Source organism: Chamaea fasciata, unplaced genomic scaffold (assembly GCF_029207755.1).
Source record: "Chamaea fasciata isolate MVZ Bird 193981 ecotype frontalis unplaced genomic scaffold, bChaFas1.0.hap1 SCAF_30, whole genome shotgun sequence".
NCBI lineage: Eukaryota > Metazoa > Chordata > Aves > Passeriformes > Sylviidae > Chamaea > Chamaea fasciata.
The window spans coordinates 1,907,940-2,029,835 of NW_027094115.1; the positions used below are offsets into that span (position 1 = coordinate 1,907,940).

The 121,896-nt window shown below is 56.7% G+C and overlaps 7 protein-coding genes across 16 annotated transcripts; 1 reads left to right on the forward strand and 6 right to left on the reverse strand.

Moving 5' to 3' along the window:
- Positions 1 to 16,206: 16,206 nt before the first annotated feature.
- Positions 16,207 to 17,695, reverse strand: TCIM (transcriptional and immune response regulator). The gene has a single exon (XM_066206183.1). It carries the CDS (start codon positions 17,668 to 17,670, stop codon positions 17,350 to 17,352), a length of 321 nt encoding a protein of 106 aa, XP_066062280.1. The 5' UTR covers positions 17,671 to 17,695; the 3' UTR covers positions 16,207 to 17,349.
- A 14,665-nt stretch (positions 17,696 to 32,360) lies between these two features.
- Positions 32,361 to 39,645, reverse strand: LOC136302818 (indoleamine 2,3-dioxygenase 2-like). 2 transcript variants are annotated; one of them, XM_066206394.1, is made up of 10 exons: positions 39,526 to 39,645; positions 38,913 to 39,008; positions 38,232 to 38,351; positions 37,934 to 38,052; positions 37,614 to 37,628; positions 37,104 to 37,203; positions 36,797 to 36,914; positions 36,655 to 36,706; positions 34,777 to 34,925; positions 32,361 to 34,129 (listed from the first exon to the last, which is right to left on the reverse strand). In XM_066206394.1, the coding sequence occupies exons 1-10, from the start codon at positions 39,622 to 39,624 to the stop codon at positions 33,759 to 33,761; spliced, it is 1,239 nt and encodes a 412-aa protein (XP_066062491.1). In that variant the 5' UTR covers positions 39,625 to 39,645; the 3' UTR covers positions 32,361 to 33,758. The 2 variants fall into 2 exon arrangements, with proteins under 2 accessions (XP_066062491.1, XP_066062492.1); XM_066206395.1 differs by lacking the exon at positions 34,777 to 34,925.
- A 930-nt stretch (positions 39,646 to 40,575) lies between these two features.
- On the reverse strand, positions 40,576 to 47,760 carry ADAM32 (ADAM metallopeptidase domain 32). Its single transcript, XM_066206083.1, has 19 exons — positions 47,566 to 47,760; positions 47,236 to 47,297; positions 47,022 to 47,100; positions 46,825 to 46,901; positions 46,464 to 46,683; positions 46,206 to 46,271; positions 45,868 to 45,939; positions 45,083 to 45,249; positions 44,640 to 44,721; positions 44,348 to 44,484; positions 43,604 to 43,781; positions 43,236 to 43,325; positions 42,739 to 42,937; positions 42,227 to 42,335; positions 41,760 to 41,943; positions 41,367 to 41,447; positions 41,184 to 41,286; positions 40,958 to 41,111; positions 40,576 to 40,785 (listed from the first exon to the last, which is right to left on the reverse strand). Exons 1-19 carry the CDS (start codon positions 47,758 to 47,760, stop codon positions 40,611 to 40,613), a joined length of 2,430 nt encoding a protein of 809 aa, XP_066062180.1. The 3' UTR covers positions 40,576 to 40,610.
- A 121-nt stretch (positions 47,761 to 47,881) lies between these two features.
- ADAM9 (ADAM metallopeptidase domain 9) lies at positions 47,882 to 70,702 on the reverse strand. Its single transcript, XM_066206249.1, has 22 exons — positions 70,547 to 70,702; positions 63,626 to 63,723; positions 63,057 to 63,121; positions 61,935 to 62,013; positions 60,448 to 60,524; positions 59,556 to 59,745; positions 58,738 to 58,803; positions 58,241 to 58,312; positions 57,527 to 57,696; positions 57,102 to 57,183; positions 56,209 to 56,342; positions 55,834 to 56,005; positions 55,624 to 55,716; positions 55,222 to 55,417; positions 54,606 to 54,711; positions 53,994 to 54,183; positions 53,288 to 53,368; positions 52,701 to 52,806; positions 51,636 to 51,774; positions 51,071 to 51,170; positions 50,658 to 50,785; positions 47,882 to 49,973 (listed from the first exon to the last, which is right to left on the reverse strand). The coding sequence occupies exons 1-22, from the start codon at positions 70,650 to 70,652 to the stop codon at positions 49,859 to 49,861; spliced, it is 2,565 nt and encodes an 854-aa protein (XP_066062346.1). The 5' UTR covers positions 70,653 to 70,702; the 3' UTR covers positions 47,882 to 49,858.
- A 1,644-nt stretch (positions 70,703 to 72,346) lies between these two features.
- Positions 72,347 to 73,517, forward strand: TM2D2 (TM2 domain containing 2). Its single transcript, XM_066206201.1, has 4 exons — positions 72,347 to 72,568; positions 72,640 to 72,727; positions 72,810 to 72,925; positions 73,035 to 73,517. Exons 1-4 carry the CDS (start codon positions 72,381 to 72,383, stop codon positions 73,246 to 73,248), a joined length of 606 nt encoding a protein of 201 aa, XP_066062298.1. The 5' UTR covers positions 72,347 to 72,380; the 3' UTR covers positions 73,249 to 73,517.
- An 859-nt stretch (positions 73,518 to 74,376) lies between these two features.
- On the reverse strand, positions 74,377 to 88,774 carry PLEKHA2 (pleckstrin homology domain containing A2). 4 transcript variants are annotated; one of them, XM_066206199.1, is made up of 12 exons: positions 88,360 to 88,774; positions 84,017 to 84,180; positions 83,586 to 83,642; positions 82,075 to 82,123; positions 81,852 to 81,949; positions 79,881 to 80,027; positions 78,418 to 78,555; positions 78,254 to 78,322; positions 78,054 to 78,124; positions 77,468 to 77,531; positions 77,151 to 77,228; positions 74,377 to 77,039 (listed from the first exon to the last, which is right to left on the reverse strand). In XM_066206199.1, exons 2-12 carry the CDS (start codon positions 84,155 to 84,157, stop codon positions 76,719 to 76,721), a joined length of 1,233 nt encoding a protein of 410 aa, XP_066062296.1. In that variant the 5' UTR covers positions 84,158 to 84,180; positions 88,360 to 88,774; the 3' UTR covers positions 74,377 to 76,718. The 4 variants fall into 4 exon arrangements, with proteins under 4 accessions (XP_066062296.1, XP_066062294.1, XP_066062295.1 ...); XM_066206197.1 differs by lacking the exon at positions 88,360 to 88,774 and adding an exon at positions 88,076 to 88,192; XM_066206198.1 differs by lacking the exon at positions 88,360 to 88,774 and adding an exon at positions 87,003 to 87,111.
- Positions 88,775 to 92,024: 3,250 nt separating this feature from the next.
- Positions 92,025 to 121,500, reverse strand: TACC1 (transforming acidic coiled-coil containing protein 1). Of its 6 annotated transcripts, none has more exons than XM_066206417.1 (14): positions 116,684 to 116,769; positions 110,466 to 110,572; positions 104,357 to 105,392; positions 103,270 to 103,305; positions 101,557 to 101,617; positions 101,110 to 101,308; positions 99,241 to 99,296; positions 97,225 to 97,347; positions 97,017 to 97,093; positions 96,561 to 96,604; positions 96,309 to 96,469; positions 95,968 to 96,074; positions 95,278 to 95,398; positions 92,025 to 94,806 (listed from the first exon to the last, which is right to left on the reverse strand). In XM_066206417.1, the coding sequence occupies exons 1-14, from the start codon at positions 116,734 to 116,736 to the stop codon at positions 94,738 to 94,740; spliced, it is 2,250 nt and encodes a 749-aa protein (XP_066062514.1). In that variant the 5' UTR covers positions 116,737 to 116,769; the 3' UTR covers positions 92,025 to 94,737. The 6 variants fall into 6 exon arrangements, with proteins under 6 accessions (XP_066062514.1, XP_066062512.1, XP_066062515.1 ...); XM_066206415.1 differs by lacking the exon at positions 116,684 to 116,769 and adding an exon at positions 111,114 to 111,357; XM_066206418.1 differs by lacking the exons at positions 110,466 to 110,572; positions 116,684 to 116,769 and adding an exon at positions 121,184 to 121,500.
- Positions 121,501 to 121,896: the final 396 nt, after the last annotated feature.

Consider the following 121,896-nt stretch of genomic DNA (forward strand, 5'->3'; position numbering starts at 1 on the left):
CTGTAAGGTTCCCACATTCTTCACAAGCTGCCCCTGTGTTCCAAACAGGACTGAAGCAGAAGGTAAAGAACCCCTCTGATTTCCAGCAGCAAGATCTGAATGTTATGGCAAACTGGTCCCTGCATTAGAGAACAAATTGCTCATTGTTCATCTCACACCAACTTTGATTCCTTCATGAGGTTATGGGAGACTCCAAGGAGCACTTTGTAAAGTGGCCAGTTGCTCCTCCATAGGAAATAAAGCACTGAAACATATTGCTATAAAGGATATGACATCTCTCCCAATGGTTGTATTAAGAAGACCGCAAGAGTAAAGAGTTATAAAACCTGATCCAGTCGGCAGTTCCAGCTGTGTAATTGATATCCATTATTTCCCATTGACTGCTCTGCATGACTTTGCTTTCTGTAGCATCAACAGATTCTGCTTCTGAGCTGCTGGGGCTTGGCAGAGAGCAAAGCCAATAGCAAACCTGGAGTGCGAATCCCAGGAGAGAGCCAAGGTGGTTTTCCTCCAGAAATACACACCTTTATCATAATTTGCACAATTTCTCAGGTCACTACATTTGCATGGGGCAATACAGATCCGCTGTGGCTCTGCTGAGGCAGAGACTGGGCATCAGTTTGTTTTCCACAATGATACAATTTCTCCTCATCTGCTCCATTTCATGGCAATTTTATGTTCTTTACAGAAATAGGGTTATTATAGTAAAGAATTTGCTGAAACAAAAGAGGCAGAAAAGGGCCATCCCCACAGATGCAGATTTATCCTGTGCCAGAGTAACCCCAGCTCATCCCAGGCCCAGGGCTGTCTGTCTGTCTGTCTGTCCTGAGCGTTTGTCTGTCAGCCGCCAGGAGCATCACATGGCTCCTCAATGCTCCCTCCAGTGATTCCACTATTTGATTTCTTTCTGGTGGGTGTTAGAGCAATCAAGAATAACTGAGGGACTGAGAGTGGCTGGGTGCTGGCTGTGTGCTCCCAGGGGCTGCAGGAGCCCTGGGCGGCCTGAACACAGGGAAGGGCCCCAGCCTGTGCCCCACGCAGTCAGCATTAGGCAAATCCATCTTTTCTCCCTTATTACTCAAAGCTGTTCTATGCCATTGACCTCCTGCCCCTACCTCCTGCAAATCATTTGCTTTTTCAGATGCTTCACTATTAACTTTTGCTATTTCTTTTTTATTTTTCTTTTCTTTCTCCTTATCTCACCTCAGAAAGGAGAGGGATTACCTCATTTCTACTGCCTCAGAAATAAATCCTCATTATGGATTTGTACCTGGGGAGGAAGAAGCTGATTTCCACTCCCAGCCAGTTCTGGACAGATATTTGAAAGTAATTGTTCAGGCCAGGGACATCTCACTTGTCTAATAACCATAAAGGGCACTTTTATTAGAGCTGGGATTGGGGTTGGGACTATTGAGAAGATATTTATGGGGAAGATATCGTTTCAGAAAACTAGAATATGGACATGAAATGTATGTTTTTAGATTAAGGTGGAGCACAAGGAAGGACCTAACATGCAATAAATGCCTGCATGCTGGTGGGGGGCTCATCCCCAGGGCAGGGTGGCTGCCCTGCACTGCCAAGAGTGCAGCTGCCCCCTCACAGGGCTCGCTGGATGGCTTCAGATTTGTTCAAAATCATCCTCTAAGACGGCCAAAGCCAGCAGTAGCTTCTCCCTCATGCTGTACTTGTGAAAACTGATGTGAACTAGCAGACAGCGATGGTGTTTTTACTCAGGATCCAGAAGGTATGTCTAGGTTCTGCCTCCCTAAACGTGCTGGAACACGAGGCTAAAATGACAGTGTGATGAGGCCCTTTTTTCCTGGCTAATTGCTGCAGGATGAAATAAGGGTCAGAATAAAATGTGGTTATCTGCTAAATGGTTGCTGCACCCAGCTGTCAGGCTGTTTGCTGCAGCCCTGAATATATTGCCTGTGGCAGCTTTTGGAGGCTCCAGCTCAGGGCAGAATCGCAGGGATTTCTCTGGACTTTGGCAGAGCTGGGTCTGAGCTTCCGCCACAGAGCCATCAGTGGTGGACCAGACACAAATAAACAAAGAGCCCAGGAGAACCTCCACGAGGAGAAATCGTTTGGTTCAGTGTTTACCCCAAGACACACCCCGATGAGCAGAGGTGTGTGACCTGTCCCCAGTCCTGAGGCTCTGCAGCCCTGGCACCCGCAGTGTCTTTGTGAATGCGCCCTGCACTGCTCTCCTGCAGCTCTGCAGGTGCAGCGTCCAGCTGGTGGTGAGAATCGGATGAAAGTTCCTCAATGATCCATGAAAAATGGCATCTAACCAACACAACCCATCATGCTGTGGGAGCACAGTTGTTTAGTACTTGAAGATTGAGGACAGCGAGTGCTCACACCATGAGCTTCTCCCCACCCTCTGATCCCAGCCCTGGAGGAAGACACAAGGGTTTGTTTGTACAGGTCCTGATCCCAGTGAAATGGAGAAAACGTAAATCAGACTCAAGGGCCAAAGCAGATGCTGTGGAGGAGTCTTGGCCACGGGGAGGCACGCAGCAGCCTGTCGAGCCACGGGGCTCAAGCCTCTGAAAAACCCTTCCCGTGTCTGCAGCGCCCTGGGACGGGGGAGCAGGGACTGGGAAGGCATGATGTCTGGTAATTAGCTGCTGTCTCGCATGATTGATTTCAGGAGCTCTTTTCTCGTGCTGCCAGTCTTGTCGAACATTTCCTGCTTCTGCCTGATAGCGCTGGGCCCGTGCAGGGCGGGTGATTAATTACCTGCTGCAGCAGCGGTGAGTGAGGTGCCTTTCTGCTGTGCCCACGGGGTCTGCAGGGGCTGCACGTCCTGGGGATGATCGTTCCAGGTGAACATTGTCCACTACAGAACCAGCAGAGGAGATGGAGCCACCGAAAGCACAGGGAGGTGCATTCCCTGCTCAGTGTCCTCACTCAGAGCTCCTCGGCTCTGCCCAGCCTAAATGTGCCTGGGACTGTGCTTCAGCCCCGAGACACAGCCCCTGGGAAATCTGCAGGCTGTCCTGCAGCCAGGAGATTAACCAGCCAGGAGAGGTAACAAAGAGAAACACTAATCCTCAGTATCTTTCAATCCCTTGACTGTTTTTAGAGGTCCAGAAATAGAAAGACAATAGAAAAGCATCACAGCTGCACAGCAGTGCCCGTGCCATGGTGATGGCACCGGGGCTGTGGCCTTGGGCCCTTCAAAGTCTCTGAAATCTCCTCTGGACTTAAACTGTTGTGACTTTGTGTTGTCCAAGACCTGTAGAACTTTCCCATTTTTTAACAGCCTGTGCATAAGAAGAGCGAGCATTAGAAAGGTGTAAAGCTGGATATTTTAGCATTAAACCGAATCCCAGTCATGGTTTCCTTCCCATGCAGCAGTTTTAGATATAAAGCAGATGATAGATTAAGTCGTGTTTGACTGACAGATTTAAATTGGGACTTCTTTCTGCAGCCTCCACATCCGTGCTCTAAATAGGAGATTTAGGATTAAGGCCATTAAATTACTTAGTTTATTGGAAAAATAAAATATCAGGAACAGATGAAAATGAAAAGAGAGAGAAATGCAAACTGAAGGAGTGCTAAAGAAATTATTAAGGTAAGGTAGCAAATGAAATAGAATAGTACTAAAACTAGATGACATGTAAGAAATTCTCCAAGTGGCAGTGTTGTGGAGTCTGGCTTTCAAACTGTGGAGTTAAAGACAGATGAGATTGATACTGCCGGGAGCTGCTCCGTGCACTGACACTGCCCAGTGCCCAGCTGTCTGCCCGTGGGGAGGGGAGAGGGATGGGGAAAATGGAAAGCAGGTCATGGATGGAGCTGCTCCTCCTGCTGTGCTCCCTGGAGGCAGAGACTGCTCCTCCTCTCTGGTCCGTGCCCGAGTCCAAGGGAAGGTGCCCAGCAGTTGGTGGGTGGCCCCAGTCCTGCCCAGGCGTGGCAGTTCCCATGTCTCCCCCAAACCCGGGCAGAGATGGGTTTGTCTGCTGGCTTTGGATAACGTCCTGTAACCTCCGAGTCTTTGTACCTGTGTTGCCTCCTTCCCTCCTGCCAGTAACTGCACACAATGCCGTGGAGAGAGTTCAAATCCTGCCCTCTCCTTTGGATCCTTGAGAAGGCCTCTCACTGCACTCTCGAGTCTCTTTAAGGGAAACAAACTGCGGCAGATGATTGCAGGCAAAGCCATACTCCTGCCTTTTCTAGATAGCCCTGTACATCAGGAGTGAAACATTTCCTGGAGATTTGATTTCATCTCAGGTCTGGGGAAATTCTGCAGTTCCACAAAAAATCCATCAACACCTGCCCAGAGAGGAGCAATAAATTAATCTTCTTGTGGAACAGCAGTGCAAACTGCCTTCCCTGCACATGGAAAAACGCCAGATTTGGGTCAAAGGAGCAGCTTTCAGCCTCTCCTTCCCCGCCTACCGTGATCCATTTGAGCCCTGCTGCTCTCCCAGCAGCTCTGCTCCCTCGTGCCCGTACAGCTGTGCTGCTTGGCAGGAATTGTTGCTGCCTTTTTCACAGCCTTGGCTTTGGGCTCATTATGATGATGGTTGCTAAATCTCTAGAGCAGCAGTGAGTGCCCACTGGGGTGGCATCAGCGTGCCCACGCTGCCACGTGCCGCCCAGTGAATGTCACTGTCCTCGAATGCAAAATGCCTTCAGGTGAGCGCAGGACTTGTGCGATGCTTCCCGGGGAGACGACCCCCCATCCTTGTCCTCCTCCTCGGCAGGACCAGCTCCCCGCAGCCCAGGACCGGCTGCATCTCTGGGAGGCGCCAGAAGAGGCAGATGCTGCTGGGGGACAGCCCTGGTCAGTGACAGGACAACTCCACGGCCGCCGCCAGAGGGAGAGGATGGAGATCCAGCCTCTGCAGCTGCTTTTAAGGGGTTTAATGACATCACAGCAAAAAGGGAAGAGTGTGAGAAAATGGGCTAAGAGAACATATTCTCTCATGTTAAATCGCCACTCCAGGTCCTGTTGCCATTGGCAGCCTGAGGGATGTTTTTCAGAGATGCTAAAACACATTGTAAATTAGGAAAACAAGAGAGAAACCAAACCAAAACACCATATTGTGTACGATCATATCTCTTGATACCAGAAAAGCTTCTCAGAATGAATGACCTTGTTCATGTTTACTCTTGCTTGTTTGGGGTTTTTCGTTTGAAGAAATGAAAAGGATGTCATTTCTGTTTGTCTACAAAAATAGCTGTTGTCATTGATGTCACCTTTGTAGCCTTGCTTCACTGCCTGCAGAGGTCAGCACAGTCGGAGCTCTGGTGGAATGTGAGCCGCTCTTCTCCTTGCAAGGCCAGGAAAAGAAGAAAAACATTTCATCATCCTTTACCTTGCTAAATGTAAAACTTGAAAAGTCTCACACTGAGATCTCAGCAGCCACAGACAAGTTTTCTTCATCCAGCTTTGTTATTTCTCTGTAGAGAAACCTATTTAATGAGGGATGAACCCGGGCCATAATTACTGAATTCCAGTCTATAATTCCTTCAGGAAACAGCAGCAGTTCATTGGAGAGCACTCAGGCTCACACTGAAAGGAGGGAACTGCAGGTCTTTGCCCTTTTGGAACCGTTATAGGGGAATATGCAAAGGAGGCCTGAGAACGGGAGGTGGGTGTTGGCAGCACCAAGCCAGCACAGGGTGGTGACACGGGGGTGGCACACGGGTCTCCGGTGACAGGTTCTGTCCCTGGCTGCAGGAGCCGGGAGCTGGATGGACCTCGGGCTCCCAAACAGCTCTGACTCCAAAGGCTGAGGCCTCAAGGAGGAGCCCTGGGCGAGGGCTCAGCACCATCACACTTTCAGTCACCCTCACTACTTCTAATGCAGCTGGTCTGAGCTTCCCCAGAAAAGCTGTCGGAAAATGAGGGAAGATCAGATGTGACATTCTGGACTTTGCCTGTGAAAAGCAATCAGGGAAAAAAACCAGAACAAAGCAAAGTACAGAGAGACTTGTGGTTCTTTTTGATATGCTGGAAGGAGAATAGGAAGACACAAAACCATGTGCGGGTCAGTTTAATACAAAACATCAAAGACGGGTGGGAGTGGCTGCCCCTGGGCATGGCCAGCACGGGGGAGAGGCAGCCAGGAGAGAGTTCAGAGCACAGGGAACCAGGCAAAAGCAGCCAGAGCAGTCACACGGCCCCAGCAGGAGTGGAAACCCGAGCGGTGCCCAGGGCAGAGCTGCTCCTGCGGGGGGACCCCCGGCTGGAGCTGGGTGGGAGCTGCATCCACCGTGGGCTCAGCCCTGGTGGGAGCTGCGGGCTCCGGGGAAGGGAAAAGCTGCACAAAACACAGACTTTGAGACCCCCTGCAGGTCCCCGACCTCCACTCTCTGTGGTAGCATGAGCTGCTCTCCATTAAAGGCCACCTCCTGCTGAGACCTCATTAATGGAGAATGGCATAGGCAAATTATAGAATTTTAAAATAGCGTGAGGATACAATTAAAAGAAGCATCTCTGAACTGGAACTGCTTTGCCACGAGCTGAACATGCCCAAACCTAGTCTTGGTTGAGCAGAGCTATTCCACTCAGCATTGGACAAATCCAAGAGCGGAGTGCCCAGAATCTGATTTAATTTGAAAGACCACAAAATTATATTTCTCTGCTGATTTTCCAGGTGGCAGGATTAGATACAGAGTTTTTAGTTTTTCACTACTTCCTTTTAACTCAATTTGACAGAAATGGCTTTTGGTACAAGGCAGAATTTGCTGGGTGCTGCAGAGGGAATAATGGTAACATCAGAGAAATGGCAAAGCACAGTTGGGGTAGATCTGTCTGGATCTCTCTCTGGAGTGCTTGAAGGCCAAGTTTTCTGGAAGAGCAGAAGTCAGGGAAATTTGCATCTCTTGTGGGACATTGGGTGGTCCACCAAAGCAGCCCCTCTTCCAGGGGAGACCAAGAGCTGCAGCAGCATCTGGCAGATTTGGTGCACGCTGGCCTTTGTGAGGACCAGGGAGGGATTTTTGCTCGGCTGGCACAAGCGTGGCCACAAGCCTGAGGGCTGCAGGGGAAGGAAGGGCGGTGGCCAGAGATAGTGCAGCCACAGGGACACCCTGCCACGGCAGGCAGGACCGGGAGCTGCCCTTCCTCACGGCTTGGCTGATCAAGGAGCTCCTTTTCTTGGCAGTTTGAGCTGGAATTAAAACATTGCTGGGAGAGATACACTCAGGGGCAGGCGAACAGCTTGTTCCCAGCTGGCTCAGCACTTTCCTGTTTGCAATCCCACCCATCAGAGCTCAAAAAACGCTCCCTGAAGGCAGCCCCTGACACCTGGCAGCCCCTTAGAGCCTGGCAGCCCCCCAGCTGGAGCTGGAGCAGCTCCCCGATCCCTCTGGGAGGGCTGCAGGGCCCCCTGAGTGAGTCCCGCTGCAGCAGCTTTGGACAGAGGCACCAAAGGCCGCGCTGCCTTGGAAGGTCATTTTGGCTGCTGGGTGCTTGGGGGGTCCTGGGGGCTTTGTCCCCTCTCTAGGGAAGAAAGGGGATTTTCAACCCGACCTCCAGGCTGGGGGAGCCGGGGGGCACCAGCTGCGCTTTAAAGGTCGAGTTACTTTAGCTCCTTTTGGCGCACCTGAGCGCCACACCCCTCTACCTGCCCAAGCGATGAGCTCCCCTCGGCCCGGGGAGCGGGGACAGACCCAGGTTAGTGGCCCCGTGCGCGGCTCCCGGTGCTCCCCTCGCGGTCATCCTGCCGGCTCTGTGGGAATGGCTTGGTGGGAAATGGTCTGTGACTTAGCAGGCAGCGTACTTGTGCGAGGCAGGTTTCTAATGACGCCTCAAACTGTGATTTTATCCCTGTAAATGGAACTAGGTCTCAGTGTCCCTGATTAGTTGCTTGTGACAAATTCCATCTGTCTGCCTGGGAACAACAAAGACCTAAAAAACCTGAGCACCAGCCATGCAGCCAACTGCTCCCATGCTGGGCTTTGTCATCACAGGAAATCACTTCCAAAACAGGAAACTCTTCCTTAATCCACTCAATTTCTTGGGACTATTTGCCATGAAATGTCACCTTCTCAGATGAAGGAATGGGATTTATCACAATTAAGGAAGGTTTTGACACATCCCTTTAAGCGAATTAAGGATGCTTTAATTCTGATTTCGCCCAGGGCTTTGTTGGTGCAGTGGGAGTCCCCTGCAGTTTATAACACTCAGGATTATGCACATTTTTGGTCAGTTGTTGGTGTGATTTTGCTGCTCTGGGCAGTGTGGGCCGCCGAGGTTGGTGCAGCACGTTGACAAGGAGTGGCTCATTGTCAGAATGTTGGCTCTGGACATTTCTCAGGAACGCAGAGAGGAGACTCCTGTGCTGGGTTGTTGATTGATTGAGCAGTTTCCTGTAAACTTGGCTTTTTTAGAGTCACAATACACCTGCGTCACTGCCCTTGTCAGTCACCGCTGCTCTGCTGTGCAATTTTTGGCTGCTACAGGAGACAGAGGAGCCAAATCTGTGGCCCTTGGGTGCTGTGGCACTCGGGGTCCGTGGCACACAGGTTCTGTGGCACACAGCTTTTGTTCCACAGATGCCGGTGCAGTGATTGCAGGGCCCTGGCAAGGTGCAGGGGGCAGGTGCTGGTGGGTGCCAGCTGTGGGCTCACAGCCTCCTCCTGCCCTGGCACTGCTGCCCCTTGTTCCTCCCTGCGGCCTCCACCTGCATTTCCCGTTCTGCAGCCGGGAGCTGCGTCACCAGCGCCGCGGCCTTGGCCCCACGCCCGGGTGTGGCAGCGGCACTTTCACCCTGCTGGTGTCCCGGCACAGGGTCTGGGGGGCTGTGCGTCACCCCCAGGCCGTGCTGGAGCTGGGGGGGCTCTGCCCATGGTCGGGATCAGGTGCTGATGCTTTTCCGTGGTGTGCCTGGTCTCTCCTGAGTGTTGCTTTAGAAAGAGAGATCAGCATCTGGAACACCCCACAAAATGAGTTGCATTTGCTGTTGCCACAGCACACGGGGGAAACCTGGAACGTGGGATGGAAGCTGGTGAGTCACTGGGGTGAAGCATTTATCCCAAACCTCCTGTCTTGGAAAACTTTTGGCTTGGATGAACTGTACAGGGCCAGTAGCCCTCGGTGGGAGCTGCTGGGAGCAGCCGGTGTGTGCAGGCTGTTCGTGCCCACCTCACTCTGGTGTCACCGGTGTGGTCTGTTTGGTGACTCAGTGACATTTCATCAGATTCTTAAGCTGGTTTTGTTCCAGCTTGAGTGGTTCTCCAGCCACAGGAGGGCGGCACCAGCACAAGCTGCCAAAGTGCTGGTTTACAGCTTGGTTTTGTTAGGAACGTGAAACAAAATTTAAAAATAAATTAGCATATATAAATGTGTGTGTGTGTGTGTATTATGAAACAAAAGATGAAGCTGTTTAACAGGAAGGAAGGGGGGAACCCTCAAGCATCACCCAACCCTGCTGAGCCCTTGTGCAAATCCAGGGAGAAATAGCATTTACTTTTCAAAGCAAGATTTTATCCCTAAATAATTTTTTAAGTATCAAAAGAAAGCTGAACTCCCATGAAGTGATCTAGCAGAAGCACCCTGTTTCCTCTAAGAGCTGGGGGGGCTAGAAAGCCAGCAGGACGTTTGTGGCACCTTTCCATGGTCTAAATGTGCTGCAACAGACTTGGACAGCGACATAATGCACTATTCATTCACAAACCATTTACCATTCCAAATATCGCTTTTAAAAGGTAAAGGTTTGATTTAGTGGCTGTTTTGATTGTATTTACAGTGGCTTGGAAAATAATTCAAAGAGGAAATGGGTGCTGAGGTCCCAGGGTCTGAGAGACCCTGTCTCAGCAGTGGATCTCTCTGGGTGCAGCTTTTATGGGGTCAGAAGGCTCAAGAGCTCCTGGGGCCACAGAGAAGCCCCCAGGGGTGGGCTTACAGCTCCTGCTCAATCTCCTGCTTCACTAAGGAAGGGAAAAGTTGAAATGATGTTGAAATGTGGAATTGCTGGCAACGCTTTGCCACGCTCTGCAGCTCCCAGCACTCGGGTGATGTTTAACCTGCAACCCCGCTCAGGTGAGTGGGATTTGCCTGTCTGAGGGGTGTGTGAGGCTAAGGCCAGGCCAGCTGCAGTGATGTTTTGTTGGTTAGAGCTCAGTCTGCAGCAGGGTGAGGGCATTACCTTCTAAAAGGCTTGTTTGGTTGGTTGAAGTGAGAGGTTTCTGATAAACGTCCCTGCAACAGCTCAAGGTTAAATTAAGAATTGGCACAAAGGGACAGGGGCCAGCATTTGGGACTCAATACCCAAACTAGCCAAACCCTGAAAAAAGAGTCCAAAATGGAATTCTTTTAATAGCTTTTCCCTGGCACTGACACCTGCATACTTTTATCTGCAGCTGTGTGGGAAGAACTCACACTGCAAATGTAATTCCTACTGGATGGGACTTTGAGGAATCAGACTGTGTTTGAACCCATCCTGGAGAAGGACCCAAACATGCTGACTAAACAACAGATTGCAGAGAATAGTGTTGCAACAGACAACGTGATTAGAGAACTTTGAGGAGCACTTGATCTAAAACTCTACACAAAAGGATGATATTTTTAATGTTATAGTAGGGAAAACCTTCTCTACACAGCTGAAAGCAAGAAGGGAGGTGAGCCCCAGCCTCCAGCTTTCACAAGGGTGTGATGCAATCCAGCACTGGGAAGCTGCTCAAATATATTGGAGCACTGCTTCAAGTTCAGGTTGTGACTGAGCTTTAATGTCTTATAAAAATTAGGTTATATTATTCAAAATGAGAGGGTTTCAAAGTCACAGCAAAGCTGGATTTCACTCAGGTCGTTGCTGAGTTTTGTGCCAAACCACGCTGGGCTCTGTGCGGAGACTCTGGACTCTGCTCTGCCCCGTGGTGAGTGTGTGGCTCCGGGCATGAGCTACAGGCAAAGAGCAATAACTGCCCCCCTAGAGCCAGGAGGAGCTTCCTCATCTTCCCCAGCAGGGACTGGGCCCAGGCTGGAGGTGGTGGAAGGTTTCCCCAGCCCTGCCCGTGCTGCTGAGGATTAATGGGGCTCTTCTTTCGCTCAATTACTGGGTATCCACCTGTGAAGCTGTAACGGGTAGAACAGTAAATCTTACAATCAAATATTAAATTATACCTAATTTATTTGCTTATGGCAAACTGTAAGCTCTGCAATCAAGTGTGTAAGGGTTTATGTCACAAGCTCTCCTGGGAGTCAGGGGACGTGCCTGGCAGTGCACTGGGGAAGTTTGCTGAGCCTTGGCCCTAGGGGACACAGGCAGGGGTGGAGCACAGTAAACCCGGGATGTCCCAGTCACAGAGACCCCTCAGGCAGCCCCTCGGCCTGAGCTCAGGTGTTTGCCTTTGGTAAATGTCTCTCCAACCTCATGACATGGTTTTGCACGCTTTTATTGTAGCTGAAACATTCAGTGTTTAGGAAGAAGTTCATTGTTTGAATCAGTATAAAATCAGCGTATGTTTGGCAGCACTTTCTGCATAATCTGTTGGAGGTTTTTTACTTCTGTATAAAATCCTCCAAGTCACCTGGAATTTTTCCATGGACTGCACGCTGCTCGAGGTTTCAATTTGCCTTAGAGTTGTACATTTGTCCTTGTCCTCTCTGGCAGCCTGTGCTGCCATCCTGCAGACTGGCTCAGAAAATGGTACCAGGGTGAGGGTGCAGATCAGAGCCTCCCAGAAAGTGTGGTGGAAGGAAAGGGTCTGATGGCTCCCTAGCAGATTTCTAAATGAAAAATTGTGTCTTGTACTTTACCGTTCAGGAAGAGAGGGAGAAAAACTGTGTCTGGATTGGAATATTTTCAGCATTTGGGATGGCAGGTGAATTTTAAACAGATCCCAGCTGGAATACGGCCAGTCTGGGAAGCACAGTGTGGCAGTTTTCCCTTTCCATTATGGTCCAAGCAGAAACAACAGCAGGTGGAGAAAGTACTTTTAGTCAGATTTTCCCTAATTCCTTGAGGCATTAAAGCATCTCTGCTTTGCAAAGACAATGCAAAGCCACCTTTTCATGTGCACGAGTGTTTTAAAAACAGAATTTTCTGATGATGTGCGAGAGCAGCAGCTTTCACACAGCTGCCTGCTACCCCTGGGAGTTCCTTCCCCCGGAGTGATGGGTCCCGGCCCCAGGGCCGATTCCAGCCTGACGGGGCAGGAGGATTGGGGGCACGGAGGGAGCAGGCAGGGCTCCGCAGGGGCCGCACGGCACAGCCGGCGGGCAGCGCCGGGAGCCGCTCCGCGCCGTTCCCAGGCGCGGGTTTTGGGAAATGATGGCTGTGGAATGAATCAGTGACCCGCCCCGGGCCTGGAGCAGTGCTCAGTCACTGGAAAGAAGCGGGTTTTCCGCGGAGGAGGGTGCAGGACGCGGTGCGGAGCCCCAGATGATTGTCCCGATGATTGTCCCGCTGATTTTCCCGGTGATGCTCCCTTCGCGTGGGCGCGCAGAGGAGCCGCAGTCCGGGAGGTGCCGGCTGCCTGAGCTCTGATTCACTGCCGGGGCCCCCAGCCGGGAGCCGTGAAGCAGAAAATGTCACAGCTTCCCACGGCAGAGCAGGCTCGTGCCGTGCCACCGGCACCAATTCAGGGCGCAGCTCAGTGGGAATAAGGGGGTTTTTCAGGGTTGTGTGTTAAGATTCTGGTCACGGCCCAACTTTTGGTTTTTAGCAAAGATAAATGGTAACTGTGCCATCTCCTGTTGCCTGCAGTATTTTAGAGGCTTTTCTTCCCATAAATAGCCTTGTCTGTCCCTTCAAAGTGCACTGGAGCATCATCTTGCTGCATGTGAGGCATTTGTGCTTTGAAACCCCAGACCAGCTCTTTTCTGTGGAAACCACACTGACACATCCACAAATCTCACGCTTTACAGCTTGTCACTCACATTTAACCTGCTTTCGAGCAGAGGTTTCCCTCGGCAGCTGCAGATGAAATATGCTTCATGTGCGGCTGTTTTCACAAGCACGAGGCACCCCCTGTGCCAGCGCCGAGCCGGGCTGCCGGGGGCACCCAGGCTGCTGATCTGGTTTGCTCTGGTTTGCAGAGCAGAGTCTGTCCCTCTGGGTGAAGCAGAGCAGAAGCTCAGCTCAGAGGTTAATTTTTAACTCGCCTGTTGCTCCATGGTGTGGAAGGGAAGCTGCCAGAGAGGTGTTGCTGTTGACTGGAGCTCCCTGTCCCCCCACACACAAACACGGCCGGGCGAGGGCTGGCACAGCTCTGCTCTGGACTCTGCTCGTGCCTTGTGTGCTGGATTTCACCAGAAGCTGAAGGTCACAGTACTGGGTGTTCAGACACTGGGCAACATCCTCATCTCCTGAACACTGCGCTCAGGCTGAGCCGGGCTGTTGACTTGTTCCAACCCCATCTTTTCATGGACACGAGGGTTGCAACAGCAACCCTCCATGTTTTGGAGAGATAGGGATGGGTGTTTGATGAGGGGACGGAGGGTGGGGCCTCTGTTGGTCTGCTGTCCCTGAAAGCACCCTTTGCTTTGGGCTTTCTCTTTCCAGCACCTTGTGAGTTGCTCCCCACCTTCCCCAGTCTGTTAAGCCAGAGCTTCTGCCAAAAGTCTTTTGCTTAGTTTCTGTCCTGCCTTTCCGTGGCTTCTCCCCGGCCAGCAGTGGCGGTGGGGAGCCACCGGCACGCTCCCAGCACGGCTTCTGAGCAGGACATTAGACACGCTGGATAAAATTAGCTGCTCAGATTTGCGTTCCTCAGGATGCCGGGGCAGGGGACACCCAGTACAGCCAGCCTGACTCATGCAGAAGAATTAATGGAAACGCCCGGCTCCTGGAGGGAGGAAATTCCTTGAACAGCCTTTTCCTTTGTTTGTTGTGTGGGGAGGCGGACAATGGGCCCCGCGTCGGGCCGAGCGCGGCGTGCGCCGGCCACAGGCGCCGAGTCTGCGGCCCCGGGCGGCAGGAAGGGCTGGCACCGCCGGGGGTGGCACTGAGGGGTGACAGACAGCGCTGAGGGGTGGCAGCACAGCGGGGTGATGGCACTGAGGGGTGACAGACAGCGCTGACAGGTGATGGCACAGCTGGGTGATGGCACTGAGGGGTGACAGCACAGCTGGGTGAGGGCACTGATGGGTGACAGCACAGAGGGGTGACAGCACAGCTGGGTGATGGCACCGAGGGGTGACAGCACAGCTGGGTGATGGCACTGATGGGTGACCTGCCCTCCCACACCTCTCTGCCCAGCATGGGCACCCTGACTGGCAGTGCTCAGTGCCCTCCCTGACACATGAGCTGCCACTAACCCCGAATCCCCGAGGATGGGCCCAGGTGCTCTGAGCCGTCCAGGTGCAGCCCTGGAGATAAGCAGAGCAGCAGCACAACGTGTGCAAGGGCCCTGGGGCGGTTGGACATTTGTGTGTCAAACTCTGCCAGGCCCATGTTCCATGAGAATTCATCGTAGTTTTTGTTGAGCCAGCTGTTAAGACATGTTCCTGGAGCACAAACCTGCCAAAGCAGCAGACAGGCTACAAGTAAGGAAAACTGCCCTTTTTCACTGTAAATATCCAATAATCACATAACTTCTTACTAAGTGGCCTTTATTTATCAGGGATACCACTTGGGCTCGTAATTTCAATGCAATGAGACCAGAGGGACTATAAAATCCCCAAGTCAGCGGATGTTATCAATCATGTTATGCAAATGTTGTGAACTGTCTGGGCAACCCTGGGACACGCCAGCAGCAATCACTTCAGTGGTGTTGATTTCAGTCTGCCACAAGCATGGCCTCTGCCAGGTTTGCTTCTTTCTTTCAAGGGAAGGCTGTTGGCAGATGACACCCCAGGCTGCCCAGGTCACTGCCAGCACTGGGGAGCTGGGTTTGGTTTCGGGGGCCCAGAGGGTGACAAGGCTCTGCCAAATCCAGCACTGGCCCTGGCACAGGGGGTGCACTGTGGACACCTCAGTGGTCCAGGGCAGCAGGGAGCAAAGCCCCAGCAGCAGGGCCAGGGAAGCAGCAGGATGGGAAGAGCTGATCTGGTCCCTGGGGGTGTTCTCAGAGCATCTTTAGCAGCAGGCAGGCCCTGGCAGTTAACACGCCCCAGGGGCAGGTGGGCTTGGGGGCTCCTTGGGGGCTTCTGTTGTGAGTGTTGTCACTGGTGCTGCTCTGATGGGAGCACCCCCCAAAGCAGGAGGAGCTGTGTGGCATCCCCAGGGCCCAGGGCTGGGCTGGGGGCAGGCACTGAATGATCCTGTTTGGCCTTTTCTGGAAACAGCCCATTTGAGGCAGTTTGTGTTGCTGTGGATGGTCTGTGGTGTGTCACAGTTCGTGTTGTGATGGTTTGGGATGTGTCACAAATGGGCAGCAGCTGCAGCCAGTGTGAGACACTTCTCTGGAAAGGGTGGCATCCTGGAAAACAGGCAACTTCCTCTGGAGCAAACCTACTCTGAGACAGACTTTTTCTGAGGAATCTGCTCTGAGATTTTTTCTGAGCAAGGACAATTCTGAAAAGCCTTTGGAAGCACTTTCAAAGAGGTTAATCCCAAAACGGTTTACTCTGTGGTTTTCCTGGGAGGGGAAATCACCATGCGTCCCACTCCAGCTATAAATAATTATAATTGCCCCTTCTATTAGGTGACTTAAAAGACTATTTCCAGTCTCCCTGACTTATTGGCAATTTGGAGTTCTTACTGTGGGCAGAAAAACTGTAGCTGGGCTATCACTCCTCCAAGCTGCTTTATCTTTGTTACTCTAAGCAGAGTCATGGGAATGTTTTTATCTAAACCATCAGGTTATTAGAGGACAGACTTATAAATAACCAGTCTTTGCTATTTTTAAGTACTTCTAGCATCATCTATCATGATAGTACAGCACAACCTGCAGAGAAAACAGTCCAATTCTGCTGCCAGAGCTTCATAACTTAGTTCTGTTTCTTTGGGTGGTGAGGAGCCAAGCCCAGGTGCCTTCTCTGCTCTGCAGAAATGTCAGAGGCTGACGAGCCATGCTGCCCACCCTGGCCCCAAACCATCACTTTCTACACCTTTCTTTCCTCATTGCAGAAGTTATTCTTCTTTATTACAGAGGGGAAACTGACGCTGGAGTTGATTAACACCAAATTTGGTGAAGCCTTTCTGGGGATGACACGGTTGCCATAGGAACTGGGGCTGCCAGGTGGGATGGTGGGGCTGCTCCACATCCTGAGCATGGCCTGCCAAAGCCCGGCCTGGGGAATGAGGGAGAGGTGCAGGTAGTCTGCTCCTAAACCAGGTCTCTGTGAAATGACAAAAAAAGTCTAACCCCACCACCCCAGGAGAACTGAGCATTTCAGACAAGATAATTTATATTTACTTCATAATTTATTAGTTTTCACATCAGTGTATGCAATAAATTATAGTCAATATAATAATAACATTGTCATTAAATGTTGCCATGAAGTGAATACTCATCTAATAGTGACTGTAACCTACACAGAGAAGAACTGTAGTTACTGTATTTAGATTTTTAGTGTTAGTGGTAAGTGAACACGATATTAGGGAACTTCACAGTAGATTCAGGGAAATCTGTCATTATTATTGCTTCTGTGCAAACGACTTTTACTGCACACATAGAGCTTGGGAAGGAAAGGTACAGTTGTGCAGAGTGTCTCTGGAGCTAATGCGTTCCCGGACGGCCGAACTACCTGCACCACGCGGTGCTTTGGGTGCATTTAACAAATGCAAAGTGACCGTGACCAGCAGCTGCTCGGTCTGCAGCCACAGCTCTGCACGGGCTCAGGCTTTAAGGAAACGAGGCTGAAAAGGCAAAGCACCCTCGACCAAAGGGTCAAGTCCGTGAGCACCAAGTCCATCAGAGGGTCCCGAGTCTCAGGCCACACCGAATCGTGTGGGTGTCCCCCGGCTGGGTCCCGCGGCTGCCCGGAGGAGCTGCGCTGCCTCCCGCTGGGGGCTGCGCTCTCTCTGCGAGCCTCCGGCCACCGGAGCGCCGTCCAAACCCCTGTGCCGCGGGCAGCGATGTGCCGCGGGCAGCGATGTGCTCTGGGGACCCATGTGCGTGGGCAGCGATGTGCCGCGGGCAGCGATGTGCCCTGGTCACCGATGTGCCCTGGTCACCGATGTGCCGCGGGCAGCGATGTGCCCTGGTCACCGATGTGCCCTGGTCAGCGATGTGCCCTGGTCACCGATGTGCTGTGGTCAGCGATGTGCCCTGGTCACCGATGTGCCCTGGTCACCGATGTGCCGCGGGCACGGATCCTGTGTCCGCACCGGCGCTGCCCTGGGCACCGGCGCTGCTGCCCGCAGCGATGTTCAGCTCGCAGCCCGCGGCCGGTGCCGGGACTGCCGGGTCCCCACGGGGCAGCGGGGCATGCTGAGTGTGCTGGGAGCGCACAAACAGTCCCGTCACAAAATGTTCTCCATCTCTGCTCCCTCCGCCAGTTCAGTGAACTTTAATGGAGTATTTCCGAAATGTCAGAAACTGGAGCAGCTTGTCTTTTCGCCTCTGCTTTAGTGCCATTAGTGCTCTCGTTTTTTCCTCCATGTCCTGGTCGGTGGCGAGGATTATCTTGGCTCTCTCCTCCGCCTTCTTGTCTCCGGAGTTTTTGAAGAGTTTCTGCAGGGACGCCTCATTGATGCTCTCGAAGATGTTGGCCGCGGCTTTCTTGCGCAGGGCCGTGTCGAAGCGGTAGCCGTGCACCGAGGGGCTCACTCGCAGGGACGTGGACATGGCTGGAGTGCTGGAGCTTGTCTTTGTTTTCATCTATGTGGCCCTGGGCTCCAGCCGGAGGAACGGTGCTGTGCTGGCTCCAGGACTGGTATTTAAAGGCCGGCTGGAGGAAAAGCAGGAGGGCTCCGGTTACAATGGTGAGATCACGATGATGTCAACACCCAACAGCCACAGGCAAGTTTAACATTTAAGTTGCCAACTTTCCTGTCGTGCGGACGAGATGAAAAGTTCCCTCTGCTCCTGCAACGGAAATGGCTTTTTTTGACCCCCCACAGAACAGCTTCGACCATTGCTGTGGGACTGAGCCAGCACAGCCCCAACCCCACTCCTGCCCTTGCTGCTCGTGGAAAGCACTGTGTGCACCATGTATGACATCAAACACAGGTAAAACTCCAGGTGAGAACTGTTGCAGTGCTAGCAGAAGGCTGGGGCCTGTGCAAGCAGCCAAGAACTTGGCTCTGTCTCCACTGCAAACACTGCAGACCTGCTCCTGTCTGGGCATGGGTTCCTTTCTGCCGCTTCCCAGCAGATGCAACTCATCTTTAGTGCACACAGAGGTGCAGTTTCTAACTCACAGGTGCTACCCCGAAGGCAGGTGATCCATAACATCCTCTGAGGTGACTTCCCTGGGTGTTACACCCTCAGCTGCCCATCTGCACATGGCAATGGTCTCAGGCGGGAGCAAGAAAACTCAGTTTGCTGCCCTGCTCCTGCCTCCAGTGTCCTTTTGCTTAAATTTCATGCCCATTAGCACTGGAAAGAAAACTCACCTCTGCTCCAAAAGTGTCTGTGCTCTCCACACCACCCTTTGTCAATGACAAGCCCTTGGGCTGGGAGGACTCTCTCTTAGTCATATGGGTTAGTTTTGGCTGCTGTGAGGAGCAGGGAGCTGGGCTCGATGACCCTTTTGGGTCCCTTCTCACTGGAGATACACTGGACAGGGCTCTGACCACGGGTGCTCCTGCTGCGCTTAGACCCCTGGTGTTCCTGAGCACAATCAATGTGGCCCAGAATAGCTGTGGGTTCAAAAGTCAGTTAAGGCCAGGAGGCAGAGATAAGTGTATTTTGGTTAATGTTTTAAAGCAGCCGGATGCTGCAGAGGCTCTGTTTGGAAAACTAGAAGCTTGTTTACTGTTGTTGCTGACCCTGTTACTCACCCTTGCTCAAAGACTCTAGGAACAGCCTCTGTCCCCATCCCACTTGGACCAGGGGTTTCCCTTGTTTACCAGAGAGCTGCAGAAATTACCACACTGAAGAAGACATCCTAAGAAACATCACCCACATGCTTTTTATTGATATTCCCTTTAAAACTTCAGTTTGTTTGGATAGAGGGAAGGGATATGTCTGAGCCATACAGCCCCCTGCAGCAGCCAGCAGGAGCAGTGATGAGGTGAGCACACCTCAAGCCCATGTGTTGGTGTTTGTGCTGGCTCAGAACCCAGAAGGGAATTACCTGCGAGTTGTTGCTCACCAGGTGAAGTGTGAGCACAGCCTGGGCCCCAAATCACTGGCGAGCCCAGCTCCATCCGAGCTCAGATCAACTTGGAGCTGGCCAGGATTGCCAGGCTTCTGTCCTTGGGAGAGGGAGTGCTCTATTTCGGTGTCTGGCCACTTTCCTACCTGGGATTTGGCTCTCACCCACAGGTGCTGCTGGGCACATGCTGAACCAGCCCTGAACCCTGCAGTCACCGTATCCTGCCAGGACATGGGTTTCCCCACTGGTGCCAGGACTTTGCTCCAGCATGTGCTTTGCACATGCCATCGCTTCCTGCGGTTCTGCCGTTGTATGAATTACTTTTTACAAGTTTTTCACTATTTCTTTTGTATGTGCTGGGTGTCCCGTGTTTCAATGTATAAACAACAGCTTTGCAAATTCCCGGGATTCTTCTTCCACCAGCCAGATGTGCAGCCTCTCACCTTCCCATGGTCTTCCCAGGTTGGTGAGACCAATTCATCAGCTGCTTGTTCAACTTTTGCAGGGCTGATAAATCCACCCTGAAAATAGGACAGGTTTTGGTGTGGCTGGATCTCTGCCTGGGCAAGATCTCATGGTTTATGGGCTCTGCTAACATGAAATGTGATAGGGGAGCAGAAGGAAGCAGGGCCACATGTGCTGCCCAACCCTTCCTGCTCAGAGCTGCCTGGAGCACTAGGGGGAAAATCTGCCTGGAACACGTGTCTGGATGAAAAGCTGAAAGTGCTTTGCTTCACAGCACAGATAACACAGTGTCCGGGTACTTGGGGCAAAATTCAGTGCCAGAAGACCAGCCAAGATCTTGTGGCTGAAGAAAACAAACCCTTTTGTGTCCCCTGGTCAAAAACAAGGGCTGAGGCAGGTTCACGTGCGCCTTGTTTTCACCACTCCCACTGCACATGGAATCACTCTGCAGGTATTTGCAGAGATGTGGCTGACAGCATAAATTAGCAATATCTGTGAAAGATACAAGCTCAGAAAAGTATCTGCCATGGAAACCGAGACTAAAGCTGATGCTTTAGGAGTAAGACATCAGAAAGCTGCCAAGATCAAGCACGCGTTCCTTGTGAGCTCATCTCGCACAGAGCAGTAACAAATGTCTTTGCCCCTTCAAGCTTCTCTGCCCACTTTGTATAAATTTAGTTGTGCTTGGCTCTGACGGAGCGATGAAGCATGCCTCGTCTGTTTTTTTCCAGTAATTTTTGTTTATATGGGTCTTTTAATACTGCTTTCCCAGTACTGCCTAGGAGGAATTATTCATGTGTTGGATTGGAGAGCAACTTCAGAGGAGATGTGATTTCTATCATCGTTCTCCTGCTATTATTGTGTAATTGCTTTGTGAGACGCAAACGCTCCATTTCACCCGTTAATGGGAGGATTAATTCCCTTCCCCACCGTCTGCAGAGAGCCACAGCCACATCTCTAATTGTGCTCTGCTTCTCCCGGCACGGTGGGCTCGGGGTGCCAGGGCTTCTGCTGCCAGGAAAGCCCCCGGGCTGGCCAGGGAGTGGCAGCCCCAGGGCAGGAGGTGGAGGGAGGCTGGGGCAGCCAGTGCCTGCACCGCGAACTCTTGCAGAGAACTTGCTCCGCCTTAATGTAATCTCCAAAACCACTCCAAAGAAGGTAATCCGGGATGCCTGGCAGTTCCCTGGGGCATGTTTTGCATAGCTTTCCCTCCACTAGCTGCTGCCAAAGCCTGCACGGGCTGTAACACCCGTTTGGGATCAGAGGATGCGGCAGCCCCCATGGAGCACGGGTGCTGCCCAGAACTTCCCAGCCAGGCATGGGACATTCAGAAACCGAGACTCAGAACATCCTGTGACACCTGTGAGATATAATAGATAGATAGATATAGATACTTGCTTTGTCTTCAGGTCATTCAGTGAGAACCTAAGAATGGGAAATGTCCAGGAGCCTCCAGCCATCTCTGCTCTTCCCATTCTTTCCCTGGCTTACGTGGTCTGGAAATCTGGCTCTTCACAGCTGGGAAGCTCAGCCATTCTCAGCAGCCAGAAATGCCACTGTCTGCGGGAAAGGTTTCAGAGATGGAGTGCTCTGGAGACAGCTGTGGCACGGCTCTAAGGTCAGGGAGGAACTGGTTCATTGTGTTGCTCTTGGAATCCAAATTCCTGGGAGGTTGTCAGACATCCAGGTCGTGCGAATGGCAGTGCCTGCCCTGCCTCCAACCTGCCTACAGCCTCTTTCCACTCGGACTTGTGTGCCTCTGGGGCTCCACCTGAGATTTCTGTTTGTTTGGCTGTTGCTTGGGTTTTTCTGTGGTTGTAGTTTCTTTAATAGAACATCTGGGAACACTTGTCCAAATCTCACGGCAGGACGCCGTACCCTTTGCTCACAAACCCCAAGAGCTTAACTTGGCCATCTGTGCTCCTTGTGACTCCTCCTGTGGTCCCAGGTCAGAGATGCAGGACAGGGCAGGTACTTGTCCCCAGTTCAGAGGTACAGGAAGGAGGGGATATTTGTCCCCAGGTCAGGAGTTCAGGATAAGGAGGGTATTTTAAGGGCATTTCTGTTGCAGTTCAGTTGCTGGGAAGCACAGATATGTCTCAGACAAACCTCACACAGCTCCCTGCCTGAAAACAGGAAAAACATACTGGTTTTCAGACAACAGAAGGGATGATTGCACAGTCAAGCCAGTTAAATTCCACCAGAAAATATTTTAATAGGGGAAAAAAAAAGGACCAGTCTAAGTGAGGGGGATGCAGCCCCAGAGCTGTGCAGAGCAGCCCTGTCCTGCTCTGGCCCAGGGAATGGCTGGGGCTGGGTGAGCGCTGGCTGAGCCAAGCATCGCTCCCTGCAGGGAGACCATATAAGAGTAAAGTCTGTGGTGTTGCTGATAATGAATGTTTCTTCATTTCTCATAAATTCTCTGCTAAATGTACGATCACCAAGTTAATAATGCAGCGCAGGACATAACGGATAGCCAGTTACAGTAAGTAAATCATGTCTGGTAAGAAACAGAAGAGAAACAGAAACTTCTGGCACTTTTACCAGGCAGAGCCCCTTGGAAGAGGCCCTGCAGGCAGCAAAGCAGAGCTGAGGACACATCTGGTGTGGATGCTTGCTGCCACAGGGACTGGGGGGCCTGGGGAGGCAAGGGCTCACTGTGTGAGGAAGCCACAGGTGCATTCCCTTGGTGCTTGAGACTTCCAAAATCTGTCTTGCAAAGAGGAGATGGCTGTGGTGCTCCCCACATGTCATGGGAGATCATTCCTGGAATACAGTGGCAGGCTGCCAGCCAGAGCACCCTCACAAAGAGAAGAGCCACGGCTATGAGCATGCAGGCACACAGGGCCCACGGGTGTGGGCAGGGCAGGAGTTCAGGTGGGACAACTCCATCAGGTGGGAGCACGCGCCAGCAGGACCAGCCCCGTGAGGTGGCACCAGTCCCCCGCGGTGGCACCAGCCCCCAGAGGTGGCACCAGTCCCCCGCGGTGGCACCAGTCCCCCGAGGTGGCACCAGCCCCCAGAGATGGCACCAGCCCCCAGAGGTGGCACCAGCCCCCCGAGGTGGCACCAGTCCCCCGAGGTGGCACCAGCCCCCCGAGGTGGCACCAGCCCCCAGAGGTGGCACCAGCCCCCCGAGGTGGCACCAGTCCCCCGAGGTGGCACTGGGAGATGGCACCAGCCCGTCGCTCGTACCACCCCGCTCGCCATGTCCTGCTATTCCCATGGGCCCCAGGGAAAGTATTTGAATATCCTGACTTCAGCATCTTCCTCCCAGGTCAGGAATGAAAGTTTGGACTTTCGAGCACGAACAACCTTTTTCTTTCCCTGCCCAGTTTCCTGTTTGATCTTCCTGAAGGTCCCGAGGACCCGCGGCTGCAGAGGGGCGAAGGCAGAGGCGTCTCCGGCTGTCAGACGCTCATTGTCTGCTGCCGAGGGGACGGGCTCACGGGAAATCCTGCCGCGGGGCCGGGCCGAGGGCCGGCCCGGGTCACTGTCACCGCCCGGCTCGCGTGTACCCCGCGCCCGTCCAGGCGCCGCAGCGCCCCGCAGCTCAGGGCTCCACTCTCCCGGAGCCGCTTCCTCTGCGGCAGGAGAGGTGGCGGACAGGACGTGCCTGCGTGCCTTTGTGCTGCTCCGGCTCCTGGGGCTCCGCGCTGCCCCGCCGGGTCAGGGGCCGGAGCGGAGGGTGGCACAGGGCGGTGGCAGTGCCGGCACCGGGGCGGCCTGGGGCTCTGGGGCGTCCCCGCGGTGACCGGGGTACCTGGGGAGGGCTGTGGCGGTGCAGAGGAGATCCTGGGCTAGGCAGGAGGACACCAAAGGCTAAACTCGGGGGGCTGTCTGGGGCCAGCTACAAGGGAAAGCCTGGGTGGCCTCTGTGCAAGCGGTCCAGGCTGGGAAACCCCGGCCTCATGTTGAAAGAGCTACGCCAGCGTCAGAGGGACAGGTTTCTTGAGCAGAATTTAGTTTTTAGTTCCTTAATTTTGTGCCAAAGCAAACTGGGACGTGGCAGAGGGAGCTCCTGACCTGGCTGTGTTTTGGAGAGGAAGAGCTGAGGTTTGGGTAGGCGTAGCCGAGTAACGCTGGGAGAAGAAAACCGGGAAGGGAAGGAGGGAAACAGCAAAGCTGCATCCGTGGAGATTTATCAGGGAGTCAGTGCCGTGCTCATCGTCTGGGAGATGAGCTTGGCACTGCGGAGTTGTCAGCCTTGTAGCTCATCTCTCCGCTAACAAAAGAGTTCCTGGGAGAGAACAGATGGTGTTTGGCTCCTACCACTGTCTCTGGTGGCCCAGCAACTTCGCTTTGTAGCTGCTAGAAAAGCAATTCCTGTGATCCCCTTCCCATCCCTGTGACTGCCTGAGCCAGGGGCTGCTGGCTGCATCTGGGTATTCGGGGGAGCCTTGTGCATGCCGAGGCCCCGCTGCAGACCCTCCCCAGTCCAGCCGGGGCTGGCTGTGCCCCTGCTGCTGCTGTAGGGGCTGCGGGCTGCTCCGTGGTGTCACACTGGTTTTGTCTGGGCTCTGGCTGTCCCCGGGGCCACCCCGGCTGCCTGTGGGTTGTGGCAGGTAACTGAACTTTGACGGTTGTTTTCCCCAGAAAAGTGCCATCAGCTGCACACGTCAGCCCTGCTCAAAGAGCAGCAGCAGGGCTGTAAAGCCTATCTCTGGGCCAGGCAAGGCTGGCAGTTTCAGGCGCCAGAGCAGTGTCGCCTGCCACAGGCCTGAGCCGGGCAGAACTGGAGCAGAGAGGCTCCCACGAGCCCCGAATCATCTGTGGGGCACAGACCTGCTGTGGGCAGCACAGAGCGCTTCCCCTTGTGTCCTGGCCCCCGTCAGAGCCACCAGCCCAGGTGCTGCCACCTCGACAGTGAGCAGCAGCCTACTGACAGCCCCTGCTCTCAGACATCGTTAGCTCTGGCAGCAATGCCTTCTAGATGTTTCCCCGCAATCACAGCCTCAGTGACCGGTGCCTTGTTTGCACGGGAGCCTTGTCTTTGTGCTCGAGATCTGCCCTTGACTCGCTGTCAGGTGTCAGTGTGCGGGGGCTTCAGGCTGTCTGTTGGGTTATTTATGCACCAGTTCAGACAAAAAAGAACCAGCTTACAGCTGCCAGTAGATTTTAGTTCTGTGTGGGAGGGGAGGGAAGGGGAGAGGGTGATGCTGTGTGTATAGCAAGCAGGGCTCTGCAGTCCCTCTGCAGGGTCCGGCTGAGCAGCAAAGCGCTGATGGTGAGCCTGGGCTCTGGTGGCTCCCACTGTGCCTCTGAGCCCTCAGTGGTTCGGGCTCGAAGCAGAAGCCCCGGCAGCAGTTTGTGCTCTGGAGTTGTTGGCGTCTGCCTGGGAGAAGTAATTCCGACTTGACTTTGTGTCTGCCTTGTGGAGAGAATCTGCCATCACAAGGGTCTGTGTGAGACTGACGGAGCCAGGGGGTTGCAGGGTCAGGGGACAGGTGGAGAGAGCCCTGCTGTCACCACTCTGATGGGCACAAATAGAAATAAAATATGTGATCTGTCAGTAAACAGCGCTGAGTGTGACGTCAGGCTGCTGAGCTCATGTCCAGGACCCTCTGTGCAGAAAGCTGAGTCAGTTCCGGCCACGCTGAGCTTTGTGGAAGGAGCATTTTCTAATGCTGTTTAGGGAAATCTTACAGAGCAAGTAAACAGATATCTGACCCCCAAACCCTGCCCCTCTGCAGGCCTCTCTCATCACGGCAGCAGCTGCGGAAGAGGATGCTGGTGCGGCGAAGGGGATGCGCACACGTGGGGCAGCGTCAAGGTGCTCCCAGCGCTGTCTGGCAGGCACGTGGTAAACAGTAAGTTTCTTGTTTGGCAAATTAATTGGGGGAGAGAAAGGAATAACAGCCTGGCCAGCTGCCCCTGGGCTGGTGTCCTGACTTGTGGGGCCGTGTCCTGACTCTCAGGGATGGTGTCCTGACGTGCTCATGGGGAGTCCCACTGCACGTGAGCTGTGTCCCGCGTCCCTTCAGGCAAATAGTTTCCTCAGAGACTTCTCCCCCCCCTCCCCGGGGCTGTGGGGCACCTCTCTCTTGAGGAACTATCTTTGATCAGTAGAAATTAAACCAGGAAAATATTTTCCGTTTGTGTCAGGATAAAAATGGCTCAAGCCAGGCGTGATTGATAGCTGAAAAGAACGGGAGCAGCCCCCGTGCCGTTTCGGAAGGCTTCCCACTGTCCTTGCTTACAGTAAACACCAAATATATTTAGCTGCAGAGCCCAGCATGACACAGCCTCTTACTGCAATAATAGCAGTGCCTTGTCTCTTTTCCATTTTTTTCTCTTTTCTAAGAAATGGGATTGACTGGAGCTCCTGGGAGGCCGGGTAGTGATTGCCTCATGGGTTCACTGTGCCTCCTGGGACATCAGTATCTCTGTTTGCCCTTGTTTACCAGGTCTAGCAGCTGTGGGCTGTGGTGACTAACCTGGCAAACAGGCGTTCAGGAGGCCATGGCACACGGTCTGTGTGGCACCAGTGACGTGCCAGCCTGCAGGCACCGGTTAAACCCTGCTCCAGCCTGCCTGGGCACCCTGGCCAGCAGAGACATGGTGAGACCTTTGTCAGGGGCTATCTGTGTCTTGTTCCCACCCTTTGTTTGCCCCATAATAAGCTGTTTTTATTCTAGTGCCAATGTTTGGGTCTCTGGTTGGTTTATTTACCAACAGCTGTAATAGTGCAAGGTTTTACAAACACTGGCCAGACAGCAAGGATTTTAGGGAAATAAAACCCCTTCCCAAAGGTCCCTCTGGGCACCCTTTATCTGATAATGAAGGCTCTACCATCTCCCAGCCCTATGTCATCCTCTTAGCAGTGGTGGCTCCTCAATCTGTTCCCCAATCCCTCTCTATATTAGGTGTAATTTAGCAGCTCCTCTCTCCTCCCCCATGCTGTAATTAGCACTTTTTGGCTTGAGTCATGGCCTGTAATCATATCTGGCCTGCAGTCACTCCGCAGAGGTGAGCCCTTCCCCAGGTACAGATAAGCCTCTCCCTGTGCCAAGCTGAGAGGGACACGGTGCTCCGGGCACAGCTCAGGCCTGGGGCAAGTGGCAGCACCAGAAAGGAGGCGAAGGAAATTATCTTCTGTGCTCTCACATCCCTCCCAGTGGGGGATTACAAGGCAAACCTGGTGGTTACTAATGAATTGCTTAGAGACCTGTGGCCGAGGTGTGCAGGAACAGAGCCCAGCCAGGTGACAAGGAAGTGTCCCCCCAGAAAAGCCCTGGGGTGGTCCCTGATCACAGTGCAGGGACATTTGGGCCACAGGTGTGACAGCACTGGGGACTTGCTGCCTTTCCAAGGTACAGCAATTGGTTCTGCAGCAGGGCAAATTTGGGATGTGGCATTGGGAGCCCAGGAGCCCCGGGGTGCTCCCAGGAACGCAGCAGGTCCAAAGCTCTGCTGCAGCAGCACCAGCGAAGCAGGAGTTGAGTTCTCCACTCAGCAGTGAGTGGAGAAAGATGGGAATAGAAACGAGCAACCCTGGCACGGACCAGGAACACAGGGAGAGGAACAGCAGCCACGGCTCAGACCGGAATTGGCTGCGGCTCCAGTGGAACCTTCACTGTGTAACAACAGCCTGGGGACCCTGAGCTGGGGCTGCAAACTCCCAGACACTTTGGGGAGGTTGATCATGCACGAGTTTATGGTTTATGAGGAGTTTGTAAGGGAGCCAGGACCCAGATAATGGGGGATTTTAATTACTTAGATATTGATGGATATAATAAGTGTGCAGCAAACCACAAAGGGAAACCTGTGGCTGGAGGGGAGAGTGAGATTGATCTATGCACAGCATGTTAAATCACTTAAATCATTCAGAGCCTCTTCTGGCCCCAGCTCCAGGAGCAGAGCCAAGTATGATAAATAAGGCTGGAATTGGGAAGTGTCTGGAATCCAAATGTTTGTATTCCTGTTCGATTTCAAATATTCACAGGGACAAAAGCGGCAAAGCACTTGGCTGAGTCTGCCTGGGGGCTGTGGGAATTCCTGTGGAGCACCAGGAAAGGGCTGCCAGGGCCCATGGGCAGCTCAGGAACTTTTGCACAGATTTGTCCCAGGGGATGGTGACCTGGGTGAGACCTGGGCACGGCAAGGAGGGACCCAGAGGCAAAAGTGATTGAGAAGGATGGAAAGTCTGAGCCAGGAGTGTGGGTGGGATGACGGGCTGGGCACGGCCCGGGGAGCCTGGCAGGCAGGGCTGGCCACCTCCTGTGGGTTGGTCCCAGGGCTGGTGAGGTTTGGTGCATCAAAGGTGTGCCCAGGTGTGCCTCCTCCTGCCACCCTGGGCATGCACCAGGCTTCTCCATCACACAGGTCTGACCACTGGATATCATGGGGAAAATCTCTGATTAACAAAAGCACGGAGTCAGGAGTCAGGTGGACACTGCAAAATGTGGCTGAAGAGCAGTTGGGCTGCTGGACAGCTCTGAGTGGCAGGTCTACAGTGGAAACATGTGCCTCAGGGCTGCAGGGACAGGGCCTGGCTCCAGAGATAAGGGAGGTTTCTGTCTGGGTGGCACCGATTTGGGGCTGGAGCTGCTGCTCTGGATGTGGACAAGGGCTGTGACATCTCTCCTGTTTTTCCATCCACTCCCTGGCAGGCGTCAGCCCCAGCTGACCCAGCAGATACTGCTGGGCTCAGGGAGTTGGTGCAAAATCCCATTCTCAGTCACGTGGATCCCGGGCAGACTGCACATCCCAGCCTCACTGCAGATGTACCTTTGGGAGCTGAGGTCTGGGGGCAGCACCTCTGAAAGAGGGAGGGGACTCTGCTCTTCACTGCTTTTCTCCTGCTGAAATAACATTAATTCTGTTACAGAGCTGCAGAAATGGCCTTAACCCTGCCTGTTCCGGTGCTCAGGATGTCCCGGCTGGGGTCTGACGGAGAGCAGCAGAGCCTGGACGCTGCTGCTCAGGAGAGGTGATGGGTGGCTGTGGCTGGACTCACCCCACACGTTCTGGGCTCCCCTGGTGCCTGCCAGAACAAACCCTTCAGGACAGAGTGGGGCGCAGGTTGGCAGCCTGTGGCAGCACAGTTCCCACTGGCGGGATGCAGCACACGGTTATCCTCAAACACATTGTGCCATTTTTAGGCACAGGCATAAATTATTTAAATGCCACGTGCTTCCAGTCAGAATGCACCTGAGACCTTGGATGTCTGTGCCTTGTGATCAGTGTTAGACAGCAGTGGTTTGAAAACAGAGAGAAATCAAAGCTCTCTCGGAGCAGCTGTCTCAGCCTGCCAGGAGCGCACAGAGGGAAGGCCTGTGCCTTGCTGTGGCTCACTGGCTGCTTCCAGTGGCAGGATCCTCACTGAATTCACTTCTAAAGGAGCTGCAGCTGATTATGTGTGAGCTGGCTGTGACAGAGCATCTGCTAACGTGAACTCGGGCATGGGGAGCGCGTGCCGTGCAGTCTGCTGCCCTGGGAACACAGTGGGCTGACTCCTTCTCTGCAGTGTCACTGGCACCTTCCTTGATCACCAAAAGGGGGGAGTGTGCCCTCAGTGCCGGGAAAGGCCTGGGCTCCCCAGAGCCCTCCGACACCTCTCTGATTTCCCGTCTCCCCTTTTCTCTCCTCAGGTGACACAAATCCGTCCTCCTTGCTCCTCAGGACCTGCTCCTGACCCCGGTGGCACGGGGAGGGGAGGGAGTTTGCAGAAGGAAGAAAACCCCACCTGCTGGGAGTCCTGTGGCCCTTCCTGGCCCCGGCACCGCTGCTGCCCAGCGGGGTTTGGGCATTTACAGCACATAAATACGTGATCCAGGAGCCCCTGTCCCCTGCAGGGCCAGCCTGCCCCAGCTCCTCCAGTCCTGGCTGCGTTTCGCATTTAGATGGAGTGATTTTTTCCCCTGGTCCAAGTTTGCTGTTTTCCTGAAATGGTCTGAAATGTAATAGACCAGGACAATCACTGGGATGAAATATTTCCTACATGAAATATGCAGCAGCTATTCAGAAATGAAGATCAAGTGGAAGGAGCGCTGCCAGGCAGAGATTTAAAGGTGCTGACACGTTCCCGTGGGTTGTTTACTGAAGTCATCTCTGAAGCCCCAGTTTTAGAGCTATATTCAAAAAAAGAGCACAAAATACAATTTAGCAGGAGTTTAATAATTCAAGCTACAGCGTGCTGAGCTTGTTTTTGCCCTTATGGGAACAACATCTCATTTCAAAGGACCTTGACTCCGTTCTGGCAGTGCAGAAGAGGCACTGCCAGGGCTATTTTTGCACCGAGACACTGACTGGGTGTGAATCCTGCCTGTGCTGGCTGTGCCAGCAAAACCTGGGGAGGCAAAACAGACCCATATGGCCCGACCTCCCTCAAGATGCCAATCCCAAGGGATCTGGGTGTGCTGACTGGCGAGAAAGGGCAACACGGACACCTGGCATCACAAAAAAAGCTTTAGCGCCGCTCTTGGCCCAAGGCTGTGCCCGCTGAGCCCGGCTGGGTGGTGCCAGGGGAGCCCAGTCCTGCCCCTGGGGCCAGGCAGGGCCAGGAGCAGCTCAGGGGCAGCTCAGCTCACCTGCAGCGGGGCTGGAGCCCCTGGGTGGGGCCGGAGCCCCTGGGTGGGGTTGGAGCCCCTGGGTGGGGTTGGAGCCCCTGGGTGGGGTTGGAGCCCCTGGGTGGGGCCGGAGCCCCTGGGTGGGGTTGGAGCCCCTGGGTGGGGCCGGAGCCCCTGCGTGGGGCCGGAGCCCCTGGATGGGGTTGGAGCCCCTGGATGGGGCCGGAGCCCCTGGGTGGGGTTGGAGCCCCTGGGTGGGGTTGGAGCCCCTGGGTGGGGTCGGAGCCCCTGGGTGGAGCCGGAGCCCCTGGGTGGGGTTGGAGCCCCTGGATGGGGCCGGAGCCCCTGGGTGGGGCCGGAGCCCCTGGGTGGGGCCGGAGCCCCTGGGTGGGGCCGGAGCCCCTGGGTGGGGTCGGAGCCCCTGGGTGGGGTCGGAGCCCCTGGGTGGGGCCGGAGCCCCTGGGTGGGGTTGGAGCCCCTGGGTGGGGCCGGAGCCCCTGGGTGCAGCCGGAGCCCCTGGGTGGGGTTGGAGCCCCTGCGTGGGGCCGGAGCCCCTGGGTGGGGTTGGAGCCCCTGGGTGGGGCCGGAGCCCCTGGGTGGGGTTGGAGCCCCTGGATGGGGTTGGAGCCCCTGGGTGGGGTTGGAGCCCCTGGGTGGGGCCGGAGCCCCTGGGTGGGGTTGGAGCCCCTGGGTGGGGCCGGAGCCCCTGGGTGGGGTCGGAGCCCCTGGGTGGGGTCGGAGCCCCTGGGTGGGGCCGGAGCCCCTGGGTGGGGTTGGAGCCCCTGGGTGGGGCCGGAGCCCCTGGGTGGGGCCGGAGCCCCTGGGTGGGGTCGGAGCCCCTGGGTGGGGTCGGAGCCCCTGGGTGGGGCCGGAGCCCCTGGGTGGGGTTGGAGCCCCTGGGTGCGGCTGGCCCGGCACCGGCCCGGCTGTTGCTCTGCTCCCACACCCAGGCAGGATCTGGCCTTTCTCCGAAGCGTTTTCCCCTGCTGCCCCCTGTTGTGACAGGCAGAAGAACTGCAAAAGAAAGGCCTCATAAAATCGGGCCTGCTCTGTTAAATTAATGCCAGCCTGTCATCTCTTCTCAGTGTAGTTAAACCATTTGCAAAACAAACACGGAAACAAACACAGACACACACAGAGACACAAACTCGGAAACAAACACGGAAACAAACTCAGACACACACAGAGACACAAACTCGGAAACAAACACGGAAACAAACACAGACACACACAGAAAAACAAACTCGGAAACAAACACGGAAACAAACTCAGACACACACAGAAAAACAAACTCGGAAACAAACACGGAAACAAACTCAGAAACAAACTCGGAAACAAACTCCGACACAAACGGAGCTCCCGGGAGGCGCCGCCCGGCGCTGAGCAGGGACCGAAAAATGCATTTGGGCCACTGAGACCTGGGGAAAACGAGAACCGCGGGGAGCGCACGGGCAGAACCGGAGCTGTGCGAGAGCACGGCCGAGAGCCGGGAAATGGTGAGCCACGAGAAGCGGAGCACGGGCTGAAGAACCGTGTAAATACGGCGTGGAAATAACACGACGTTTACGGAATACGACGACGCCACCGCCTAGAATCGGGATCGAGAATGTCGGGAGAAGGAAGAAAAAAAAAAAAATCGTGCAAAATACGATGTGAAAAATTCGCGAAATTACGCACATACCCCGCGGGGTATCGGGCAGAGGGAGAGCTCAGAAATGGGGTAAACAGGCGCAAACGGGATAAAACAGGATAAAAGGAAAAAGTGAATTGCTACAGCGTGGAAAACAGAGCAAATGTACAAAATGCCTTTTCTATCGAAAGGGGACGAGTTGGGGCGGTTTTTGTGGTCAGAGGACGATATTATGTGGGCAGGAACAAAATCCTCACCTACATGGTATTTTATTAGAAATTAGTTTAAAAAATGACAATCTGCTGAAGGGACCGCAGCTGCTGCGGGCTCCAGAGACCTCTCGGTCACTATCTCCTGTGTCCGCAGCGCCGTTTCCGTTCCCTCTCCCCACGCACGATGGCAGAATTACCTTTCAATTCAGTTTTTCATGTTGAAAAGACAATTAAAAACTGTTCTGGACACTTGGAAACTTTTCCGTCCGAACCACGTGCGGATCTGCGGGCATGCGCCTCGGCAAAATGCCTCCGGCGGGAAACAGTGTCCCCCGGCGGCGCGGAGGGGCCGGCCCCCGCTGCACGCGTGGCCGCGGCGGCGGGCGGCGGGCGGTGGCCCCGGTGGCCGCGGGAGCTCCGCACGGGTGAGTTTTATCCTCCAGAAAACCCCCGGGCACCGCCCGGTTCGCAGCTCCGCACGGAACGCGGGAGCTCTGCGCAGGGGCAGGAACAGGACAACATTTCCTGCAACACAACTGCTCCCCAGAGCTGAAAGTTCCGGTGCCGTTTCCTCCCGGGCTTCCCCCGGAGCTCACGATTCCAATCCATTCCCTCCCGGAGCTCACAATTCCAATGCCGTTCCATCCCGGGCTTCCCCACAGCCCCGGCGGCTCCTGCCGGAGCTCACAGTTCCAATGCCGATCCCTCCCGGAGCTCACAGTTCCAATCCATTCCCTCCCGGTCTCTTTGCAGCAGCCCCGGAGCTCTGCCGGGCCGGGCTCCTGTGGGAGCCACAAGCGCTGTGTGCCCTTTTAACCTTCTCTGTGTTTGTTTTCGCTGTTTTCTCCCCTTTCGCTACACGCGGTCTTTCGAGGGTTTTGTGCTGCCGTTTCCCCCCGCGGGTGTCGTCGGGCGGGGACGCTGAGCCAGCCCAGCAGTCCGATAATCCCCCTGGGTGTGCGGCTCGGCGTCCTTGCTTCATTGTAAGGCCAGAAGTACGTAACTGTTTAGAAAAGTGTTGTCTCAGCCCCCTGCGATAGTGCTGATAATATTGATTACACGATGTAAATTTACTGGGTCTGTAATAGGCATTATTCATAAAATGTTATTACTATATTTATAGCCGGCTTCTTATAGACTTCACCATCTCTTTGTGCAATTATCTTAAAGGGCACGTGTCGTTCCGGGATTCTTCTTTTTGTTTAAAATAAGTTAGGGGACGCCCTCCTCCCCCGGTCAGAGTCGGGCCGCAGCCAGGCCTTAGCTCCACCTGGATGAGAAGTTTGCCAGCAGACCCAGGCGTTCTCTGCATCAAAACAAGACTCACACCGCTCTGGCTTTATTTTGCCCGTCGCCGCCCCCCGCACGCACCCGCGCCCCCTCCCCGTGCCCGCTCCGTTGCTGCGCTCGGGGAGCGGCTGCGCCGCACGCAGCGCGGTTTTCTTCGCCCCCGGAGCCGGACACGGGCCCGGCGCCACCGGGGAATCGCCGCTTTACCGGCCCGTGGCCCCACGGCCCCACGGCCGGGGCGGAGCGGGGGCGGCGGGGCTGGGAGGGACAGCTGCGCCCTGCGGCCGGGGCTGCTGTGCTCAGTCAGTGCCGCAGGCGGACACCGAGCCCGTCCCGGAGCCGGGGCAGGATGCTGAGCCCGCTGCGGGCCCGTGGGGAGGCGGCGGCGGCAGTTCTCCCTCAAAGCCCCGGCGGCCCCTCCCGTCCCCGCCGTGCACAGGGGGAAGGCTGCTGCCGACGGGAGGTTTGGGATCTTGGCTTGTGCGCTGCAGACGGACGCCTTGGCCTCCTGCGCCCACCTTGGGCAGCCCTCGGGGCAGTCAGGCACTGATCATGCCCTCCCTGGTGGTGTCCCTGATGCTCTTGAGGAAGCTGAAGATGTGGGACCCGCCGGTTCCTTTATCCTCCAGGGCAGCCGGGGCTTTTCCCGCGGGGGCGCCGGCGCCGGCCCCCGGCTCTGCCCGCCTGGCCCTGGCCCTGGCGGCCGCGGTGGCGATGTACTTGGTGACGATGGTGATGTGGTAGCACCTGAAGCCCGTCAGCGCCGACACGCAGCGGTTGAAGGCGAGGCGGAGCCGCGCGTCCCCCGAGGACAGGACGTGCCGCCGCAGGGACGCGGCGCCGCGGATGCGCTCCACAAAGGCTCTGTGCGCCGGGGGCATGTAGTCCCTCATCCTGTGCAGGAAGGCAGCTGCAGGACACCAGCACAGGAGGGAATAAGTTGTGGGTAAGGGGATTAAAGGCCCCGACTCTCTGGCAGAGAAGCTGGCCTGGAGCTGCGGGGCCGGCACAGTTGGCAGGACCGCTGACAGCCTGCACAGCCTCCTCTGCTCTGCCTCCAGTTAAGTGAGAAAGAAAACCCCTGTCAGATCAGTGCTCCTTTAGGGCTGGCGCTATCCCGAAAAGGCAGGCTTTAGCCCTGCTCCCAGCCGTTTCGTTTGGGCTGTTGGGGTTTTTTTGCTGGTAAAGTGGTTTTGCTAATTTCTGGTCAATATTTCTGTTGTGGGCTGGACTAAGGTGAAGCTTTATGAATGGCCTCTCACTGGCAGGATGCCTGCACCCTCTGCTCCCTCATCTCTGGGCCCCGAGAGAACCTCAGCAAAAAGCTGACGTGCGAGAGGCCAGATGTGTGCTTCTGTGAATTTATCACAGTGAGGAAGCCCCTGCCAGAGCCACGTTTATAACCTTCCTCCCTGGAACTGGGCAGAGCCTGGTCCCAGCCAAGGATGAGACGGGCACACGTCCTGCTGCCTGACAGAGCCGGCACAGTCATGGCAATCGCTGTGGCCCTTCCCCTGCCCCTCCTTTGCTCAGGAAAAGGAAAGGCTGGTGGCTCACCAGTGTCCTGGCGGTGGCGGATGCCCAGGAGCTCATCGAAGGCGTGCAGCACCGTGCTCTGCGCCGCGCTGCCCCCCGAGAAGGCCAGCGCCTCCGGGGACACCCCCTCGTAGACCAGCCCGTGGGGCATGGCAGGGTTGTCCTTCCAGCTGGGCAGGAGACACGGCAGTCAGGCAGCGGCCAGGGGGCTGGGGACGGGCCGGTGAGAAGGGGCCTTGGGCTGGCAAGATTGAGCAAAACTTTCCTGGCCCAGCCCATGGGTCTCCTCCTCCAACTCAGCCATGTCAGCCTTCCTCGAACAGGAGATAAGCTTGGAAATCAAATACTGTGCCAAAGCACACAGTGAGGCAGCGGGTGTAAGGAGAAATCCTTAATTTTCCTTTGCCAGAAGAGCATTCTCTGGGATCTCCACGCCCTGGTGCGCACCCTGTGGCGTGGTGCTGGGACACACTGCCCTGCCTGCCTACACCTCCTGCTCCAGTCCAGGGAGGGTTCTGCAAGCAGAGCTGCCTTAGGTGTGCAGGAGGGGAGGGGGCACTTGTCCGGGCAATAGTGGCACTTTACATCAATTCCTTGAATGCCAGTGGCTGTTTGGAGAAGCAGGTGGTCACCCAAACACTCCTCTGAGCCCCTGAAATTTGGATTTTCCTTTGCTGTTGTTGCTCAAGGTGGAGGCTTATTTAAAAGGCATTTAAAAGACAAATAGAGGCCAGGCCAGCCTGCCTCTCTTTATCTCTGCAGATAACAAGGCAAGGGTGGGATTTCCTCCCTCTGAAGCTGCTGGTCCTGGGCAGGTCGGGATCCAGCAGTGCTGGTGCCTCCCACACACCCCCTGAACTCAGACCTGTCAGCCCCCCTTGTGCCGAAACGGAGAAGCGCTCACACCCAATGGAGACAGAAGATATGATTTCAGGGAGATAAAGTGCCTGGCACAAAAATATCTGTTGACTTTTAGCAGAATGCACCATTCCACGAGGCTTTCAGTGCTGCCTGCAGTGTCTGTTGGGCTACAGGAACAGATTTTACACAAACTGCGGAGAAAATAGATTCATCATCCAGAATACCAGAATATTTTTAGTTCTCCCAGGATTGTATTTATAGTAACCTCTACTAGCGGGAAGTTCTTAGAAGGGAATTTGCAAGGCTTGTTTTCCCAAGCTGATGACCATCGAGACGAGGTCAGCTTGGATAAAAAATGAGAGAAACTTAATCACAAAGCATGGAGCCTTCTTCTTGGGAATGTTGAGAGATGATGGAGAGAAATAAAAATAGAACCCCCCTGAGAAGCCTGGAACCAAGCATCTGCAAAGGCTGCAGCCCCACAGGGATGCTGAGGCTCTTGGGGCCCTGGCTCTGCCTTGCCCAAACCGTGTTTCCAGTACTGGGGGGGATTTTCTGTTTTTCAGCTGACAGAATTGTAACAGAGCAGCAGCAGGAGGATTGTTACGGGTGTTTCCCTAACTCGCAGTGGGAAGAGCCTCCACTCAGCTTTGCAGCTGTGTACACAGTGTGGAAGTAACGAGAAATTCCTCTTCTGTCAAATCCGTTCTGCCAAGAGCAGAAAAGATTCATTTGTGCACAATTCTGGCTGTTGGGGCTGTCAGGGCTGAGCTGAAGAGTGGGATGGAGAGAAGCTGGAGGAGGCAGACCCCAGCCCCTGGCCACAGTCCATGCCCAGCTGATCCAGTGCCTAGGAATTCCTGAGGGACAGGATCATGATGCTCCGGTAGCATCACTGCCAGACACAATGCTGGTCCCTCCCCTGCCCTGGGGAACTCCATATCCCACCTGGGTTGCCCCTTCCCTGCACATTCCCAGCTCCCCCAGCCCTGGGAGCTGCCAGCACAGTGGCTCTGAAGGGAAACAGGCTGCACTTACCCAGAGAGAAAGATCCGGATCACAGAGTAGAAGACTTCTGGATCCACATAGTCTAGGAGGAAGCGAACAGATCAGAGGTGCTGGGCAGTCACACCAGTGTGTGTGATGAGCTGCAGCGGGCACAGGCACCAGCTGCTCTCACCGTGCATCCTCCTCAGTGCTGCACTCATGGCCTCGATGGCCCCTGCCAGCTCCTCCAGGGCTCTGTGCAGGGCGTCCCCATCGCGCTGCAGGACGGCCCCGAGGGCCCGGGTGATTGCCTGCGAGAGGAGGAGGGAGTCACAAAGGGCCAGGATGTCTGTGCACAGCGGCTCTGGACACTTGCTGCCACCCGTGCCAGCCCTGCCCCTTCCCCAGCCCAGGCTCAGGGGACAGGAACACCTGGTGGGGGCACCTCGGGCACTCTGCAGTGCAGGTAAGAAAGAGCCCCGACACACAGCAGTACCCACCTTAATGCCAGGCACAGCTGCCTTCTCAACAAGCAGGGTGACCAGGATGAAGCCCCGCAGGCTCTCTCCCCCAGGCAGTGTGATAATCGTGTCCAGGTTCCTGCACAAAGGGGCCAAGGATTGGGGGGCTGGTGGCTCGGGATTTCCCTACACACTGTGGGACCCACTGAGCCCTTGGAACAAAACCATCCCAGGCTCCAGAGCCTCTTATCTGCACCCTGTGCAGAGAGGAGCTGGCACAGAGTGAAAGAGGAGCAGGACTGCTCTGGGTTAGGGGCCCTGCCATGCCCCCCGTGCCCTCCCCATGGCCCACGGCCACTGTGTCTGTGCAGCCAGAGCAGCCAGTGGCTCTGCCACAGTCCCCTTTTGTCATCACAGTGGCACTTGTGTGACAAACACCGTTCCTGTGTGCACACATCAAGAGAGGTTCAGCCCAAGCACTGCTGGAGAGCTGAGCCAATCCAAACAAAATCAACACCGTTAGAAAACAAATGAGCATTAACTACTTACTCAATTTCCAGAGGCCTGAAGGCATTTCAGTTATGGCGAACAAATGCACAAGAGAAGGAGAGAGAGAGAGAGATTATAAATTGTTCTAGTGATGGTCTGTGTTCTGCAGGGAATAGAGGAGCTGTCCCCAGGGGCTGCTCCCAGAGACCCCCATGTCCCCACAGAGTTCCTGTGTCCACACCCGTGAGGCTGACCCCAGCAAAGGTGGGATTCAAGAGGTTTTGGAGCAGTTTGGGAACAGTCTGTCCCCAACACGTGCTCACCACTGCTGCCCAACCCCAGGAAGAACCGCGCTCCATCCCTGGCATTTGCCTGTTTACCCGTGGGGGTCCTTCCTCCTCCAGTTGGCCAACACAAAGTCTGCGTGGCTGAGGATGGGTGGGAGGCCCAGGGCCTGTGACACCTCCCAGTAGGGGACAGCGAGATTTCGGGGCAGGACCTGAGCGGCACAAAGCACAGGGGAAGATGGGGATGGTGTCAGGCTACAGAAAGGTGCCTGTCTGCAGGCAGCAGCCAGCCAGGAGGGGACTCGCTCCTGCTGCAGCCACAGGAAAGGGGCTTTGCTCCCTTGGGATACGGTCTAAGGGAGCAGGTGAACCTGCTTTACCTTGCCTTTACCTGCACGGTGCCCTCCTCGCCCTCCTGCCACACGTAGCCCATGGTGATGAAGCTGAGCACCAGGTGTGCCAAGTGCAGCTGCTCGCGTCCTCGCAGGTGCTGGGTGCTCAGCTGTGGCATCTGCCAGGGAAACCCTTGGGAGCCAGGAGCAGAGGCAGCAATGCCAAGGGCCCCTGCCCCGCCAGCCAGGGGAGCCCTCCTAGTGCTTGTCCCCTGCCTTTAAGCCTCCCTTCCCACCCGCTCTGCAGGATTCGCTCCTGCTGCACTGCTCCTGGTTTGTGAGCAGGGCCAGTAATCCATGGGATTTTCCTCAAAAAGGAATCCCTCCTGCTGGTGCTGGGGTGCCCATGGGAGCAGCTGATCCCTGTGTGCCCAAAGGTCGAGCCTGACTGGAAGCTGATGGAGCACCTGTGCTCCTTTGGCAGGGAGCACGGCTGGGATGAGACACGGTTCTTGTGACACCTGGACGGGCCCTGCTCCAGCCCCTGCTCCAGCCCCTGCTGGCTGCTGAGCACTTGGATCTGGTGCCGGAGTTATTCCTGTGCCAATGTTAGGACTTTGCTGTCGCCTGGTGTCAGCCCTGGCTCAGCACACATCCCTGCTGCTTTTGCACGTTTCAGACACTGCTGTGTCAGACCAAGGCTCGAGAGAGCTCTGGGGGCAGGAAGGAGAACTCCATACCTGGAGGACACGCGAGCGGAGCTGATGGCTCGTGATCAGCTGGGGCAGTCCGTGGGCGATGTCCATCCAGGGGCCGTAGGGGGCTGGCAGCTCTGTCTTGGTGGAGAGAGGCACAGGGAGGGCTGTGAGCGTGCCCAGGCTCCCAGCACCCACCCAGCCTCGCACGCCGCCGCCGCCGGCTTGTGTCTGGCTCCCCCTCCTGCAAGATGAGCCTGTGTGGTCACAAATTAATGGATGGTGAAGACAATCTGTCTGTCCCCCCCACTCGCACTGTGGAGCCAGGCCAGTAAGAAATAGCCCCACTGTGGGCACAGGAGACCTGCCCTTCTGTGCTCCCCAAAATTCTGCAGAGCCAAGGCCAGCGTGTAAAGGGCAGAGCTCCTTCAGCTCTCCTCTGTGCTGCCTGCTGCAGCTGCTTTCTTCATTTGAAAGGGTAGGGGCTTGTCCTGTGAAACTGCCTGTGCCAAAGTAGCACCTGCCTTCCTCGTTGTTCTTTGCAAAGCGTTACAGCAAGATGCTCAGTCAGAGCTCCCCCGGAAAACCGCTCACCAGCCCCTCTATTTTCCTGCCTGCCTCCGTGGCATGTGGAAGGGGAGGCCGAGCCAGCTCCTACCAGAGGATCGGGAAGCAGGAAGCCAAACTCCTCGGAGACCTGAAACGCGGCCAGTGCCAGAGGCAGCGGGGGCTCCTCCGTGTCGTCGCTGGCCTCCATTGCTGGGCGCTGCGCGAGGCTCTGCCTGGCCACCCCCGTGTGCTGAGCCAGCAGCAGCACCTTGTCCTGGGGGTCGGGCCTGGCCGCCCAATGGCCGCAGGGGCTGAGCAAACACGGCTAAAGGTCGCTGATAAGGCCTTGTCCAGGAGCAAACGTTAAACTCTGTCTCTGGGGCATCCACCCTTGGGAAGGCCCTGTGGGACCTGTCTCTGGGGCTGTGACTGACCCCTCCCAGGACCGCCCTGAGGGGCTGCCAGGCTCCCGTGGGGTGGGAGCCGGCCTGGGGCAGCAGCTCAGGGACACTGCTGCTGTGGCTGGGGTCCCCACCATCCTGGCAGTGCCAAACCTGTGAGCAGTGGGCCGCTGACCCGACTGCGGCAGGCAGGAGCCAGAGATGCACCAGACACAGTGGATGCTGCTGCTTTCCCCACCGTGCTGGGGGTCACTGGGGCTGCCAGTGGGGTCCCACCACCGAGGGGGGGTCAGCAGGATGCTCCGAGCAGGGCCTTCCCAAACAGCAGCTTTCTGGGGGAAAATCAGCCCCGTGAGTGCCAGGGGCATTGTGAGTGCATGGGAAGGGAAGGGCCAGGGTACAAACAGGATTGACATCTCCGTGGGCTGCAGGTCCAAGGGCACTGCAGGAAACACATTTCACACACAGAACGGGGGTGACGCCCTCGCAGTCAGCAGCGCAGCCACCACACACCAGCTCCGGGAGGGGGGACCATGAGCCACACACATCCACAGTCACACAGCAGAGGCCCCCTTCCGAGGCACCACAGCACCCGAGCACCCTGCTGAACGGTCCCCAGCATGGGGCAGCTTCACAGCCCAACCACCACCATGTGCCACAGAGGAGAGGGGACAGTCTCAGCAGCTGTGGCCCCCAGGGCCCAAGAGCAGGGTTAACTCTGACAAAAAACACACCTACGAAAGCATAATACTGCGGGGCACTGGCCATGACCAGCTTTGCCCAACATCTTTAATTAGTGCCCACGGTGCTGCTCCGGTGCTGGCTCTGGTGTTGGGTCTGTGTCCGTCTTCATCTCCAGCTTCACCTCTGTCTGCAGCTCTGGGGCCAGCTCTGGGTCTGCCTCCAGATTTTTCTCCAGGTCTGGCTCCAGCCCCCTGTCCATGTTCTGGCTGGTGCTGTGGGGGGACCTACAGCGGTGCCTTGGTGCTGACTTGACTCAGGGAGTGCCTCAGCCTGAGGTCGCCCCAGCCCTGGGTAGCGTCCCCATGTGCCCATGGGAATCCCTCCCTCCGCAGGGATCCCCTCAGCCCTCCTGGGAGCGGCGCAGCCCTGTCCCCCAGCCTGCACCCCCGGACTCACCCCTCGGTGCCCGGCGGCTGCTCCCGGCGGCACCGCCCCAGCACCTGCTGCCGCCACAGGACGAGCCCGAGCGCCGCGGTGAGGACGAGCAGGATGGAGCTGGAGCCCAGCACCAGCCAGGCCTTCTCCCCGTGGTCCAGGGCTCGCTGCGGGCCTGGCAGGACACAGCCCGGCTGGGCACGGGCACTGCCAGCGCTGCCCACGCCCCCGCAGCCCCCGCACTCACCTGCCTTTGCCAGCTTGCGGCGCCCCCGGCGCGACCCCCTCCTCCGGCAGTCCGGGGGCTGCCAGCCCGAGGAGCAGTGGCAGCTGCCCTTGTTGTTGCACACCTGGAAGGGCCAGGGGAGGGCGGACAGGTGTGCAGCGAACCCCACAGGCCGCCCGCAGCCCGGCACCCCGCGGGACTCACGCCATGGCCGTGGCAGTTGGCTTTGCTGTCACACTTGGATCCCAGCACCGAGAGTGGTTGACATGTGTTGTTTATACACACCTGGGAAAAACCACGGCAGCTCCAGCCCAGCACTGCCTCACCCATACAGCGCTCACCACATCAGGCTGTGGCCCAAAGGGAAAGGAAAACACACCATTTAAAAAAATAAAAGACAAAGAAGCCACAGTTCTGCGCTGGAGCCAGGTCACGCTTAGTGCTCACACCCCACCAAACCTTTAATGCAACATTTGCAAGTTTTTACAGCGTTTCTAAATGTCAAGCACACTGCTGCAAGAACAAGCGTTTCTATGATCTTGTTAATATTTGCAGTTTCTATCTGTCATTTCAGATGATTGCAAAGTATTTCCTTACCCTTCCAGAGCCACACTTTGTCCCTGGAGGAACCAGAAGTGGATCCAGCCATGCTGCCACGTCCGGGTAGTTCAGAGACACACACAGGTGCTGCCGCACTCGGGCGTAAATCACGGCAGCGGTGCCTGACGAGAAGGGCTTGAGGGAGGGGTACGTGCAGACCAGCTTCCCGCACCTGAGATCCCTGGAAAGCCAATTTGCACAGGGTGCGTGTCAAACACACGCAGACACTGCCTGATGAACGCTGGGACATTAAACAGCACAGTCTGGTGAGAAAACATCAGCAGGACTGGGAAGTCCGAGGGAGGAGCTGTGACATAAGGAGAGACACCATGGCGAGGAGAACACGCACAGAGGTATTTATTGCTTCACAAATCTCACCATAAACTGGAGCCTTGACCCTTCTCTCGACTGACCAATCCCAATTAAACATGGATTTTGGCAGAGCCCGTGCCCCCCCAGCGTACCTCCACATACACATGCGGTACTTGTGTTTGTTCTTGAGCCCGCAGTGCCCAAACCTGTCCCGCTGGCCGTTGATCTCCTCATAGCACACCACGGGAGCATTCCTTGAATCTACATTCAGCAACAACGTTTGGTACAGTTAAAAGGAACACAAAGGAACACATTACGGTATCTAATAACTCCATTTTTCATGATTTAATTAGAGAAAACACCTATCCCTGCCTAAACCCCCAGCAGTACTGAACCTCAGAAATCAGCAGGGGAGCAGCAAATGGGGAAGTTCTCTAATTGAGTTTGCCCACAGAAAATAATCTGCTTTTTGTTCTTTCCGCTGTTACCCGCGAAGCACTGGGGGACTCTGTTAATCAGAGCCGAAAGAGAGCTCGAAATGCTCTCCCGAAGCTGCGCCTTCTCTCCAGGTGCCCCGAGGTGGGTGCATCGAGGCGTTCGGGCACAAACTGAGCATCCTGGTGCTGTGGCCACCCGCGCCCCCAGCAGCGCCAGAGCCCGTTACCTCTCCCGTAGATCCGCTTGCAGCGCAGCTCCGAGGACTGGCAGCGGCCGTGGTAGCAGTAGCCGCTGCCCTGCCCGCAGTCCTGCCCGTCCTGCACGTACTCGTCCGGGGGGCAGCTGGCGGAGGAGCCGCTGCAGAGCTCGGGCAGGTCGCACTGGGCATCGGCGGCCGGGCGGCACACCGTGTTCCTCTTCTTGAACTGCAGAGGAGGAGAAGGAGCTCTGCGGCCCCGCGCCGGCCAGCCTGAGCCCGCACAGCCGCTCCTGACGGTGGCCTCAGGGTCCCCGTGAGGCCGCAGGTGACCACACACGGGTGACGCTGCCTGCGACAGTCTCCCAGTAATATTCCCCCAGGGGATCCCACGGGCTGAGCCGGGAAGCCCAACCCCAGGAACCTTTCCCGTTGCACAGCACAGAGTTTGGGAGCTCAGCGCGGGAACATACCATTTGTCCAAGAGTAAATAACGATTTTGTGATAATTATAAAAATGTGCCTTACCTGACAGTTTTTACAACATAATCCGGAGGCACATTTTGCTCTTAGCTTCAGTCTGCACACGTTAGTGCAGCACCTGTCCTTCAGGCATTCCTGGGGACACAAGGCAAACCCGTGTTATTTTATCCTGTTGTACCCCCGAGCTTCTCCTCCTCCTCCTCCTCCTCCTCTCCCCACATCGCTTGAGCAATATCCAGCAGAACAAACGGGCAGAGCTGCCACCAGACCGGTGCCACAGGGAAACAGTGAAAGCCGGCAGAACCCTCCCTGGGCCGCTGCCCGCCGCGCTGGGGCCCCGGTGCCCGGGGCTGTGGCTCCACGCGCACCCGCAGCACACGTGCGGGGATGCAGCGCCCCGGCCCCGGCCCCACCTGCGCCGAGCCGCAGTCGCACTGCTCGCCCGCCTCCACCGCGCCGTTGCCGCAGACGGCCCCGCTCCGCCGGGACAGGCGCGGGCTGCCGGACAGACACGCGCCTCCGCCCCGCCTCAGGAAGGCCTCGAAGTCCCTGATGCTGCAGTTACTGAAGGCTTTTGCCCCACTGAAATGTCTGAAAGAGAGCAATTGCCGGCTTATATGTTACACATTCACCGCCCTTCTCTCCCTCCGAAGCTCTGCAAGTCAAGGGCTCGTCCAGACAATGGCCCAGGGGTCTGTTAATTCACCTGAACTACTGCTCATTATTAACAGAGACTGAAAAACATTCTGAAGTACCTTCATTTTAGAGAGCAAAGGTCTCTTTTGTCAAATTAAGCAGTAAATCGCTATTTAATTAATTCCTTTTTTTCTTCTGAGAGGAATGAAAGCAGGTATTTCTTCACTGAAATAGGGGTCAGGGGGGTGGTGGAATCCCCATCCCTGGAGGTGCTCAAGAAATGACTGACACAGTATCAGAGCTCTGGTGCGGTTGACAAGGTGGTGACTGGTCAAGGCTGGACTCAATGGTCCTGGAGCCTTTTCCAGCCTGAGCGACTCCATGGGTCTGTGAGTCTGATCTGTTGCACTTTTCGCAATGGAGCGACAGTTGTAGAGGACGCCTCTGGCAAGGGGACACCACACAAGCATCCCTGTCCCCCGGGTGATGTGCCCCAGCCCCGCAGCCCCAGGGGCACTCACAGCGCCTCGGGGCTCATGATGCAGACACGCCCGGCGCAGCTGCAGCCTCGGGGGCTGTCGGAGCTCATGCCCAGGCTGTGGCCCAGCACCTGCGCCAGGAGGACGGAGAAGGACTCCAGGGTCACGTTCCCGTGGTACTGGAGGGAGGAGAGAGATGAGTTGGCACAGCTGAGATCCCTGCTCTGGACACAGATGCTCCCACACGCTCCCACCCACCCCTGTTCCTGCTGCCACGGCTGGGTAACAGCCATGGGGCTGGTGAGGGACAGGGAGGGGACAGCTGGGGCCATACCAGGGCCACTGTGGCAGCAGCGTCTCTGTGACAAGCCTCTCCTGGAGCTGCTGCTCCCATGAACGCTCCGTGGTCCCTGTACCTGGAGCAGAGGTGGGGTCACTGGTGGTCCCAGGGACACCCTCTCGCTGTGGTAAGGGGGGTCTGTACCCCCTTGGTGCCCCCAACTGTTCTGCTGTCCCCAGGGTCTGCCTGGGGCTGGGCAGGGACTGGGGGCTGCCACCATTCCCATCTCCTCTGCCTGGGCGGGTGGCAAGGGATGGATGGCACCATTGCAGCTGCTGCACTGCCAGGAGGAACGTCTTGGAAGAAATACTTTAAGGATTTAGGAAACACGGATTTTTTAAAAAGCATTTGTCAAAAGAATCCTTTATATTTCAGCTTCCATTGGTTTGACTGACTGCTACCACAGAACCTTTAACCGTAATGAACCTTTATCTTACCCTAAGAGAGAGGCTATGTTGTGTGTCTGTGGCTCCAGAGACAACAGTTTCCACTGTAGAAATCGCTGTAGAAGGTCATCGGTGTCCCCTGCTGTCGATATTTTATCCCCCTCTGCCCACAGCTCCAGGGAGGACAGCACAATGGTGACATTAAGGGGATTAAACATCTGAAAGTATAAGAGAGGAAACATCTTCTCTGGCACCTTCCCTCCACGCAGTCACTACTCTGCACACAGTAAACAAAAGTGAATTGCTGCTGTCAGTGCCTCGATGACATCTGTAGCCAAAAGGAATGAACACACCTAAAGAGTAAAGAGATACAGCAAGAGGCCTGAGCCAAAGTCCAATAACTTCATAAGAAGTGTTAGGGGTTTGGGGAATAACTTTTCATTACACAGGTGAACCTTGAGACCACCAGGGAGTAAAGAACAGGACTGGAAGTTGATTACAAGCACCTGAGAGTAAGCAGGTTAATTGGATAGTGAGATCAGGGATCTGCTGCACAGAGAGGGAAGCAACTCAGGAGTCCTCAAAATGCAGGGGTTTGGCTGCCCTGAGGCAAACTGCCTGGTTATCTGTACACCTGCACGAGACGTGGCCATCACACCAGAAAGATGTTCTTTTGTGGCAGACTCACGTGTCCAGAGGAAAAACCTTCTCAGGAAACATGGAATTTTTTACATAAGATCCTCTTAAACCTAAAAGCAGCTAGAAGAGAGGTGGCCCCTGCTAACACCAACATCCCCCCTCATCCCCCATCTCACAAACCAGACTTAAGAACTCACATTGTTGATTAAATTGAAGGCCTGGATTATCTTCTGTGTCACAGTATTCGGGTCTGATCCCATGTAGTTGTACTGAAAAATAACCCAAGAGGGCACAAGGGCAGAGAAGATGTTTACCAGGGTGAAGCATGACAGTGAAGGAACACTGAAATTATTCCCAACACTGAGCCATGGAGACATGAGCTACAAATTCATGTTCCTTCTTTCCTGCAAAATCCACAGGAAGTGTAACTTTTCAAAATGGAAAACAAATCCATGGAAAAGGTGGGGACTGTCACCCCCTCCATGCTCACAGAAGTCAGGCAAAGACAAGGAAAAAGCAGCTGGCATGGACTTACCAAAGCCTTGTCCAAAACCACGTACACTGTGAGGTATTTGGGAGACTGTGCAGCGGCCGAGAGGGGCTAAAAGAGAAATGGGCTTCACAGTACAGATTCTGCATTCTCTGGCTGCCTCGCTGCTGCTGTTGGCTGTGCTGCTCGAGTGTCCCTTCAAAGCTTGTGTCCAAGTGTCTGCCCAAAGCTCCCAGCAGAACCAAACCCCTCCTCTCCCAGGACAGGGACGCCCGCAGCGCTGTGACAACAGGCAGCACTCACCTCGTCATCCCCGTGGGCTTTGTCCAACGCCTCCCAGGCTGCCAGCCCGGCCAGCCCTCCCTCGGGGGGGCCGTGGGCCGGGAGGGCCTCTGCCTTCTGCTCCTTCTGCCCCCTCTGCTCCTTCTGCCCCTCGCTCACTCGGTACAACACGTGCTGGGAGGCCGGGGAGTAGCCCAGGGGCTGGATCCCGTAGCTCACGTTCTCAAACTGCAGCAAGCCCCTGCCAGGGCACCGGCCACTTGCTCCTGGGCTCTGGGACAGCTGCCCCAGGCCAGGCTGCCAGGGTAGCCCCGGCCCCCGTGGCAAAGGCCTGGGCAGTGCCCACGGGGAGGGCAGTGCAGGGGCAGGGCCGGTGCTTTACCTGAGCCCCGAGCAGGTGTTGAGGGTCACTGCCGAGCTGGGGAAGCCATCGATGTACCCCCGGTAGTGGCAGCCTCCCTGTGACACGAGAGAGGGCAGGGAGCCCCTTCCATGGCTGGGAAGGAGGTCCCCTCACCCACCAGCTGCCACGGGCAGAGCCACTCGGAGCACAGACAGCCCAAAGGCAGGCCAGGTTACCTCACGGTGGGCAGAATCGGAGCGCAGAGATCCCTGCTCGCTGGACACGTAAGTCTGGAAATCATCAGATAAAAAGGCACTACAAGAGAGGTGCAAAGTGAGGTACTTGCAACAGCATCCCTCTCCCAGAGCTTCTAAAGCTTCTGGCAGGTCCTGCAGCCACCAGGGAGCAGGGCAGCCACTGCCAGGGAGGGCAACGTCAGGGCCAACTCACTGCTGCTGCAGGTGGATGGTGTAGGGCCTCCCCTCAATCCTCAGGATGTAGGACACTGCATCCTTGTGCATACAGAAAAGCAGAGAAGGGGAGAGTTGGGAACAGGGAGTTGGAAACAGCACGATCCGAGCGAGTCCTGCTGTGAACACCAAAGGGGGAGCACACAGAGGGTGCAGCCATCGTGGTGCTGGCAGCTCTGCTGTGGTGACGTTACAGCTGCCACCACATCTGTACTCCCCCAGCCCTCTTCTGCAGCTGCAGACCTCATCTCCCCTCCTCCTCCCGGCCTCCCCGGAGCCCCCAGCACCGTGCCTGCTTCAGCCCCGCCACTCCTTCTGTGTCTGCCCCCAGCTGCTGCGGGACTGTGATCTGGGACCAAGCCCGCCCACCCACAGGGGACAGAGACCCCCATGGCTGAGCCCAGTCCCGGCGGGTGGGGGGCTCGGGGGGGCCCTGCCCAGCCCCCTGCAGCAGCTCCAGGAGCAGCAGGAGCAGCACTGGTGGCATTGCACAAAGTGGTCCCATGGCCGGCCAGTAACCCCCACCAGTAACGGCCCCAGAGCCCACCAGTAACTGCCCCACAGGTAACAGCCCCACAGGCCACAGCCCCTCCCTCCCTCCCTCGAAGCAGAGGCTGAGGCGGAGATTTGTACAAAACTGGCATCTTTATTGCTTGTTGGGTCTGTACAAAGGGGTCGGGAACAGCCCTTGGGCCAGAGACAGCGCGGGGCCGGCCCCGGAGGTGACCGTGGCTGCAGACACAGCCCCGCCAGCTCCAGGCCTGCCCGGGGACAGGTATCCCAACACTTTACAAAAGAAAGTCAGTAGTCATCTTCAGTATTCAACACCACAAACTGGAGCTGTTTCCTGTCCATGGGATCGCTTCTAAAGCCACACGTCCCTGCCCTCCAACGTGCACGCTGGGAGTACAAAAACTCTTTGTCTAGTAAAGGCACCATTTTCAGCATAGTTTAGTTCACACACACAGCGTGTCACACACAGTTAAGTACATCTCTCTGGCTGACTTCATTCCCTGGATCCCCTCCTCTTTCCCCAGCCTCTGACCAGGGCTGGAGATGGGCTGCATCCAGCTGCAGAGCTCACTGTGACGGACGGACAGACAGACAGCCCGCTCAGGCAGAGCGGGACACAGGAACACAATTAAGAAGTAACTGATTATCTTGGAACGAAAAGTAGACCCCCCCCACCAGTACAGTTGGTGAAATTCTAGGTGACATTTTACAGATTTTAATAGTATTATAAATCTTAGTCTAAGTTTATGGGAAACCACAGGAGTTCAAGTATTTTATTACTGCACACACTATATATATATTTGGGTATGTATATACAGAGGAAAAGATTATTTTTTGGCAATATTAGGGGGATTTTACAGATTGAGCTGTGCCTGTGGCGAGCACAGAGTGAAACAGCCCAGCACGCTCTTCAGCACTTCTCTCACTTTTAGCAAGTTTGTGCAATAGAACCTCACTTTCAGCAAGCTGTGCAATAGATTTCTGTTTGTGACCATGACATCCAGCCTCTATCCACGGCACCACGGGATCAGGATCTACAGCTCCCTCTCCTAGCACAGTGGATGCTGAGCTCCTCTGCTCAGGAGGAGTTCCAAAATCCAGTCTAGCCCATGGTGCAGGAGCAGAGGGCAGCCTGGTATGACATAGAAGCCCAGAAACATCCTGACTGACACTACAATGGTTTGGGTATTAAAAGAAGGGGTGCATCAGTCACCAGGTTCCCATTTAAATTGCTCAGAGAAGCTCTGGTGATCCAGGCAGAGACACTTTCCACTTCCCAGAGTCCTGCAGGGACTGCTGCTGTCTTTAGACCTGAATTAACACCTAACAGCACCCCGTTTTTTAAAACCAGAATATGGCCATGTCTTCTCGTACCTTTATCTTCAGGGCCCATCCATGTATTAGTGGGAATTAGTACAGGAGTCTCATTTAGCCACTCTCTAATTAAAAAGCATTAAACTCAGTGCTCCTATAGCACAGCTTAGGGTCAGTCAGCATGGAGTTAAGAATTTAAGTGCATTATTATGCATCTATAAACATGTATACATGCATAAACATGTTTAAAATATATCTCTCTTCCTGAAAAAGTCCTCTGAGACCTCATTCCATTTATCCCAAGGTGTACATGGGAAACACTTTCCAGTCCATCCAGAGTAACTGTGAATTAACTGACCAGATCTCCTTGCTTTGCAGACAGGTCACTCCAACTCCTCACTGCACAGTCAGAGAGACAACAACAAACCAGACAATTTCCTTACCAGGGCTCGTGGCAGAAATGGGGACGCCCAAAGCCACGTGCTGGATTTCAGGACTGTGTCCCTGCAGGCTGCTGCACTCCTGCTCCAGCCTGGCTGCAGCGGCAAAGCTTGGGCAGAGCAAGGGACGGGCCGGGTGTCTCAGTCCCTGGAGCTTTGGTCGAGGTATTTATTGAGTGTACAGTTCTACATTCCTGGTTTGGATCTCTGCTTTGCCCTGGCCCAGGCTGCAGCAGGGAGGCTGCCGGCGCCGCCACGGGACGCCAGAAGGAGAACTGCAATTTCAGCTGTGGCAGCCAACAGGTCACTGGCACGACGGCCCGAGGAAGCCCAAAGCTACTTGGGAGGCAGAGGAGCCGGTCGGGAGGGGAAGAACTGTCCCTGAGGTAAACATTTCTGCTGCGGAGGCGGCGGCCCCTGAGGTACAACCTTCTGCTGCGGGGGCGGGGGCCTGCAGGGGACAGAGGAGGGGCAGTCAGTCCCACCGTGCCCTCCCCAGCCACCACACCGCTGCTCCCACCCTCAGCCCCCACACCAGGACTCGTTCTGAACGTGCCACGACCGTGCCTTCAGCGGCCTGAAATCCTCTGGGATTTGTTAAAGCTCACCTTTTCTCCCAAAACTCCCCCCTGGCCCAAGTGCCCCACCAACATGAGCTGCATTAGGATGCTCCCACTCAGTAACTGGCACGTCCTGGGTCTGTGTGTGTCATAGCACAGCATTGCATCTTACACGCACAAGCAGAAAGTAAGATGAAAAATAAAGGAAAACTTTCTGTTCAAAGTTAAGAGAAATGGTTTTGCACTTGGCCATAACATTCACAAATCAGCAGAGTGACAGATTTTTGAGTAATTTGCCTTTAAACTGACTGTTTTAACAGGCCTTTCATCCACCTGCTGGGCTAATCTGCCCCCCCAGCAGCGCTCTGAGCCTCGTCCATCACCCACAGCCGTGACAGCGCAGGATGAATGCTCTGCCTTTCAGGGTGAGCTGAAGGACAAACCTCTCCCAGTGAAAAGTCAGCCCTGCCTGCACACAGCACGTGGTGAACACCCCAGGGCTCTCAGGAGTGAAGGCCAGCACAAGAAACCCCGTCAGTGCCCTGGCAATGGGCATCTGCAGTGACTCCACTGACCTGCTGGGCACCCTCTGTGGCTGCTGCACCGGGTACTGTGGTGGGGAGTAGTAGGGCTGGTGGAAAGCCTGCTGAGGGTGCTGGCTAACTGGGTAAGCTGGGACAGGAAAGGTATTTGGATGCATATCCTACAAAGAAAATAGAAAGAAAATGTTCATGAATTGCACACAGGGACTCAAAATGTTTGTGTCAGTAAATAAGGGACGTTCAAGACCACTTGCAAACCAGCCTGGCAGTGTCAGAGTTGTTCCTTCAGATGAGAAACTCGGTAGGAAGAAGCAACAGCAGTCTGGGAACATAATTTTCAGAAAGGAAGGAGTGACTTTAAAGCTTTTATTAGGGCAAAAATTATAGGAACTGCCTTCATGTCTTGAGAGCAACACACAGAGTAAGGGGAAGTAGATGATTCCTACCATGGGTACAGCTCTTGGAGCATAAGGCATGCCATGGGAGAAGCCTCTCTGCTGGTCCCTGGGTACAAGGTCTGGCCGAGGAGGAGGTGACTGACGTGACCTGAAATCCAATGGATATGGACTGTGAGCACACAACCCAGACACGGCGACTGTGCAGGCACTGGGAACCCGACAGCTGATTTATACTATCTTAGCACCTATCAAGTGTGAGAAAGATCATATTTACCACAAATCTAATAAACAACAACCCTTTTTCTGTTCAAGACTCAGGCAGCTTCCCTTTGCCCCGTCATAAAAAGATGGACCCAAAAATATAAATCCCTATCACCAATGCACAAGAACAGACAAAACGGTAAAGGGAAAACTCTCTGCTCTCTTGATTTGGGATGAATTTATCTTTTCTGTCATTGCCAGGGGCAAGCTATGTGTGCCTTTGGATGCAGGGGCCTTCACCTGACCTCCTGGGACTGGGATATGCCTCCACACTTTGGCACTGGCTCGTGTGAACAAACATGCACGGCCTGTTCAAGGGCAGAGGAGAAGGCAGGGAGGAGCAGGCACTCACGAATGGCAGCGGGACATCCACCTCCTGAAGCCTCTCTTCAGCCTGTCCCTCTTGGCAAAGGCCAGAGCGGCAGCCACGAGCAGTGGGAGCACCAGGAAGAAGAAGACCAGCAGCCCATCGCGCAGCGACGTGTCTTTGTCTGAGGACAAAACCATGGAGGAGAAATAAGCCTCACGTGGTGGTACCACGCCCTGACTCAGAATAGCAGTGAGTATTTGGTAGGAATGGTTCTGTGACTGTTTTCCATTTTGCGTAGAAAAGACCCGAAAGAATCCAGTCAGATATATGCCCAAATAGATCCTTTGTGTTTATCTTTTAGAGCTGATACTCTGGGCTGCAGTAGCACATTAAATTAGGAGGTCAGTCCTTGTTTTTCATGACTGTAATGGTTCATTACTAAAGACTGTACAAGAGAGGAAAACAGAGCTTCTGCCTTTTCGTCTTATATTAAATCTACCTCTTCTCCCGCCACTATTTGCTGTAGACAAAGAACTTGGGTTCTTAATCTTGACATTTTTATAGGCAGCAATTTCTCCCCTGCAGGCTGTACTAAAACTGCCTTTCCCTTTTTCTGTCTGATGATTTGAGGGATCTGCCTGAGCTCCAGTATGTTTCTCCAGCCCGTTATTAAATCACAGTGCCTAGCTTTCCCAAACCCACACCAGCTTATAAAAAACAGTCTTTAAGGTCATTCTTGCAGCCCACAGAAGCAACACCAATCTGATCTCTATATACTCCACATGGACACAGCTCAGTTTGCTTTTTCCTGTGCAGGAATCATGCTTCCCTTTACTGGGGCTTCCCTTCCCAGCCTGGATACAGAGAAATCCAAGAGGATCTTTGTTCCAAGGCGGCAGAAATCACCTGAATTAAACCAGCCCAGATCCTTACAGATCCCTCCCTACCCCAGCATCCTGAGAGAGAAGGGCAACACCTCGAGCAGAAAACCTCTGCCAGAACTCTTTGCCAGCGAAACCCAGCGCAGAGCCTTCCACCAAGGTTCACCAGCACGTGGGCTGCTCTGAGCACCCAGCCCCAGCCCCAGGCAGCCCCAGCCCCACTTGCCATTGTACGGGGGGCCACTGTCCACGCTGCCCCCGTAGCCTTTGGAGTCACAGAACGGGGGGGCCCAGCCTGCTTCACAGTGGCAGTTCCTGTTGTTGTTGCACACCTGTATTCCAAAAGACAAATACTCGGTAACTTCCATTTCTGTGCATTTAAATCTGCGTGCAGCAGCCATGACCTGTTCTGTCCCCTCCTATCGCTCAGCCTGGAGCATTTTACCCAGGAACTCCCTAGCCAACTCCAAACAGCCCTTTGCCAGGCATCCCAAGATTTCACATGACTGAGCACACACAGCACTGTTCAGGAAGAGCTTCCAAGGATTAGCTATCCCAAAAGCTTACACACCATGGCTTTTGCTTGGGGTTTGTTTTTTTTTTTTTTTTTTGTGAGATGCAGAGTCAAATTTCATTAGCAGTACTGGAATTGGGAATTCTTGTCTGGCAGAGAGTTTTGTCAAAGATTTTTTATGACACTGCTACAGGTTCTCTTGCCTACAGACATTTCATAGAGTTTTACAGTTTGACGAAACAGAAAAATAAAGTTGCTAAGCACCATTTTAGAACTTGCTGCCTCTCTTCCCTGCTTACCCCATGCCCGTGGCACTGCTTCTCCACGTCACAGTCGTAGTTCAGGACGGAGGCACTCACACACTGGAAGTGCCTGCAGATCTGGGGGACAGATATGCACACAGATGAGGGATGATGGCATTTCAGTGCCCCCTTGCCTGCCCAGATCCCTGCTCCTGGCTCGGGGCTCCACAGCCACAAAGCCTCACACACTCTCACTGATAATTCCAAACTCTGCAGAAACTCTGTTCCACAAAAGGCCTCTCAGCATGGGGCTGAGCTGGCACTGGAGCCTTTTGTCTCCAGTCTGAATGTAAAGGAACAGCAATTAAATTGTGCCCAGTAAGGACATGTGGAATGCACATTCCTCTGCTAGGGCTAAGCTTCTGCACTCTTTAGTTCAGTTGGATTTTAATTGAAAGTTGTCTTCAAGGCATTTGTGTGGGCCTGGCTCTTCCTGCTCATTGACAGAGCAAAGATTCTGGCTCTCAACAAACTCAATTTCTTTCGCTTCACCTACAAATGAAAGGCTCATTAAATGTTTGATGCACATGCAGTGCAGTACTGGGCAGTGGGGGGAATCAATGGACTAGTTTAGTTTTACATTAACTACAGCCATCAAAAAATAATGGTCACAGCTATTCATTAAACAATGCAGCTGAAAATTTTACTCCCATGAATACCCCAAATTATTACATTAGGATATAAATTTTAAATGTTTAATTACCTTTCCATTACCACACTTGGTGCCTTCATTGACCATTCCTGGGTCGGGGACATCAGAGCCCAGCTGGAAATCCACCCCCCAGCACGAGGACTGCATGCCTCTGATGGGGGTTTGGATAATAGCAGGCTTGATTCCAAACACAGGCATGGCTTTCACATTTTCACACTGCAGCTTCCCACACATGGCATTCCTACAACAGCAACACAGGAACGCTGTAGTGACACTTGGATTTATTCTGAGAACCATGTGTTTGATACGATCTTTCCTTTCCACTGGAAGATGCTACTTGAAAACAAAATTGAGGCAACTTGACAAATAAAACCGAACTGGGCTTCATTCCAGTGCTGCAAGAGTAGCGCATCCCTTCTTTCTGTAAGCTGTTGGAATCTCTACATTAAGGAAAACATGATGATTTGCTTCTCATCTTGCCATATGTGAACACTCAGGAAAAGCACAATGTTTGACAAGAGATGTGGAACAGCTCTCCTCACCACAGCCCTGCATCCCTGCCCTGTGCACCCACTACAACATCCCAAACTGACACTACAGCACCCAAATACAGATTCCCAGCCATGTATTTCAGAACTTCCCAATGCACTGGGCTCAACTCACCAGCTGGAACATTTCTTGTAGTCATGGCCATGGAAACCACAGTTGCCAAATCTGTCTCCCTTGGAATTCACTTCAGTAAAGCAAATGTTGGGGGCTGCTTTGGCTTCTGCAAACAACAGCCCAGCCCCAGAGAGAGGAGCCACGTTACCCAGGCACAGAAACATCCCACACAGGACCTCCTGCACCCAGAACAACTACCCTGCTGCACCCGGTATCGGCCATGCAGCAAAGAGGTTAGGAACGTGATCAAAACACTAAAGAGGTTACAATGTCAGAATTACAAGGTTCCAAGTTTAAAAACGGAGAAAAACAGTTACTTAACCCGAGTCAATTCTAGCATTTGACATTTCTTTACAGCCCTATAGAGCAGAAATCCCACCATACCAGAAATGATAAGTGCAACAAAATTACTGCTTGAATCCCCAGCACAGAACTAAGCGTAACACAGGAAGAAGGCACGACCATTATGCCACGCCATTCCCACCACTGCTTCACACCCTCCGCCAAAGCCAGCTGGTCTTTGTTACAGGAAAGCAAATAAATGTATTTTAAACAACCTTAGTGTATTCTTTCATTACATCTCTTAGACAGATTGTAAGACTGTGCTCTCCCTTACTGGGGCCAAAGATGTCCTGGCACTGTGCATCGTAGTACTGGCACACGCCGTTGTAGCAGTAGGCCTCCTGGTTGTGGCAGGGGTGCCCGTTCTGCACCGTGAAGTCTGCCTGGCAGAACTGGGAGCTGCCGTTGCAGTACTCCGGGAGGTCACACTCGTTGGTGCTTGCCCGACACTCGGTGCCCCCAGGAAGGAGCTGAGGAGACAGAGGGGAGGGAAAACTGCATCAGGAGACAGGAACCTCACAGCAGGGCCTGGCACTGCACCTGACCCACGAAATGCCCCCAACAAGGCACTGATCTGAAGCCCTCGCGGGGCCGTGGACAACTCCCTCTCACAGATGCACTGACTAAGCCAATGCTCTCCTTTTGTCAACTTCCTAACAACACCAGAGTCTCCTACCTGGCAGTTTTTGCAGCAGTCACCATAAGCACACTCAGCACCGGATCGGAGCCTGCAAGTTCCCGGCTCGCAGCACGGATCGCTTTCACATTCCTGAGGACACAAAGGCTGTCAGTGTCACAAAATCTTCCCCTCTGTCACAAACAGTCCCCTCTGAGCAAGGGGCACAAGACTGCCCTGGCACCACGGGGAAAACACACAGCTGCAAACCTTTGGTGAGCCACAGTCACACTCCTCCCCAGCATCCACCAGCTTGTTCCCGCAGTACGGGACGCTGTAGGTCTCATCAGGCCTCGGAACGTTGAGCAGGCAGCTCCCACCTTTGTTGAGTGTCAGCTTCTCAAAGTCTTCTGCACTGCAACTGCTGAAGTTCCTTGATCCCCTGCAGTGGAGAAAGTGAGCTGAGCTTTACACTAAGCCAAGCCAGCATCCCCTTGCAGACCAAGGGGGACGTTTGCTTTCCCCATTACAAGCACAACAGGACTCTTTGCAAGGGGAATTTGAAGGTGAAAGCGATCCATAAAAACAAAGGACGTGGATGGGGCATTTTGACCCTGCTTTGCCTTCCCTTGGCCAGCTACTTACGATGCTCCAGAGCTCATGATGCAGCTGCTTGCCCCACAGTGACAGACTCGTTCGTCATCATGGTTCATCCCCAGGTTATGGCCGAGCTCGTGAGCCATGATGGATGCAAACATCTGGATACTGATCCTTCCAAACTGCACAGGAGTGACACAGAAGGCAGTCAGCAGAGAGCTTATTCTGACAAAGTCAATGTTTACTTCTGTGCTAAAGAGGCCCTTTTGCCATTTTGTCTCTCCATTATTTGGATTCTCAGATCAGCAGTGCTGGATTTCCAACCAAGTGCATGGAATTTGCTTAGCAATAAGAGCCCTCAGAGAAACCTCTCTGGGACACTACCCAACAACCTCCACTTTCCAGAGCAGCTGCAACATTAACACAAAATCTGGAACTGTCCACACCAGCCCAATTCTCCTGAAATGTGCAAATTCCAGCACTTCTGTCACTGGTCCAAAGAAAGCAGATTTCTGGGATTGCCAGTTATGTGAGACCAGCAGCTTGGTTCATTAAGGCTCTGCAGTTCCATGCAAAACATGCAGTGAACCAGCACTGCCCAGGGAGGTCACAGCTGCAGGTCAGACAGTACAGGACAGATCTGAGAACACCCATAGCTCCCACATACTTTTGAGGCAGAGATGCTTAAAATGACACAGACAAACCCTCTCTGAGAAATCCTTCTGCATGAGTACTGCACTGAGCAGAGGAGAAGCTGAGCAGAAGACTACAGAGAAGTTGTGATCCAGATATCCCAGAAGTATCAGAAATTGTTGGGGACAATATAACAGCCCTACTAAGCCACTCCAGCTTTGTTATGGAAGACTCTGTGCTTCCAGGAAGACTTTCAGAGTGCAAACTCTGATCTCAATCACATTCAGAGACCACTGAAGAAATCTCACCACGTTAATGCCTCCTGCATGGCTCTTGGAGCACACTGTTCCCACGTAGGCCATTCCAGCTGTGCCACCAAAACCCTTCTTCCTACAGTCATGAAGAGAAAGGAAAGGCCGTCATCTGTCTGTACAGACACACACAGAGTCCGTATCAGCACACCACTCCTGCCTGTGGGGCAGGAATCCTGCTGCTCCAGCTTTCCAAGGCTGACACAGGAGCACTGCTACTGACTGCAAGCACAAACGGCCCCAGCTGAGCTTCTGCTGTGTGCTCAGGATTCCTTCTCTCTGTTCATTAAGGACAAGTGTTTACAGAGAAAGTCAGCCTCTTCCCCATCATCCCTCTGCACAGAGAGCACGGGCACTAAGCTGGGCTGAGCAGGCAGGAGCAGGATGAACCTCCTGGGGCCAGAGAAGGAGGTGGTACTCACAGCACAAACTGGGCGCTGTCGTGTCTGCGCCGCAGGACGAGGTTCTTCTCTCGCCACTGCACGAAGTTGGCCAGCACGTCCCCAGCCCCCCCATCTGTGCTGATGATGTTTTCGTGCTTCCAGATCTCCAGACCAACCAGCACGATGCGGATGTTCAACATAACGTACATCTGGGGAGAAAAGGGAGGAGAAATATTTACTAATGTCTTCAGACAAAAACAAGGCCTGCTGTTATAGACCTTATTGCAAGTATCCATCTTTTCTGTGTGGGTTTGATTTTTTTTTTCACATCTAGTACACAACTGGAACCACTAGAATGCATCTTCCCTTGATTTAGACCTTCATTAGCTACAGGATCAATGCTTAAATGCCACGCTGGCTACATTGTAGGACAATACCCAAACAGAAATAAGAAGTCTCAATTCTGACAAATATCATGTGAAGTAGTGGAGTTATAGACATGTTTTTTTCTCTAACTTTTACACAGACACAAGAATTGCAATAATTGCAACAATCTGTCCTGTCATTCACTGGATGTAAGACAGATTGGAAAAGTTTCCTAAACAAATTCTCAAGGTAGGTAAGTACAGATGAATTTAGAGATGGAAAAGCTTCCATGGGGATGCATTCCCCAAAGTGGTACCAGAACAGAGTCCAAGGTGGACATTTACAAAAGGCAGCAGGACTGCAGCACACAGCATCCCTCCTACTCACACTGTCAAGGAAGTTTGCCAGCTGCACCATGTGTTCTCTTACTTCTGTTTCACTCTTCCCAAAATCTTCAAACTGCAAGACAAAGAAACTTAGCCTCATGAAGAGAAGAGACAGAGACAACAGTTAGGAAAAGGAACAGAACACTTTTGCCTGGCTCCAAATCTCCAAGAAGATGCCAACCAAGACACCAAGATCTTCACTGTTACTGCTCAGCAGCTCAATATTCCAAAGACAACAGCAAAGGCAGTTTTTACCATGTGCTTTCCTCACTCTATGAGATTCCTTGCTAACAGAACCTCTCCCTGACTGATGGCTGACTCCTTTTCTGAGGAGGATTGCACTGCACACAGTTATCCACTTCTAGGGTAGCATATTTGCACAGCTTAGCTAAATTGTCAAGTGGTTTTTAACAATCCATTTGGGAGTAACGAAGCCTGAGGGCTTTCCAGGCCGCCTCCTGAGGAGAAAGAAAAAGGAAAGCCACACAGAATTCCCACCTTTTCTTTATCCACAACTATGAACAGCTCCACGTATCTTGTCTGGTGCAGGACCGCCCTCTTTCTCTGGGGGAAAAAAATGTTTCAGACAACTTCAGATTTATTAATTCAAGTGTAAACAAAAAAAACCCCTCATGACATTGTCATATTTCACTTGATACCACCAGTGGTTTGAGACACACCCAAAGCACACGGTGCCAAACCCAAGCAGTGTAATCCAATGCGATGACAGTCTCTGCGTTTTACAGTAAAACTCAGCTGCACAAAGACTTCCCTTGTTTCAAAAGCAAGGGACATCTGCACAGGTTGCTTTGGAAAGTCAGCACGCACTTTCGTAAAGGGGCAGAAAGATTCTACAAGAAAATGCCAATGATCTTGAAGTGCAACACAACATTCTTCGTTCTTCTGCTTTCATTTCAATCTTGTTCCTGTACAGACAGTCCTTGAAGGACAAGGGGGACTTCACACCAAACTGCTGCTGTGATGGTGAGGAGGATGGAATAAACGTGACAATATTCTCCTGGCTCCTGATACAGCACTTTGTCAACAAGCCTCTCCACGAGGGCCACGTTCCTGCCCTTAAAAGTCCCCCCAAAAAGCCCAGGAATATTCTAATCAGCTGCCCCACCCTCACTGCCATGTGCAGAAGCAGGAGGAGACTGTGGCTGCTTTGGGGAAGGAACAGTTGTACAGTAGTGCAGAAACCCCCAAATCATAAACCTTTAGGTATGTGCTAAGTCCCAGGAAATCTGATAAGCTGCTTCCGTACTCTTAAATGAACTCACAAAAGCCCTTATGTGGGACTGGGGAGGACTTACCCGCAGCAGCTGGGTCATACTGGGGTGGACATTTCCCTCTGCAGGTTCCTTTTCCTGGCCTTCAGTGGCAACTCCACACGTTGTGGGCTCTTTCTTCACATTATCCAGTCGATATAAAATGTGTTTAGAGCCAGAAGAGGGATCCATGGGCTCAATCCCATAGGTGACATTCCCCATTGTCACCAAACCCCTAAAATACGGCAGTGTGTGAGAAATCTGGCACTGAGCACAGAGGACAGTTACCCAGAATTTTTACAGCTGAACAAAGGAACAGTTATTCTTGGATAACCAAATCCTGCCTATACCCCAGCACACTTCACTTCAGGCCTGGCAGCAGCCCCTCATGGAGCAGGGCCTTACAAATGCAGTAAATTAAACACCCCTGTAAGGCTCTGCAGCGCTCCAGGAATTACATCACAGCTCTTAAGCAGAAATGCTTCAGTTCAAATACACTAGTGCCACTCTGGTGCCTGGCACGGCCCTGCAAAAAAATCAGTGGCACAGAATATATGGCAATTAGTCCAAGTAGAAAACAATTCCATCAAATCTGGGGTGCATAAGGTTTAGGGCCAATTTTGTGGAATTTGGAGACCAGTGTTCACCATTCCATTTCTGCAATAGGTACAGCTGTCATGACTATCTGTGCAAGTAAAAAAATAAGCCAAATATGCATCAAAACCAACTGACAGCACCCTGGTAACAAACTGCATTAATAACTTCAAATATCTGTGAACTCCTTGAACACAAGATGCCACAGGACAACAGCAGTAAGGCAGCTCAGTGCAGCCAGTGACTCCCTGGCTGGCTGGGGCCAGTTAAAAGCAGCAGAACTGGGTTTTGGGTTCAGCAGCCACAGTGGGACAGCCAGGACACAAAGGATGAGCTGTGCTACCTGAGCCCTGAGCAAGTGCTGACAGCCACAAGGGAATCCAGGGTCCCCTCCACGAATCCCTGGTAATGGCAGTGATCCTGGAGAGAAAAAGAAGAGTGCATTACACACGTCTCATGTGCCCTGCACACGTGGGGCAATCCCTGATCTGCCACTGACCAGCAGTGATTACAACTCAAGAACACAAAACGTATTAAGTTAAATTGTTCTGTCCTCCACCCTGCTGCAAATATTTGGAGGCCAGCCCCTCCCTCCAGATTTGGGCCAAGTTACTCTCCAGTCCGCTGGCAGAAAGTTCTGGCCTGTCTGTCACTTCTGTGTGGCCGGAGGAGGGACAACACCTGCTGTCCAAACAGAGCTTTCTGGCTGCCCAGTGCAGCCCTGACAGATGGGACACTTCCCCTGTCTACTCTGGACACACAAGTCTTGGAAACTAGACCAGGGGCAGCAGGGGGCAAATACAGTCCATTTTCTCTGACAAGGGCATTTCAGACATTGATACAGGGGTCTACAATACAGATTCTGTCACCTGTTGCTCAGCAAGGAGTGCAGAAAGCACCGAGGGCTTGTGCTGATTGTTCAGGGCCAGTGTGACTTCTGTGACCTAATGCTGAAAAAGCACTTTTCCTCTAACCAAGCCCTTTTAACTAGGAAGCAAACAGTCATTTGACTCAGGTGCTCTATTTTCAAGAACAAGATCCTATGAATCATGTATGACTAACACTTCCCTTTCAAAGGAACACCACTGATCCTTAAGAGTGAAGCCATTAGGAAAGCTCTCATCATTTTGTATCACACAACCTGCTTTTAATCCTGCATTTCCAAAGGCAACCCATCAGGCAGCCTGCTTGTACAGAACGAGGGCCGCAAACATGCTCTCCATGGAATAACTCCACACTGCACAGACCACATCCCTGCCAAAGGTCCTTCAGACTTGACCCCATCATCCCTCCCAGCAGCTCCCACATGTCAGGGCTATCAGAGCACCTGCCCACCCACAGAGGTTGCTGGTTCCTGCAGCCAGCCCTGCTGAATGGATGGGCCAGTGGCTGACAGCGCCCTGGGGCTCGGGCACCCATCTGGAAGCTCACTGTGTGCAAAGGCAAAAGCAAAGCTGCCTGTTCAGCCCCCAGCGCTGCCCTGCAGGCTCCAGGCCCTGGGGGAAGGCAGGCAGAGGCCAGAAGTGACCCCAGCCCTGCACTGGGCTGTGAGACAGGACAGTCAGTCTGTCAGCAGCTGAGAGCAGCACGGCCTTGGAGAGAGGAGCAGCTTTTAACGAGACCGCACCCAGCTCCACGGCAGAAAACACAAGTTATTTACTGCTTAGATCCTTGTCCAAAATTAAGGATTCTCTCCAGGAACAGGGCAGGGGGTACTGAAGGTGGCCCAGCAGAAAATACAAATATCTTGTTGTAATCCTGACTCCCTCATCCCACAGATGGTCTGTTCCAGTCACCTGCAGTGAGGGTATTAATAGAAGGAAATCCTACCTGGACATCTGGATATTCCAATTGCAACTTTCCCTCTTTGTCATAGGTATAAACTGTGAAATCTTTGGGCAGCAGGTCTCTGCAATGAAAGGGGAGAAGGAATACAAGAGGAATTTCATGGAATGACTGTGACATTGGAGCAGAGCAGGCAGATGGCCCCAATCAAAAGTGTGACAACGAGGTAAATTGCAATTAAATAAGGAAACATTAAAAATGAAACCCCTCCAAAATTAACAAAGAAATTGTATATTTTCACAGCAAAATTGAAAAGACCAGAATGGTAGAACTGCTAATGAAATCAAACAAACCACCTCACCTCAGAGAGTAGAACAAGCAGCAAAACCCAATAAATTGTGCTAAAAGCTTGTTTCCAAGCAGGAAAAATAAAATTCTAGCCCTCAGTCTGCTGCATTTGCCTTCTCCTCTCCAGTTTAAGGAGGAAGTGCATTGGGAAACTCTCCCACGGCCAAGACTGCTGCACCCTCCTGGTAATTCCATTGATGTGGTGCAGCTAAATTCCCACATTTCTGAGGGTCAGGGCCTTGGCAAGTGGCAGCTGGAGCTCCCCAAGGGCTTGCACAGTTGTGTCTCTATCACAAGGGCAGTTTGGAGCAGCAGTGCCTGGTAAATGACCATGTGCTGGTGCTGCAAGTGGCCCCTGAACTCCAGACAGACAGCGAGTGTGTCAGGGAGGGCTCAGTACTCCGACCTTGCGGAGAAAGTCAGTTTCCTCATTTATTAGTGTCCTGGTGCTACTGAGACAGGAAAAAACACAAAACTAAAACAATAAACAAGATCCAGACAAATGTGAAAATATTTACTTGAAATACAGTTCAGCTTGTTTATTTTTATCTGTGAATAGAAAGAGTTGCAGATTCCCTGGGTCTCCTCGGAGTAATCTGCAGCTTCCTGCTCTGAAGGGGGTTCCCCAGGGCTGCAGGAATGGAAAAACATCTCTGGCTGATGGCCAGGACACTAGAACTCAATCTTTTCCCATTTTGCAGAGTTGGGATGTAACTGCACTTCCCATAGAGAACCCCAGGATTCAAAACTCGTGTGCTACCTGCCAGCTTGTCATCTGGACACAACAGTTTGAATAATTTAAAGAAATTCATCACTTACTTGTTCTTTTCTAGATGAATCGTGTATTCCTTTCCCTCAATCTCAACAGCATATGACACCTGGTCCTGAATATAAAGAAAGGTGCATTTTACTCATGTTAATGAAGAAAACATTCTTTGAAAACAAAAAGGTGGATGAGCCTGAAATTAATTTTATAATTGTCCCTGCCTCCAGAACCCAGCATCCCTTCCTGTGTGACAGGAAAAATCACATGAAGGAAATGGTTTTGAAACAGAACTGTGGTTTCCTTATTCTTTCCTTTTAAAACGTCCACAGTAAAGTTCCAAGTCAGAGCCAAAAAAAGACAACACAGTTTTTTTTCTGAATATAATTCAAGTTTTGCACCCAGACCAAAAATCCACTGCAGCAACTGGTGACCTCTGGAGGAGGGAGGTACTTCTGTACCTGAGCTGCCAGCAGTGCCAGAGGTGATGCTCTCGGCAAGGACAGGCATTTCCCTGCTGCCAGGCGAACCCAGCAGCATCCCGTGGGCATTTCAGGTCAGTCTGGGGTGGACTTTATTTGGAAGTAGACACTAAACTGAAGAAATGTCTCAGACTGCCCAGTACCTGTTTCGAGGAGCTGTTGAAAGCCTCTCGTCGTTCTCTTCCCAATCTCTGTGGAGTTACAACTTCGTAGGAAGTGAGCAGGGAAATCTCCTGGAAACCTGGAAAGAACAGAAACAGTGGCTAAAGGAACAAAGCAATCAAGAGGATGAAGCACAAGGAAGAAAACACTACTTCAGGAGAAGCCCACACCCAGAAGAGCTCAGAGCAAGGCACACCTGGATTGCCTTGCAAGGGGCCAGGGAAAACACCAATTTTCCAGAAAGTTTCAAATTGAATTCTTCACATCCCACATACTGTCTGACCAGTACCCATTCCATACACCACCACTCCTCATCAGCAGGAATCAGCGTTTGAAGCAGGTCAGCACAGCAAGGGCTCACTCGAGGATACCCAGGGTCAAACCAAGTGTCCTGTGCTGCAAAGCTGCAGAACTGCCCCCTGCAGCCCCCCTCAAAGAGCTCCAGCGGCTCCTGCACCTCCCCACGGCACAGCACAGCCAAACTCCTGACCTGAGGCTGGTGCTACCATTCACTATGCTCTTAGAGAGCTCTCAAGGGCCTCATCAAAACAGCTGAGAAGAGACAAAGCCCTGCAACAAAGCAGATCCCTTTATATATTATTTGCATATGCAACATCAGACAGATCCCCTGAACCAAACAAGTCCACAGCCCAAGCTCCCTTTATCGGTTTTTGCAAGCAACTGTTATATTAACTATGTAAACAACAATAAATTGTGCATGCAAATTACTTTTCCCATCAGCAGTGGCATCTGCTGGTGCCTGGCTCGGAGCCCTCACCCAGGAAGCAGGAGGTTGGCCAACCCAGATCACAGACAGGATCCAGAGAAAGAGTTTTCCTGGCTCATGGCAAAGGAATCAATGAGCTCATCAGAGGAGCCTGAGCTTCCCAACAAAGGCAGGGGGAGGGGAACAGTTGTCCTCACTGTCTGTCTCCAGAAATCATCACCACCACCGGGGCAGGTAAGCGAGTGTTTGGTGCCCAAGATCCTCCAAATATCTCAGGTGGGACTGAGATGCTGCATCCAGTTAAAACCAGCCCCTCTGAGCACACCAAAACTGACACTCCATCTCCAAAGGGCCTTTGGCTTCTCTAAGCTGCAGGACAGCACTGTGAGCTCAAAGCCTCCATGAGAGGCCAGCTCCATCCTTTGGAAAATGGGCAGGAGCCCCCACACAGGCTTTAAATGCCAGGGGTTCCCCAAAAAGCACCAGGCTGCAGTGACATTCAGGCTCCTTCAGATGCTCTGCCCTCTTCTTCCCATCCCTGGCAAGCTGACACACATCATCACCTTGGGTCAGCACCCAAAAAGGCGTCCCAAGGGAAAAGCAAGTCCCCTTCACACTCTTCCCACCACCGTCCCCAAAGAACAAGCCGGCAGATCCCTTCCAGCTTCCCTCCCTCCACAGCACACGTCTCTGTGCTGTCCTGGTCTGCCACACAGCATTTCTGTCACCCAGCACGGGCACAGCCCCACTGCTCCTCAGGAAATCACTCAGGGCACACACTGCAGCAGGACTTTCATTAGCACAGTGTCTGTAGACAAAAGGTATTAAAAAAAGCAGAGATAAAATTCCTGAAAACAGCCCCTTACATTCACGGGCTACAGAACACAGTGTCAATACCTCCCTGGCCCGAAAACAAGGGAGGGAAGGGCTGTTTCCTTCCCTGGAATGAAGCACCAAAAGCCCAGACTGCAGCAATCACTTCTCTACATTTGTCATGTCCAAACACACACCCGTACCCAGCCCCGAGGGCCTGCAGGTCGCTGCTCTGCAATCGCTCCTTCCCCAGTGCCATTCACCTCCACAGCAGTGGGACGGGACACTTGGGCCGGGCTCTGGAGGCTCTCGAGGCACAGGTCACACAAACAGCAGGACACAGCCGACCTTGGCAGTGCTTGCAATACGACACGTTTGCCCAAGAGCAGCTTGGAAGCAGAAAACAAGTAAGTGAATCATCACATGAAGCAGAACTGGGAGGGATTTCTGGGAAGAGTAACAGTCCAAGAAGATCCTCTCAGAGCAACAGCGCTAAAAGAGGCCAATTTTCAAGTCTCTGAATGCTCTGACAGTTCTCTCCCCACTTTCTGCCCTCCTTCCCGTCCTTCACCACCCCAGTTTGAGGTGATGGGGGTGGGAGTCTCCAGCAGTGTCTCCCTGGCACTGCCCCTCACTTCCCAGAGAACCTGTTTCCACGCCAAGTGCCCTGTGCAGAATTTCACACATCACCAGCAACCCTCAAGGAGGGCACAGAGCAGTTCAGCAAACTCCAACCCAAGGGACGAGTGCAGCCGAGCAGAAAGACAACCCTGCTCCCACATTTTCCTCCGCCAAAGGCCAGGTACAGTTTGGAATAAACTTTTCAGCAAGTCACAGGACTCCCGATCCTCAGGTGCTTTCTGCACTGGCAGCTGCTGGAGCTGTACCACGTCACTGCTGAGAACGTGACTTGCTGATGACCCATTTCCGGGCTGGGATTTGTTACTGATCACAAAAACACAACTGCATATCCGTGACCATATTTATCTCTTCTCATTAAAGGCTGCCATTAATTACCAAGCATTGGAGACAACCAGGAAGAGGTGAATCATCTTCCCCTCCCCAGCCCAAATCCAACCAGAGGAATTCCACGCATGCTCCGTGGCATGTGGGAGCTTGAGAAGCACCGGGACACATCCCAGCCCTAACGGGCTCCAGACACTGGGGGAAGCTCTGGGGTGTCCAGGTGAGGGTTCTGGGGATGCCTGACAGGGAAGATCTGAGCTCAGCAAAGGCCAAACTGCATCTCCCAAACTGAGCCATGGGTCACTGGCTCAGTTACAGAACCAGCACACAGCTACATCCACCTACACTCACACTTCCCCTCAATTATCATCCTTCCTGAGCCGTGACTCCTTCCCGAGCCCAGCAACGGAAGGTCAAAGATACACCCTTAAAAGGAAGAAAAAAAAGATTAAAAAGAGGAAAGTTCAGACCGTGGCCTGTTACACCACAGAACAAGCTAATTTCATAAAAACATGCTCATCAGCATGTGAGCAGGCCAGCAGCAAATACCAAAACTCATTAAGTTAACTGTGGTTATCATCAATTGATTACAGTTAATAGCTGAGGTCAGCTGCACGAGTCATCCCACACTTTGGCAGGGGATTGCTCACCAGAAGTGCCAAAAGCATTACACAGCCATGCAGCCCACCAGGGCCGGGCAGTTCCACACGGGGCACCTCCACTGAGCATCCCAAATCCTCAGTGGATCCGCTCTCTGTGCTTCAGGCTGCACCTCTGACCCCCAGAGGGGGAACCATTCACCCCCTTCTCCCTAGCTCCAGATCTTTAGATTTCCAGTGTGCTGTCACACTTGCCTCTCCTTCCCTGCAAATAAGGAGCATCAAACTTCAGTATCTCCGTACACCTCTGCCTGCTCACGTCAGGCTGTTCTGGCTCCACTCTCCAGTCAGATACATCTACCCCAAAAAATCACTGCAACAGGACACAGGAGCCCAGTGAGGCCTCACACAGACCAAGGCACACGTACATGCCGTGTGTGTTTGTGGATCTCCACAGATCAGCAAAACAGATCATTCAGAACAGACGGCACATGTCTGATACACTTGTCATCTAACCTCCGCCGACACTCACTTCCTTTCCTGCCAACATGCTCCTGCTCCCCATTTTTCACCCTCTCATACCTGTACAATTATTTCCACCTCAGCAGAACACTCTGTACCATCCTTTCAAAGCCACTTATTTCTGACAGATACTCTCTCGTGCTCAGATCACTGGGATTGCTATCCCAGTCTCTGTGGAGCCTGAATCCCATCTGACTGGGAGGTGCCAGCTGCCAGCTCGGTCTGCATTCTCCACATCCTATTTTCAGAATCATACAGGAGTTTGCCAAGCAGTGTCTGAGGAGAAACTTCCATGACCTGGCTTACTTACACATGTCCTTCAAAACAACAGAACCACTGCTGGTGGATTTCTCCAGGCAGTGACACACCAGGAAAAGCAATTTTTGGTGCACTTGACCTTTGCGTTAAGGTCACAGTTGAAGTACGATTCACTCTTTGGACTACTGCAAGCAAAAACCTCCTTCACTTTCGCTACGTAAATATTATCCAAGTCCACTTAAAAATGTTTAGAGGTTTATATAAAACACAAAGATAACAAGTGTTCTTCTAAACGTAGGAATGTTTTCTGTGGAGCCAGCAGTTCCAGCTCCTCCCATACCTCAAAGACTGAAGAGTGCCTCAGTGGCGCTTCATCTCCAAAACACCTGGAAACATCTGGCCAGCTGTTCTTCTTACAGGCACCACTCCTTGGGACTTTTCTTTCCACCTCTCCCTGCCCTGCTCTCAGTCTTCAGACCTGGGATTCCTGCTGCGCCGGTGCCTTTTAGAAGGCAGGAAGAGATGACCAACTATCATGGCAAGAGAAGCAAATTCATCTGCATGTATTGCTCACCTGGAATATTTGTGTAACTTTAAACCTAGCCAAAGCAGTTCATGAAGTTTCTTCTGGTATTTCACTGGGGATGTTGGACGTTGATCAGGTTACGGAGCTCTTCCACAGAAATATTCCCTAGAAAATTCTTACACCCCTTGCTGAAATCCAGACCTATGCTGTAAGTGTTTCCTGTCTAGACTCTCCCCATTCCTTCTGCCCTTCCTAAAGCCTAATTTGTCTGCAAGACAACAGCTCCCCTTGTTCCACAGAAAGGACTGTCACACGTGTGCACTGGGACTGTCACAACACGCTCTGCACCTGGGCCCCTTCTCACAGGGAGGAGGAGCAGGGTAAAGCTTTGCCACCCTCCGCAGCAGGATGAACCCTCCTGTGGGCCACTGGCCCCGGAGTCCCTGCCCTCCACCCGTGACAGCGTGCCCAGGACAGGAGATGAGCATGCTGAGCCCACTCACTTCCTCCCATCTCACCAGCTGTGAGTGTCGGCTCTGCTTTCCCAGCTGGGTCCGTGGGAACCTTCTCTTTGCAGGCATCGCTGCCTTTACATTTGGCCACCACAGGGAACTCTGAAATGCACATTCTTACCTTTTTTTTTTTTTTTTTTTTTTTAGCTTGAGAAGTAATAATGATCAAGACATGCAGAAACTCTAAAGTCGTGGTTCAAACTTCCTTCTTCCAAAAGCAAGGCACTACAAGAGGCAATGTTAGCTACACTGAAATGTCCTTCCTCTGTTTCCTTTTCACATGGAAGAAATAACCACAAACCCGCTCTTTGCTGAGTGATTGTCCCAGATTTGTTGCAATATGGGTGAGGCAGTGCTGTGTTTTCTGTGATCCGAACAAAAGAATTATCTTAACCAAACACCCCACCTCCCCAGAAATTTAAACCAAAGCATTTAGACACTTCAAGAATTGTGGCCAAGCCTGGCTGGAACATCCTGGTGTGTGTATGACACCAAGTATCAAGAAAGTGATGGAGCAGCACAAAACAGTCTCTGTCTGTGATTTGATTTGTTTTGAATTCATACAGTCAAGTCTTGAAGGCTCCTATGGACACAAACAGGGGAGGAAAAGCCACACACACAAATCTCTTAAGGCTACACATCACTATGTGATTATGGTCATTCAGGAATTTTCAAATAATAGTTTCTGGTAACACTCCACTTCTGCCTTACACCCCTATGTGTGTCAAAAGCACTTACATTATAACCCAAAAGTTGGAGGTTTCTACCCTCTCCTTCACGCTCATACCTCAGGCAAGGGAGGTTCATTATATTCCATGGCAGGTTTGGCATTAACAGCTGGGACAGAGAGGTCCAAAGGCAGAGAGGAGCATTACCAGCCACCATCAGGAACTGGCACCAGTGTTTCTTTCCTCCAGGCAGGAACTGAAATCTGACTCCTCAAAACACCAACCACCCCACTGAAAGCACAAGCACCTGACATCTCAGAGATGGGTAATTTCAGACATCACTCCTCGGCCTCCAGCTCCCAACGTGCTGCCACACCACAGCACAGAGCACGGTCCCCAGCACGAGGCACCACTATCAAGCTGTATATTCCCCAGCCGGGAAGACCTGACTGTAAAAACACTGCATTAATGACAAACACAAAAGTTTTACACAGCGCACGTGTCCCTTTAGGAGCGAGAAACAATAACAGAGGAGACGCTTCTGCCTGTCATGAATGTACAGCCTTGAATCGGCACCACAGGAGCCCACAAACAGAACCACCTCAACTCATGAACAGTCCCTGTGGTGGGCACGGGACCAGCCCCCTAAAAACCACAGAGAACGATGGATGGCACTGAGTCCTGCCCTGCCTCCCTGGGGACAGCATCGTGCGCGCGTCTGCCCCACGCCCGAGCTCCTGACGGCCACGGCCGCCTGCACCGAGCGGGGCTTTGCCTCCTGCCCCCGCGGAGCCGGGCACAGCTCCCGGAGAGCGCCCGGCCTACCGGGCACGGGACGGGGGCGGAGCGGGCGGGACACCTGCGGGCCGGGGCAGGTGGGACAGGGCGGGGGTCGCAGGGCGGGGACCCGCGGTCGCCGCCGGGATCAGCTCCCGGTTTGCAGTGCCACGGTCCGGACAAGGGACCCCCGCAGCATCCCCGAGCGCAGCACGCCGGCACTGACGATGCCGGGGAGGGCACAGGTGAGGCCGCCACCCACAGACCCTCCTGCCGGCACCGGCGACCCCCGGGGACACCGCGGGGACAGCGGCAGGAGCCCCGGCCCGGCCAAGCCACGGGGGGGTCTCTGCCCCACCGGCCGCCCCTCCAGCGCACGGGGAGCGGCTGCCAGAGCCTCCCCAGATGGCCCCGGGGAGGGGTGACCGGGGGGACCCGGCCCTCCGGAGGGGACGGGGAAGGGGGAACGGCGCTGTCCGGGAAAGGGAATCGGGGCCCGGGGGCGGCAGGCCCGGCCGGGCCCCGCGCACTCACCCGCGGGCTGCCCGGGCGCGGCCGGCGGCGGCAGGAGGAAGATGAGGACGAGGAGGAGGCGACAGAGGCAGCTCCAGGCCCGGGCCATGACACTCGCTGGCCCCATCGCCCCTTCCGTGGGGCGCTGGGTCCGGCCGGCGGCCCCGCGGCCTTATGGAGCCGGGCCGGGGCCTGCGCTGCACCGCCCCGGGGCGGAGCCGTGTGCCCGCCCGCCCCGGGCCCGGCCGCCTCACGGCCCGGCACGGCCCGGGGACACGGCACGGCCCCGCACGGCCCGGCACGGCCCGGGGACACGGCACGGCCCCGCACGGCCCGGGGACACGGCACGGCCCCGCACGGCCCGGGGCCCGGCACGGCCCCGCACGGCCCGGGGACACGGCACGGCCCCGCACGGCCCGGGGACACGGCACGGCCCCGCACGGCCCGGGGCCCGGCACGGCCCCGCACGGCCCGGGGACACGGCACGGCCCCGCACGGCCCGGGGCCCGGCACGCCTCGGAGACCCGGCACGGCCCCCCACGGCCCGGCATGGCCCAGGACCCGGCACGGCCCGGCACGGCCCGGAGACACGGCATGGCCCCGCACCGAGCACGGATCTGGGCAGCGGCGCCGCCCCGGCACGGACGGAGGCGGGAAGAGCCCCAACCTTTCCAGGGCTTTTTTTGGGCTAAACACTCCCAGGTACCAAAAGCGCTGGGTCCCGAAGGAAAGGCTGGGGGCCGGTGTCGGCCTTTCCTGCCAAAGAACTGCGCTGCACGCTGGGGGCACAGAACCACAAAACATCCTGAGCTGGAAAGGGCCCACAGCGATCATCACGTCCGATACCCAGCCCTGTACAGACACCCCAACAATCGCACCCTGTGCCTCCTTGGGAGCATTGTCTAAATCCTCCTGCAGCTCTGGCAGCCTCGGGGCTGTGATCTTTCCCTCGGGAGCCTGTTCAGTGCCCCACCAACCCTCTAGGGAAAGAACCTTTTCATAATATGTTGGAAGCACATGAGAACACACCCTGTCAGCCCCTGGCCAGGCAATACCACAGGTACAGGTGAGCACGAGAAACTCCCCAGAATGAGAAGGCGTCAGAGGCTTTGCCCTCGGCTACAAGCACCAGGCATATTGCCCTGCTCCACCAATCGCCCGTGGACAACCTGTCAGGGCAGCCTCGGAGCTCTGCATCATCCTCCAGAAAAATCAGAACACCTGACAGACCCATCACATTAGGAGCAAGTAATGGCGAAGTGGCACGATGTGCAGCCTAAAAGAGGCCAGACAAACACAACATTGAGGTGATCCATCTCCATCCCCTACAGAGCTGCACATCGCTCTTGACTCAGGGGATAAAGAGCTTGGGAATGCCCAGTCAGTGCTGGGGCATGACCCAAGATACAGGAAGCTCCTCATGGATCATGACAACAGCCCGGATGGCATACGGGTCCCTCTGTGCACTGTACAAATAACGCACGAACATGAATCACGCGGCGGCTCCTGCCCGAGGGCCACGACATTGCGGGTCCCGGAGGCCGCGGGCACACCCGCGCCCCGCCCCTCGCCGTCGCCCATTGGCCGCCGGCCCTCCCCGGCGGCCAATCACCTCCTCGTCTGCCGCGCACCCCTCCGCCGCGCCCTTCGCTGCCACTTCCGCACGCCTTCGCTCTGACCGGCCGCGAGCGGCGGGCGCCCATTGGTTACAGGCGGCGCGGCGGCGGGCGCCCATTGGCTCTGAGCGGTGGGGCGGGGCGACGGCGGGCGCCCATTGGCTCTGAGCGGCGGGGCGGCGGGCGCCCATTGGCCGCGGGCCGAGCGGGCCGAGGCCGAGCGGGGCGGCGGTGCCGCCATGGCGCCGCCCGTGGGGTACGCGCTGCTGTGCGGGCAGGCCGCGCTCCTGCTCGGGAACCTGCTGCTGCTGCACGGCCGCGGCCTCCCGGGCAACGACACCGAGCCCCGGGAGCCGCCGCCGGGGCCGCCCGCCGCCGCCTGGGCTTACAGCGACCCGCGGGCGCCGCTCGTCCTGTGCACCTACCTGTGAGCGCCGGGCCGGGGCGGGGGGCGGCGCGGCCGCCCGGCCGCCCTCACCGCCCGCTCCTTCCCCGCAGCCCCGACGAGTTCGTGGAGTGCGAGGAGCCGGTGGACCACGGCGGGAACGCCACGGCACAGCAGGAGCTGGGCCACGGCTGCGTGAAGGTGAGGCGGGCCGGGGGCGGCAGTGCCGGCAGTGCCGGCGGCCCCGGGCCCCGCCGGGCGCTGAGCGCTGTCCCCGCCGCAGTTCGGCGGACAGGCCCACGGCGAGGTGGATCACACCCGCGTGCAGTGCCGAGCGCTGGACGGCATCGAGTGCGCCGAGCCGCGGAGCTTCCTGCGGGGCAGCCGGCCCTGCGTCAAGTAGGAGAGTCCCGGTCCCCGTCCCCCCGCGCCGCCGCTGCCCGGGGCCGCCCCGGGAGCGGGGCCGGTCCGGCTGCACCCCCTGACCCCGCCGCCTCTTCTCTCGCAGGTACACGGGACACTACTTCATCACCACTCTGCTCTACTCCTTCTTCCTGGGCTGCTTCGGAGTGGATCGGTTCTGCCTGGGCCACACCGGCACGGCCGTGGGGAAGCTGCTGACCCTGGGGGGCCTGGGCATCTGGTGGTTTGTGGATCTGATCCTGCTGATCACCGGCGGGCTGATGCCCAGTGATGGCAGCAACTGGTGCACCGTGTACTGAGGAGGGGCAGGGCCGGCCCCAGCTGCAGCCTCTGCTCGCTCCCAGCGCCAGCACGGGCACAACGTGGATTGCGGAACTGGAACTCAGGGTGCACAGCAGTTACTCCTGGTGATGACTCTGTACCATCCTTGGACATGAAGTTGTTCAGGATATATTTTGCTTGTTTAAAATAATTTGGCTTCCCGCTGCAAATAGCGACAGCTTAAGAAATCAGAGCTTGCAAACACAGGGGGTCAAATGTTAATAAAATCTGGAAGGAGCTGACTCTACGGACTTTGGGGATTAGTAGAGTCACAGCCACACAGGGATGAAGGCCACGGGGTCATGGTCTAGCCCTGAGCCCCCCCAGCCAGCCCGTTAATCCTGAGCCCTGGTTACCTTGGGCTCATGGGCCACCTGACACCTGGGAGCGGTCAGGGGGCTGGGAAGGGGCCAGAGCTGCCAAGGGCTGCTCCTGTCTGTGTGCCAGGCACCCCTCCAGCCCCAGCACAGGGCACCTGCAGCACCCAAAGGGTGCAAGAACCTCACACCTGAAAGAGGAAGCCCCACCAGCTGCAGGTTAAAAACTTACCAGGCTGAATAAAATGGGAAAAGGAAGCTGCAACAAGTCCCAGCCAGAGCCAGACAGAAAATCTGTATGCAAATGTCCAGTCGCATTTGAGACAGAACAGCAAACACACACTCCCAGTTTGGCAGCTTCCACTGGGGGGCGGGGGGCAGCTTTGTCCTGAAAATGCCATTCCTCAGCAGAACAGCAGGGCTGGAAAGTCCATGGAGGGGAAAAAATTCTGCAGCAGCCCAGAAAGAAAAAAATAATAATCCCACGTGCAAAAGCCCACTGTCATTGACAGCTCCTGCATCTCCAGCCCCCCAGTGCCAGCTCACAGCTGGACCTTGCTCCAGCAGCTTCCCTCCTCCCCAGGGATCATCCGGGACCTCGGTCCAGAGGGAGTTGTGATGTCCCTGCCCTCACTGTGCACTGTTCCCCCAGCCCAGAGCCCCTCCCCTGTGCAGGGCAGCAGCATGGGGAGCACCCACCCGTGTCTCCTGGTGGGGACAGCACTCAACCCCCACGGCAACCCTTACCCAAAATACACCGTGCAAATGGACGTTAATTACTTGGGAAAGTGATTGGGATTTCCTTCTTTATTTAAAAACACGGGGGTAGAAAGGGCATTGCAGCATTTACAGGCAGGTACCCCCACCCCGGGAGTGACAGCATTGCCCACAGAGGGCCCCAGCCCTAAGAGCACTTGGAATCCCCAGCCAGCACTTTGAGAAACATCTGCAACCACGTGGGAACAGCAAACCCCTCTCTCCCACCACTCTGCCCCCACAAGGCACCCCAAATCTGCAGCACCCCCAGCAAAGCCCCACAGCACACACTTCAGGAGGGAGCAGCTCCGGGGGGATGTGTCCAGCTCACACCCGAGCCAGGAGCGAACGCAGGGCTGAGGGGAGAGCAGTTTGCTTTAGAATAACCACAAAGCCCCATCAAGGTCTGGCTGCATCCAGCCAGCCCTGGAACAGGAGGGAAATCCCTCCCTCCCACCACCACCACCTGTGTTATGGACGGCTCTGGAGCCCAGCGGAGCTCCACACTTTACTTGCACCTCACCTTCAGCCTGGATGCGGTCCTGGGGATGCGGGAGGGTGGGAATGAGCAAAAGGAATGTTGCAATAGTGCTGGAGCCACTGGCAGTTTCTGCTCCTGGATAATTAACCTTAATTGTGCAACAAGCCTCTGCTTTACCTTCCCAGGCCTGAGGAAACTGTGCAATTATCAAGCACCAGGAATACTCGGGAGCCTGTGGTTCCAAAGCCTTGCACTAAAGAACCATCATCCCTCTTCATCCCCTGCTCTCCAAAACTGAGATGGGAACGCTGCTACTGAACCCTATGACTCTCTGATGGATGGGTTTACCAAACTACTAAAACAATCTTGAAACAGTGCTAGGAGCCAAACAGCAAGGCAGCATAAAAAAGGGAAAGTTTCGAACTCTAGTGCAAATAAAGCAAAAAGGAGCAGAAAAAGGAACAGCAGGATCTAGGTAGCTACAATTAAATAATATTCACACTCGCCTTGTACCGTTTGCATCAATTGCCACTCATTTTGATAGTCTCTGTGTTCTCCAGCACCTCCACACAATCCCATTCGAGACCCTCTTCCCCCTGAACTTGGGGGACCCCATTCCTGCCTCCCCCAGCTGCACAAAGGTACCTCTGCTGTGCCCATCCTGCAGCAGCCCCTCTGCTCCCACGGGACTGGGGCAGCAAGGTACAACTGAAATCACATTAAGGTCGGTCAGGCTAATCAAGGCTCAGGCAGAGGCACAGCTGTCAAACAGCTGGAGGCCCCAAAAGGGCCGGGACAAACCAGATGTTCTGCTCCTGGGGAACACACTGGGCTGAGCTTGCAGAGCAGAGGAGGTGCCATGGCCAGGGAAGCGAAAGGGAAGCCGAGTTCTCCCTCGGCACCCGGGGATTGCACACACTTGTGGGGTGAAGGTATCAGACGATCTCTCTGCCAAGGGAACACCTGGATTTTCTACACACTATTTATCACACCTACAGGAGCTCATTTGGTTATGGAAATGACGATTCACATTGCTCTAGAAACTCCTGCTGGTTTCCATCTCGGGCAGGCAGTGGGTGAGTTGGCCGGACGAGTCTGCTCAGTTCCATCAGGTGCTCGGTGTTCATTGCTTTTTACTAAAAGCCCCTCACCATCTGGCACAGCTATCTGTGCCCAGGTGTGCGAGTGCAAAACCAACATCTTACCTGAGGATGCTCCCACCTGGGAGCCACTGTCACTCCGGCTGCCTGCCCTGGCTCATGCTCAGGAAGTACCAAAAGCCTTTGGAGGGGTTGAGCACCTGCCCGGGCTGGGGTTCAAAGGGAGCCACAGATATAAAAAGACAATTAAAAGCCAGCAGATTGCTGATAAACCCTTGTGTGGGCAGTGGGAAGAGCTGGTCTCTGAGGGAGGAAGTCATTGTAAGGGGAAGCTGCAGTGAGCCCCCAGTGTGGGCAGCTGCAGGCTGGTGTGTCCCAGCTCTGCCCTGGGGAATCTGAGCAGCATCAAAGGGGAGAGAAACATTTTACAAATGCAAGAAAGGCCACGCTACCCTCCACACCTCCATGGCCTCCTGCCACTTCCTCTAGACCTGGTTTGTGGGGGAAATGATGCAAATGCAGAAGATGTCCCCTCATCCAGGTCCCCAGCGTCTCCTGCCCTGCACGGTGAGCGCTGGCAGTGCCCGGAGGCACTTTCCAAGACACGGAACCACTGGGGCCAAGCCTGGGCAGGAGCAGCCAGGGACCCCGCTCCCTGCAGAGCAGGGCACCAGGATGTGGGTCCAGACGGATCCTGCCTGGCAGGGAAGGGCTGCGCTGGAGGGAAGGGACCGCCTGGCACACCCCGAACCGCCCCACAGCCGGGGGGCGGCGTGTGGAGCCAGGGGTGCTGGTCAGACGTCGGAGGTCCGGATGCTTTCATCGTCCAGGTCGAAGGCGAACGGCTTCTCCTTGAGGTGCTGCGGCTCCGAGCGGTGCCGCAGGCGTGTGCCGGGCACGGCTGCGCCCTCCTGCTCCGTCAGCGCCGGCACCAGCACCGAGACCCTGAGCGGGGCCGGCCGCTGCCCCTCCGCCTGCGGCACCGGCGTCCAGGGCTGCCAGGAGGACGTGGAGGGGCCCCGCACCGAGGCTCTGCGCTCCTCCGGCCGCGGCTGGGACGGGCCCGAGCAGCCCCCGGGCCTGGCCATGGAGGTGGATCTCACAAAGGACATCTCCTGCAAGGACGGGGCAGAGTGAGGCTGGCTAGATAATCCGCTAAAGAAGTATCTTGTACTCTGGCATAATCTCCATTTGACAATATATGAAACAGAAAGCACACGACCTACCCTGGGGCGCGTTTTCAGGGCCTGGACTGCCCCTGTGATTGCTCGGATCCAGCTGTGCATCTCCTCGGGGCTGTCTGCCTGCAAACACAGCAGCCCCAGTGAGGCTCAGCTGTCCTGGCATTCCCAGGGCTCAGCTCTGCCTCCTCCTGCTCTCACGAACAGCCCCTCTTATAAATAATCCCGAGGGAGAAGTGAATCCCCCCGCAGTTCTCCCTCACGGTCATGTGTTACGGCCCCATCTGCTCATGTGGGGAACAGCCCATTTCTCGAGAGCTGAACTTTCTGCCCCAAGAATTATCCCGGCCTCAGCTGCTCACCTGGATGTAGAAGGTCCTGGAGCTCGTTATGATTTCAAAGAGGTTGTCTCGCATCAGGAGGTCACTAGAAACAGAAAGACAGTCACACCCCAACAGCCATCGAGGACAGAAAACACCTGTATTTACCTTCATCTCTGCAGTGTGCCGGGGAGGAACATACTGATGGCAAACCTTGGATCTCATTGGGATTCTGAGAAGAGTGCAGATCCCCAGAGACCTTCAGCCAGAAACCCCCCAGCTCTTGCCCTCCCCAACCATAATCCAGTGCATTCCCAGCTCGTTTTAAATACCAGCTTGCTACTACTTATTAGGAATAAACAGTTCAGAGATACATTATATTTTAACTTTAGCTGAAGAGGTTTGTTTTCTTAGGTTATTTTTCATTGCAAGTCTTAAGGTTGCTTTGATTTTATCAGTGTTTGCTGCAATAACTTGTTCACCAGACACTGCAGCCGCCTGGGCTAGTTCAAGGCAAACACCTCGAGAGCTGCTTCCCACGAGCAGCTGGAGCAGCCCAGGCTCCCACTGGCTGCTCTGGCCTGGAGCAGCCCGGGGCCAGGGCAGGGAAACGTGGGGGGAGCGTTACCCAGACTTGACCAGGCACTCGTGGGTCTTGCAAACATCTTTCAAGAGAATCGAACGCAAAGGTTCCTTGTCCTGCAGAGGCGAGAGGAGACAGTGGTGGGCTTGGTCGGCCCCGGGGCTGGGGTGTGCCTTCCCCGGAGTCCCTGCACCCGCACAGCAGCGCTGCCAGAGCCCTGCTCGGGGGCCGGGGGAGCTGCTCACCTGCTCACACTTGTAGTAACTGATGGAAAACTCATCCAGGACAAAGTACCGCCGCTTCCAGCTCTTCCTCTGGAAAAGAGGAGGGAAAGTTCGCTCGGTGCTCAGCCCTGCCCCTCCCTGCAGAGGTCCTGCACCCGGAGCATCCCCGGCCCTGGCGCACTCACCACGTTGCCCTGCTTGACGCAGAAGCCGCTCTTGAGCGGGGGCGGCCCGGCGGGCGGCCGGGCGGCCGAGGGCGGGATGTAGCTCTGCGAGCGCCGCAGCAGAGGGTGGGCGGACGCCTCGCTGCCCTCCCCGCCGTCCTGCACCGGGGAGAAGACGGCCACCGTGAGCAGCGGGGCATCCCTGCTGGAAGGCAGGACACCCAGCTGCAGGGAAAAGCCCCCGACACGAGCCCCGAGTGAAGTGTGTGAGCCAAGGGCTCACGGCAGTGCCGGACCTGGGCAGGCCAGCACCCACCCCTGGCCCCCCGAGCACAGCCCAGGGCACCCCGAGGGCCGGACCCTGCCCTGCCTCCAGCATCACCCCAGCAGTGTCCTCCCTTCCCCCCCGGCAGCACGGAGGGTGGTTGACATGAAACACCTTCTGCTCTCAGCTTCTTCCCCATCCCTGCAGGCCCTTCCTCCTGCTGGGCTGAGGTTGGGGCACCGCCACGGCAGCGGGGTGGCCCCGGCTGCTGCCAGCCTGCAGCGCTGCGACTGCAAACCCGCCACAGCTGCTTCGGGGTCCCCAGAACACACAGACAGCTCTTTGCCTGGCCTCCCAGCGCTGCCCAGCCCCTCTGGAGAGCAGTGCAGCACGCCAGCTCTGCACCAGCCCGTTACAGATGTGGTGTCCAAAGGCAGAGGTGAGGACGCTCCTGAAGCCGGGAGTGTCACATGCCCAGGAGCTGGGGTGATGCTCCTGGCCGGTCCGGGGTGCAGCCAGGGCGTGGGACTCCCAAACGCAGTCCTGGAGCAGCCCCAGCTGGGGCACAGCCAGGAAACCACGGACACGCCCAGGAAGCTGCAGCAGGGGAATGGCCATTTCACACGGGGGAAGCAGCAAGAGCACGGAAATATTCTGGCAGCTGATGCACCACCTCCGAAAACCCCTCTGCGCCCCACAACCCTCTGCACACCTCTGCATCCTGCCCAGCCCTGTGGCCAGGTTAGTGTTAAGAGCATCTGCCCGCAGAAGCTGCTGCAATGATCTAATTCTCCACTCTATTTTTAGTGCTGCCACTGATAAGAGCCGAAGTGAGGCCCAGTGCTGGACAAGTGCCCAGAGGTGGGAGACGCTGGTGGCCACGTGCACACCCAGCTGGGTGCCAGGGAAGGGGATGTGGAGCCAGGGCAGGCGGTGCCAGCCACCACCCAGGGACAGTCCCTGTGGTGGGGACACCAGACACAGCGTTCCTCTGCCCTGGGAACCTCAGGAGGGGATTTGCACCCAGGACACGTGGGCGGGTGGATGGTGATGGCCAGGAAGCCGAGCAGATTCATGACCTCCTCCTCCTCCTCACAGCCCTTTGTCTCATCACACTTCAGAGACAAAGCAGAGATGCTCAGAGCAGCCATTCCTACCTGCAGGGGGAAGGCTTTGCAGGCACACTTGTTTCCAGAAGGGAAAGGGCAAACCAGCTCACCTGGTTGATGGAGATGGGTGTGTGGAGCACAACCCCCCCAACAATCTCGGTTTTGTAGGCCACCTGGGGCTTCCTCTCCTGGGCCTGGGACACCACCGGGGCCTTCGTGATTTCCGTGGCAGGTGGGACGCTGCCACCCTTTGGCACCTGTGGGAGAAAGGAAGAGATGAGGGGCACAGGGTGACCATGCTGGGCATCCCCACACCTGCACTGGGCACCCCATCTCTGCCTAACGCAGCAACATCCCTTCAAAAACAACTCCTGGCCGAGCACCCCAGTTAGGGAGGGTGTGGAACCCCCTGGGAGGCAGGAGGCACCCAGAGGAGAGATGAGAGGAGCTCAGTGATTCAACACCCCTTCACAGGCGCCTGTGATTCGCCTCTGCAGCTCAGTGAGTTTGTGGGACACTCGCTCCTTTAATTGTCCCCGCTCCACTTACAGCCAGGCTTAACGAGGAGCTAACGAGGCCGAGGCACAGCGACAGCCGGGCACTGCCGTGACCCCAGCGCTGGCTGCGCCCCCCACCCCTGGGCAGAGGCTCCCAGCACCATCGCCCTCCCCTTTCCCTTCCCAGCTCCCTCCCTCTGGCACCTGGCTCGGGACAGGGACAGAAAGGGGAGCTCCCAAGCTTCCCTTCCCAACCCCGCACTTGAGCTGCCCGAATGCCAGCCCCCCGAGCTGCCTCCCCCCGAGCAGGGCCGAGCGGCGCAGCCACAGCCCGGGAGCCCTGGCTCTCCCAGGCAGCCTGTGACCACTCCCTGAAGGGCTGGATGAGCCGGTCGGCCAGCTGGGGCGCAGCCAGAGTCGGCACGGGCTGGCCAAAATCAGGGCACGGAAATCACCGCGGCTCCTTGCAGAAGCAGAAGATGCAGCTCGTCCTCCTGTCAGCCCAGCTCCCGCCTGTGCCAGCCTGGCAGAGCCCCCCGCCCCACAGGCTGCCCAGAGGCAGCGACCCCGGAGGAAACTGCTGACCGGACACCCCGACACAGAGCCCAGGCAGGCTCTGGCTGCAGCTCTGGCTGCAGCTCTGGAGGTGGTCTGTGGCCAGTATCAGCTGGAGCCGAAAGAGAAGGCACGAGCCAGAGCAGGCTGGTGGCTACAGGTGCAAAGGTTGTCACAATTAATGCATTTGCACAGAGAGAAAGAAAATACAAGCTAGGTCTGGTCTTGCAGATGAGTTTCCCACAGAGACTACAACATGGCACTCCAAGGATTTTAAAGGAAAAACCCACGGATAGGCCCCAATCAAGCTGTTTACGTGATTTTTCCTTACATTTAGTTTACATGTCATAAACAACATGCGTCAGTGCACGACCTAGTAAAACTCTGCTCACATTGTGCACCGGCCCCAAGTCTCACTGCAGCTCAGCAGAAGCCCCCAGCCCTTTCACAGGGATCCCCCATCCAGGCAGAAGCCGTCCTGGAGCTCCCAAGCCCCCGGTGCCAGCTGAGCATCACCCCCAGCCTGGGGCCAGGGCTGCCGGGGAGGGACAGAGCACAGGCCCGGGCAGCTGCTCAGGCTCTGCAGGGACTGGGTCAGTGACCATCAGCTCACGGCTCTGTGAGCACACAACACATGAGAGGAGATGGCAGATGAGCCCCTCTGGATGCGGCACAGCCTGCCTCGCCGTGCCCCACAGTGCAGGGCACTCGCTGCGCCTCATCACGAGAGCCGGCATTCCAGGAAGAATAAAAATGGAATAAATTAGTTACTGGAGCACAATAAAGCCACCCTTTGACGGCCACAGTGAGGAGCTGGCTGGGCCAGATCCCAGCCAGCAGGAGCAACAGGAGGAGGAGGGCCTGGAACAGGAGGGGATGTGGAAGGCTCCAAGAGAACCTTCCTGGAGCGCAGCTGCTGTCCCCACAGCTGGGCTGGGAGGGAGAGGGAAGATACACAAGTAAAGCCCGACCATAAGGATCCCTGGGGAGGGTGGAAGGAACAATTGAGAAGAGCATTAAGTAACCTACTGTGATCTTACTGGCCCTGTTCAGTGCCTCCACCCAGTCCTGCAGGTCCTTCTGGTCACTGGCTTGCAAGAAATAGCGCTGGGACAGAGCGTTGATAACTGCAGAGAAGGGAAGGACACGGAGTTGGCAGCAGCCAGAAGGATTCATGGGGCAGGCACCCACGCTGCAGCTCCCCGTGGCCGGGTGTCCCGCCACAGAGCCCACCAAGATCCCACTCACTCACCAAAGCAGAAGGGAGTTTTAGGCTTCTGTTTTGGGGTGGCAATGCTAACCTGTGACAGAGCAAATCAGGGAAAAAATTAGAGAGAGAACAGCACATGCCAACGGTGGGCACAAGAGCTGGAAGTTTCCACCCGCCTGCCCTGCTCCCTGCCAGGGCTCTGCTGGCCCGGACAGGACCCCGGAGCAGGACCCCACACCCACGGGGAGCCTGAGCCAGGGCACAGCTGTGCCCGCTGCAGGGGAGCGGCCGGGTCAGAGCAGCACCGGCCACCTGCAGCAGAGGGTGCCGGGTCCCAGGGGAAGGTCAGCACGGAGCCGGGACTTTCATCCCCTGCATCCCCTCAGGCACTGGCTGAGCTGCCAGCAGAGGACGGAAAGCTTTCAAAGGACCTGAAAACACGCGTTCTTCTGGATTAACACAGTCACTCTCATCAGCAATTAAGAGAATTGAGGGAAAATAGTGGTGGCTTTTCCCTGAAGAGTAGGAATCATTTATATAAGAATAATATTCCTTGAGGCTCCACAAACAGCATTCATGGAGTATTTATTCTGACAGTCCTCCTCTTTCAAAGCCAGTCCATAATGCTTTAAATATGTTTTCTCAAGCAAGCCTCCATTTTTCTGGTGTATTTCCTGTTGGTAGTTTCAGCCACTGACAGAACCCAACCCCGCAGTTTGTGACCAAATGCTGTCCTGCAGCAATTTTCATTTAAACTAAAACCTATATAATTTGTGAGGCTCCTTCCAAAATGGGGAAGGCTCAGCCTCCCGGCGTTGCTTCATCTGCGCTTAATTTATAAATCATGATTCAGCAGGAACAGAAAGATCTGTCCAAGGCTATATCCAGCTCCAGGATAAAGCTGAGCTGTGCCTGCCGTGGCAGCCACAAGCCCCCCACTCCCCCACAGCAGCCGAGGGGCCACTGCAGGAGGAGGATGGTGGCAGCTCCACTTTCCACACGCAGCCACAGCTCCACTTTCCACACGCAGCCACAGCTCCCCTCTCAGTCACTGGCCCTGCCACAGTTGTTGCTTATTGCACTATTCCTGCAGACTGGACAACACCCTTAAGACACACAAGTGAGTTTCCAGGAGGTCTCATCCTTCAGGGCGCTGCCCTCCGAGCACAGGGGAGAGCTCCTGAAGCACTGCTCAGCCCGTTGCCAGCTCTGTGCCCAGCTCACAGCGATACCACTGTTCCCACTCAGCCCTGGCCACCCCGTGTCCTTCCTCAGAGCAGGGCAGTTCCTCTTCCTCCTGCAACCCAGCCTTGCACCCCATCCCACGCCGGTCCACGGGTGAAGATGAACACGGTCCCAGTCCTTGTGCTGTGGGGTCCCTCCCTGCTTCCCAGAGCCCCACTTCATCCCAGGGAGACAGTCACGAGCCCAGGCAGGACCAGGACCTGGCCTTGGGTGCTTCCAGGGCAAGCCATCGCCTCTCCCGGGAATGCCACAAGGATAAGGGGAAAACAGGGAGCACTCACCTTCCCTCTGCCCCACCCCAACTATACCTTGGAGATATAGGTCAGCTGCAGAGATCCGACAGCACCTGCTCCAATGGCCAGGTTCTGCAACACACAGAATGAGCAGTGGGAGGTAAATGACAGGGAGAAGGTGGCGGGGGCAATCCAGCCTGTCCTTTGTGCCCTTGGGGTCAGGCAGCAGCTGCCATCCTCAGCCACTTCCCTCTCCTGCACCTGCTTCGGCTCAGACCCCTCAGCAGTGGGCCCAGCCCTGCTGAGCTCCTTGGGACAGTCCTGGAAACCACAGAGGTCACAGAAGGGCTGGAGCCTGGTCACGGCCACGCTCAGCCACGGGACACTCCGACACACAGTAGGCAGGGACCTGGGGGGACCCAGAGGAGATGCCTGCTCCAGGGAGGCTGCAATGTGCCTACAGCCTCACTGACAACTTTATGGACGTGCCCAGCATGTGTGCCTACCTGAGGATTGTCCATGTACCACAGGAGGTGGTTGGCCTGGGTGTCCAGGATGAAATACCTCCGCAGGAACTTGCCACAGGTCTCATTTTCCTCGATGTCCAGGAACCCGCAGATACGGTTCTGTCGGTCCAGGTACGGCATGCCGGGCTCCTTCTGGCATCACCCTGTGCAGGGGGGGCAGGCAGGGGGAGGTGGGTGCTCTGCTCCCCAGGGAACTGTCCCTGCATCCACCCAGCCCATCCCAGCCAGCTGTCCCCGGATGGCAGCGCAGTCACCCAGCCAGAGCCGAGCTCTCCAGAGGGAGATGGACGGGACAACTTACCAACCCATCACTGCCAGCCCCAGGAGCCACCAAACCCCACGAGAGACGAAAGAGTAGCCACAAAGGGTCTGACATGAGACACCAGATCCCTGAGAACTGTGGTGAAAAATAATCCCAAAGCAGTGTGCCAGAGAGAGCCTGAGCACACTCCCAGGAAACGGGGAACAATCTGCAACCCCAGCAGAAAATCCGTGCAGCCAGGATGTCGAGTCAGCAGGGAAAACAATGGCCCACCACAGCAGGGCCACGCTGTGTCCCCAGGTCTGCCACGGGCACGGAGCCTCCCCAGCACTGCCCCCACCCAGGAGGGCTCCTGGCAGGTCCCCTGGCTGCAGTGGGGACACTGTCATCACTCCCAGCCCCGTGTGGGGAGCAGAAGCAGCACCAAGAGAGGCCCGGGTGGGCAGGACAGGTCCCAGTGGCCGGGCAGAGCTCTGTCCCCTTGGCACAGGGCGGAGGGCAGGGATGAGAGCAGCCGTTACCCAAAGGATGTGAGCGAGCCCGGTGTGGTTTGTCTGGCAGGAGAGTGGTGATCACGCAGGTGCCAGAAGCAGAGCTGCACAAATAAAAGAACTCATGCAGAAAAGGAGGAAATACTATTTTTGAGCTGCAGTGGAGTGGGGCCCGGGGGGCGAGGGTTGCGCAAGAGCTGGGGTGCAGCTGCAAAGGTAGAGGAGGCAGAAAACAAGTCAACCTGCTGCCAGCATCTCAGTTTATCACCAACACTTCAGAGATGGGTATCGGGGCTTGGCTCAGGGGGACCACGCTGCTGCGGGGGGAGAGGTTGTTTTACACCGACGACACTGCCCTGACACAAGGGTTTCTGTGGGCACTTCTCACTGCTTTTTTTGTGGGGTTATTTTTGTGGTGGGGAAGCACATGGAAAGCCAATCCCAAGGCACCTTTGGCCATATCAACACGTTCACACCAAACCTCATAAACCCTTCCTTCTGCTGACAACAAAGGTCTAGAGATTTCTGCGTAGGAGACAGATAAGGACAAAGCAGAATGTGCCACAGGCAGCAGAGAGATGAGCCTCCAGCCCCATGGGACACCTCATGGGAGTCTCCATGTCCCACCACCACCACCCTTCATTACCAGAGGTTCATCTGGGAGCCCACAAAGCAGCTCAGCCCTTCTGCACACTGACCTCAGGCTGCACAAACCTCTGGGCAGAGGAGATTGGGACTGCCCCACACTCTGCACCAAGTCAGCCGGGTTCCTGTCCCCTCACAGCCCACTGCCCACAGGACGCAGGTGGTCTCTCTTTGGAGCCACCAACAACTGCACTTTCCATAAGAAAATGATAAAAGTTGCATCTCCAGCTGTGCTAACATGTGGGGCACTGCTCAGGAAGTCCAGGAGGGTCAGAAAACGGTCAAATGTCTAGTGAAGTGTATCAGAGACTTCCAGGACTCTTTCCTACCTTGCCAGTTTTTTCAGTCACAATATCCCACCAAAAAAGACATCCCTTTCCTGACTCAGTGAATGACAAGCAATTGGGCTGCAGAAGAAGGTTCACAGCAAAACCACCCCCTTGCCTGTCTGAGATAAAGGGAAGTGCTCCCCGGGGGAGGCAGGAGGTGCAGGGCACTGTCCGTGCAGCACCCGAGTCCCCTCTGCGGCCCCGGGTGGCTCAGAGGCCTCGTGTGCAGCCACACAGCCAGACTTTCCAGGAAGCACCTCAGGATGCCACTGCACCCTCACAGCTGCCTGTGCCCCGCTCTGTCCCGGCAGAGCTACAGCCACAGAGCAGCAAGAACACTGCAGCAGAAAAAGCCGAGGCAACGGGAGACCCGACACTCGGAGCATCACAGCTGTGCTGCCGGGATGCATCTCCTCGGCACCTCCCTCACAGCACCCACCGCACCAGCGGGCAGCCACAGCCGCCTCCTCCTCGTGTCTCACACCTGTCCGGCCGCGCTGTCCTGGCGCCTCCCGGGGGGCAGGATGACCCCTCCATTCCCGGAGGGCCGGGACCCGCGGTGCCCCGCGCAGCTCAGCGGCTGCAGCACCACTTCCTCCCACCTGCTCTTGCAGAGCAGCTCCCGGAGCTCACGGGGCGACGTCTGCCCCGACCCACGAGACAGACGGGGTAGGCAGCGCCCAGCAACTCGCCCCTGGCAGTTCCAGATATTTGCCTTAATGAAACTATCAACCTCTTGGGAGGAGGCTGGACACAGCTCTTCATCTGCCACCAAGAGTCGGAGAACACACAAAACAGCTGCAAACCCCCGATCCCCGCCACACGCCTGCCTCCGACCCCACAGACTTCGGGCGAGGATGGTGCCTGCAGCATTTCCGGAGCTCCCACGGGGATCCCCCGCTCCCGGCAGAGCCCCCCTCGCTGTCCCCGACACTCCTCTGCAGGAACCGTCGGGGCAGAAGCCGCTCGCACGGCGGGGGCACGACTCCAGCCCTGGCACGGATAATGCAGCTGCAGGAATCGGAGTCTCCGCCAGGGACAGGGGGACCGGCCCCGGGGCCGCGTCCCCACCGCCCCCCGGTGCCGCGGGGCACGGACGCCTCCAGCCGCAGCCCGGGGACTCGGGGGAAGGGGCCGCAGGGAGGATGGGGACGGGACTGCGAGGGCTCCCCGCCCGCCCCGAGGGGTCTCTCGAGAGCGAGCGCTGCCTCCAGGCGCGTCCCCCGGCCCGCACTTACCCCGCGGCGTCCCTGGGCTGCGCATGGCCGGGGCGGGCGGGGGGCGGCCGGCCGGGGCTGCGGGCGCTGCGCACGCCGGGCAGCGCTGCGAGGAGGACGGACGGGCGGCGGAGGGGGTGTGCCCCTGGCTCCGCCGTCGCTTCTTTCCGGGTTAATTACGTCTGTCATTAGCAAACCCGGCCCCGGATGTGAGTGCGGGGCGCGGGGCGGCTCCGCGGGGCGGGGGGTCGGGGTCGGTCCCTCCGTGCCGTCGCCGTCCGCCCGTGTCCCTCCCGCCCCCTGCCGCAGCCGCGGGCTGTCGCCGCGGGGGCCAAGCCGCGGGGAGGGGTCGGCGCAGCCCGGTGCTGTCCCGGTGCCAGCCTGTGGCGGGTCCCCTGCGTCCCCCAGCCCCGGGCTCGGGATCTTCCCGGTGAATCCCCCCAGACCCGACACAAAAGCCCTCAGCCTGTGCCGGAGGCTGGCACTGATGGAGATGAGCCGCCCAGTTCGGGTCGCGGTTCCTGCAAGAGCATCTCTTGGGAAAGCTGGTGCTGTGGTGAGCTCAGCGTGGATTTGGGAGAAGGAAACACCCGCTGCCTCCCCCGTGCCGCCCAGGGGAAGCCCCGCTTTCTCTCCGAAACTCCATCTGGCCCCGAAGCACTTTCTCCCGGCGCGGGTGAAACCGATCCTGGTGCTGCCGCTGCCGCCGCCGAGGGTAGGCAGGGATCTGGCTCACGGGCACCCGCAGCCCCTGTCCATGCCAAGCTAGTCCGCTCCTTCCCGCTGCTGGCTGCCTGCTCCCGGCATCCTGGCGGTCCCGAGCCCTGCCCGGCCACCGCTGCCTCCCCCTCTCCCCATCCCTCCCTTTGCAGAGACTAAACTGTTCCACGGAGTATTTTTATACCGAGGCATCTGTGGCAGCCCGTGTGACCGGCCGGAGGCTGGGGCAGCGCGGGGCTCTGTGCGCGGTCACACGGCAGCGACTCACAGCGCCGCTCTGCCTTCATTCCCACAGCCTGGCCGTTCTCCCGGGTTTTCCAAAGCGTTTTTCTGCTGGAACCTGTGTGGGGGTACAAGCAGCCCCTGGAACTCACCGAGACACTCCGTTAGCGGATGAAGGGGCGTGAGGGAAGTCCCGGGGCAGGCGCGTCTCTGCCACAGGACCTTTGGAGATTCCACCAGCAGTCAGAGCCCCCCGCAGCAGAACACCCCTCGTGTGCCGCGGGGAAGGAGCAGGAGCCCCAGCAGACAGGGAATATTCTGCTTTCCAGATGCTCCCCTCCAGTGGCAGAAGCGACCCTCTAGGCATATGTTAACCTTCACAAGACTGCGTCCATGCTCTGCGAGACTTGTGACCCTCTCACCCTCCAGCACTCACCGAGGTCTCTGTTCCAGCAACATCCTCCAGCTGTGAGTTCCACGGCTGGGTCTGCACGTGGCGAATTACTTCTTTTCTTCTGCTCAGACTTGCTCTTTTCAGTTTCAGTACCCGTTCCCCTTTTCCTTGTGTGCGGACTGGGGCAGACTCCAGCAGACGGCTGCTGTCTGCTGCTCGCCTGCATTACAGTTCTTGTGGTCAAGTTTTCATGGTCCCAGCCATCCTTCATCCCTTCATCGTCCCCCCTCCTGTTCTCCTCACTCTGTTCGCTCACTTTTACCGTTCTCCCTCACGAAACCAAACCTCACCAACCACTCCCGGGGTTCATTCTAGCAGAGCTTTTACCTGCGGGACTATCTGCAGCCCCAGACTACAGAGCAGACTCACATCTCCCCCATGTCTTCGCAGCCACAGAAACCACTCTCCATAGCCGAGCCTCGGGTTGCAGAAAGCAGCCCAAAAGCGTCTCTGTGGCACCAGCGAGGAGGGGGCGAGCCTGCGCTGGGATCCCGGGCTCTGCCCGGCAAAGCCCTCCGGGGTGGCACCCGAAGCCAAACCCGCTGGATTCGGCGCGTTCTCTCGCGGATTCGGTTTCCCTGTCAATGAGAGGCTGCGGACGCGGTTCTCGAGGGCAGCGTTTATTGGGCCGGCGGCGAGGGGACGCCTCCCCCCGGGAGCATCCCCGCCCGCGTCCCTGTGCCGGGGCCGCCGGAGCCTCAGGGCCAGGCCAGCAGCAGCGTGCCGGCCAGCGCGGCGGCCAGCAGGCCGGGCGGGGCCGGCGGGGTGCCGCCGCCGCCGTTCCGGGAGCCCCGCGCCGCCGGCCCGTTGCAGTCGTCGCCGAAGCAGCAGCGCACGGTGGCCCCGCCGGAGCCGCCGCGGCGCGCCTGGTCACAGAAGGACTTGTAGGAGCAGGACTTGATGACGCTGTCTGCAAGGAAAGGCAACGCCACGCGGGGCTCGGGCCCGGGAACCGGGCGTTCCCCCGGCACGGGAGGGAGAACTCCTGGGTCCCAGCACAGGGGGGCGCGGGGGCGGCGTTAAAGGATCGCTCTCCTGCCCACAGGAGGAAGCCACCTCCTGCACCTCGGCAGGTCGCCTGCTTCTCCTGGCCCTCCCCAGCCCCTGTGGCACCCTCCGAGACCCTCCGGTCCTACGGCCCTTCCCCCTGGAGCCCCAGTCCCGCCCAGCAGCCCGGCCCTCCGGCCGAGGGACCTACTGGGGCCGGTGATCGTGGAGCAGGCGTCGGCGTACTGCGGGCAGCTGTGGGATCCCTGCTGGTTGCAGTCGTTCTCGTTGGACGCGACACATTTGTAGCATTTCAGTGCTTTACCTGGGCGAAGAGGAGGAGGAGGAGGAGTGAGAGTGAGAGCAAGGCACCGTCCCAGAGCCCCCGGTGCCCCGACAGGCTGCGGGTCTCCACAGACACTGGTGACCCCAGCCCAGGGGCCGGGGGCACAGGTGAGGCGTGGCACCAGATGGAGTTGAGCCGTGAGCAGGCGCTGCCATGGCCTGCAGCGGGGCACAGGATGGGGCCTCACCTGTCCACAAAATTAATGCAAAACTCTTCCAAGTGTTAGTCAAAATGACAAGAGCTAAACCTGGCAGGTGAGCTCTGCCGAGTCCTCGCCCTGCAAAGACTCCCTGAGTGTCCTGGAATTCCTTAGACAGTGAAAATACGTAAATGTAATATCTAAAAACCATCCTAGATCTTTGTCTTCTTGTGCCAGATTTAATTTTAAAAAGTATTTTGGGGGAGAGAAGGAAGAATCCATCCAACCTGTGGGAGCAGCTCCCACATTCCACGCTGTACTCAGGAAGCTCAGCCCGAGGTGCTGCCCGGGGACAAGCACGGTGACAGGCAGTACAGTGCCAGGCAGATGTGTGAGCCGGGAGGGACGAGCCAGCTCCAGATCGTCCTTAAAGGACACCCACAGGCAGGTTAGAGAGCAGCCAGCCCCTCTCAGCAAGAGCTGTGTGACAGCTAACCCTGTGACCCCTCAGAGCACACACACCCCCCAGAAAAACCCAAACCCGAGGATCCTGCTCCTGCCTGAAATGGCAAATCCTGGATTTTGATGGGTCTGGGTAAACTAGCGCTGGTGCTGGAAGTGAAACTCTGCTTTGCTGGCGGGCAGAGCCCTCTCGTGGCAGCGGGGCCGGCTCCTGCCAGAGCTTCCACCTTCATCTCAGGGAGAGAAAACCCGGGAATGGGGAAAACTGGGATTTCATGGGCTCAGATGCCAGTAAGCGCCTTCCATTAACCCACAATGACCCGGCTCCTGCTGCTGGGATGCGCTGTGTCTCCCTCGGTGTTCCTCACAGCGTGGGACAGCCTTTCTTCTGCCCTGAGCTAAAAATACAGTCACGTTCACCTTGCCTTGGTCCAAAGATCCTGAAATGTCTAGAGCTGCCCCTAGTCCATGGCACCGCTCTGAGCAGTGCAACCCCCCTCCTGCCTTTTCCAATGGCTTTTTGTGATTATGCCTTGGAGGAGCCAAGTTTGAGCAGGGAAACACAGCTCTAACCAGGAGAGGCTGTGTGGGTTTGGCTCAGGAGCCTCCACTGAAGGAGACCCAGAGACTCTGGTCCCTGCTGGGCACTGCATGCCTGGGCTTTGTGCCGGTGGCAGGGAGGCAAGGGACAGGGGGCTCCTCTGGTGGTACGCAGAGAAGAAAGCCACCCTCCCCCCCAGAAGATGATTTTCCTGCAGGGGTGGGAGCAGATGGGGCAGGGGAGCAGCGCAGCCTGCAGCAGGTGGCAGGGATGGGGCAGCAGCAAATGCAGGAGCAGCTACAGCCATTTACCCGCCCTTGCGCTGCCTGCAGCCAAGGGACACTTACTTTCTCCAGCCAGGGACGTGACGATGGCCAGGGCCAGCAGGGTCTTCAGGGCAGGCATCTCAGCAGTGTGCAGTGTGGGGTGCGTAGCCACGCTTTTGTCTTAAGGTCTTACAGCTAATCTGCTTGGGTGACTGCATCGGGGGTGGGATAATGCCATCTTAGCTGGGGGGACAGGACACAGCTCCCCAAGGACGTGGGCTGGGCAGTGGGAGTGGGGCAGAGCTCCACACAGTGCTGGTGGATGGGCTGGGCTCTGCTCCGTACCCTGCTTTGGAAACCATCCCTGGACGTGGAACCTTGTGGTGGCTTTCAAAGATCGTGATCCCCTTTCTTGCCACAGTAGCAGCCAAGCTGGGGAAAACCCCTCCAAATTTTCCAACCCACCAAAAGAGAAGTGCAAGAGAGCAACTGAAAACCCCTGCAGGGCTGGGAGCCCAGCAGAACCAGCACCCCCCAGGGCTCCATCCTCCCAGAAGGATTTACCCAAAGCCACAGAGGGTTGTCAGGGTGAGTGCAGGATTAGGCCAAGGATTCTCCTGCCTGATTCTCTCCTGCTGCTGCCTCAGCTCTTCCTGCTGTCTGAGCTCACCACCATGGCTTAGAACCATCACAGTGTGGTGTGAGTGGTGGGAGTCACGGGGCCAGAAAAGTCATCCCAGGTCTGAACTTCAGAAATGCAGATTTCAGGAACAGATGATAACTGTACTTATTTGAAACCAACTGCCACGTAAACCAGATTAATAAAGACAAGGCAGAACACGGCCCATTCTGGAAGGTAAAGCCAACTCCTCCAAAAACTCTTCACCAACCTCACAAACACCAAGAAAGCCTTCAAGAGTGATAAACACAGTTTTTACTCAGGCAATGAAACATGGAAAAAATATATTAGTAATCATTATAATAATCTCATTTGTGTGAGTATAACTCTTACAAATATTTACCTGACATATAAAAGGGAAATTATCATACATATAAAACCGATGGCGATGGCAGTTACACACATGGCTGGAAGCAGAGGGGTAGGAGTCAATGCAGAGGAAGTTCCTGCCTGGGGGAGGCCACACTGGAGGGACGGGGGAAGAGATCAGTAGTTGGGGTTACTGGTTGGCACTTGGTTACAGACAGATCTGCTGGCAAACACACACTGCAAACAGCAACACTGCAGCCAGGGGCAGGGCCCACTGCTGCCACAAAGGGCATTTAAAGTCTACTGCAAGACAAACACACCCAGCTGTGACACCGCGCACAGGGACCTGCCATTCCCTGCGTCAGGCACAGGGACACCATCCCCTCGGCACGCCAGAGTGCGGCACACGGGGCGCAGCCATCCTGCCCGCTGGCAAACACGCCTTCTATTTTATATAACTCTACCCACTATATATGTATTTGTATATTTGTCACTATAACCATATTATAGTTAATAAATCATTCCGTAGGAATCTTCTTTGCCCAGGCTGGGGTGCATGCGGACAGGCACGGGAACGCGACGGCACCGGGTGAGGGGAGGCAGCACGGCAGGACTGGGTGACACGGGGAGCGGGGACACGAGGGATGGAGGGCTGTGCCCCGTGGGGTGTCACAGTGGAGCCGTGCTTTGCAGACAGCGCACAGGGGAAAGTCGCAGCAGTGACTGCTGTGTGCAGGTCAGGGGTCTGGGGAAGTGCCGAGTGGTGAAATCTAAACTTCTGCAATCATCCGTCAGCTCCAAGGGCCAGAGCAACGCCCCAAGGAGAGACTGACCTCAGACTGTCTCACCTGGAGCCAGGACAGCACGTGAGCATCACGGCCCTGAGCAAAGGAGATGGCTGAGGGCTGCCACAGCCCTCACCTGGGACCTGCCTCCCACACCTGGGCTCCACCAGCCCCACACCGGCACCGTGGGCAGGACAGTGCCCCAAACCAGAAACCAGCCCTGAACCGGCCTGTCACCACCTCGGAGAGGTTATGCAATGCTGCACTCCGCTTCCTCAAGAGAAAAAGCCAACTGCCCAAGAAATCTCTGGGTCTCAGGGGTTTACCTGCACAGACTCCCAAAGGGGAACAGAAACTGTCCTTGTTGATCATATGACTGAAGCTTCTTCACCAGCCCTAGAGGGGGACATGTGGGGAGGTCAAAGGGGTTAAAAAGAGAGGGGGGAAAAGGGTTTTGCTCTTCCGTCAACTGTGCGAAGGGTGAATATCCAGCACAAGCAACAGGTGCACTGCTGTGAGTGGTGTCAGCCACTGGCTTCCGTGAGCAGTCCATCACTGGGACAACTGGGGGAGAATGGGCTGGGAAGATGTGTGCTGGGGCAGGCTGCTGACACCTTTGCTTAAGGGTAGAATAAACTCTCTATATATTATAGAACTAATAAAATATAATCAAGTGTATGGCTCTGGCTTAAATAGGTGTTTGCTCTGCACGCTCAAGACAGGGAATTAGAAAAGAGAAGGAAAAGAGCTCAATTCTGTTACAAAAAGGTAGCAGCAAAAAGGTTTGTGAAAGTTTGTGAAAGGCTGGGCAGGAAACAGTCCAAACTGCAAATATTTCCCTTATTGGACACCTATCCACTCAAGGCAGAGAATCCTCCACCACTGCAGCTACTGCAGCACCCACGAGGCAGCTCAGGGTTCACTTCCTTCCCCCTGCAGCCTCTGAAATGGGGCCCTGATCTCACCGTGGCACAGGGAGGCAACAGCTCTGGCTTTGCACGTGCCCAGCTCCAGGTCCCCCGGGCACTGCAGGGGCCAGGGCCACAGGCAGGGTGGCCAGGGGAGCATGGATGGGCAGTCCCAGCTCCCCAGCATCTCCCCAGCTTCTCAAACACCTCTAGGTGCAGAAACCTCCTGCCTCCCTTCACCGCGACTCTCCCTTGAGAGGACTGAAGTCCCTACAGGTTATATGACTGTTTCGGTGCTCTGGGGGGAACAAGTCGTGCCTGGCTGGAAGGAGTGAGCAGAGCCCAAGTGCCCATAAATGCTCATAAAGTGCACGAATGCAGAGATGGCAGCTCCCTCCCTCTGACGCTGGCACGGCCAGGGACAGGGAGGCGCTGTGCTGTGCTTCACCCACAAACCAGAGACCAGCCACCCCGGTGCCCGGAGCCCTCCCCAGCGCAAGAGCCAGCGGGTCCACCCCTGCCATCACCACATCCCAGGGCAGGACCCACCACGTGGCTGGACCTGTGAGGACAGTAAGTGACAGAGAGTGTGGTGGGGACACAACGAGACCCAGCCCAACCGAGGGGACAGAGCCCAGGGTGTCACCTGCCACCTGAGAGGTGGCACTGGTGCGGAGGGACAGTGAGGCAGGCCCTGGGAGGGACACACAGGCCCAGGCTGAGCACAGGACTGCCAGCCTGGCTGCAGGGATCCCAGCCCGGGGCTGTGGGAAGCAGACGGGGACAGTGAGGGCTCTGCTCAGGAGCCACAGGCCCGGCAGCCAAGCAGGGCAGCTGGACACTGAGCTTTTCTGCAGGGACTCCGGGGCTAAGGCAAGGTGCTCAACGTCACGAGAAAAGCAGCCAAGTGCAGAGTGCTGGGCGAGGGGTGCTGAGGCTCAGTCTGACTTTCCCAGTTTTGCTATCAGCTCGTCGCAGATCTTGGTCAGCTCCTCAATCTCCTGGTTCTGGAAGAAAAGCAGATCTTGAGGAGCCCCGTGGTGGCACAGGTGGGGGATAACACCTGGGCCCACCTGCATGCGTGGGAAAGGGCAGCCAGCTCCTACAGCTGCCCCTGAAGAGCTCCTCTGTGCGTCCAGGCACTGTGTGGAGCCCTGTGCCCACCCCTCCTCATCCCAGTCAGACCTCGGTGCTGCAGGGATCTGCAGCAACCCAGCCCCAGCCCACAGCTCTGCAAACAGGCACGTGTAAGCCAGCAATGCCCATTCTGCCCAAAATAAATCCACACCAACCCCACAAAACACAAAAAACCCCTCAAGAAAACAAAAAAATACCCCAACAACCAAACCCACGAAACACCTTCTGGACCAAAAGTCTGGAGGACATCTCCAGCATCAACAGGATGCTCAGGGCAGCACCAGGAGCTGCTGGCAGGGCTGGTGGAGAGGGTCAGGGTTAGCCTGGGGCAGGTGTGTTACCTTCTGCTGCAGGGTCCTCTCCAGGGACTCCACCTTCATCTGCTCCTTGCGCAGCCCCGCATGCAGCGCCGCGCTCTCGGCCTTGGCCTTGGTGCGCACCTGGGCGATCTCCTCGTTGGCCCTGGGGGGAGGACACGGGGCCAGTGGCCAGGTCAGGCCAGGGCCAGGTCAGGCAGGAGCACCAGGTGCAGCTGCAGCACCTGCGGAGCCTGGCTCTGCTCGCCTGGGTACAACAGAGGGGCTTTGCCCACGTGGGAGCTGGATGGATCTGGGTTAACCCAGCTCCTCCGAGCCCCTGAAGGGAACTCTGCTCTTTCAGTGCCGAGATGAACCAGCTCAGCACTCACTTCACTCGGGGTTACGTGTGCTGGGCAGCTCCTGCTCATCAGCTGAGCCCCAGGGCTGTGCAGCCCCGTCATGTACCACAGACATGAGCACTCTGAAAGATGGACTTGGTAAGTGACCATAAATAGACCGTGAACCTCACATTCCCCATTAAAAAACAAATAGGCAGAGATCAGAGAATGCATCCAGGGATTTGCTCTGCCTTGCTTAGAGACGCTTGAGCCCGAGGTTGTAAAATGCAGCTTTTCACATCATTCAGCTCCTGCCTTCCAGCCTCTGGAAAGCAAATGAAGCCGCTTCCCTACAAGGTCTTGAAGCACCCAGCAATCTCATGCATGACCTTACTTGTCCAATTTTTCTTCTGCGTGGACTTTCAGGGCCTGATACCGCTGCTCTTCTTGTTTGACACGGGTTAGATAATCTTGAGCACATTTCTTCAGCGCTTCTTCGTTCTGGAAAAGAAGGTACATCCACCTGCATTGGGACTGGGCACAAGGACACTGCTCTGACAGGATGATAGATATTGTTCTGACTGTAAGAAAAAGGGGTTTAAAAAAAGCCAACTTCTGCTTTATGCTGGAGCCCCATATCCAGCTCAGCAGCACAGAAATATGGAATGTGACTGCACAGGAACCCTGTGCCAGGGACCAGAGCTGCAGGGAGAAAGGGCAAGCCAAGGTAAGAACCTTCTTAAATCCTTCCAAGACGCCCTTCAGGTTTTCGTATCTCCTGAACAGATCTGACAGGGACCTTTCCACCGAGTTCAGGTCTGCCAGAGCCTGGTCCTTTTCCATCGTGAGCTGCTGCAGGTTCTTCTGAGATGTCATGTTTGTCCTCTGCTCATCCTCTGGGATGGAGAACAAACAACAAGGACACAGTGACTGAGCTGTGGCAGCAGCTCCCTGCCCCACACACCTGGCCAGGTGACAGCACTTTACCTATCATCTGGGCAATGGTCTTTTCATACTCGGCCACGATTTTCCTAGAAGGAAGAGAAAAAAAAAAACAGGTGAGAGGCCCCTGATTTTGGGGACATGAACCTCCAGCTGCGCTGGCAGCAATCTGCCCCACAGGAGGCCCTGCTGAGCCGTGGCCTGTCACCACTGCACGCCCACAGGAGCACGGTGACAGGGCCCAGATGTTGGGGCTGCACCCCAGATGTTGGGGCTGCACCACCCCCCATCAGTGCTGCTTCAGGCCAAAGCCCACCCTGCCACTGGGGCTGGCACAGCTCATGGCATTTTATTTCTGCAGCAAAGAACGAGCAGGCAGCACCAAGAGAACATCCCTGCCAAGACATCCCGCCCTGGTGAGGCTGCCCTGTGTCTGTCACCCCTTACATCCCCCGGCTCCTCCTGCCCGGGGCACAGAGCCCTGCAGGGGACAGCTCGTACCTCATCTCCAGCACTTCCTGCCGGCTCTCCTCGTATTTCTTCTTCCACTCGTTGGCCTCGATCTCCTTGGTGATGATCTGGGTTGCAGCAGACAGGGGACCCTTGGGATGTGCCCTGAGGGGTTTCCCCTCCCGTCCCACCTCCCAGGCAGAGCAGAGCCGCAGGGAGGGGCAGCCCCGGGCGCCAGGGCCAGGGCCAGGGCCGTTACCTCCTCTCTGATGAGCGTGAGCACGGCCGCCTTCTCGGACTCGCTGAGGCAGATGCCGGCCAGGGGACTCTCGCTCCTGCTCACGCTGGGGCACTTGTCCATGGAGCACAGCCCGGGGCCGTCCTGGGGGAATGACCCAGCTGGGATTCGGGGTTTCTTCCCACCCACCTCCCCTGTTTGGAGCGCTCTCCCTTATTTTATCAGCATCTGCTTACGTTCGGAATTTCTGCACACACACAGAGCGCAGAGCCTGCACCTGACACCTGCAGAGCTTGTGTGAGGTGTTAGTGCCCTCCCCGGCCAGGGGGCCAGGAGCCAGGAGCATGCAATGGGACAGCCGTGAGCTGCCCCAGGGAGGCAATATCCCAAAAGGGAGACCCACCGAGGGCCCATTTCAGAGCGAGGAGACCCAGCTCCAAGCACAGGTGTGCTCACATCCAACTTCCCTTATCCCATGGCTGGTGTAAAAATATCCTCAGCCCGGAGAGTCTGTGGTGCCTGTGAGCCACGGGCAGGGGGGTCTGTGAGGGTCTGGGCTGCCTGTCTCCAGCCCCTCCCAGTCTGCTGGGGACATCGCTGCAGCTGACGGACTCAAATTGCTGCTGGCAGCTGCAGGGACATTTCCTGGGCTTTGCTGATCACCCAAATGCCCGAGGAAGCTGTGGGGGAAGCAGACTTCACCGCTCTGCAGAGCAGGGGTACAAGGGACAGCCCCACTCATCCCTGGTGCTCCAGGTGTCCAGGAGAGCTCTGAAATGGGGGATGCTCACACAGAGATCCTGGTACCCTCCTGCTGCCGCTTTGGGTGCCTCTACAAGGACTGGGGTGGTGGTAGCCCCACTTTTCACTGCCTCCCTTTCCCAAAGCCCAGCTCCTGTGCTCTGCCTGAGCCGCAGCCACAGAGACAAACGGGGGGAAGGCTCAGCCCTGTGGCCCCGGCGCTGACACCGCCTGTTCCTCCTTTCATCACCCAGACGAGTGACAGCCACGCAGCATCTCCCTGAGAACGGCTGCCAGGCCAGAAATAGAGAAGTGCCGGGAGGAAGGAGGCAGCCTGCTCCTCACGTTCTGGAAACGAGAGCACTGGAGCACTTCTGCCCTCCCCTCCTCCCCGGTGCCTCAGCTGCTGCTCAGCTCAAGCTCCCGAGCCCTTCGCAGCCCTCACAGCTCTGCTGCAGCCGTGGCCAGAGCTGGCAGCACCCCCGGGGCAGGTTTGGGGCTCCCCAACACTGAGGAGGTTCAGCCCTGGGGGCTTTGGCAGCAGCCCCCCACAGTACCTCCCAAAAGCAGGTACACACCTGAGCACCTGCCGGTACCTTTGGGGTGACACCAGCCTGCCCGCAGGACCAGAGCCTGCCCAGGCTCTCCTGGGCTCCAAACGAAAGGTTCACTTTGCCTCACGTCCTTGTGGGGCTCAGCACAGTTAAATCTGTCTCAGAGAAGTTGGTTTTGCTGATGCTGCTAATCTCACTGTCACCTGCTTGTCAACTCAAGCAGCTTGAGGGGCTGCTAAGCTGGCACGGGGTCCCCCCCGCAGCAGAGAGGCCTTGGGGCTCCCCGGGGCACGTCCGAGGTGTCCCAGCACAGCGGCGCTGCTGCCGGGTGCCAGGGCCAGTGTGGCTGCAGTGGCAGGGCTGTTTCACTCCTGCCCCACCCCTGCTGTCGCTGCCCTCCTGGGAGCAGGGCTGAGCAGCCCCTGCAGAAGGCACCAGCACCAACAGGCCACAGAGCCAGCCCTGGACGCTGCACGTGAGACACAACCCGTGCCCGTGGTCTCCTCTGCCCTCTCCCTGTCCTTCAGCCGCTCTTGCAGTGGCTCTGCCCTGCTCTGCTCTGTCCCCAGCATCCCTCCCTCCTCCCTCCCGCAGCCCACCCAGGAGGGATCAGGCTCTGCCAGGCTCCTCCAGGCCTGCTGGGAAATCTCTGCTATTTTTATCTAGTCCCTGCGTGGGCTTGTCAAGAATTTTACCTCCCAAAGAAACTCATTTCAGAAAGGAAAAAGCGAGAGGCACTCACGGGGAAGATGCCAGGCCCTCCTTTTTCCATCTGCTTGCAGATCTCCTTTTCAAAACCTGAAGACAATGAAACACGACCTTTTATTGGTTTGGAAACAGCACCCTGGGCACACGCAGATTTTCTGAGACATAGGAGGGCACCTCTGAGCCCCTCCATCCCCTGAGCTTCCCTTCCCAAAGGAGCCTTTGCCCCCAGCTCCTGCCCTTGCACGGAATCATTTCGGTTGGAAGAGCTCTCTAAGACCATCGAGTCCCCAGCACTGCTGAGGTCACCACTAAACCCCGACCCCAGGAGCCACAACGTGCACCCTGCCAGCACTCCTTGGAGTGGAAACCAACACTCCCCTCTGGTGGCAGTTCAGCCTGCGCCCATGTCCCCAGGGCTGCCACCCTGAGACCACAGCACTGAGGGGGAGGAAGATGCTCAGGACGTTCTGCACTTCAGCAGGATGCTGGAATAGACCAGCTGCTCAGAGCACTCCGAAGAGCACAAGCATCAGCCAGCCTCAGCACCCTCCAAAGGACCTGCCACATGGCCCCTGCGGTTCTTAGCAGCAGAGAAGAGATAAAAAACATCTCCCCAAATCTGCAAGGCGTGGGACACCCTGACCTGTGGGACACGCTCCCTCTCAGGACCCCCTGCCCTGCACAGGGACACCCTGACCTGTGGGACACGCTCCCTCTCAGGACCCCCTGCCCTGCACAGGGACACCCTGACCTGTGGGACACGCTCCCTCTCAGGACCCCCTGCCCTGCACAGGGACACCCTGACCTGTGGGACACGCTCCCTCTCAGGACCCCCTGCCCTGCACAGGGACACCCTGACCTGCGGGCACGGTGCTGCCCCACACAGCCTGAGGGGTAATTTACGGGCCACACAACTGCAGACATGATTCATGTGTTACCCAGGCAGAGAACAGAGCATTTAGAGAGCTCAGCCTGGAGAGGAAGGAGGTAATGTAACACTGGTGACTGCAGACTCCCCACTGCTTCCCTCCATTTATCCCGGTGCCAGCAGCTGCACCCTCGGCTCCCACCCCATCTCTGCAGAGAGCACCGAGCCCGAGCACCTGCCCGGCCCTCCGAGACCAGCAGCAATAAATAAACCCTCCCAGCCTCTCCCCTGACTGTCAGATTTTCCTCCCTGAGGATAAAGGACCATTCTCCATGGAGCAGGCAGCCCAGCACAGCCATCGGGAGAAATGATTAATGGTCCCTGCAGAGGGGAGGGCTGCAAACCCCCCGTGGCGAACTCTCCTGCTTGCACCTAGGACTTGGCTATTGATTAAATGTCGTGCTGCCTGGCTTTTAATTATTTTGTAATGGCTTGGTCAGGGAGGCTAATTGCGTGGGAAACTGACAGCAGAATTCCACCAGGAGCAATAATTGGTGTCTCTGTAGGCATTACTGATATCTCCATCAACCACAGCCCTGTGCCTGGACACCAAGTCCTGGCAGCTCTGCTCCAGGCACAGGCTCTAAGCAGGGACCCTGCAGCCCAGGAGTCAGGGCAGGATGCTCTGAATGCTGGACAATTGTTCTGCTCAGCTCTTGGCTCAGCAGTGAGCACCACGGGGAGGGAACCTCGTGCCTGAGCCACATCCCACGGCAGCACTGTGGGGAGAGTGCTCTGCACCCGAAGCCTAAATAAACACAGCCTGGACCATCATTTTCCATACTGCAAACAGTGCAGGAAAGCAGTGGGAGGCTCCATTAGAACCTGCAGCAGCCTTTAGCCCTGTCAGTGTAAACAAACTCTGAGGAGGCTGCGCTGCCTCAGCAGCACCAGCTCCTTGCTGGAGGCTGCAGAGGCTCCCTGAGTGCAGTCACGGCACATTCCCAGAGCTGAGGGCAATGGGATGTTCCTCACCTGCCTCTGGCCTGTGCTTTGCTGCTGACGTGGGGATGTTCGAGCACTCAAAGTACTCCAGGTCATCTTCTGGCTCAGCCTTCTTCTCCAGCCCGGATGGTTTCTGCATGGAGGTGGTGGAGGCCAACTTCTCCTCATCAGTGGCACGTCCATCCCGATTTGTAATGTCCGGGATTTCTGAGATCAACACTCCCTCATCCTGCAGGATCAAAGCATGCAGTTAACCAAGATCTGCGGGGATCAGGCCACCAGGTGAGCTGCTGGGTGCTGCATGGAAAGCATGGAAGGCTTAAAATCCACTGGTGAGCGGCTCCCCAGCAGCCCTCCTCCCTCCCTTCCCATCAGGAGCTGCCCACAGGGAAGATTCTGGTGAAGCTCAGCCAGCCCAGCTGCCCCCACCACCATCCCGGTGCCCAGCCCACACCTCTGGGGATGAGACCCACCTACCTGAGTGCCGCAGTCCAGGGCCAGGGGCTGTGCCTCGTGCTGCTTCACCTTGCAGCCGCTCCTGCAGGAGAGAGAAGCAGCAGCTGAGGGGGGTCCAGGGGCGGCGCGGGGGACACGGGGGCGCGCGAGAGACAGCCCAAGCAGGGGGAGGCAGTCCCAGCACCAGCGTTGCACCCACCGCATGCCAGCACCCCACTCACCAGTGAACACCGAGGCAGAGCAAGATCTGGAAGGAACAGAAGGAACAGGCAAACAAAAGACACGACTACACATCGGTTGGGTTTGTCTGTGAGGTGTTTATTCCTGAGGAAGGCAAGGATGGGAGCGAGGACCCAAGAGGCTGATGGCGAGAGAGGCACCGCCAAGGAGCTGGCAAAGGAGGATCTCCCTCGCTGCACCCTCGCCCTGCGTGTCCAGGGCACCCCAGGCTTCAGTGCATGTCCTCTTTCTGCAGGAAGAACCACGTCCAGGCTGTCTCGTGCCCTGTCCCTGCAGCTGGAAGTTTGTCTGGGACTTCTCCACAGCATCCACGTCTCCCAGGTGAGTCCGACCTGCGCGGCCGGGGGAAGGTGCTGCGCCTCCAACAAACGCTGTCCCGAGGAGAAGGGCCCCTCGGGTGGGAGGTTTAGCCCAAGAAGGTCTTGCAGGTGGTCCCCTTGCCCTCCAGCGAGGAGGCTGTCCCTGGAACTTCATCCCACGTTCCTGAGGACAGCCCTCCATCCGCGCAGGACGCAGGCACGGCCGCACCCCACACGCCGGGCACCAGCACAGCAGCGCAGGCACGGTCCCAGGGGAACGCGTGTGGGACAGCATGAGCTTCTCTCCGGCATCTCACCCCCTCACACTCCACATTCAGGGATCTCCCGGGCTTGTGGCCACGTCTGACCCCCCAGGAGACGCCTGCTGAGCGGGAACAGCTCGTGTGACAGCCACCGCAGGGACCTGGGGAGGGGTGCCAGCCTCCAGGCACGGCGCTCCCCTCGGCGGGGACACGGGCAAAGGCTCGAGCAGGCCTGCGGCGAGCTGTTCCCGGCTTTATGGAATTGCCCCCCGCGGTGGCCCTGTCCAGCCTCCCCAGCCCATCGCACACAAGCGCAGCAGAGCACAGCCAGCGACGTGGCACACGGAGGTTTCTCTGCACGCTGCCATGCACGCCTCGCTCACGTGGAAGAATTGCTCTGGACTGCTTTTCTCCCTCATGCCCTGCCACGAGCAAGTCAAACTTGTCATGTCCTCACCCTCCTCTTTTCTGCACCCTCTCCTGTGCCAGGGTTATCCCATCGCCTGGCAGCTGGTTTGAGCTCCCCCCCAGCACCAAGATAACAGCTCTGGATTGCACAAAAACCTGCTGCCCCTCCATTAGCTGAAGGTTTTGAGCACTTGTCCAGCATCAGAAGACACTGCAAGGCGGCATGCTGCGAGGACAAGCACAGGCGTGTGCCTCCAGTGCAGCTCAGCTCAGCTCAGCTCAGCTCAGCTCAGCTCAGCTCAGCTCAGCTCAGCTCTCCTCCTCTCCCTCACTCCCAGACACTCACCAGGCCAGGCCACCCTGGGGACCCCGCCAAGGGCTGGGACACAAACCAGACAGCAGAGAGCACAAGTCAAAGGGCAGAAGGAGCCAGCATGCCATGGAGACGAGTGGGGCAGCACACACCCAGAGAGAGGACAAAAACAGCAAAGGAAGAGAAAAGGAATACAGGAGAGAGTACTTACAACAGAAAACAGAGAAATTTCACTTGCTCAGTAGTCCTGATGCACCAAAGCACAGACAGGGAGAGAGACAGACAGATGGAGAGAAGAAGAGTGTGTGAAAAGACCTGGATGTTAACTCTGCTCTGGAGAAGCACGGGGAGCTGCCTAGCTCTGTCTTTGGGAAGGCACACACACAGTGCTCTGATCCTGCATTTGCTATCCACAGCAGCGGGGTGAGACCCAAACACAAACCTCACTGCCAGGGCAACATCCTGCTGCCTGTGCTGCTCCAGGGTGACAGAGAGTGAGCAGAGAATTCCCTGCTGCTTCCCCTCCCCATTGGCTCTGTTCACCCACAGCCACACATGGGAACACCAGCTCTTAAAAAATTTGGATCTACTCTCTGTAAAGTATTTCCTGCACAAAAACACCCAACACAGCCTGATTTTTGCCTGTGAGGTTTTCTCTTTCTCTCTAAAAACCCACCACCTAATTTTTCTCACTGGAGAATCCGACAGCAGAGTAAGAGTCCACCTGTCCAACCTGTTCTCTTTCTCTGACATAAAACAGAAATTCAGTGGCAGCTCACAAAATGTCTCAGCTACATTTGACCAGTCACACCTGCATCCACCAGCTCCTGCATATCCCTGCACAAGTCCAGCAAACATCAGTTCCAGCCTCCACCGTGGGTTTCCTCTGACACCGCATCTGCACCTGCACCCACCAGCTGGACCCCCAAGGGGTTTCCAAAGAGGTGATCCTGCAGGTGGGTCCCAATCCAGCCTCCCCTGCTCTGCTTGGACTCAGGCCCCTGGCACTGCTCCAGGACTCCTGTCCCTCTCCTCCCATCAGCGGCACTGACAGGCACAGGGGAGCTGCCCCTCTGCTGGGAAAACAGGTGGACAAAACCGAGGCACCAGCAGAACCGGAGGGGCACGGCAGGTTTGGGGCTGGCTCAGGAGGCACCAGCGCAGGAGCACTACCACCACCACCATCACCACCACCATCATCATCTCCATCACCATCATCACCACCAGCAGTGCAGCTCTGCCTGCCCGTGGGGACACAGAGGGGCCGCAGCCCCAGCTCCGCACACACTGGCACTCACGTTATCAGGCGTGACTTGGGCTTCTTGGGGGAGTCTCTGCCTTTCAGGGCATCGTCCTGCATCTCCAGTGTCTGAGACTCGAGGATTTCATTGAGGCTGTTATCTGCAGTGGAGCAAGAGTCAGCGTCGGTGCTGGCGAGTGTCTTGGTGGGCTTGAATGGATCCACGGAGTCAAAGTTATTGGGGTCAAACTGATAAGAGCCCTTGGGAAGAACCGGCGAATTTTGCAGCGCTGAGGTGCCACTGAGGGAGTAGAGACCGGGGCTGTCCCAGCACGTGGGACCCAGCTGGGAGGAGCCCCGAGGTGGCGGCGGCTGTGTGGGACCCCTCTCCACATCCTCAGCTGGTTTCTTGGGGGACTCTCTGTGTCTCTTCGGTGTCAGCTTGCTGGCTGGGATCCTGCTGCCCCTCCTGGGGGAAGCTGGCTTGGCCTCCACACTCTCCCTAGCCTCTGTAAAATCAGCCCCAGGTTTTGGGACCTGCCCTGGGGCCTCCAGAGCCGGGTCCCCCCCTGGCTCCCCGGGATGGGGAAGGCGTTGTGGGGCTGCTGGGGCAGAGCTCTGCAGCTGGCAGACCTCTGCCACAAAGGGGCTCACACTCCTGTCACGCTGCTCAGGGTCAAGCTGGTAGGATGCTTGGGTCTCCTCGGTGGCTTCATCTGTTTTCCTCCCCAGTGAAGGTGTTCTCCCTTTCCCCAGCTGCTCCTGGGCCAGGGCATCAGCCCTCAGCCCCACCAGCCCCGTGCCCGTGTCCGCCGTGTCCCCTCCTGACATGACCTGCTCCCAGGGGGCTGTGCCCACATGGGCCACGGGGGCTGGCTGCGCAGAGGGCACAGCAGCGTGGCCAGGGTCAGCCTTGCAGCCCAGCCCGGCCAAGGGCTGCATCAGGGGCGAGTTGTCGGGGTCAGTTTCCCCTTTAGCATCCAAGTTGGCTTTCGAGGCTCCAATCTCTGGTTCAGCCTCATCTTTGGGGTGCTTCCCAGGCGAGCTGTCCCAGTGGGCTTCCCCTACCAGCAGGTCACCATGGCCCCCTGGCTCTGAAAAGATAAAAGGAGATGGTTAAACCCTGGCCTGCAGTGCACTCCCTCCCAGAGCACTTTCTGTTCCCTCCTCACAGCTGCTCCAGGGTCGGATTTTATGGGGGATCCACTGACCCACAGCTCAGCTTCCCTCCTGCCAGATGACAGGGAGTCACTGCTCACTTGGGCAGAGTTAAAAATTAGTGAGAAGAGTTCGGGGACGCAGGAGACAAGAGCACAAAACGTGAACAAGCAGCCCGCAGGGAGAGGGGGAATGGGAAGGTGTGCCCAGTGAAGGAGCAGGAACAGGCTGCAGGAGGGGTCTGGGGCTTGCCCAGGGCTGGGGCTGCAGAGCTGCACGTGCACCAGGCAGAAGCTGCTGACTCCACCTGCAGAAATCCTGCTGTGGTCACACCAGGCTCTGCACACAGCTATCAGCATCTTCTAGTGACAAATCCTGATCCATGACTTAATCACCATTACTCCAATCCTTTCCCCTCAATCCTTTTACTGTTTAATCCAACCAGCTCATGTGTGCTGGTAACAGAGCGAGTCACGGGCTGGCAAAGGAAAAGTGAATCAGGCAAATATCTGGTCCCAGGACTAATCCAGGACGTGGAGCCAACAATCCTGACTCAGTTGATGGCTCGTGGTTAGCATAATTGATCCCCAGGATGCTAAAAGCCATGGAAATGAATCATGAGGGTCTGTGTCCTCTCTGAGACTGCAAAAATGCTTCCTCTGACTGCAAAAAAAAAAAGTTCCCTCCAAGTAGACGTTGCCTTGATGCCCCAGAAAATGCATCAGTAAACACAAATCCAGTGGATGAGTACTTGGAGTGCAGCCAGGAAACAGTCTGAGGCAGCGCCTGGCAGGCCTTCCCATCATTAGGAACCAGGAAAACCTCCTTAACAGACCCCAAAGAAAACTTTATTACACTTGCTGTGCTGCTCGGCTGTTTGAAGCCTTCCTGAGACAGCCCTAAATAGAAGAACAGACTTCAAAGTCAGGGCAAAAGGACTATTTAAGTGCATTTTGCGTTCCCAGCAGAAGGTTTGGCAGCCGCTGTTCTCACAGACATGAGCCCATCCTGGTTTCTAACCCAAGCAATGAGTAATTACTTCTTGAATAACAAGCAGTCAGCACACAAACCACCTCTCCGTGCTGTGGTGTCTACAGGGCGGGGAGGAAAGGAGCGGTGGCGCATGTGGCCGTAGCTCAGGATCATTTTCCCACAAAAATCAGAAGGAAGAACCACCCACCCAGGTTCTCCAGTTTTGTGATTCCCTCCTTTTCTGCACCCAAGAGTGCTCAGCTACTCAGAACCCGCCTGCCCAGCCGGTCTGAGAGCCAAGGAACTGGGATATACTGAGAGGCAGGAGGCACAGGCAGAAGGCAGCCCAGGTGCTTGCCTATGGTTTTGGAAATCTTTTGCAGCAGAAACGTCCCTCCTGCAAGCTCGGGGGGGGGTTTCCCCTACTTCCTCCCCCTCTACATTTCTTCTGCCTCCATCACAGCGTGGCGGGAGCGCGTGTTCCTGCGAGAACAATGACACAGGATGCAGAAAACAGTGGCCTGGAGGACCTTGGGGTGCACAGCAGGAGCCAAGCTCTCTGCCCCAACCCCGCAGCTGCCCAGCCCTGGCGATCCCTCAGCGCAGCCCTGGCTCTCCCCCACGGAGCCCTCCCCAAGCCCAGCACGCTGCCTGCAGCTCTCCCTGCTCCTGCTCCGAGTGCTCCAGCATCCCGGCTCCCGCCAGCCCCAGGCAGTCACGTTGCGAGCGGCCGTGTTGGCTCCGCACGTACTCCCTCTGCTCACGGCTCCTGCAGGGAAACCAGCTTGGCCCCACTCCTGCGGCTGCCCCCAGCCCTCTCACTGCTCAGATCCTCCACTGGGGCCAAAACTGTGCCGAACAGCCCACGGGACGGCAGAGAAGGCAGGCTGGCAGCCGCACACAGCTCAGCCCCTCGGAGCAGCCCTTCCCGCAGGCATCCCAGCAGCGCCGTACTGCAGCATCCCCGAAAGGTGACCCTGAGGGCTCCCACTGCACCTCTGGCACTGCGCCCGGCAGCGGGGGACAGTTCAGCCCCAGCACGGAAAGGGACACTGTCAGCGGCACGGCTCACACAGTGACCCCAGCGTCTGTCCCAAACACACACCCAGCACCGGGCGTGCTGCGTCTCACCAACACCCGCTGTTCCGGCTGTGTGCAGGCTGCAAACCTGCTCCACATCCAGGTGGGTACCTGCAGGGGATGCTACAAAGTGAAAACGGAGATTTTTTTACTTCCTAAAGAAAAACAGGCAGGACAGTCTGGCACCGCAGTAATAGACACTTTGTGCCTCTGCGTTATAATTGCCTCGCTTGTCTTCCTCGGGCTGAAATTAAACACAAACACAGACTTAAACAGCTTTCCAACATGCCATCCCTCAAACGAGTCAGGAGCACTTGGCAGCGCCGCAAGGCAAAGGCTCAGCGCCCTTTCCATCGCACAGGCAGCGCCAGGCGAAGCGGCAGCGATCCCTGCCTGGCCCCCGTGCCGAGCGCGGAGCAGCCCCTCCGCTCTGAGTCACACAGGGCCCTGTCTCGGCACAGGATATCTGCCCCGTGCACCCAGCTCAGCCCCACATCGCCAACGACTGTTTTCCTCTCTTGGCTTTCCGCTTGCGTTTAACAGCCGTTGATCTATTTTTACATCTATTCTGTTAAGAATTAGCATACCGGGAACGATGCTGCGAACGCTCCGGAAAACACGTGTCCTGCAGCAGGGCAGCAGCAGCCTGCTCCCAGCACTGATGGCTCCAGGTTTGCTGCTTCTGCTCATTTCCTTGTGCAAAATACCTACTGGCAGAGGACTGGAGGTAACCGGAGCAAGAATGGGACAGAATTAGTCCCACCATCCAAGACAGCAAGAGGAAACTGAGTGATCCTGAGTGGGCATTAACCCTCACTGCAGCCCCCTCCAGGGCGGAATTTTTGTCCCCAAGGACAGGCTTTAACACACCCAGGTCACTTCTTGGCTGTGCACGGAGCAGCCAGCCCCGGAGACACAGCTCCTGTCATTCCTCCCTCTATTAACTCCCAAGGCAGGATGAGACTGCAGCTATGCAGGAGGCAGTGCCTGCTCCTCGCTGTCCCTCAAGGCCAGGGGTTCCGTGCCTGCCCTCGGGTCCTGCTCTGCCCCCGCACCCCCCAGCCTGGCCAGCAGCTCCTCCCCAGGGACTGCAGGGCCGCAGCTCTCCCGGTGCTGACAAGCAGCCATTACACGGGGCTGCCTCCATCCCACTGCTGCTCCCGAGCTGCAGCCAGGGCCAAGGGCACGGGCAAAGATGGGGCCCTAACACAGGGATTACATTGGTACAGCGGCGTGACAGCCCTGGGCGCCTCTGCGCACTGCAGACCCGTCCTGGAGAATCCTTTCTCTCCACCATTCCAAACTGAAAAGACACAGGCAGAGACAGGGGCAGGGAAGGAGCCAAGTGTGGTGGCACCGCAGTTTGGCTCTGCCGGCTCCAACATCCCACTCTCTGCCAGGCAGCACAGAAAAACAGCTTTTGCTGGAGATCATGCCCTCGTCTCCAGAACACTGGGAGCTTTGTGTGCAGGAGCAGCTACTCCCTCGCTGCTGAGCAGGAGCTGCTCATCCCAGGATAGGGGGCACAGGCACTCACGGGAACAGGGACGCCCTGGAGCTTGAAGCAATGCACTTCCCTAAGCTGTGCCAGAAATGATCCTCCTACCTGCTAGGAAAGCCTTCATCTCTCCCCCCCCTTACCAGGCATTATCCCCAAAGTAAAGATGTCTCTGTCATCCCTTCTTAAAAGGATTATTCCAAGAGCTGTGATTACTGGGAGCATGAACTGAACACTCCCTCCACTACAGCAAACTAACACGAGTTTCCCACAGGGATGGCGGAGCACCCAGACCCACCCCAACAGCAGAACAACACCACAGGAGATGGAGAGCCACGGCATCCTGTACTGACACGGCCAGCACTACCTGGACCCACGGTCTGGATCGAGCCCGTGTGCTCTGAAACCAGCCCTGCGGAAAGTTCCCAGCTGCTGCCGTGAGCATTCAAGGAAAGGACAACACTGCACATCACTTTCCAGGGCCCACAGCAGTGAGGGGCAAGACAGGGCAGGGGAAGCTCAGGACAGCCTGTCCAGGAGTTCCTGACCCACCACATCCTGCCTTGGAGAGGCGGCTGTCCTGCAGAGCACGCCGGGGGCTCACAAACACCCTGACACTGCCCAGCCACCCCGCCCTGCTGAGGGCAGATGAAGGGGAGGTCTCCTCCCTGCCCTGCCCTGATAACCTCCAGCGCGTTGTTGCAGCAGTACCAGAGCTTCAAAACTTCCTCCCAGCAGCACAACACCAGACATAAACACCAAGATCAGCCATGGGCACCAGCACAAACTCCTGAGGAGGAGGGTATGGAGGCAGTGGGGAGCTGGTCCTCAGAAGGCCACGGGCTAATGGGGAGCCACACTCAGGGGAGCAGCAGCAGTGTGAGACTTATGGATAAACCTGCAAAACAGCCCAGGACCCACCAGCAAAGGAAACCCCACCCGGTTAGAGCAGATCCCCTGCAATTTCTCAAAAAATGGGGTTTAGCAGCATCGAGCTTTTGCATCTTTAACAGCAGCTACGCAGGGAGGACACCTGGCACCTAACTCCAAGGAAAAATGGCCTGTGCAATGAAACCCCGACCACTGACCAGCCTGGGGGACACAAACCTGGCATCTTGGCACTCCTGTGCAAGAGCCAGGGGTGAGTGACACATGAGAACGGTCCCACCAGCCAGCAGCAGTCAGGGCACCCCCCAGGCTGCAGAGGAAGTGTCAGAGGAACGTTTAAGTGATAAAGTAATTAATTCCTCTCAATCAGCCAGATTCCTCTCAAACAACCCATCCCAGCTCTTTGTGGAGCGCCCAGCCCAGCCCTGGCATTTGAACTGTCCAGGACGTTAACCACCAAAAGCGTTCCAGGCATTACTCAAAGTCAGAGACTTTTACTCCTCGGCCCCACCCTGCCTTTCCGCCAGCGGAGCAGAGCACCAGGAGCAGAAGGTGAACGCTGCCTCTTTACCTTGGGTCCCGGCCTCTGGTGATCCTGGTGGCTCGCAGAACTCCTTGAGTGGCGAGCAGGTTGGTGTTTCTGCTTCAGGGGTCTCAAAATTATCAGTGGAGTCCGAGCTGCCGAGGGGGGGAAAAGAGTGAGGAATTACTGCTTTCAAGGCTACCTCTGAAATCCTCCACACCACCTACACGTCCAGCCAGGCCACAGGCTGGCCGCGGCATCCGGGGCGGCCACTCGCTCCTGTCCAGCGGGACATGCTAGCAAACGGAAAAGGGAGAGCAGGTGAAACATCATCGTGAGCGGCCCCCTGTGCATCCCCAGCCCTCCGGGAGGGCTTCTGCCAGGCCGCTCCCGAGCTGAGCGCACAGCACGGGCCTCCAAGGACACGCAGCATCCCCCGCGCCGCTCCGGAGGCTGCCGCGGGCAGCGAGCGCGGCTGCTCCGGCCCTGAGCTCCCACCCCAGCGTCCCCCAGGAAGCAGCGCCCGGCCCCCCCAGGCCCCCGGCGCGGTGCGGGACCCCCGGCAGCCAGGCAGCGAGCGGGCAGCGAGGGGCGGACGGGGAGAGGCCGGGGAGGACGCGCCCGCAGCGCCGCCGGCCCCGCGCGGTGCGGGCGCCGCGGGAGGGCGGGCAGGGGAAGGGGCCGCGGGTGACTTGCCTGAAGCCGAGGGCCGGCGGGTCCTGGTCCTCCTCCTCCTCATCGTCCTCCTCGGCAGCACCGGCCCCGCCGTCCCCCTCCTCGGGGCTGCCCCCGCCCCGCACCGCCGACCAGGTCCAGCGGGCCCACTGCACCGGCGAGAGGATCTGCCAGGCGCTGAACGCCATCGGCCCCGCCGCGCTCCCCGCCGGGCTCACTGCGGCCGCGCCGCCGCCCCCATCGCCCCGCTCCGCTCCGCTCCGCTCCGCTCGGGCCGCCCCCGCTCCGCGCCACTGGCGGCGGGGAGCGCCCGCCCCCGGCACCGCCCGCCGGGAGGGGCCGGCCCCGCTGCCCCCCCGGAGCCCCCGGCCGCGGGCATGGATGCGGGGCTTCCCGGCTCCCCGCCCCTCCCGGCCGGAGGTGACAGCCGCCGCTCTTCTCTGCTGTGCGAACTCCCAAATTCGCCCGTTTCTGCCCAAAGGCGGGGCCGGGGCACGTCGCTGTCACCCCTCGCGATGGCCCGTCTTCACCCCCCCACCCGCCACAGGGAGCCCGCAGAGGGTGAGAGGGCAGCGGACTGCGAAACCAGATCCCCGCCAGTTTATCCCACGCTGATTTGGTTGCACCTGTGCTGTCACAGAGCCGGCACGACACGGATTCTTTCCACTCTGGACGTGCCAGAGAAGACCCCACGAGGGCGGGGAACTGCCCTGGGGGGAGGCAGCTCCCAGGAATCCTCCCTTCGCCCGGGAAGAGCCCGGAAGGCTCATCCCTCTGAGGAGCCAAACACAGGGGGCAGGGGCACAGGGGAGGGAAACACCTGTCCTTTCCATTTTCCAAGGAAATACCGGCCTCAACAACCCCGGCTGATGCTATATCCTTCCGTGGCAGCAGGTTCATTTATTTATTAAACTATTGTTGTTTAAGAATAACAGCCAGCAGTTCCCACAGAAATCAACCTTGATGGCCTCCCTCAGGAACTTTCCCTCAGGAACTTCTCCCCTAACGAGGGCTCCCACTCCCAAATTCATCACCTCCCACACGCTTGCTAGAGAGAGGGGGATAACGTTACTGACACCGTGCCGCGGCCGCAGCGCTGTGAGGAATGCGCAGGGCTCTGGCAGCAGATCTGTCACGGGCAGGGGCATTGCTGGCTCCGGACAGTGGCAGCTCCCTGGAACCCTGACTGGGACAGCAACAGTCCCAGGGATGCCCTCGGAAATGGCAGCCAGCTGTCCTGCTGTGAAATACGCCCAGCCCGCTGCAGGGAAGAGCTGCCGGCCCTCGCTGACCGCACCAAGAGCTCCCACGGCAGGATGAGCCCACGGCCGGTGCTTCCCTGTGAATCATCAGCCAGCTCTGGGAGTCGGGAATGTCTCTGCATGGACAGAGAGGCCCCTGGGCCAGAGCGGACCCGTCCATCTGGTCTGGCTGCCTCTGACACCAGCCTCTGTTGGAAGCTTCAAAGGGCTCGTTCCTCCCCGTTGAGCATCTCAAATAACCTCCCTGCAGGGATCCTTTCTCCCAAACTTCCCTCTCCTGGTGCCCTTATTAGATATATGTGTCATTCCTGTGTCATTTACTGCCCATCCTCTTGAAAAGAAAATCTCTTACCCCCTTCCACAGCACTTCTAAACTTCCCCAAAGCTTTCTCTGGGTGAACCAAAGCTGAGGTGCTACCAGTTCCCACCGCAGGTCAGTGTCAGGAGAAGCACATGGGGCCCAGGGAACACCTCAGCCCCTGCAGCACGTCGGCCCCCACACCCCCAGGCCTGGGGACAGGGGCCCTGCACATCCCCTGCTGCCGGGTAGGGGACACCGAGCAAGAGGGGACTACGCCACTCTCACTGAAGCTTAGCCAAAAACCGTGAGGCTGAAGCAAAAGCAGAAGCTCAACATCCTGTTGCCCGTGGCTGCCGTGAGCAGAGCACAGCCCACTTCCCTGCTCCAAGGCGGCGGAGCCGATTTCTGCAGATGAATTTTACATAAGATCTTCAGCGTGAGCCGCGCTGCAGCAACGCTGCAGCCTGACCTCATCCTCCCCCTGCTTCCCCTCCCCACCTCCCGCTGAACCCAAGGGCCAGCAGGAGCGAACATCACCACGTTGCGAGGGGCTGAGGAGTTCTGCCAGGGAGCTCAGAGGGGAAGGAGAACCCTGAGAGCAGCAGCAGCAGCAGCAGCAGCAGCAGCAGTAGCACTGGCACAGCAGCAGGAAGGAGCCACCTCCGCTGCAGAGGGGAAGGAGCTGTGTGTGACAGGCTGACTCCTACAGCCCCCACCTGTGGGGTGAGGGAACTGGGGCACACGAGAGCAGGAAATCATCAGGATCTGTCCTTGTGCAGGCTGCACACACACGGTGCATCCAGCGAGGACGCCCCTGCTCCCACCCACCACCCACAGAAGGAGCCAGCAGGAGCAGGATCAGCAGGACTGAACCACGCTGGCTGCAGAGCTTCTGGCTTGCAGGGCCCTGGGGCAGGAAGATACCAGAGCAGTGCAGGAGCAGAGCCTGCTTCCACTTGCTGTTCCCGATGAGCAATTAAGAAAATGCCTCGAGTGGCATTTTCCAGCTTGGCACCTGACCCAGCCTGGCAGCAGCACCGGCTGCAAACCACCAGCGAGGAGATAACCTGACTTTGTCAGTCACACCGGAGGCTCTGCCTGCCAAACGCTGCTTGGCACAGTCAGCAAACGCATCTCTGCAGAGCAGGGAGGACGCTGACCTGTTTTAAAACACCTGCCAGCAGTTTCCACCCGCGCAGGGAGATGCAGCCCACACAGGCAGCAGCTGGACAGGCTGTCCTTGGCACCGCTGTCACTCCCTCACTGCTGTCACAGGAATCACTGTGCCAAGCCCCGCACACACGCGGCGGCTCGGGGGATGCACAGCCCATGGATGGCTCTGGCAGCGGCTGTGCTGAAATACCTGCAAACCCCACCCACGGTGCACACACTGCCTGGACCATCCAGGAGGGGGAGAGCAGCGGCCCCTGTTTTGGAACCAGAAGAGCCCTGTCATCACAGAAGCTGCAAAAAGAAGCAAAACCTTGCTTAGCTGTTCATTTTTATCCTTGCTGCATCCAGGGATAAAACAGCTCTGATCCAGATGGATCTTCCCTTCACACTGGGGATGAACTTCCTTCTGGCCGTCTGGCAGCAGTGCCTCTGCCTGACCCCAAAAACACAGCACACACAATTCCTGTCATGTCCCCACTCCTTGGTCCCCAGGAAGGGCGCTGGGAATAACGCTGGGAACGGGCATCACACAGCCGCACCTGTGGCGTTTGGAGCTGCAGTGCCCCAGGCCAGAGGAAGGCGTGCACCTGGAATTTCCCTTCCCAGCCCTTTCATTAGGCAGGAGAACATCTATTTCTGGCTGTGAAGCTTTTCTGGGCACGGCACAGCAGCCAGCACTGACATTTCTAGCTCAGAAACTGATCTTTTGTGGGGTTTCATTTCTCTCCTCCACTCCTGCCTCCCTGCTCCTCTGCAGTGAGGCCTTTTGCTCCCCTGCCAGGACCAGGCAGTGCCAGGATGGGGCACAGGGACAGCAGGGGATGGTGGCAACAACCCAGAGACCAGCACAGGATAAAACATGAATCCGTATTTCACTGCTGTGTGAATCTCCCCCACAGCTTGTAATAAGCACTTTATCCACGTAGCATTTATCTCCTCCAGGAAAGGAGGTCCGAGGTGTTTCGGGAGGGTTTTCCTGTTACTGCGTTTTATCCCAACCTATTCTGTTGATCAGGGATCAGCATCCCCTGCGTGCGGCAGCACCTGGAGCATCCCTGAGCATCCCCTGGATGTGCCAGCCGCACGGAGCATCCCCTGGGTGTGCCAGCCGCACGGAGCACGTCCCGGGCTCAGCAGCAGCCCCGGGAGCCCGGCGGGCTCTCGCTAGAGGGCTCCCCAGGATGGGTTTCCAGGGCTGCCGAGCTCTCCGGCCCCGGGAGCGCGGGGCTGGCAGCGCCCCGCTCCTTTTGCTCCTCCCGACCTTGGCAGAAGCTCAGCCTGCGCACCTCTGGGCACAGCCCGGGCCGGGCAGAAAGGCACCCTGGAATTCAAGGCCGACAAAAACAACCTCCTCCCATCTCGGGCTCTGCCATCTGCCCGCCGGGGCACAGCAGGGGCCGGGGTGTCACCTCGCGAGCGATGCCCAGCGTGGGACAAGGCTGCCGAGCAGCTCAGCTCCCCCGGGACCTGCATGGCCTGGGATGTGACAGTTCCCATCGCTACACATTCCATCGGAACAGCTCGACAGAAATAGAAATAAAGGACACGAGTGTCACACACGAGCCTGGACACCAGCAGCCAGCCCCGGGCTCCAGCTGCCTTTCCCCACCAGACTGCCAGCAAATGGATAAATACAGACATTTGTGGCTGCACTGAAAAGGACCGATGGGATAATGAATGCTCTGCTATTCCTGCATTTTAAAAATGCCAACCACAGCTTAATCTCGCTGATGCACTCGTGTGGGTGCGAGCTCGTTTCAAAAGGAACAGGCTCCAGCCCCATTTCCACACTGATGCTGGATGAACACAAGCAGCTGCCTGCATCATGCAGCTTTATTGACTCCCTCTTCAACTCCTTTGCTCCCTTTGCTAAAAATATCTGTGCTATGTGGCAGGAATGCTTTTATCAGGTGTTTGTCAGGCCTTAGATCCCTGAGTTTGCTCCAGACTCAGTCATTTCGGGAAAGGCAGGCAGCACCTTAACCCATAACCTGGGGAACCAGTAGGAATGGGGACAGCAAAGAGTGAGGACAACAGCCAGGATGGGGACCAGGAAGATGATAAAGGGCGGGAGGAATAAAACAAAGTTTGCTCAAGGTGGAGCAAACAGGTGGGAATGAGAAAGAGCTGAGTCCAATGGGGCAGAAAGAAGCAGCTCCAGCCATGCAGGGAACACTGGGATGGGTTTTCCAGCTGAGAACACCTCTAATGTCTAGATAGGAGATGGCTGCACGGAACTAAAGGCAGGACTGAGCAGTTACAAGGGCAGAACGCACTTACTGTCCCTGTCTGAGCCCACTGTTTGCAAACCAACAGCCCTACAGGGTCCCCACTCAAAGAAAATTTTTCTGTTCTCAACAGTGTATTGGTTGATTTACAGATTAGATGTTTCCACTTTTCCTTTTGATCCCAGCGAGTGTCTCCCGACAGTTCCCCGTGCCCGAGCTGCTGGTGGGGAGCAGCTCCCGCAGCCCGGCCCCAGCTCTCCCCAGCTGCAGACCCCCGCCAGCTCCCACCTCAGCCCGGCCCGGAACGGCAGCGCTGCCCCCACCCCACACCCCGAGACTGGGGGTACAGAGGCAGCCCAGCTTCCCCCTGGGCTGAGCTGGGGGCTCTGCTGTGCTGAGAGCAGGGACGGGGGGTTCAGGCACCCGTGGGTGGGGAGCGACGTGTGCCTGGGGCAGGAGGGGAGAGGGGAAAGGAGAAAAGGGAAAGGAACTTCCTCCCCGCAAATTAAATTTCTCTCTCCGGTTTGTCCCTTCACCGCAGCGAGCCCGGAGCAGTCCCAGGCGTGGGCTGGGGCGGGGGCTGCGGGGGGAACCGGACCCACCCCGGACCGCGACCCCCCAACTCACCGGCGCGGCGGGGTCCGGGGGGCGCGGGGCTCCCGGCTCTGGGCCGCCCCCATGGCCGGGCTCGCTGCCGCCGCTCCGCCGGTCCCGGCGCGTCCCTCCCCGCGGGCGGGCGGGCGGAGGGCGGGGATCGGCCGGGCTCGGGGGGCGGGGGGCGTTGGGTGCCCGGTGCGCCCGCCCGCACCGTCGGGGGAGCCCCCGGGCCCCCTCGGGGGGCAGAACCGCGGCTCTAGGAGACCCCCGGCCCCCTCGGGGGGCAGAACCGCGGCTCCAGGAGACCCCCGGGCCCCTCGGGGGGCAGAACCGCGGCTCTAGGAGACCCCCGGCCCCCTCGGGGGGCAGAACCGCGGCTCCAGGAGACCCCCGGGCCCCTGGGGGGGCAGAACCGCGGCTCCAGGAGACCCCCGGCCCCCCTCGAGGGGCAGAACCGCGGCTCCAGGAGACCCCCGGGCCCCCTCGAGGGGCAGAACCGCGGCTCCAGGAGACCCCCGGGCCCCTCGGGGGGCAGAACCACGGCTCCAGGAGACTCCCGGCCCCCTCGGGGGGCAGAACCGCGGCTCCAGGAGACTCCCGGCCCCCTCGGGGGGCAGAACCGCGGCTCTAGGAGACCCCCGACCCCCCTCGAGGGGCAGAACCGCGGCTCCAGGAGACCCCCGGGCCCCTCGAGGGGCAGAACCGCGGCTCCAGGAGACCCCCGGGCCCCCTCGAGGGGCAGAACCGCGGCTCCAGGAGACTCCCGGCCCCTTCGGGGGGCAGAACCGCGGCTCCAGGAGACTCCCGGCCCCTTCGGGGGGCAGAACCGCGGCTCCAGGAGACCCCCGGCAGGCGCGGGGCTCGGGCGGGGGCTGGCATGGGACAGACGGCTGGTCTGGGGACAGCGGGAATAACAGACCCACGGAATCGCTCAGGTTGGAAAATCCCTCTGAGACCGTCGAGTCCAACGTTAACCAGCACTGCCGTGTCCCCGGGCGCCACATCCACACGTCTGTTAAATCCCTCCACAAAAGATGACTCCACCACTGCCCCGGGCAGCCTGCGCCAGGGCTGGACAACTTTCCATGAAGAAATTTTCCCTGTTACCCAAGTTAAACCTGCTCATTTAGCAAGTCTCACCAGCCACCAGCACAGCCCCTCAAACTGCACATCCAACAAGAAACTGGGGTCTGAGCCCCTTGTCTGGGACACCTGATCTCTGTCAAGAAGCTCTGATAAAGTACTGGAGTAATTTCTCCCCTGAGAACAGCCTCTTTCCCGAACTGTGCCTTGCAGGGGAGGCCAAAGAGCCAGCCCCGATGTCAGGAGCAGCCAGACCCCTCCACGGGAGGAAGATTTAAGGTCGCACTTTAAAAGCTCAGAGGTGACCCTGCTAAGGAAAGTCCTGGTTGGAGTCCTTTTAATTAAAGTGCCTGAGAATGTATCCATTTCTGACATTTGGGGCTTTTTACCTTTGGGAAACTGAAACCTGGAATATTAATCTCTTTTTCCCCCTGTCAGTGAGGGTGTTCTGGCTGGGGTTGCAGTGTTTTTTGGCAAGAAAAGTGTCAATGCCCTTGAAAGCTCTCACCTTCCTAAAAAAAAAAAAAAATTTTTAAAAAAAAAGCCAACCGACCAAAAACAACTCACAAAAAAGTCAACCAAACTTTCCTCGGATGAAAACTTGTCCTGCCAGGCTCAATTGCTCTCCTGCCTATGACCGAGCCCAGCGTGCCCCCAGCCACGCACACCCACGGGGACCCCTCTGCATGCACGGGGGGTCCCACAACCGCCCCGACCACCCCAGAGCCCTGAAATGCCCCTGGCAGGGGTCAGTGTTACCTCTGCTGCCGACGTGCCGGGGGAGAAGTCGGAGGCTGCGGTCGGCGACCACGGTTGGGCACCAGGGCTCAGTCAGGTGACAGCCGTGTGGGACGTGGCGTGGGGCCCTGGCTGCTGCAGGAGCCCAGATAATCCCTGGCAGCGATGCAGGCAGGGGCTGGCAGCACCTGCACCCCCCTGTGCAGCCCGGGCACTGCTGGCACCTGCCTGCACCTCTGGTGACACCTGTCCTGAGGTGCTGCAGCCTCCTGGCACGGCAGCACGGCCACACGGGGAAGGGAAACCCATCAGGACACAGCTCTGAGCGTGGCCCCGGCAAAGGGCTGCTCCAAATCCGTGCCACCGCCTGGCAGCTCCCCCTGGGTCCTGCTCCTCTGCTTTTCCCTGCTGAGCACTGTGGGGAAACTGGCCAGAGGGGTCTTCCAGGGGGTCTCTGGCTGGAGCCAGGCCCTGATGGACTGTGGCAGCAAGTGAAGAAGGTGAGGAGATGACTTTTGGGTTCCCGGGCCCAAGATGCAGCCCTTGGGGTGGGTTTTGGACTGCTCTGGCTTCCTGCCGGTGTTATAGAGGCCAAACACTGCATGTTGTGTGCCGTGCCGTGTGTCACTGTCTGCCTCCTCCAGCTCACAGCGAGGACGAGCTCTGCCTCTGCACATCCCAGCTGCTGGACTGGGGCAGCGGTGAGCTCTGGGAATGGATGCGCAGTCCCTGCTCAGCATCCCTCTGTGGAGGCAGCGTGCCCAGGGGCCAGGCTCGGGCATGGGCAGAATTCCCAGGGCTTGGCCCTTTCATCCTCGTGCCTCTGGTTTCAAAGGAATTTCCTCCAGCCGTTTCTGAATGCTGCGTTTGGAAGCGCTGCCCCGCCCGGCTGGGCAGAGCCGGGACACACACACACCTCCATGTGCCGGACAGGAGCTGCCAGGACCTGCCCGCACTCGGTGCTGTATCCAGGCCTCAGCAGCTTATCCCAGAAATCTGCTTCCCCAGGCTTTGCTGAGCTGAGGATCGCTACCAAGCGGCAGGAATTCAGCATTTCCTATAGAAGTCTGTCCTGTAGGAGCAGGGATCTAAAGTGGAGGGGTGGATCTGACCAGGAGCCGAGGCTCCAGCACACAAACACACACATTAGAAACCAATATTAAAATATCTGGGCAGGGCTCACGGACGCCAAGCAAGCCGGGGACACGCCAGCACTGCGGCTCCATGCTTGGCAATTTTGGCCGCTGTTCCCACCCTCCTCGGCAGGGTCCCACCCTGTGAGGAGTAAACACACACAGATTGCTGGGAAAGTGCTGGCCTTCCGGGCAGACACTGCGGGGAAAGTCAGGAGGGGGAAGGCACCAAAATTAAATAACAATTATGTAGCACACCAGCAGAGAAAACCAGTTCCCAAATCTCAGAACCCTGAGGGCACAGGGTGATGTCCTTCACCGCACGCCCCAGAGTTCCCTCAACCTGACAAACTAGCAAAAAGAAACTGATGAAGCTTTCCCCAGGCCCTCAGGACAACAGGCAGGATCAGTGTCACCATCTGTGAGCCACAGCTTCCACCTCAGAGCAGTGACAGGTCCTCAGACCCCCAGGAGTCCCAGAGCAGCCCCCAACCCCACTTGGGGGTCTGGAGGTGAGCAGAGCTGCCTGAGGGATTTTGCTTCCTGGCGGTGCCAGGTGTCACAGGACCTAAAATAGTGACGAGCAGCCAGAGCTGTGCCCGGGACCCCCAGCGCAGGCAGGGCTGGGTGCAGGCACACAGCAGCCCAGCTGCACAGCAGCCAGATGTGCCCCAGCTGTGAGGTTCTGCTCTTTGCCGGCAGAACTCAGCTCAGGTGGGGCTCCTGCACCCCCGGCTCGCCCAGCACCCCGGGGAGCACTGGAGCTGCCCGGCGGGACGACTGCAAGGGGGCAGATGGTAATCATTATCCTTGTGCTAATTCCATGGAAATTTCCATGTGCCTGGGAAAGAGGCAGCCAAGCCCTTCTGCTGCCCGGGGCAGAGGTTTGCAGAGGTTTCCAGGGACTGTGACTAAGAGCCGGTCTGTCACATGGATGGTGTTTAAATGCCTCCTTGGAGCCTCCCATCTAAACGCCACCAGCTCCAAACCTGCCGGCGCTGGCAGCACCGGGCTGCGAGGTGTCCCCGGGCACACCGGGAACATCTCACTCTGCCCACTGGTGCCGGCAGAGCAGGAGCCCAGCGCCTCGGAGGGACAGCGCCGGGCCCGAGCCCGTCCCCACCTGCGCTCGCTCAGAGCTCCGGTGGCATCTCCCGAGGGTCCCCAGGGAGGGCGGGCGGCGTGGTGCCGGCACACATCATCCCGTCCAGCTCTGGCAGCTCCTCCTTAGCAAGCCAAACAGAGCCACAGCAGGGCCCGGCGGCAGATCACACCCCGGGCAGCTCCGGGGCCCTGGAGGAGAGCCCGGGGTGACCGGGCGGCGCGACTGCCCGCCCGGCAGGTGTCCTGCCCCGCTCTGCCCGGGAAAGCGCCGTGACATCGGGCTCCCGGCAGGGCAAAGCCACGGGAGGTTCTGCTGTGCAAAGGTGTCTTCCAAGGTCTGCCGTGGCAGGGGGACAGCACCGCGCCTCGGGCAGCCGAGGGACCCTCGGTCCCTGCTCTCCTCCTCCCTCCAGCCCGGTGTAGGCAAGTTCTGGGCGAGTGTCCCAGCCCTCGGCTCCCTTCTCCTTCCTACCTTCGCAGCTGCGGACTTGTCCCAAGCTCTGGCACTCTCTGCTACCTGTCCCGGGGCTCCTTCGAAAGCCACTTGCGTAAGCGGCTGCCTGGAAAGGAGCAGGGAGGAAGGAAGGGGATGGACGGGGTGGGGAGGGCCAGGCGGCGGCGGGTGGCTCTGCACCCTGTAGCCGGGGGGGAAGGAAGCGAGGATGTTTTGTAATATTTGCGAGCGCTTCCACGGGCACGGAGAGGAAAGCAGCGGCGCCCGGCGCTGGCGGAGCCGGTACCGGACCCGGGGTCCCGCGGGTGGACGCCGGGATCTCATGCCGGCTCCTGCCGGGGCCCCACTGGTGTCATGCCGTAAAAATGCGCTCTCGGCTGGAATTTGGCAGCCTAGCCCTCGACAGGGAGGGAACCTCTCCGCTTACAGGGGGAGTGGGAGCTGCGGCCCGCCGCTGCAGGGAGAGGTGATGGGGAGCCGTTCCTGAGCCGCGCGAGGCTGGGGAAGGAGGTCCAGGAGCAGCGGCTGTGCCCGGGATTGCTGCCCAGGGATGCCTCGTGTGACACATGACAGGGACAGGCAGAGCCACGGAGCTCCCCAGAGCAGCTGGGCAGGAGACGGCGGTGCCAGAGCACAGGGGACCAGCCCGGGGCAGTGGGGACAGCACGAGCTTTGTCTGGGGACACATTTTGGAGCTGTGAGGGTCCGAAGGTTGTGTTCTGGGCCCCACC

Coding starts and splice junctions, on each gene's coding strand:
- PLEKHA2 (XM_066206199.1), bottom strand. CDS start 84,157: ATGCCGTACCTGGACCGACAGAACCGTATCTGCGGGTTCCTGGACATC. Junction 82,124..83,585: donor AGCTGACCTATATCTCCAAG/GTATAGTTGGGG, acceptor GCTCTGTCACAG/GTTAGCATTGCCACCCCAAA. Junction 77,532..78,053: donor GAGTGCCTGGTCAAGTCTGG/GTAACGCTCCCC, acceptor TTCTGTTTCTAG/TGACCTCCTGATGCGAGACA.
- ADAM32 (XM_066206083.1), bottom strand. CDS start 47,760: ATGGGACCACTTTGTGCAATGCCACCAGTGCTGCTCCTGCTGCTCCTG. Junction 47,101..47,235: donor ACCATCCACCTGCAGCAGCA/GTGAGTTGGCCC, acceptor CCTCTCTTGTAG/TGCCTTTTTATCTGATGATT. Junction 43,782..44,347: donor ATCATGAGCCCCGAGGCGCT/GTGAGTGCCCCT, acceptor GCTCTCTTTCAG/ACATTTCAGTGGGGCAAAAG.
- TACC1 (XM_066206415.1), bottom strand. CDS start 111,280: ATGGCGTTCAGCGCCTGGCAGATCCTCTCGCCGGTGCAGTGGGCCCGC. Junction 101,309..101,556: donor CCCTGGACTGCGGCACTCAG/GTAGGTGGGTCT, acceptor TTGATCCTGCAG/GATGAGGGAGTGTTGATCTC. Junction 96,470..96,560: donor GACCATTGCCCAGATGATAG/GTAAAGTGCTGT, acceptor TCTCCATCCCAG/AGGATGAGCAGAGGACAAAC.
- LOC136302818 (XM_066206394.1), bottom strand. CDS start 39,624: ATGGAGGCCAGCGACGACACGGAGGAGCCCCCGCTGCCTCTGGCACTG. Junction 36,915..37,103: donor CAGCTGTGCCTGGCATTAAG/GTGGGTACTGCT, acceptor CTCCTCTCGCAG/GCAATCACCCGGGCCCTCGG. Junction 36,707..36,796: donor AGCACTGAGGAGGATGCACG/GTGAGAGCAGCT, acceptor GCTTCCTCCTAG/ACTATGTGGATCCAGAAGTC.
- TCIM (XM_066206183.1), bottom strand. CDS start 17,670: ATGAAAACAAAGACAAGCTCCAGCACTCCAGCCATGTCCACGTCCCTG.
- ADAM9 (XM_066206249.1), bottom strand. CDS start 70,652: ATGGGGCCAGCGAGTGTCATGGCCCGGGCCTGGAGCTGCCTCTGTCGC. Junction 55,717..55,833: donor GTGACTGTGGCTCACCAAAG/GTTTGCAGCTGT, acceptor TTGTGTCCTCAG/GAATGTGAAAGCGATCCGTG. Junction 54,712..55,221: donor CCAGGACATCTTTGGCCCCA/GTAAGGGAGAGC, acceptor TGTTGTTTGCAG/AAGCCAAAGCAGCCCCCAAC.
- TM2D2 (XM_066206201.1), top strand. CDS start 72,381: ATGGCGCCGCCCGTGGGGTACGCGCTGCTGTGCGGGCAGGCCGCGCTC. Junction 72,569..72,639: donor CTCGTCCTGTGCACCTACCT/GTGAGCGCCGGG, acceptor CCTTCCCCGCAG/CCCCGACGAGTTCGTGGAGT. Junction 72,926..73,034: donor GGCAGCCGGCCCTGCGTCAA/GTAGGAGAGTCC, acceptor CTTCTCTCGCAG/GTACACGGGACACTACTTCA.